Source organism: Herpailurus yagouaroundi, unplaced genomic scaffold (assembly GCF_014898765.1).
Source record: "Herpailurus yagouaroundi ecotype Mexico unplaced genomic scaffold, PumYag 250, whole genome shotgun sequence".
Lineage (NCBI taxonomy): Eukaryota > Metazoa > Chordata > Mammalia > Carnivora > Felidae > Herpailurus > Herpailurus yagouaroundi.
The window spans coordinates 19,416,556-19,560,734 of record NW_024412467.1 but is presented as its reverse complement, the minus strand read 5'-3'; the positions used below and the strand labels follow the sequence as shown (position 1 = coordinate 19,560,734).

The 144,179-nt window shown below is 42.1% G+C and overlaps 1 protein-coding gene and 1 long non-coding RNA gene across 6 annotated transcripts; one reads left to right on the top strand and one right to left on the bottom strand.

Annotated features, from left to right (window-relative positions):
* Positions 1 to 27,529: 27,529 nt before the first annotated feature.
* Positions 27,530 to 86,796, top strand: LY86 (lymphocyte antigen 86). 5 transcript variants are annotated; one of them, XR_005786123.1, is made up of 7 exons: positions 27,530 to 27,722; positions 60,983 to 61,069; positions 62,449 to 62,577; positions 74,073 to 74,137; positions 81,900 to 81,952; positions 85,191 to 85,325; positions 86,419 to 86,526. XR_005786123.1 is itself a non-coding variant. In XM_040460433.1 (6 exons), exons 1-6 carry the CDS (start codon positions 27,596 to 27,598, stop codon positions 86,624 to 86,626), a joined length of 669 nt encoding a protein of 222 aa, XP_040316367.1. In that variant the 5' UTR covers positions 27,530 to 27,595; the 3' UTR covers positions 86,627 to 86,796. The 5 variants fall into 5 exon arrangements, 3 of the variants coding, with proteins under 3 accessions (XP_040316367.1, XP_040316368.1, XP_040316369.1); XR_005786124.1 differs by lacking the exons at positions 74,073 to 74,137; positions 85,191 to 85,325 and adding an exon at positions 80,522 to 80,574 and having other exon boundaries at positions 86,419 to 86,445; XM_040460433.1 differs by lacking the exon at positions 85,191 to 85,325 and having other exon boundaries at positions 86,419 to 86,796.
* Positions 86,797 to 104,594: 17,798 nt separating this feature from the next.
* On the bottom strand, positions 104,595 to 105,936 carry LOC121020607 (uncharacterized). The gene is made up of 2 exons (XR_005786223.1): positions 105,843 to 105,936; positions 104,595 to 104,732 (listed from the first exon to the last, which is right to left on the bottom strand). It is a non-coding gene; the product is annotated as an uncharacterized LOC121020607 (long non-coding RNA).
* Positions 105,937 to 144,179: the final 38,243 nt, after the last annotated feature.

Sequence of the window (144,179 nt, the reverse complement as noted above, 5' to 3'; positions counted from 1 at the left end):
AAATCTGGGTGGTAAATAGTTTCCCAAAGTTATGTACCCCTTTCCCTAACTGCTAAGAGCACTCCCTAAACAGTGTGGTGTGGTTTGTGTTAAACTACTACTTTCCCTCCAGGCATCTGGAATTTTAGTGACTATGGTCAGTCACACAGGCACTGTGTACCTAGATGAGCAACCCTGATAAAAAAAAAATCCTGGCCATCTAGGCTCAGGTGAACTTCACGTGTGGTATCATAACTCTTTGCTGGAGGAATTAAGAACTGTTTGACTCCCCTGGGAAGTGACTCTTGGAAGCCTATACTTGGTTTCCTTAGCATTCACCCCAAGTACTTGTCCCTTTTTTGATTTTACTCTGTATCCTTTTGCTGTAATAAATCTTAACCATGAGTACAATATGCTGGGTCCCATGAGTCCCACTCGTTATCCTCGGTGTGGTCTTGAGGACCCTAAATACATCTGAGCCTAAGGATTTCTTTTTCAGGATGCTTTTAATAGCAAATTCTATTTCTTTAAAAGTGAGAGGTATATTCAAATTAGCTGTTTTACCTTAGTTGAATTTTGGTAGTTTGTTATTTTCAAGGAAAGGACATTTATGGAAGGTTTTCAATTTATGAGCACAAAGTGTTCATAGCATTCCCTTGTTATCTTTACCATGGCTGCAGGATTTGTAGTGATGTCTCCCATTTCATTCTTGATATTGGTAATTGATATCTTCACACTTTTTATTTTCATCAATCTTGCTAGAGATTTTTTAAATATTATTGATTTTTTCCAAAGAGTCAGTTTTTTATTTCATAGATTTTCTCTATTATTTTCCTATTTTTCATTTCATTGATACCTGTTTTTTATTATTTCCTACACTTTGTTTGTTTTGGCTTTATCTTGCTATTCTTCTTCTAGTTTTTTTATAGTAGGGATGTAGATTATTGTTTCAAGACCTCTTCTCATTTCTTTCTCTTTTTTCTTTGTTTTTAACTTTTTTTTAATATTTAGTTATTTTTTGAGAGACAGAGAGAGACAGAGCGTGAGTGGGGAAGGGACAGAGATAGAAGAAGACACAGAATCTGAAGCAGGCTCCAGACTCTGAGCTGTCAGCACAGAGCTGGACATGGAGATCTAACTCACAAACCATGAGATCATGACCTGAGCCAAAGCCAGTCGCTTAACTGACTGAGCCACCCAGGCACCCCTCTCCTCATTTCTAATGAAAATATTTAGTGCTATAATTTCCCTCACAGTACTGCTTTAACTGCATTTCACATTTTTTTTTTTTTTGTATTTTGTATTTTGTATTTTCATTTCCATTCAGTTCTGTGTTTTTAAATTTTTCTTTTGAGACATCTTCTTTGATCTATGGATTATTTAAAAGCATTTTGTTGGGGCGCCTGGGTGGCGCAGTCGGTTAAGCGTCCGACTTCAGCCAGGTCACGATCTCGCGGTCCGTGAGTTCGAGCCCGCGTCAGGCTCTGGGCTGATGGCTCGGAGGCTGGAGCCTGTTTCCGATTCTGTGTCTCCCTCTCTCTCTGCCCCTCCCCCGTTCATGCTCTGTCTCTCTCTGTCCCCAAAATAAATAAACGTTGAAAAAAAAATTTAAAAAAAAAATAAAAGCATTTTGTTTAATTTCCATTTTCCAATTTTAAGGATTTTCCTGCTGTCGTTATGTTATTGATTTCTAGTTTGATTCCATTATGGTCAGAGAACTGTATAGTTTCTTTGAAATTTGCTGAGTTTTATTTCACGGCCCAGTTTTATGATATATCTTGGTAAATATTCTATGAGAGTTTAAAAAATGTGTATTTTCTATTTGTTGGATGGAATGTTCTATATATGGCAACTAGATTCTGTAGATTAGATAGTGTGGTCCAGATATTTTATATCCATACTGATTTTTCTGTCCACTAGTTCTGTCAGTTGCTGAGAAGGTGATGTTGAGGTCTGCAACTATGAATTTTCTATGTCTCTTGTCAGCTTTATCAGTTTTGATTCATGTATTTTGAGACTTTGATTTTGGTGCATATATATTTACTATCATTATGTCTTGTTGGTAGATTATTTTGTAATGTCTTCTTCTCTGGTAATTTTTTTTGCTCTGAAGTCCACTTTATCAAACAGTAATGTAGCCACTCCTGATTTCTATATTAATGTTTTAATGAAATATATTTTTCTGATCCTTTTATTTTCAACTTATGTCATTGAATTTGAAGTGAGTTTCTTGGAATCAACATATAAATTGGTCATTATTTTTTTTTCTTTAATCTACTCTGCCAATCTCTGTCTTTTAACTGATATATTTAGACCGTTTGTACTTAAAGTAAATGCAGGGACACCTGGGTGGCTCAGTCGGTTGGGCGTCCGACTTCAGCTCAGGTCATGATCTTATTGTTTGTGAGTTTGAGCCCTGTGTCGAGCTCTGTGCTGATGGCCAGAGCCTGGAGCCTGCTTTGGATGCTGTGTCTCCCTCTCTCTCTGCCCCTCCCCTGCTCATGCTCTGTCTCTATCAAAAAAATATACTTAAAGTAAATGCTTATATGTTAGTGTTTAAGTTTGCCATTTAATTATTTGCTTATTTTCTTTGTTTCTCTTTTTTGTTTTGCTTGTTTTCCTATTTCTCTTTTACCTTCTTCCTGTGGGCTACATGGACACTTGTTAGGGTTACATCTTTATTTCTGATGTCTTTGAGTGTATCTCTTTACCTTGTTTTTATAGTGGTTTCTCTGAGTGTCATACATATGTGGCTTATAGCAGTTGATTGCTAGCAGTATAAACACTTTGAGTGAGATGTAGAAACCTGAGCGCTATTTATGCCTCTCTGCCTTCCTCATTTTTAAATATTATTATCTTGAGTATAAGATGGTGTTATAATTTTTGTGTCAATCCTCTACTATGATTTGTGCAGCCAGGAGTCCCCAACTTCTGACACTGACTCCAGATTTGCCGGTTCCTGAGACCACATTTCCTTATTACACTAACTGCTAGTTTGGGCACTTCCAAGACTGTGGGAGACCTGATATTTTGCTAGAAAGACTCACAGAACATACTAAAGACTATTATACTCACAGTTAGTGTTTATTGAAGCAAAATGATACAAATTAAATTCAACCAAGAAAAGAAGTATTTGGGGTGGAGTCCAGGTGTGTCCAGGTGAGTGTGGGATCCAGTTGTTATCTCCCAGTGAAGTCATGGAGAACTCTAACTTGTCCTAGTAATGATGTATGTCAATATTCACAGAGTATTGTCAATCAGGAAGGCTCATCTGAGTTTTAGGGCCCAGAGATTTTATTGAGACTTGGTTATGTAAGCTGGATGGCTGACCTTAGTCTCCAGCTCCTGCAGAAGTTGAGCTAATACCAAGTTCCCAAGGCCCCCTGCCATAAATCACCTTTAGCATAGACTGTCTGATTTGACCCAAGGTCCCAGATAAACAAAAGCACTCTTGTCAGGTAGGACATTCCAAAGACTTAGAGATTACCTCCAGGGGCCAAGTACAAAGGCCAGACTTCTCTTTAGGTAAGGTAAAATCTTTACTACACAATTTGCAAAACTCCTGAAGAAAAGAATAATCTATTTCATGTACCTATATTTCTACTTTTTCCTTTGTTTCCTCTTCCTTCCTGGTGATCCATAATTTTTTTTAAATCATTTCTACATGAAGAATTTCCTTCAACCAGTCTTTAGGGGTGGGTCCAGTAACAACACATTCCTTTAGTCCTCTTTGGTCTCAGAATGTCTTTATTTCTTCTTTATTCCTGAAGGATACTTTTACCAGATAAAGAATTTGTGATTGACATCTTTTCATTTCAGCACTTTAAAAATATTATGCCACTTCCTTCTGGCCTCCAAGGTCTCTGAAGAGAAGTCCACTCTCATTTGAATTGGTGTTACATACAGATAATGTATTGCTTGATGTGCTTTCAAGATATTTTCTTTGTCTTTAGTTTTCAAAGGTTTAATTATGGCATGTTGACATGGATTTCTTTTGGCTTATCCTGTTTGGGGTTTTCTCATCTTCATGGATCTGTTCCTTTGTGCCCTTTGCCAAGTTTGGGAAGTTTTCAGCTATTTTTTCTTCAAATCCTCTTCCAGCCCACTGTCTCAGACTTCTCAGATTCTGATGGTACAAGTGTTGAATCTTTTTTAGAGTCTCATACTCCCTGGTGCTCCGTTCATTTATGCCAGGCTATTTTTCTCTCTGTTGTTCATATTGAGTGAATTCTATTGTTCTGTCCTCAAATTCATAGATTCTATTCTCTGTCAAGGAAGAATATTTTTCCTGTCTGCTTATTGTTTGTGGGATACCCAATGGCTAGTGGTATTGAGCACCCTGAATGTAGACAGAGGGACTCCTCTTTAACGTGGGGGAGGAATCAGCTTCCTGGGGCTGCTTTCCATTGGTAGGATGAGAGATGGAAAATGCCAAGTCTGGATGGCTTTCTTTTGTTGGCTGGGGAACTTAAGATGCCCTGCCTCTATGTTGTTCCTCCAGTCCTGGGATCCCTAACAAATTCATCTTTTTCTCTCATTCAAAGTTTTTCTTTGGATATCTCTTGCATTATTTCCAGAGCTTGTAATTGTGCTTCAATGAGGAGGAGCAGATAAAAGGGATTCAACCATCTTTGACACCCCCCTTAGAAACCTAAGAAGGGCTAAGCAGGAATGCCCAGAGACCAGATTGAGGGCCTGTTGGTCAGAAGAGTCACTATAATTGTGTTTGTGTACAAAATCATGTCCACACTTGGAAAAAATCTGATTGGGTAGAAAGACAAATTAGATGTGAACCAATAGCCAAATAGCATAGCACGACCTATGGGTTACTGGGATATATTTGTGCATAAAGAGAACAGTGGGGGAAACTTAGTTTAATGAGATAGTAGGGGCATGATATTTTGAGTTAGAAACTTTAAAAGCTATTATTACACTACTTCAACATTTATAACTAGTGAAACTAAGGCTCAGAGAGGTCAGTTAATACCTTCTAAAGAGGCAGAGCTGGGCTTTGAAGCCAGGTTCACCTGTCCCTAAAATGTGTATTCTTCCAATACACCTTCCCACCTCCTATGAATGGGTCTAGACCTCTGTCTTTGGGGTCAGAATTCACTTCCTAGAAATGGAGCTACATGACACTTGGTTCTTACTTCATTATTCTGTCCCTGTTCACACTTGGCAGCAGTGAAACATCTGAGTGAAAACCAGGGAAGGTGTTGACAAAGGACTCCAAGCACAAGAAAACCAATTCTGAATATCTTAGATATTTTCCAATTTTCTTAATTTTCTTATATGATACTAAAAGTAAAAATGTATTAAAATAAGAAAAATATTCATATAAAAAAAGAAGAAAATCCTAAACTTTCTTTTAAAGAGCAGGGCTGAAGTGACCCACCTGAGCAGTAATGGCCAGGGGTGCCCCCCCCCCCCTCAGCCAATGCATCCTCCTCTCTTTAGAGCACATGCTGGGTCCAGTCTGGAATTGCACGGGATTCTCTTCCCTCCCCCACTGCCAATCTTCCTTACCCTTATGAGGATGCCTCACCTTTGGTGCAAGCAAATATAGACAAATAACCACAGCTAGAATTGGAAAAACGCTGGATGGGCTGGGGTTTCCGTGAAGAAATGGCTAGATTGGCATGAATACAACCTCATGGGGAGGAAGGAGGTGACTGATTCTATAGGATCATTTGTTTCATTTATTACAGTTAGGATCTGAAAAAGGCTGAGTGCACTGAGACAAATTCTTCTCTGTTCTCATCTCCACTAAGCCCAAATTGAGATGGGTATTAGAACTGAATTTTTAAAAATTTTGCATCTGTTTCATCCTAGATAGAAATAATCATGTGTAGCTGGTGTGCCCTGTAATAATAGTTACAATTAATCTGTTGAAGGTCTGTGCAATTCAAAAAGCAATAGATAGGAGTGATAGCTGCTCCTTGGTTTTGTAGCCTTTGGCTTCAGAACAAAGTCTGCAGGTTTGAGAGGAGATGATACAGCATAAAACCCAAGAGCCACCTTCCATCAGCTCCTCTGCTACATCTTCATCCACAATGTCCTGTGGATGTCAATTGTGGGGGGAAATGTTATGTTTTAAAAATCAACTCTCCCGAGTTTGACTATAAATCTCTTATGGAAATTAAAGATGAAAAACACATTTCTTTTTCACTGGTCTCATTTGTCTAATAAATGCCTTAGGGACTCACAGCTCAATCAATGTTTCCAATCTCCTGAAATTAAATTATCTTCCTTTCGTGAGCTAGATAAAAATGATTTAAGTAGGTGGAATAATTTGGCTCTTATCTTAGTGTTATTGACTGAATGGCAGTATTATCAATGTTTTTCCCATCCTGTGTTATTTATTTCAAGAACAGCCTGGGATTTCTGGGGGAAAAAAAAGAAGATTATTTCACTGAAGAGTGTGTCTCCAAATTAGTCAGACTCAGCAAATAAAGGACATTCCCATTTACCCTTCAAGTAAAAGTGTAAACTTAAGGCCAGTGCCTTTTCTCAAATGAAAGTAGATTTAGTCCTCTCCAAATCAAAGCATTCATAATAAATTTAGAGCTTTCTCATGCAAAATAAGATAGACACACAAATTAGAATTACAGAAGAAACATAGAAAAATGTCTCCATCCTTCAAGAAGAATAGTTTATCTTGGTATATTTCACTTATTTGTTTATTATACAAACATTTGTTTCACAATCATTATGTACTAGACTCCAGGCCAGGCTCTGTGGACATAAAGATGAATAATGCAGAGACCTGGAACTCACTCACTTTACAGATGGAGAAGTACACACATAAATAAATAATGTTGATACAGTGTGTAAATGCTACAGTTGAGATATACAATTGTGCCCTATGTGGGTGGGAGTCAGGATATGAGCAAACCCACATGACGTAAAATTTAAAGCAGCACTGTTCAATAGAAGCTTCTGTGATGATGGAAATGTTTGATTTCAGCACTGTCCAATAGTGCTATAAATTTTTAGTTCTATTTAATTTTTACCGATTTTAATAGCCACATACCTACCATATTAGATATGGCTACCATATCTACCATGGTAATATGGCTACCATATTAGATAGCATAATTCTAAAGCAATGGTTCTCAAGCTTTTAGCCTGCAGCAGAACCACCCAAAGACGTCAATTCTAATTCAGTAGGCCTAGGGTGGAGTGCAAGAATTTGCATGCCTAGAGGCCCAGGTGACTCTGATATTTCTGGTCCATGGATCTCAATCTGAGAAGCACTGTTGTAAAGGACTCAAGTTCCTGGAAGTCAGCAGAGGGCAACACCTATCCTTTGCCAAATAGACTTATCATGAAGTCAATGAAATGGGCTCTAGGACCCTCTAGGACTTTCATGGTCCCTTCCAACACCTAAAAGGGGCTTCCACAGTGTGTGTTGCAGGTAATAATTTGTAAAATTTATCAGCCTGGGATTGGTTAAAACCACTCTGACCAACTCTCCATTATACTTACTTTCCTGATGGGTCATGTGAAGGGGTCAAAGGCATTTGGGGAATGGTGCTAAAGGGAGATTAAATTGAGCATCTATTTTTTTTTTTTTTTTTTTTTTTTGGCCACGAGGAGGATATTTTTGTGGTTTCCAGTCATGTGCGTGTATGGAGTTACTATGGATGGCCCTGGAGCAGGAACTGCATCAAGAATGCTCTCACCACCCACTCTATTGACCTGCTGGCACTGAGTAGAAGGTTCAGGCCTACAGGATGGTGCCTTATGCAGTCTCCCCAGCACCAAATAGAAGTATGTGAGTCATGGGAGAGAAACAAGGTTTGAAATGGAATCTGTGGAAAATGTTTCCAATCATCAGACATTTAAAACTGTGAGTGAAGGGTTCAATTCTTACAGGCACCTAGTCAAAATGGAAGCTCTCTTGGACAGATATATACTGGAGGATTAGACAAATACAATTATAAACAAATCAGTCTCTTTTGTTTTCTTTTTGAAAAGAAAACAATGTTTTGATAAAGCTTGAAGACACTGTTTTACTTGCAAAGTGGCAAGAGGTTTTAGAATATATCAATGAAACAAGTGAAAAACCAAAGTCCAAATTTGGATATAGAAAAGGGGTATTTATTTTGGTCATTATTAAATTTATATATTAAAATGTTAAGAGAAAAATCCAACCAAAAATGAATGAAATATAAAAGTTATAAAAATGAGCAATGTATTTAGTAAGGATTCTTATAATATTGAGAAGCAAGCTGTAGCAAAAAAAAAAAAAAAATTCTTTATATTAAACCCAAAGTAGTAATTCATTAAGAGAAAGAAATACACTGTGAGTGAAAGTAAGGAATGGGCTCTTTGGGTTGTTTGATATTCCAGTTAAGGAAAAGGAATAAGTTCCATAGCAAAATGGAAAAAGAATGAACTCTTACTGATTTGGCACAAATCATGGATATGACCAATTATAACCTAAAACTTATAAGAAGCCACTGAGTGAGAACAGTGGTGACAAAATAGTTTATGAGTGTTGCTAAGTCATAGATATTTTTAGAGATTAATCAGTATATTAAAAACATTGAAAAGTCCTTGAATCTTACAGTATTATATGAAAAAACTCAGTAGATGCTTTTCCAAATATGACACTAATTCTAAAAATCAGCCAAAAAACAAACTTGGAAACTAATCTTTTCTTTGGTAAACTATCAATAATTAAAAAAAAAAAAAAAACAACCAACAACGCTAAAGGAAAGACTGAATCATCCTCCTCATCTCTTTATAGGAAAATATTACAAAAGTGCCATCTGAGGAGACTGAAACCAAAAAACTCTAGGAGAAACAAGTACTTAAAGGAGAGTCAGAGAGCTAATTAGTTAAAATGTTATTTTTATTTTTGCCATGTTTGTGATACTTGTCAACATTTTAATTTAATGATTTTAAATTTAATAATATATTATTTCTTTTATCATTTTAAATCTTTAATTTAAACATGCATTTGTATTTGCAATTTTTTATTACTTCTTCTTCAAGAGGATCCAAAGATGGTAAAGGCTTTTGGCTCTACAAAACTTGAATTTACCCCTGCCCTTCCCCAAATGCTTAAGAAGTGAGTTGAAATCAAGATTCTATAAGCAAACGGACTTAGGAAAAGCTTTCTTCACAATTGTACCTCCAGTGCTTACCATGGTGCCTAACACTTAGTAGATGCTTAATAAAATAAAAAATTTTAAAGAATAAATGAATATTAAAGCTCATGTTCAAATAATGTGAGCAATTATTCAACACAGAAATACATGAATGGAAAGGGGGCTAAGGGCAGGGGGATCAGGGGAACCTTCTTTCTGTACATCCTATTTTGATGTTCTTCAGAAATTCAGATTTATTGGTCTTGTGAAGAGCACTCTTCTAGATTTCAAAGGTCTAATGTTATATTTGACAGTTCCTCAAGGAGCTCTAAGTCCAGATGAGGAGACAGACACTATGTAAAATAGAGCACACTCTTCAGTAAATGTCACGGGGATGGTGAGATAGTGCAACGGACACCAGAAGAGAGACATCACCCAAAGCCCAGGTAGTTGAGACAAATTCATGGAGCAGTATCTTTGAAATAGAGAAAAGGAGATGAAGTCAAAGACTGGGAAGGACAAGGGGTGATGGTGGGAACCTACGTGGTCTACATGGAAGGGGACAGAAGACAAATGGTTGGCATGAATAGGGAGGTTAGACAGGAAAGTGGAGAAAGGAAAAGTTGGAGCTACTTTGGGAAAATTAACTATAAGAGCCAATAATATTAGACCAATAAACTTGGTACCATCCTGAGGGTAGAAAAGGACACACAAAAGGTTCTGTGCATAAGAAGACAAATGTCTAGTGGGGTTCAGAACTCCTTGTCTCCATGACACAGAGGAGGGCTTGGAAAAAGAGACTGTAGGCAGGGACACCAGGTGGGAAGCTATTCCATTATCTCAGGTGGGAGGGGACACAGGCCCCTGGCTAAGGAGTGAGCATAATAAAGGAGGGATGAAGCTGAGAAATGATGCGAAAAGGGTGAGGGGAGGCTTGGGTTTCTGATTTGGGGGTTTTTTTGTTCACACTTACTCAATGTCCAATTTACAGCAGAAGCTTTTTCATGGACTACTTCATTTAATCACTAACACTACAGGAAATAAAAGCCATCATCCCCATGACACATGTGAGGACACTGAGGCTCAGTGAGGTGAAGATACTCACCACAAGGCAGGCAGATCGGCCTGTGTATGCCGCGACATGTCCTTTCCAAGTTCATGCTCTTTCCCCATACCACACAGCCAAAGGAGGAAAGAAAGAGGTAAGAGTCAAGCACAGGTTCTAAGGGTGCAGCATGAAAACTGGGATGGGTGGAAATAAAGAGGCATAAAGAAGCTCTACACTGGAGAGTTGGTAGGGTTGGTGGGGAGGAGAGGAATGGCTGGCTTTAAAGGGAATCTTTTGTAGGCAACAATTTTTATGATTTCTATTTGAACAGCTGGAGGACAGTTTCTTTCTCCTTGTTCTCCAGGCCTGACAAGTATTTTGAGCCCTGGGACTTTGAGAGAATCACTCCACAGCTGTCCCTGACATTTGAAAATCTGTTCCCACTTTGAATTAAATGGAGTCTTTAGTCTCAGATATAAAAACTAGTGCAAAAAAAGGCAGTAGAGAGCAGTTTGTTTAAGTTTCTCTTCCTTGTTCCAACTGACCCTCTAAATAAAAATACACAATACAAACAGGCCTCTCTGTCTCCAGGGAGGGAAAGTCTAGGAGGTAAGATCCAGAGCCAACCAAAGTTCAGTAGTTCCGTATCTAATTGTGCCTTTCTTCCTAAAGGGCCACGCCATGGTCACACGTGAGGTTAAGCTAATGAAGTATGAATGTTGCTTCTTCCTTTTCTCTGTCTGAAGCTCTGTCCTTGAGGAAAATTCAAATGCTAAGGTATGCTCATGAGAGTTGTATTTCTTCTGTTCAACAGAGGAGTAGATATTTATGTATTTCCACAATTTACATTTTAACAAAGACATGTTGACTTATTCATTTCCTGACAGGTCAGTTTTAACATCTTATGTTCATCTTCCAAAGACAAGTCACTATAGAGGCAAAACATCCCCTTCTTAACAAAAATCAAAAGAGATGATCACTTTAGAAGTTCCTCTCGCTACTGAAAGTGTCAAAATCAGAGAAACCCAAAACTGGCGCTCCTACAACAGGAAGCGGACTTTGAAGCCCCTGTAGATATTCTTACAGGTTGAGGAAATGATATTAAAAGTGAAAGTTAACAATCTCAACTTGCACTGACTAGTTGAACACTGTTTTTAAATGTTCTTTTTAAATTGCACCAGTGCTATGGAGCTCACTGTAAAACACACAAATGGTATAGAAATATACCTCTTGAATATCCTTCCTACACTGCCTATCACAGCTGATTACAGTATTGTGAAAATCACATATAAACATTTAAGCATAAAATGTGTATAGTACATATTCCAGGAATAATGTAAAGAATTCAGGTGTACAGGATCACTCTGGCTCTATGCCAGTATAAAATCACCCTGGTGTTGTCAACTCAGCTCAAAAACCCTTTTGAAGGTGATGGGCAATGATGCTGATATACCTACCTACAGGCATGAAGAGGTACAAGAAACATTTTTTTTCTAGGCCCAAGCAGAATAAGAATAATATCAAGTCAGTGTGAGGTCACCAAGTGTCTTGATTGTAAAGAACTCTTGTTTTAATCTGAGAATGTGCTTTCTTCTTTCTTTCTTTCTTTCTTTCTTCTTTCTTTTTTGGTATTAAAATGTCCTTTCTGTAAAAATAATTTATAGCAAGAATAGATAATTTGAGGTTTTTTTCTTTTTAAAAAAATTTTTTAGGGGCGCCTGGGTGGCTCGGTCAGTTAAGCGTCCGACTTCAGCTCAGGTCATGATCTCACGGTCCGTGAGTTCGAGCCCCGCGTCAGGCTCTGTGCTGACAGCTCAGAGCCTGGAGCCTGTTTCAGATTCTGTGTCTCCCTCTCTCTCTGCCCCTCCCCTGTTCATGCTCTGTCTCTCTCTGTCTCAAAAATAAATAAACATTAAAAAAAATTTTTTTAATGTTTATTTATTTTTGAGAGAGAGAGAGCGCAAATGGGGGAGGGGCAGAGAGAGAGGGAGACACAGAATCTGAAGCAGGCTCTAGGCCCTGAGCTATCAGTACAGAGCCCAACACAGGGCTTGAACCCACAAACTGTGAGGTCATGACCTGAGCTAAAGTCGGATGCTTAACAGACTGAGCCACCCAGGTGCCTGGGGTTTTCTTCTAATGTCATTTATCACAAAATAAAAAGCTATCAACACTAGTTTTTTAAAACCATTTACATCTTTAAGTGTACAATTAAGTGGCATCAAGTACATTTACAATGTTATGCAACCATAATCACTATTCCAGATTTTTTCAGCCCTCCAAACAAACATTCTGTACCCATTAAACAGTAGGTTCCGATTTCTCCCTCCCCAGACCACTGGGAACCTCTGTTCTATGTTCAGTCTCTATGAATTTACCTATCCAGGAGATCCATATAAGTTAAATCACATATTTGTCCTTTTGTGTCTGGCTTATTTCACTCAGCATGTTTTCAAGGTTCATCCATGTTGTAGCTTGTGTCAGAATTTCCTTCATTTTTAAGGCTGAATCACATTCTATTCTAGCTATTCTTTTGTTTGTCTAGCTATTCTTTTGTTAATAGACATGTGGGTTGCTTCCACCTTTCCGCTATTGTGAATAATGCTGCTATAAACATTGATGTACAAGTATTTGTTTCAATCCCTGCCTTCAATTCACTTGGCTGTATACCTATGAGTGGCTTCACTGGATCATATGGTAACTCTGTGTTTAACTTTTTGAAGAATTACCAAACTGTTTTCCACAGCAGCTGCATTGTGTTACATTCCCACCAGCATGCATAAGGGTCCAAATTTCTGAATATCTTCACCAACACTTGTTATTTTCCATTGTATCACTTTTTTTTGTATATATAATAGTCATCCTAACATGTGTGAAGTGGTATCTCACTGTAGTTTTGACCTAAATTTTCCTAATGACTAACGATGACGAGCATCTTCTCATGTAGCATAGATCTTCTTTGGAGAAACACCAATTCAAGTCCTTTGTCCTTGTTTAAATTGGTGTGTTTGTTTTGTGTTGAGTTTTAGGAGTTCTTTATATATTTTAGATATTAATCCCTTACCAGATATATGATTTGCAAATATTTTCTCCCATTCTGTGTTGTCTTTTCATTCTATTCTTATTGTACTTTGATACACAATGTTTTTAATTTTGATGAATTCTATTTTTCTAATGTTAATTTTCTTACCCATGTTTTTGGTGGCATATCCAATAAACCATTGCCAAATCCTATGTCATGAAGATTCTCCTCATATTTTCTTCTAAGAGTTTTATAGTTTCTGTTCTTACATTTAAGTCTTTAACCTACTTTGACTTGATTTTTCTATAGGTTGTAAGGTAAGGGTCCACCTTCATTCTTTTGCATGTAGATATTGTTTTTTTCCAGCACCACAGGTTGAAAACCCTGCCATTTCCCTATGACCAATCTGGGAACTCCTGTCAAAATTCACTATGTATGAGGTGTTTGTTATTTCTGTGCTCTCTATCCTATTCCAATGGTCTATATGTCTGTCTTTATGCTAATATCACATTGTTTTGATTACTATAGCTTCAAAGTAAATTTTAAAACAAGAAAATATGACTCCTTTAGCTTTGTTCTTCCTTTTCAAGATTGTTTGGGCTATTTAGATCTCTTGAGATTCCATATGAATTTTAGGATGGGCCTTCTATTTCTGCCAAATGTGTCATTGGGATTTTTATAGGGATTGCATGAAATTTGTAACTCCCTTTGGGTTGTATTGGCATTTTAGCAATATTAAGTCTTTTAATACATGAACATAAGATGTCTTTCCATTTATTTAATTTCTTTCCATTTTCTTTAATTTCTTTTGAAAATGTTATGAAGTTTTCAGCATACAAGTCTTTCATTTCCTTGGTCAAATTTATTCTTAAGTATTTCATTCTTTTTATACTGCAATTTAATGCATTTAAATTTAAATGCAATTAATTTTTAATTTACTTTTCAGATCATTTACTGTTAGTGTCTAGAAATGCAACTGATATTTGTGTGTTGATTTGTATCCTATAACTTTGCTGAATTCATTTATTAGCTGTATCAATTTGAAGGGGATATTTTTGTATGGAATTTTTAGAGTTTTATAGATATAAGAATATCACCTGGGAACAGAGATAATTTTACTCCAACCTTTTGAATTTAAATGACTTTTATCATTTAGCCTAATTACTATAGCTATAAGTTCTGGTACTTGGTTGAATAGAAGTGTTTAAAAGTGGGAATCCATGTCTTGTTCCTCATCTTCAGTAAAAAGCTATCTTCCACCTCTGAGTATGATTGTTACCTGTGGAATTTTCAAATAATGGCCCCTGGTTTTTAAAAATTTACTAAGATATGGAGCCTACCATCCTGGAATTACTATATAGGGGAAAGTGCAACAGCTTGGATGTCAGGTAGACTCAGATATAAATAAACCAACCTTCCAAAGTTTCTAGGGACTTTTTGCATGGAGGGAATAATAAGCATAACATTTACCCACTTCCCTAAACAACTGTAAAGCTAGATAAAATATATGAAACAATTATCTTCAGGAATAGGACAGTAGGCACCATGAGGCTATGGTATTTGAAACAAGGGAAACACAGATATGATCCCATTGCCTTAGTTTTCTGTTGGGGAGGAAGCGGAGTACTTTCTAAACTGTGGCACAAGACAGCAATACTCAGATCAGCAGAAATCAGGGGATGCTGAGTTAACTAGATTTTCATGAGGTCCTCTTAACTTTTTGCCCAAATGCTATTGTACACATACAGGGCAAAATTTTACAAAGCCTGACAAAGAAAAACTAAGAAGAGCTTGAGAACTGATAGAGATTCTGGAGGTCTCAGTGTGTTGGGAAATAATAGAGTTTCACCTGCCAGCATGGAGATACTATTGGAATCCAACTGAAATCCTAAAAGAAGACACGTACCAGAGATAGAACCTCTCTAGCCACCCAAGCCCACCCTAAAAAAGCCTAAAATCAGAGTTTGACATGATCAAGCTGAGCTTCAGTGGGTTACTTGCTCAATAATTTTTTGTTAGCAGCTTCAATATTATTTTAAGGCAGGCAATATAATTCAAACTCTCAACATATCTCAACATATAGTATCTACAATGCCCAGCATAGATTGGAAAGTAACTAAACACTGTAAAGGAGCAGGAAAATGTAACTCATTATCAGTTAACAGAAACACTTAGAAATGACTCCTATACTAAAAGTAGCTCAGAAGGACTTAAAAACAGCTATTATAAATATAATTAAGGACTTTAAGGAGAAGATTAACATAATGAGAGTAACAAGGTAGTCTCAGCTGAGAAATGGAACTGAGAAGCCACATGGAAATTTTAGAACTGAAAAATATATTATTGAAAATAAAAAATAGTAGATTTTGAACTTCAAGTAGAAACTTTCTTAACTGAAACAGAGATAAATAAGATGGAAAAAATGAATAGAGCCTCACTGATCTGTGTGATAATACCAAATGGTCTAACATGTAAGTGATCAAAGTCCCAAAAAAACAGGAGAGAAAAAAACAAATTTAAAGAACTAATGCCCTAACTTTTTCCAAATTTTAAGTAATCTAACTTGAAGCTCCAAGAGGCTCAAAGAACTCCAACCAGGATAAACATAGATAAAACCATAACAAGTCAAATTATTGAGAATCAAAGATAGGAAACCTTAAGTGCAAGAGTAAAAGAAACATTACAGGGGCATCTGGATGGCTCAGTTGGTAGAGAATACAACTCTTGGTCTCAGGGTTGTGGGTTTGAGCCCCATGTTGTGTGAAGAGATTACTTAAAAATAAAATCTTAAAAGAAAAAGGATGAAATAAAGACATTTACAGATAAATAAAAGCTGAGAGAATTCATTACCAGAAAAGATCTGCATTTCAGGAAATACTAAAAGTTCTTCAGTTTGAAAGGAAATAATAATAGATGGAATGTAGGATTTTCACAAAAGAAAGAACAACTAAAATGTCAAATATGTGGATAAATAGGAAAGATTTTTTTTTTCTCATTTCTTCATTTCTTCCAAAGACAATTGACTGTTATTGGAAGAGGCAATCTGTGGTAGGCTGTGAGAGTCTGTGAAAGTTCCTGCTGCATATACCAGATTTCAAGGCTTATCTGTCTCATAATATCTAATAATACCTAATATCTAATATCTAATAAGGAATAACTAATGTTGCTAAGCAAAACAGCCAGTAAGTAGGTCATGACTATAGCCATGGATACTGGAGAACTGCTCACTTACCAGCAGTAGGAAGACTGGCTTTTGTTTTCTGTTTTTTACGTTTTTTATAATGTTTACCTCTTGTCCCAAAAGTTCCAGGCCCTTGACCATGGGTTCCCTGGCTGCATCACAAACCCTTTATATATATTGCATCCATTTCGGCCCACCACACTGCCCATGTGAGACTTGGGAGTGGGAGGAATCAATGTAAATATGCTGATTTTCATACTGCTCATTATACTGTGAGTAATAAAGCCCTGTATCTCTGACCCAGAAGTTTCATGTCTTCTGCCAGCTTTCATGAAATAATAACAGGTTAATTTATTAGCTTGCAAGGAGGGTGATATCTCTGAAACTTCACAGGTCTTAATATATGTTTAAGCAAAAAATTATGACAATGTATTATGAGGTTTATAACATATGTAGATTTTAAGTGTGTATTGTAGAATAAAGAATGGAAGGGATTAAATGGACATGTACTAGTGCAAGCTTCTTACAGATGCATGCTATAATCCCTAGAGCAGCATACTGTCTAATAGAAACAGAATACAAACAAGCACAAGACACCTATGTCATTTTAAATTTTCAAGAAGCCACATTAAAACCATATGATAAATAGAATGTTTATTTTGATATTTTATTTAAGTCAATATCTTCAAAATACTATCATTTCAACATGTAGTCGCATAAAAATTATTAGTGAGATATTTTACATCCTTTGCTTATACTAGTTTTGAGAAGTTAGTGTGTATTTTATTTTTTAATGTTTATTTATTTTTGAGAGAGACAGAGAGACAGAGAGACAGAGAGGAAGGGGCAGAGAGAAAAGGAAAGAGAATCACAAGCAGGCTCCATGGCTGTCAGCTCAGAGCCTTATGTGGAACTCGAGCCCACATACCACAAGATCGTGACCTGAGCCAAAATCAAGAATTGGACACTCAACTGACTGAACCATGCAGGCACCCCATAGTGTATATTTTAAACAATGAGCACATCTCAGTTATTGTAGCCACATTTCAGGTGCTAATGGAGCTAATGGCTAGCCTGTTGGATGACACACCTCTAAAGCAACCACTAACAGCATAAAAAAAGAAGGGATAGCTGAAAAGCCAACAGAGGAGATAAAATGGAGTACCAAAGAAATACTGTTTTAAGCCAGAGAAGGGCATAAAATAAAAAAAGTCAAAGAATAGGCAGAACAAAAATGATTTCTAGGTATGGCAGTTCAGTCTGTCATCAGCACCAGACAGAATAGAGCACAGGAAAGGTAGGCAAGAAAGCTCAAGTAGTCCAAACATATTTAGTCCCAAACCCACCCATAAAAAGCTTTGTGAATTTATTCCTTTATTATAGAGCTTGTTTATCTGTTTGCTGGAGCAGTAGAGTGCTGTAGTTAAGAAGATGGATTTGGATATTAGCCCTAGATTTGAGTTTTGGCTCTGCCATTACGTGAACCTTGGACAAATTCCCTCATTGCTCCAAGCTTCAGTTTCTTTATCTGCATAACTGATATTATAACTACCTTAAATCCGTGTCAAAAGTGCCTGCCATCTTGGAAACCCTCAAAAATATTACTTGTTTATTATTATCATTATCCAGCCATCTAACTCTAAGGACCATGAACGATGGGCTAGACCCCATTCAAGGCAGCAAAGACTCAAGGGTGAATGGCAAAATTCTTTTATTTGATACAGAAGTGTGACACATAATATCTGACTGTCTACTTACATGGCCATCATGAGGTGGAAGTAAGAGGTAGAGAGAAGCAGTAAATATATAAACGTTGCTATGTCAGTGTTCACAGGAGGATGTGTAATCTGTTTTCCTTGACAAAACTCAGTAACCAAGGAGCCTGGAAAAACCATGAGTATCATGAGTATAGCTCTGTTCCAATTATTCTTTCCAAAAATTAGCAAGATTTATTCTACTAGTGAATGGAAAATAAATTATTCACGTTTAAGTTAAAAGAAGAATTTCTATTTGTTCACCAAAAAGTTTGAATCTTTTTAATCTTAGTACTGTTAGGAACCAATTAGTATTTTATTGATAGTCTTCTCCATTAGCTTCTTTTTGCAAAAGTATTGTGTTTGTTGGCATATATAACCCAACCCAACCCCTAATTCACAGAGAGTTATTCTCTAATGAGGACTACCAGGTTTTTTAATGCCAAATGTATAACAAGCACTTTCCATACATATTTAATCTAGTTTTGTGTCCAAGCCTGAAACATGGCATCAGAAAGCTTCTTTTGACAGATGAGAGTCTGTGATCTGCCAGGGTCATATAGTGGTCAGTGCTGGGGCCAGAATGCAGAAGGTTAATCTGACTCCACCCACATCATGCAAACCCTCCCTTATATAGTTTCCTCTTCCGGTGGGTACTTAGGAGAGAGCAATTGCTAAGCAACGGTATTTCCAATCTGTTCAAAGTGTAAGGAATTGGTCACACCTCTTCCATTTTTACACGACATTCAGAAGCTCTCCAGAGAGACCATATACTTCAAGCAGGAGTGCCGACCTGGAGTCACATGTTCACTGTTAAGAGTGGCAGCCAAGCAAGGTAGCTGAGAATTCCCCTTTTCCCACACGACTTCTAAGTTAATCATGTACAAATATAAAGAAATTATCTGAGCTAATATAATGTCTTATATCAAAACTCCTTTTTATTTGTATTTCTGTATTATAAGCACTGTATATTTTATTAATAATCTGCCTCATCCTCTGAGTAAATTTAAGTCTCAAACAAATCTCATGGCAGGATCTTCTTTACTGGTACCATCTCCTGACACAGTTTATCCAAGAATAAAGAGCACCATGCAAAAAGGTGACGATAAATGTTTGTTGATTGGATTTTCATGAAGGTCTAAATTTGGCCATCTCTCACTTTCAATTTCTTCTACTTAAATTTGAAATCATGATAGAAAAATAGGCAATAGTCATTTGCAGGCATTCACAGAAGAAGAAATACAAATTACCAATAAATAAAATACATAATAAGTGAAATACATAATAAAATAATACATAATGAAATACAAATACATAATAAAATAAAATAAATAATAAAATAAAAATGACCAATAATAATAATGTGAAATATAAATGACCAAAAAAATAGCTCAACTGTATGTAAGAAAGAAATATAAATAAAGACAAGGAGAAACCAATATTTATCTACTCAGCTGACGGAAACAATTTTGAAATAATAATTCCTAGCTGCTGTTATATTGTTCAAAGTATCTGGAAAACAATATGGTAGCATGTACCAAAAGCCTTAAAAATTTGGTAATTCTTTTCACCAAGCATTTCACTTTTAGGAATTTATGTTAGGGAAATAATTATGGATGCACAAAAATATAACAATAAGGAAATTCACTATAGCATTATCTCCTATTATTTAGTGATTAATAGTCTAAATGTCTAAAGCTTGAATTGATTAAATAAATCATGGTCAATCCATATGACCATGGATTAGAATATGATACAGTTATTAAGGATTATGTCTTAGAAGAATTCTAAATGACCAGTGTAAATACTGTAGTATGTTACAGTATGTATGGTTTGTACAATATGACCGTGTGTGTGTGCGTGTGTGTGTGTGTGCATGTGGACTCAAAGAAGATTTCACAAAATTTCAGTAGGGGTTATCTCTGGGTATTGAGATTATGGACGATTATTTTTCCTTTCTCCCTAGCTTCCCTGCCCTACCTCCCTACAACAGAGGGTTATTCTAAATATCTCCAAATCCTTCAGTTAGAATATATTCCTTTAAGAATGAGAAGCAAAAAGAGAGAAAAGGAAATTGTGATATACTTTTGGAAAAAGATGACATCACGCTTTGCTAACTTCTTTGAGCATCATAGACTCTCAGAGGAGGGACAAAGCTCCTTTGCTTTACTTGTAAGGGCCCATGAAATACAGAAGCCCAGTCACCAAGGCCAAAAAGACAAGCTTTCTGGGTCATCTTCATTCTCTGTGTCATCCATTAAGTCTAAAATATTTTACTGAGTACCAATTATGTGCTAGGCACTGGTCATATTAGAGTCGGGGGAAACAGAGAAAAAAAAAATAGAAGGAAGGATGTGAAGGAAGGAGGAAGGAAGAAAGCTTTCCTGACACATTATGAGGGAATCTGACCTCAATCGAATGATGGCTTATGAGCAGTGCTGTGAAGAGGTGAGGTCCACCGGCTGCATAAGCCTACTTAGGGGACTTGCCAGGGTCAGAGCAGCTTTCTCCAGGAAGCCAGCATTAAGCTAAGCTCTGAAGGAAACATAAGCATCAAGACGAGGAAGGGGATAACAGAATTCCAGGGCAAAGTAATAGCGTGTGCTGGAGATGCTGGGCAGGAAAGAGCCGGGTTGCTATAGGAACTGAGGGCTGGCAGGGATTGGAGTAGGGAAAACCAAATCAGACAAGGTCTTGTGGACACACGCAAGGGGCACCACTGAAAGGCCTTGGTCAGGGTGGGGAGGGGTCCTTCACAGATTTGCATCTCAGCAGGAAGACTGGGTGCCAATTGGAGCGTGGATTTCAGAGAGGCCTGGGGTGGATCCTGGGAGACCATGAGGAACCTGTCTAGGGTGGCAGCAGTAGGGACAGACAGACACAGATGGGATGAAAGACTCTCATGCAATCAAATGGAAAGCCCTTGGTGACAGACAGACTATTTTTAAGTGACTTCATCTTTGACTCCCTGATGGGGAGTCTCCAATCTTATACTTCAAAAGCTTGAGCAAAGGAAAGACCAGCTTTTTGAACAAAAAGTGACAACTCAGGGCCATGACTTTTTAACACAATTAAATTCCAGGTGAGCAGAGGCCACAGCCATGGAAAGCACTGTTTTGCCTGAAAAGTACAAAGTGCCTTTTCCCTTGCTTTATTCATCAATAACCTTACAATTGGAGCTGACATATCCAGGCTTCAAAGAAATAGAAAAGACCTAAATTTCTGAATATTAAGCAGCTTGCCATGAAATCGTCTGACCCTTTGTTTCAACAGTGTCCAGTGGAGATAGGAGACGTGTCATTCATTAGACTCCTTTAGGGGCTCGCCATTTTACTGGCTGCCTTCCATGGCCTCTCTCTTCTGGACTTTGAAGGTCCTGTTCTTCTATTGTCACTTCACATTTCTAATGGGAAGATATTCTTCTAATAAGATATTTATGTCCCACATAGGTCCATCCATTTTGTCACTGGCCATGTGGTATAGGCCTGGCTTTGGCTGAAGAGCAAAGTCTACAAGCAATTTCCAAGTAGTGGGGTCATTTGCTTTGACATCACTGGAGGGGAAGATAAGGAAGCATAAAGGCACCGTAATAAAGACACCTTTTTCTCAGGAGTCAAGAACTTGGATCTGAAGCCTAACTGTCTGCTTTTCAACTTGGCCCTACCACCTGTGATTTTGAACTTGTTACTAACTATGCCTCAGTTTCTTCTTTAGAGAACGAGGACCATGATAGAACAAGCCCAGAATCTCTAAACTAAAATCTTTGAGTACAGATGTATTTAAAATTTTTTAAGTTTATTTATTTTGAGAGAGAGAGAAAGAGACAGAGTGAGCAGGGGAAGGGCAGAAAGAGAGGGAGAGAGAGAATCCCAAGCAGTCTCCATACTGTCACCGCAGAGCCTGATGTAGGGCTCGAACTCATGAATCATGAGATCATGACCTGAGCCAAAACCAAGAGTTAGATGCTTAAACAACTGAGCCACCCAGGCGTCCCAGTACAGATGTATTTTAAAATTCAGAATTTCTTGGGGTGCCTGAATGGCTCAGTTGGTTGAGTGTCCAACTCTTGATTTCAGGGCAGGTCATGATCCCAGGGTCATGGGATCAAGCCCTGTGTCAGGCTCTGCACTGAGCATGGAACCTGTTGAAGATTCTCCCTCTCTCTCCCTCTGCCCCTCTCCCCCACTGGTTCTCTCTCTGTCTCTCAAACAACAACAACAAAAATTAATAATAAAATAAATAAATTGTTCAAATTTCTTGACTTTAGAAAAATCATAAATTTTATATTTTATAACCACTTTCAGTGGGGTCTGGTGCAAGACCCATTACCCACTAATCACTCGCATTAATATTTCTGCAATGAAACCTAGGTGGGTTAAATTAAGACTATATAATAGACTAAACAGACTATTAAACTGAGTAGACTATGAACTCTCAGTTTAGATCAGACTTTTTTTTACTAAAAGAGTTTCAAAAAAAAGTCTTCCTTTTTCAAGACTTTGGGATTTCCACATTGTAGATGGGGGATCATGGAGATACAGCTACCCCATAAAGCTGTTATAAGGATGAAATAAGTGAGGGAATATATATCGAGGTGCTTAGAAGAGTATCTGGCACATAGTAGGTGTCCACTTGGCTATTTTTTTTATTGCAGAGGAGAAAAAAGATCTCAAAGATCATTATTTGTGATTATTTATTTATATGTTGAGGTTACTGCTGAGGAAGCTTACTACATCAGGGACTAGAAAGCTCTCCATGATAGCCTCTCCAGAAGAATTCTAGGTGTATTCAACAACCACTGCCAGGAGAAAGAAGTCAAGAAAATCTCCAGGGATCTGATGCAAAGACAGACACATTATTTTATTCCAGCTGCCACCTGCCAGTCCATCAAAATGGGCTCTCAAAGAACTTGGCTTGAATGTGATGAGTGCAAATCCCATAATGGCCAGCAGAAAGTTCAGGAAGCAACCACAGTTGGATGTACCTATTGAAGCCTGAGCCTAGGGCTTTGCTCATGATAGGAGCAAATCAGGTAAAAGAACTTTCTTCATTCTTCACCCCACTTCTGGTTTCCTCTCTAATGCTTTTCCTTCAGTCTATTAAAATCACTTCAATCTTAGGGGAGCCTGAGTGGCTCGGTTGGTTAAGCGTCTGACTTCGGCTCAGGTCATGATGTCATGGTTTGTGAGCTCGAGCCCCGCATTGGGCTCTGGGCTGACAGCTCAGAGCCTGGAGCCTGCTTCAGATTCTTTGTCTCCCTCTGTCTGCCCCTCCACTGCCTGCACTCTGTCTCTCGCATTGTCTCAAAAATAAATAAACATTTAAAAAATTCTTAAAAATCACTTCAATCTTAGTCAAATGAAGTCTTGAGAGCATTCTCAATTTGAGGACAAGTTGGTCATTGATACCATGCTATAGAGAATTTTGGGGCGATGTGCATCAGTGATTTCAGACTAGACCTGCATCTTGGACCATGATATTCTGCCTTAATCAGAAAATGCCATTTGTTGCCCTTTCATTATTGGAAATTGATCAGATTGACCTGGAGAACCCACCTCTTCCCAGGCCAAGGTACAGATTCCTCAGACAAATAAAAATCATTTCTGTTTGTATTTTGTCATAGAACTCACAGACCCATTTAGAAACCAAGTACTTTGCATATTAAGCCCCCCAGAATAATGATAATGAATATTAATATGATACTACATGAGGCAATAATAAGGAAATGGGGGGTAAGAGTGTTAGGGTTTTTTTCAGATAGTCCTGCTACAGTTTATCTGTTGAAACAAACAGTTATTGGAAAGACCTGATGAGCTGCCTCATTTATCTGGGGCGAGTAAAACAAAGTTTAGTATACATATGTAATAGTCAGTTGAAAATATTTCAGAAAACTCAATCCCATTTTCTACGTGAAACCCAAGCAATTTTTCAAGAAGCAAAATCTCTTTTATTAAACGATAGTACTAAACAAATTTGCTGATCGTCATCTCCTTCCGCTAGAAAGCAAGCTCGCTGATAATAGGGACTTTGCTGCGTTCCCAGTGCTTGAGACCATATCTGGTGTGCTAGAGTGCTTAATAAATACTTGCTGAATAAATAAGTGAATGAATCTGAAGCAAGTAGACAAATAGTTGGATTTTTCCTTGTTTTCTGTAGAAAGCAGGCTGTTTCTATACTTTTCTATCAGGTACATACACATAATGTAATGGTAATAAAAATCCAAGGGGTTTCTTGGATCTCACATTTTCCCTGGGATGAGTCTTCCAAAAGTCTGGGAGATACTACGGAAAAACTCAGTAGTTGGCACATGTGGCCCACATAACAGTGGCATGAAAATAGTTAAATAGTGAAACCTCAGCAGGCAGCTCAGGGGGCTGCTAAATGATGTAACACAGGAAGTGGCATGACTTCCTGACTTCTACACACTGGGGAGTCATTTTTAGTTTTCACTCAATCTGGAAGCCAAAAGCATGAAGAGATCAAAACTTACTCATCCAGCTGTAGTGTGGCAGAAATACAGACACAGACCAAAGTGGCAGTGCAATACAACAGGAGATTGTTGCTAATAGAATAAATATCTGAGGGTCATTGAAGGAAGAGTGGCCATAGTTGAAGACAAGGGTTGATGAAGACACATTTGCCATTGGAGACAGTGCCACATCATCAGCCCTCAGTGATAAAGGAGAGTTAGGGCTATCTGCCACCTGCTGGCACATGAGATGTAGATAAAATTGGCCTGAAGCCCCTTCCATGTACGCAGAAGTGCAGTGCCCACACCAAGATTGAATCACTTTCCCAAGGTAATTGTATTCCCATGTCCTCAGAGTCTCACCTTTTATTCTGAAAATCTCTGCTTAAACATCAAGAGTTTTCTTCTTAAGAACACTTCCAGGGCCACCTGGGTGGTTCAGTCAGGAAAGCATCCATCTGTTGATTTTTGTCTCAGGTCATGATCTCATGGTTTGCATCAGGTTCTGCGCTGAAAGAGTGGAGCCTGCTTGGGACTCTCTCTCTTCCTCTCTCTGTTTCAAAAATAAACATTAAAAAAAGAACACTTTCAGTGATGGCCATCCTGATAATAACATCTTACCCTGCAAGAAAATAAAGGCACCATCCATATGCAAACCCCTATGAAAAGAAAGCAGCTTGAAACGCAGAGGAAGGGGATTACAAAAAAAAAAAAAAAAAAAAAAAGCAAAATAAAAAGTACAGCTTCTTTGGCTAAGATTGGTAAGGTGTTGGAAGTCAATATGAGAGCCTGACGGTATATTTAGTTACCATTTACATCTATAAAAGCATATTTTACATAGCTATCATAAATGGATTCTAATTCTATTTTATAGTTCAGAAATAGGACATTGTTAATGAATTCTTTTGTTGTCTTTATAAAGCTTCTAGTTAAAGAACTCCTCAATACATTTCGGATTGCTTGAACTTGATGAGCCATAGCTGATGATTTCAAGCAAATCCTCATTTTCAGTAAGCAGAACTCTGTAGAACAAGTGGCTCACTCTGTATTCCTATGTGGGTCTACTATGTGTTATACAAAATGTCTATCATTTAGCACAAGAATGTTTGGGAAAAACTAAAATGATTTAAAAACAAAACAAAACTGAATGCCACAGACCAAATCTTATAGAGTAGCAGAGGTTCTCGGACTGTGGCCCCAGACCAGCAGCAATGGAATCACCTGGGAACTTGTTAGAAATGCAGGCTCTCAGGGCCCACCCCAGGTTTCCTGAATCTACAACCTAGAAACTCTGGGTTTAGGGCCTGGCAATCTATGTATTAACAAACCCTACACCTGAAGCTGATGCCCACTCAAGTCCAACCCCCACTGCCATTTCCAAATGTCAGAACAATTCCTGAATTATGCTTCTTTTCATCACTAGGTCCTTTGCTTCACAATCTATGGCTGGATCCTCAGATGGCATGTTGGCAGCCACTTATAGCTCTCTGTCAGGATACCTGCTCCCTGCTCTGCCATCCCGGAACCTTCCACTGGTGTGTTGGCTACACAGTGCTATGCATGAGTGGAAGGGCTTAGCCTCAATTGCTCTCCTCATTCACTGGTCAGAATTCTCTCAACACCTTCTAGAGCACTCAAAGTTCCCTAGGGACAGCCTCCATGTTCCCATCCTAGAACTACCAGCAGGCTTATTAGAACACAGTGCCCACCCCCATTGCAGAGTTTCTGATTCACCTGGTCTTGCATATAGCCCAAAGAATTTTCATTTCTAACAAGTTCCCAGTTGAAGTTGATGCTGTTGTCTGGGGACCACATTTTGGTAATCACTGTTGAAAGCCAACATCTCTAAACTTATTTACAGATGAGTACCTAAAAAACAAAACAAAACAAAACAATCAACCCAGACCTCCCCCTTCCCCAAATGGCTACTTTGTGATGTCTCCCATGAAATCCTAAATACCCATCAATTAAGTCAATGTATTTGTTTTCCTGGTAATTAAGTTCCACTTACTTCAAAAGAAGTTTTGAGGTAACTAAAGTTACCTATCAGCAGAAACAGTCAATTTGTCTAGTGAGCTCAGAGAAATGCTTTTCCTCCCAGGGGAAATAGTGTACTCTGTTTACTTCTCCAATCTGCTTGCCTTGGCCCTGACTCTGGTTCTCTTAAACTAAGTTGAGGTGGGAGGCGGGGAACCAGGGTTGATAAATTTTGCCATTGTGATGCAGAACAACAGAGGTAGTGGAAGAGGGGGACAGACTCTTGGCTTTGAAGAGAAAGTGGGATGTGACATTAATCATCCCTCCAATGACCAAAGAAATTAACCTTCCTCCACACCATCTTAAAAAGGAGGCCCTCACTTCCCCCTCCTTCGCCACCCCTTTCACGAAGCCAAACCTAGAAATAGAACACAGCTCAGCTCTCAGGGCCATTCCCTCCACCACACCTCCAGAGGCCACATCTGCTGCTCCCGGAACAAACTCTGTTCTCACAGCTGCACAATTCACTGCTGAAACCCTAACCCTGAGAGTGGGCTGGAGCCAAACGGGAGAAAATGCCAACAGGGCAAAAACCTCATTCCAGATTCCAAATGTTATTCTGTAGCCCTCCAAATGCCAAATGATGCCTGCTGGCACCCCGCCAGGTCCCTGGTCCACAGCCCACATAGGAGCCTATGGAGACATGGGGGTACTGTGGTGTTGCTTTCCTGAGTTCACCACTCCACCTGGGGGTGCAGGACTCTAAGGGGGCTGTTTGGAGGGGGACCATGGCATAAGGTCATGCATCACTTGCTGGCTCCTCCCCATGAAAGTGGAACATCAACATCCAGCCTACCTTAGACACAAGCTATCCTCACCGTGCTCATTCAAGTGTCAAAGGTCCTGGGGGAACAGTATTCAAATGCATCTCACAGCGGTTCCTTGGGAGAATAAAATATGAGAAGTGAAACTGAACATTCACCCCTGTAGTGAGAGGACAGAGAGGACCCGGAAGGCCCTTTGCATTGGGACTGCTAGTTTTCTGTGGGTCACATGCAAGGTCTCTCATGGAGGGTGTCACGGTGGTCCTCCTCCTTATCTGGACTCTGATATCTCCCAGCAGCAACGGCAAAGCCTGGCCCCCACACACGGTCTGCCGGGATGGAAACTTGGAAGTGTTCTACCAGAGTTGTGGTAAGGTCTTTCAAAACGTCATTGTTTGTGTTTATGGGAAAATTAAGGCCCATGGAAGGGGCCACTGAAGTGCTTAGTTGGGGTGGGGAAAGGATGAGGGGCCCAGGGGCTAAACACTTTCTCCACTTGTAGTGGGTCTGCAAGGTGATTCGAGAGCCCTTGGGGGAAGGTGGGGTGGGAGGTGTGAGTAGGAAACAGCCCAAAGAGAGCCACGAAAAGGACATGAAAAAGGCCTTGGGTCTAAATGGAGCAGTTCATTAATACCGCAGAGCCAGAAAACAACAAAAATGACTAAGGAGTCTACCAAATCCTGACACCCCCATCAGCTCAAAATTAAGAAAAGATGTTTTCAGGGCACCTGGGTGGCTCAGTTGGTTAAGTGTGCCATTTGGTTCAGGTCATAATCTCACAGTTGGTGGGTTCAAGACCTACATTGGGCTTTGTGCTGTTAGCTCAGAGCCTGGAGCCTGCTTTGGATTCTGTGTGTATGTCTCTCTCTCTGCCCCTCCCCAACTTGTGCTCCCTTTCTCTCTCTCTCTCTCTCTCTCTCTCTCTCTCTCTCTCTCTCCTTCCCTCTCTCAAAAATAAATACACATTAAAGATTTTTTTAATATAAAAAAATAAAAAATGCTTCCAATAGTCACCACTGTATACCTGTATACCTGGGTATACAAACTGTATACCTGGGTTATCTTTCCAGTTTATTTAGTTTGCAAATTGAGTGAAAAGATCACATATGCCCAAAGAGTAGATTCCTGCCCTTTGTATGACATTCCAGAGCAGTGTTGCTCATGAATTCAACACTTACCTGATCTCTCAATGCCAGGGTTTTGTCCAGAGCCAGACATAACCAATGAGAATGAGCCATGGTTATTACCCCAATGGGACATATGTCTTTGCTAACAAAAAACACAATCTAATCAATAGAATGCAGGGAGCTGCTGCAGTCAGAGTCAGAACCAACACTTTGGAGCAGAGTACCACAGACTGGGTCTTAAACAACAGATATTTATTTTCTCACAGCTCTTTGGCTGGAAGTCCCAGGTCAAGGTGTCAACATGGTCAGTTTCTCCTGAGGCTTCTCTCCTTGGCTGGCAGATGGTCATCTTCTCCCAATGTCCTCACGTGGTCTTTCCTCTGTGCCTTCTTGTCTTATAAAGACACCAATCCTATTGGATTGGGGCCCACCCACAGGACTTCATTTAACCTTAATCACCTCTTTAAAGAACCCATCTTCAAATAAAATCACATTCTAAGGTACCAAGGGTTAGGATTTCAACATATGAATTGGCAGGTGGGGAGCAGGGAACAATTCAGTCCACAAAGGGGGCCTGAGTGGGAAAAATGAACTCAACCTCAGGATCACAACTTGAATGAACATTAGAGGGATAGGTTCATGAAAAAGTATGCCAGTATGAAATATGACACTTTGGAGGTAGACAGGAAGCAAAAGGCAGTTCTGATTGGAGGAGTTAGAAAAAAAAAATGTCCTTTAAGTATTTAAATTGGCCCCATGATAAGCTGGGGAGTAGTGGAGATGTTGCATTTGAGCAGATAGCTGATCCTACAATTGCCACCTCAGGAGTTTCCTTGGAGAGGCTGGGATGGTCAGGCTGGCCTCCAGAACCATTTGTCCAACTTGACTTCACTCTTTTAAAAAGAAGGAACATTGAACATTGAAACACACAAAAACATTTTTTTTTCTAATGTAAAAGACAATGAATGGCTCAATGCTATAGGACTTGATCTCATTACTCTTGCTTTTCCCATGGGAATGAGATGCTTTCTGCTGGCATGTATGCATTGTAGGTGCAGGATAAGAAGAGAGCCTTGAGATGAATGGGATGCTCGGAATTTGTTTTTCTAATTCATCCTCCCATAAAAGGTTGCCATGGCTGATCCCTCCCTCAGACCAGACTGCAGCCTGCAGCCAAGCCTGGCACAGCCTTTCAAGTCATTGCCAAGAAAAGCAAGAGAAGTGGATGCACCAGGAAAAGAAAAAAAAGCATATCACCCGCCTCTGGGGATAACTCCTCCCTCTGGGTAGCCACTCAATGGAGTCAACAAATGTCGGCACAAGTCTTGCTCTGGTCACTCAGGGAAAAAGAATGAAAGAGACACAGTTCTCATCAAAGGGTAGTGGGAAGATCAGACAACTAAACAATAGGGGAAATGCTCAATGGGAAGCGCCAGAATAGAGGCGTGCGTCTTGCACCGGGGGTCATGGTAGTTGGAGAGGGTGAGGTTGGGGATCTTAACCTACCAGGGAAAGGGTCATCAAGCTTGACCTCAGCCTCAAAGAATGATAAAAATGGCAATTATAACACCTTATGTCCTTGGAAGGTTTACATGTGCCAGGCACCATGCTAAATTCTTCCTACGCATTAATATTTTACAGATGTGTAAGCGAGAGTTAGAAATGCCAGGTGACTCTTCCAAGGACACACAGGTAATAGTGGCAGAATTACATCTTGGGGGCACAGAGAAGGCATGAAGTCAATATCTGTGGAATTAAAATGAGTTGATACCAGGTCTGGCTGACTCTGGTATGCTTTAATCTTCTGCTATGTGAAGGCAGGTGGGGTAGAGGTAAGGGATAGGAAGGATAACTCTGGCACGTGTGTGACAGCAGGGAGATGCCAGCAGGCAGAGTTCAGGGGACTGCAGAAGGACTGGAACACAAGGGAGGATGAGAAATAAGGTAGGGAATGTGGGCAGAGCCCAAGAGTGATGGTGAATTTCATGTGTCACCTTGCCTGGGCCATAGGACACCCAGGGAACTGATTAAACACTTTCAGGGTATGACTGTGAGAGTGTGTCCAGGGGAGATTAGCACCAGAATCAGTGGCCTGAGAAAAGCAGATCACCCTCCCCAGCGTGAGTGGGCACTGTCCAGTCTGTTGAAGGCCTGAACAGAAACAAAAGGTGGAGGAAGGAAGGACTCACTCTCTCAGCCTGACTGTAAGCTGGGACTTGGACCTCCTGCATGTAGCTCTTCTGGCTTTCTGCCTCTCTCTCAGGCCTTCAGACACCACCAGCCTTCCTGGGTCTCTTGTTTGCAAATGGCAGATCATGGGGCTTCTCAGCCTCCATAATCATGTGAGTCAACACCTTATGATAATTCTTTTTCTATTTTATAGATATAGATGATATAGATATAGATATAGATATAGATGATATAGATATAGATATAGATGATATAGATAGATATAGATATTTCTCCAGAGAAACAGGAGAACCCTAATACAAGAGACGTGGTGGAGCTGCATCCCTTCAGCAATGAGGAGATTGCATTTTGGAAAGATTTCCTCGGGGAATGGGTTGGAGCATGGATATTAGATTGAAAGCTGTTTGAGGCCACAGCCAGGATGTGTAGGCTATAGAATCAATAACCCAGGAAAGAAATGATAAAAGTCTAAACTAGTATCATATCAACAGCCTCAACTTCGGAAAGATTCTTGGTATACTTTAGGATCAGCAGAAAAGAAAGCAATGCCCTGGGGGCTTCTCCAAAGGTGAGCCCTGCCTCATCTCTTGAGAGCCATTGAGCTATATCAGGCACTGAATGGTCACATACCCCTCCCGGATGGAAACATTCCTCCCTTTAGCTGCTGGATTCATAACAGGGCAGCTCCCTCAGCCCCAAGACGTTCACATTGTTAACATAGAGCAAAGGCCACGTGTTGTGACCCTGTATGAAACCCTGGTATCCAGACATCCTCAGTGCATATCAGGGCTTCTAGAATCCCTACATTCACACAGATGTGGGGATGTCATCCCACAAAAATAAAGGATCTACTGTTTTCTGAGTTTAGTGCTTCATTATTTTCCTTCTTGTTTTGTTTTATAATTTTAGTGGGAGGGAGAGCTTTTAGGCTGGACACTGTTCTAAATAAGACAAAAATCCTTTGGGAGAAAGAAAGAAGCTCGCAAGCAGTTACTGGGCTCTGAATACTGATTAGGAAATGAGCACGATTTTCTGAAAAAGCAGAAGTCCTGCTCTGTCCAACTGTTCATGCTATAGTAAAGAAAAGAGTGGCAGTCTTTACAAAAGCAGAAGGAGGAAGAGAAGCAGCTGGGGACCTTTCTTTTGTTAAATCATAAGACAATCTCCACAGCTAGCAAAAGCCCAGGGACTTCACTCCATTCACATGCCACAAATGTCCACTGATGTATTTATTTATATGCTGCTTCTACCACACTATGGCATCAGGTGGATTACGAAAGTCCACAGGATTGGAGGATGGAGGTAGTGGGAGAATCAGGAGGAGGGCAGGAGGGGAATAATAAATCCAGGAGAGGTCAGGACACATACAACAGACGAGGCAATGTCCAAGATAAAATATGGGGGTCTGGGGTCAGGAAACCTCATTCCACCCCTTGGGCAATACTCTCTGCCTCCTGTCCTTGATTGCAAAGTGGTATATGAGTTTCCTATGGATGCACTAATGGTTACCACTTTCTGGCCCAAAATGACATACATATATTCTTTTAGTGTTCCAGAGGTTAGAAGTCCGAAGCCAACTTCACTTAGTCAAGGGCCACGCTCCTTTGGAAACTCCAGGGGAGATCTCTTTCTTTGTCTTTTCCAGCTTCTACAGCTGCATTCCTTGGATCATAGCCCCTTCCTCCATCTTCAAAGCCAACAGTGTCGCATCTTGCTGCAACATCTTGTTGTCACATTGCTTTCATCTATGCAAGATTTCCCTCTGCCTCCTTTTTAGGACACTGGGATTAGCATTATCTTCCTGTCTCAAGGAGATTTAATCACACCTGTAAATTCCCTTTTGCCACATTAGGCAGCATTTGCATGTTCTGGGGATTAGGACATGGGTATCTTTGGGAGCCATCATTCAGCCCATGACAATAGGGATAATAATTTTACCTACCTCTCAAAGGCTATGTGAGGATTAAGTAAAAAGCACCGCATACCAAGTGCTTAGTACATACTATGCGCTTCAATAAATCTTTGCTGCTGATGGCTTGTAAGATATTTTACAGTCAGTAGAGGTATATCTGACTATGAGCTTCCTTGAAGCCAAATCAAATGAGGAGATTACATTGTTTGCAAAATAAAACCAGTTTTTAAGGAGCTGTCTACGTTTTCCTGATACTGGGATGAGCTCTGAGAGAAATCTCTCCCTGGACAGATGTGACTCCCATCCGCTGTTTCTCATGGTGCCCCTCAGTGGGAAACAAGGGCTCATCACAAAAATGCAAATCAGGGTTAATTTTGCAAAGGGCTGCAGTAGAAACTTCCATGAATGTAAGCACTTGCAGGTCTGAATTGCTCAAGGGAAAGTTAGACTGCCTAGAGGAATGGATGAGCCACATGTGCTCCAGGCAGCCACCCATAAATAGTGTTGCCATTGTTGTTGCTGCTATTTTGGTTTTTTTGATAAGGGTTGACAAGCAGAGGTCTAGGTTGTATCTTTTGGCAAGGGCCTTGAGTGTGAACCTTGGGGTTGTCCTTTAACAGACTTTAACATGCTGTAAGATGCTTTGACATAAAACAGGCAGAGAAGAGGGTCATAAAAAGTAAGAGACCTATGATACATTGCCTAAATGACTTCATGTCTCCCTTTTGATATGTTTGATACTCACAGTCAACCTGGCCATGCAAGTGGCTCCTGGGATGAGTCTAGGGCAGCAGTTGGCAAGTGAAGTCTACACACTAAATCCTACATGCTGCCTGGTTTTTTGTTTTTGTTTTTTTAATTTTTTTAATCTTTATTTATTTTTGAGAGAGAGAGAGACAGCGTGTGAGCAGGGAAGGAGCAGAGAGAGAGAGAGACGCACACAGAATGCGAAGCAGGCTCCAGGCTCTGAGCTGTCAGCACAGAGCCTGACGTGGGGCTCACACTCACAAACTTTAAGATCATGACCTGAGCTGAAGCGGGATGCTCAACCCACTGAAGCCACCCAGGCACCCCTACATGCTGCCTGGTTTTATATGGCCTGTGAATGAAGAATTGTTTTTACATTTTCAGATGGCTAGAAGATTCAAAAGAATAATAATATTTGTGACATGTGAAAATTATATGAAAGTCAAATTTCTGTCTCCATAAAGTTTTATTAGAACACAGTCATGCTCATGTGTTTATGCCTTGTCTATGGCTTCTCCCATAAGTAGTGTGATAGTGACTGTATGGGCACAGATCCTGAAATATTAACTGTTTGGCTCTTTATAGAAAAATGTTCCTGTTCCCTGGTCAAGGTTAGGAAAGAATCTTTCAAACTCTTCACCAGTTCAGAGCCTCAAGTTCTGCATCTTCTGGATAATTTTAGCCATAGAGAGGCTATGTGACCAAGTAATCTTGACACAAAACCACCATGAATGCAGGAAGTCATGATACCTTTGAGAGAATCATTATTTCCATAATAATCTGATTTTCCATAGTGTTTTATAATCTATAAAGTCACTCCATTTATAAGGTCTCATTCGATCCTTATGAAGAGTCCTATGAGGTATATAAGATGTTTGTCTCCATTTTCCAGGTAGAGAAATTGAAGCACCTACATATTAACTATCTTATCTAGTAACATACTGAGTCATGATACAACCCTAAGTGTCTGACTCCATGCCCAGTGATTCAAAGCCTTATCATGGAATTCCAATATGGCACAACCTATGCCATCTGATCCCAAAGATGTAGGATAGGGACAGGGAGAAGAGACAGCTCAAAGACCAAGTCTTTGGGTGAGGAGGTTAAAACCTTACACTAGCAAAAGAAGGAGGAAGAGTATGAGGAAGAAGGTAGGAAGAAGTGAACGAGAAAGGAAGGAGGAAGAGGAAGAGGAGAAAGACTTGTCTTCTGATTCAAGGATTGTTCCATCTCTACCTACACCAGCCTCCCCCTCTCTGCATGCATTCAGAGCTGGACTAGTTTGGCTCTTCCCAAGTATCCATCAGAGACCCGTAAGAGTTGTAGAAGAGAAGGAACACTCACATCTACATTTTTCAGCTACGTGTATCAAGTTCTCTTTTGTTGCAAGGTGTTTGGAAATGACATCTACCAAATTTTTAAGACAAGCAAATGGAAGGCCATTCTCTTGTCAGTAAGAATAGCAAATTTTTTGATCATAGCCCTCCTTTGCAGTTGGCTTGCTTATTTTATAGGGAAACCCTATTTCCTCTGCACCTGACAGCCGTTTTCAGTGTGGAGAAGTTGGTGAGTGGGGAGAGCAGGGCAGGGGGAGCCCCATCTCCAGCAGTAAGTTGAGGGTGTGGGTGGCCCCTAGGGGATCTGGGCCAGTCACCTGGGAGGTTCTAGGGTGACTGGTCACCATGCTTCACACTTAATCAACACATACTCTTCTCTCCTTGAAGGCAATCAGCTTTGTCCATTTCTGCCTAAATAGGTTTTGCATGCTGCTGGAGTTTACAGTAGGGCAGGCACTTTATCTGACCTCCAAAAAAATCTTTAATTTCAAAGTCAAAATCAGGTCACGTGCATCTGAATAATCCATCAAGATAGTCAAGGAGGACAATTAATCAGATTTTAAAAATGCGAAGCAATGCTGGCGACATCTTCTCCAAGATAAAGGGTAAACTCCAAATGACCTGGCTGCAGAGGAGGGCATGTTGATAAAGTGTTTGTATAAAAATTATTTTAAAACTGCCCTGGAAGGAAAGGGAGTGGGGGGAAAAAAATCTGCTTTCCTCAAAGCCTAATAATTCTGAAATAAATGAAGCATAAAACAATACAAAAGAAGGAACACAATTAAAAGAATAATAATAATGGAAAATATCACAGGCTCATAGTCACTTAACAGTACTTTAAAATATTGCACACAGAAAGCCATTTGTCCCTTAGTTTATGTTCCTAGATTAATAGGGATATAAATATTGTACAATTAGAGAAAAGTAGACAAATAGCCAGGGAGACAATGATGCCATTTTAAAGGGATAAGTGGGCATGCAAGATTAAACAGCTAGCTTCTGGGAGCATAGCGAGGCCTTACTGCTCAAACTTAAAGGCAGAAATCTGATTTTAAAATATACAATTATTTGAGGTGCCTGGGTGGCTCAGTCGGTTAAGCATCTGACTTCAGCCCAGGTCATGATCTTACAGTTTGTGAGTTTGAGCCATGTGTCAGGCTCTGTGCTGACAGCTCAGAGCCTGGAGCTTGCTTCAGATTCTGTGTCTCCCTCTCTCTCTCTACCCCTCCCTAGCTCATGCTCACACTCTCTGTCAAAAATAAATAAACTTAAAAAAATTTTTTAAATATGCAATTATTTTTAAAATGTATATATTTGTAATATATTATATGTATTAAAATAATATATATAAATAATATATAATATATCATAAATTAAAATGAATATATAAATTTATAAATATATATAATATGTATTATGTAAATAAATATATGCACTAGAATATGCATATTAAGTTAAAATAAAATATATATGTTATATATTATGTTATATATATTAATATATATTATTAAAAATGGGAACAAGAAAAAGTTGACTGTGAACAGGAGCTGGACCAGAGCAAACTGTGTAGGTGGGTTCTGGCTACCGAGTCACTGAGCTCCTCCCCGTTTCTGTGAGGTTGTTAGAGCCAGACTTCCAAGGCAGCGTTGATTCTCCCAAGCACTTTTCAAAAGAGATCCTGAGTCCATTAGTGAATGAGGACTTAAAGAGGGGAAAAAGCCAAGAGCCTGTGAGTCTAAGAGGCTCTTCTGCACAGGCAGGAAACGTCTTCTAGGGTGCTGTTCACTGCTCTTCCCATTCTCAAGCAAAATCGTGATAAGCAGCCTTGTTCATGTTTTGGAGGAGAATCTTTGAAGGGGCAGAGATGGGGGGAAGGATGTTGCTGAGCTCTGTGGCTATTTTTGTGCAAACAACAACATAAACCATATATTCCCCCAAGCCGCCACCAGTGCGAAGTCCTGGGCGAGGCTTCAAACTCAGCACTACGGGAAGAGGGAGCATAGGGGGCCAAAGCAGCTTGCTTGCTCCAGACCAAAGAAGGTGAAGGTGAAAGAGCCCCTTTCCAGCCCCGAATTATGCAGCTGAAGAACCTGGCAGAGACTGACAGGCACCAGGCTCCCAATGATGAAGGAGTACCGAGCCCGGCAGAGTCCTCTGCAATGCTGATAAGAACAAGCTGGAAGGCGCAATGCAGGAGCAATGTTGGTCACACATATGCGGGGGCAGATGCTCCCTTCTAAAACCCAAACAACAGGGCTGGTATTTTAATGGAAAGGGAAAGATGATCCACCCAGGAACTCTGTGTCATGTCAGTTGGTGTTTGGTATCTTTCTGGGATACCTTGTAAAGTGATATATCAGGCCCCTGTACAGTAGCTCTGTTCTGGGACCCTAGAGGAGCCAACCAAGCATTGGAAGGGGTTCTCTGGGGTCCACCAGAAACAATTATTTGACCATCCATCTGGGTGCAGTCAAGGGATGATTCATGCACAGCAGGAAGTGTGCAAGTCACATCTGCCAGCCTCCTTGTGGGATCCAAGAAGGCATCATTGTGTGTCCCTTCTTGAAATTCTGTACCAGTTCCCTCCATGCCTCTCCGCCTTCAGGACAGAAGTGAGTGGTGACCAACCCAATGGCTAGGAGGAGGAAGAAAATATCCTCAGCCTAGAAAATGCTGCTTCCAAGCACAATTAACAGTCGAAGAAGAGCTGCCAATGGGCACCGCTATTTGAAGCCTGGTGTATCCCCTTATGGCCAGGTGGGAACTGTGCCAGCTCCTGCTCTGGAGAAATCCACAACAGAACGATCAGGGTTCCCTCTGCCTGTTATCTATTAGAATCTTTTCCCATAGCTGGGATCTTTCCTATTCAAGGGTCCTCCGTATGTTTTCATGCTCAATTCAATCTTCCTACACCATATAATAAAATCCCTTAAGCAATTAAACACTACTTGGACAATTAAGTCAGAATTTTGTAAGTTAAACACTAATTTTATTGCAGACATACATACATTGGTCACCCATTTATTAATAGAATTATCTTGAACATTTAACCTAATACAACAGATTTCCTTAAATGCTTTAAAATCTTTAAAAACAGGCAAAGCAGATACAAATTATCACAATGATGTTTCCACTTACTACCCTTTTTTTCTTAAACTACAGTATTTTTCAAATATTGGTAACATGGGTTTACATTTATGTCTCTAATATAGTTACACTGATATTTATTCATACCTGTATTCTTACACCTTCCTGGGGTTATAGCCATACTTAGTTCAGTATCTTCCTAGGTGTCTGGGATGTCCCAGACCAAAGATAAAGACTATGAACTCAGACTAGCCAAGGACACAGGTTCTGAGTTACCAGTCAATTGATTCTGGGTTTGATGGCTGGTCAACAAGCTCTCTTTACTTGAACTTGACCTATTGTGTCCTGAAGACCCTAAGGCCTTTCTTTGCACAAAGTTCCCTGTATCCTAGTGCTTTTTCCTCAAATGGTACGTGTTTCACAGGGTCATTGTGCTGTTACTGTCCTAACATTATTATACATTAACCTGGGCTGTCAGCATTGCAGGAAACTTTGTGGTAATGTCAAATGTACAATTAGAAGGGTTGTATAGAAGAAATGATGGATTCTGTCTGTACAGGTGGGACTAATCTGCACAGCAGTTAGCTGACACATCATCTCAGAACATACACTGAACTGTCTTTCTACTTCTATCTTCTGTGTGAATGCTGGTGCCAATTTGATTGCTGTTGTTGTCTGGCTCTCTATCCAAATTTTATATGAGACCCCTCAAGTTCATCAATCCCACTGTCCCATTTTTTTTCTGGCTCAGTCGTAACTCTTGGTCCTTACTCTTACCTACTTCCAAAGGGAGAGAAAAGTGTTTTGTTCTCTGTGGTCTGTCCATAGGGGTAGAAACACTCTGAACCTCCAAATAACTAAGAATGAGGCTACGTGTGCATCTAGTGCTTGGGATGTGACCCGACTTCCTTCCTGCTATTGTTAGGGTTGCAGCCCCCAGACATGCTTGTTAAGTCATTCTCAAAGATAGAGTCATGAGAGATGAGGTCTTCAAGAGCTCAAAACGATAGTCACTGTCTTTGCTGCCTCTTTCCAGCTACTGTTTGGAATTGCTGATTGTGGTTCCCCAACCAGCAGGGAGGAAGTCCCAGTGGTGTCCTCCCACCCTAACGCCTCTCAGTCAGGGATGAGAATGACAGGCCACACTATCACTTCCTTGCCATCTGTTTATAGTTCTGTGGCCAATGTAGCCATTGTAGTTCACAGTGGTAGGATAGCAACAAATTGAGGAGAAAGATGCATAGGGTAAGGTTCCTGGTGCAGCTCTACTGCTCTGTGGGGCCAAGGATCAGTTTCTGGCATATTGCCTCATGGCACCTGTTATGGTCATGGATGTCACATGACCATCTATTTCTCCACAAGAATGGAGAGAATGACACATAGAGAGGAGTCAGAATTCTACTACCCCTTTCCACAGGCTCAGGGTAGACTGGAATCTCACACAGAATTGTAAATATTCTGGCAAGAAAGAACCTCAGGGCTTCAATACCAAGTGCCTCCTTGTTCAGAGCAACTTGAGCCAGAGAGGCAATGTGTCCTAACCACAGCCACAAAACTGCATGGCAGTTGAACCCAACGGGACCTCCCAGGTCAGCTCTGCTTCCTCTTTTAGCCTAAAAACCACGATGGGTGAGCTCATCCAACTTCAGGTCAAAGATACCACATAGAGGGGTGCCTGGGTGGCTCAGTCAGTTAAGCGTCCCACCCTGGATTTCAGCTCAGGTCATGATCTCACAGTTCGTGGGTTTGAGCCCTGCACTGGGCTCTAGGCTGCCAGTGCAGAGACAGCTTGGGATTCTGTCTCTCTCCCTCTGTCTCTGCCCCTCCCCTGCTCAAACCCTCTGTCTCTCTCTCTCAAAATAAATAAATAAACTTTAAAAAAAAAGATACCACACGCAGCAAGATCAGAACCTCTCTTTTATACCAACAACCTCAAAGTGCAAAACATCCTCTTCCTATGCAGCCCTTCTCTTAATGCAATTTGTCCATATCTTTTCTTGTCCAAGCTCCTATAAAACAAGAGCCTTTGTATGTACAGAAAACCTATGGGGGCTCATTTATAATATCAAGAAGACCAACGTCTCCACAAATGTACTCTGATTGCAAACCTTACCTAGGAATGACATGGTTTCATAAAGCAGTAAAAGCAAGAACATGTTTAGAATACAGATGCCTTGCACTGTGATGTGAACCTTGTTAAGTAATCTAATCACAGTTAGTAAACAAATAACCAGGACAGGGGACACCTGTTGAAAATATGACAGGTCACTTGGGACCCTAAAGCCCTAACGCTTCATGCCAAGCTGCCTGCTTCTTCTGTTCTTTTCTCCACATGTAGAAAAGCTTCCTCAGTGCAGCCGACTTCAGCCATTAGGCAAATTCCCAAATGCCTAAATCCTTCTGCCCCCACTCCACTGGGGTTGACTGGCTTGGGTCTGAATCTGAGGTGGAGGTTATTCCAAAAGGGAAGTACGAGGAGCCTCAGTTTCCCCAGACACTCTAATTTCTAGCCTGACCTACACTGAGTTGTTTGGGATACAAGTAGTGTGGAGAGTGGGCAGGAATATAATTTTTCCATGGTGAACAATAGCCTTCTGCCTCACATTTGGCTTTGGTTTTTGCTAAATTGAAGAGCAATTCTCATGTGAATATATTCATTAAAAAACAAACAAAGACCTGAAGAAAAGTCGCCAGTGGCTCTTGGTTTATTTGAGCCAGTGGTTGAACAAAGCACAGGATTACAAGCAAGTATCAAGTGTCCTGATTTTTAATGCATAACTGATCTTACAAGAAAATAGAGGAGGTCTTTAGGAACTAAAACAAAGAGAAAGCCTAAAAGCAGAGGAAAGCCAACACTGAAGCCATATCCGCCCTCAGAAAATTTGTCTCCAGGAACTAGAACTCAGGCTTCAGTAGCTGTGTGGGAGTCTGGCAACACAGTCCTATGCTGTACAAGATGGGAAATTGACCCTTACATGAAGCTCAGTCCTTCAAAAAATTACATCCACAATTTTAAAAGTGGATAAGAAAAAAAATGATTTGGCAAATATGGAAGACAAGGAAACTTATCTAACTTACCTGGCCTCTGGAATAATAAGTGTTCCCTTAGAATTAGTAGCTACAGACCAGAGAGCCTATAGGCCTGGGTCCAAATGTATATTACCTTCATGATCCAGGAAACCCCAAGTCTAGAATTTAAATTACAGATGTTTTTTGAACAAACAAAATCTAGAATTTCCCCCAAAAGATTCAGTAAAGGAACTTTCCAAGGGATACTTCAGAAAGAAACACAATGATCTCTCAGAAGTAAGTTTGGAGGGGCACCTAGGTGGCTCAGTCAGTTAAGTGTCTAACATTTGGTTTCAGCTCCAGTCATCTCAGTTCGTGGGTATGAGCCCCACATTGGGATCTCTGCTGGTGGCACAGAGCCTGCTTGGGATTCTTTCTCTCCCTCTCTCTCTGGGCCCCTCCGCCGCTCACACTGTCTCTGTCTTTCTCAAAATAAATAAATAAACTTAAAAAAAAGAAATACTAAAAATACTTAAAAAAAAAAGTAAGTTCAGATATGCAAGATGGACTAGCAAGAAAAGAGTTGGCAAATTCAAATAAGTGATGAATATAAGGATGATAATAATGTCTAGTTTGAAAAGGGAATATATTTGTTTTCCATTGTTGCATCACAAATTAGTCTAAAACTTAGCAGCTTTGAACAACAGACATTACTGTCTCAGGTTTTCTCTGCAGGAGTTTAGGCATGGTTTCTTTGGGTGTCTCTGACACAGGGTGTCTTAAAAGGCTGATCAAGGTGTTGGTCTGGACTGCAGCCGTCTCAAGGCTTGACTGAGAGAAGATCTGTTCCCAAACTCATATGAGTGTGGCTAGAGTCAGGCCCCAGAAGGTCACTCCAAGCTCACTCACGTGGCTGTTAGCTGGATTCAGGTCCTCAGTGGCTGTTGGCCAGAGGCATCAGTTGCTTGCCACGCGGGCATCTCACAACATGGCGCTGTGCTCCCACAGAGCAAGTGTTCCAAGCAAGAGAGTAAGAGAGGGCAAGAGAGGAAGATTTTTTGGTAGCCTAATTTCAGAAGCAACTTCCCAACACATTCGCGATGCTCTACTGCTTAGAAGCAAGTCACTGGGTCTCTCAGGGGAGAGCTTCACACAAGGGCTTGAATTAGGAGCAGGGTCCACTGGGGGCGGTATTAGAGGCTGCCTACAACAAGACATAATTCAGCACAAATAATAGCACATGGAGGAGGGGGCTGGTGATGGCATAAAGCATTCTGATGTCCTTATCCTTGTATTTATCAGGGAGAGAGTAAAGACCACGTTTACTTTTGCAAAACGAAAAAGTTCTGTTGTCCTATGGTAGTACAACAATGTGAATATACTTAACACTACTGAACTGTGTGCTTGAAAATGATTAAATGTAATAAATCTAAATGATAAATGATAAATCTAATATCATGTGGTTCTCACCACAATAAAATAAATAAATAAGTAAATAAATAATGCCAAGAGTAAAAGTAAAAAGGAAAAAAAGCTAATATTTAATTTTAAGCTTTATTAAGTGAAATATTCATGTTAGAAATTCAAGGGCAACTATTTAAAAACTAGCCATATAGTATATTACTTTCAAACTTGTAAAAGAAAAAAAAAACACTCCAATCAATCCAAAAGAATGTCAGAATGAAGGAGACAAAGTAGCATGGAAGGATCAGGGCATTAAGAAAATCCACATGTAAATGAGAAATAATTACAAATATATCAGAGGTCCTAATATATATAAATTGACTAAGGTAAGCGGATTTGTTTTACAAAAAAGAACACTAGCTTGAACTTAAGAATCAGCTCTCTGAATTTTACACCTACACTACAATCCTAAAGCACACCTAAAACACAGACCTACAGTGAACATCACATTTAATGGTGAAACATTGGAAGAATTTCTTTTAAATCTAAAAATGAGGCAAGCATGCCTACCATCATTATTTCTATTCCACATTGCACTGAAGGCAGTGAGACAAGAAAAATAAAACATTTAAGGATGTGAAAAGAAGAAACAAAGATGTTATTATATGCATACAATAGGACTGTCCAAGCAGAAAAACCTAATCTAAGAATCATTGGAATTAATAAGAGCATTGCTTGAACAATTTCTTTGGGGACCTATGCATGACATTTATTCCAGGAGATAGCTAGCATGCATAGCTTTGGTTAATTCATTTTCACAGCTGTAGAGTATATAATTATTTGTGTAGACTGCAATTGTATCCACTCTCCTTTTGATTAATCTTTTGGTGGCTTCCAATTTTTTATAATTATAAACTGTTGGCGGCATCTATGATTTATGTCTCCTTGTATCAGAAAAGGTTTCCCAGCCCAGGACTTTTTTTTTTCCTACCTCTCAGGTTTAAGGCCAGGCAAAGGTATTTAGAATTGCTCTAGGGTTCTTATCTAGGAATGTTTCCCCACAATAACATCTTTCAAATGTGATGTACTGAAAACATATGAACAGATGCAAGAAAAGGCTGAATAATATCTAAGTGGTTACAGCAATGATGTGGAAGAGAAAGGTGAAGTGTTGAGTCAGGGGTCTACTTAAAACTTTGCTACCATCAGGGGCACCTGGGTGACTCAGTGAGTTAAGCCCCTGACTTTGGCTCAGATCATGATCTCACCAGTTTGTGAGTTCAAGCCCTGAGTTGGGCTCTGTGCTGACAGCTTGGAGCCTGGAGCCTGCTTTGGATTCTGTGACTCCCTCTGTCTCTGCCTCTCCCCTGCTCTCTTTCTCTCTCTCTCTCTCTTTCTCTCTCTCTTTCTCTTTCAAAAATAAACAAACATTAAAAACAACAACAACAAAAACTTCGCTGTGATCAACGTGCTGCATTTAACTTGAGTGTGTGGTGGGTGGGGGGCAGGAAGGCTGTGGGTATACAGCAGGTACTCTATCCTCATTGATTAATCTGAAGTGAGGTTTCCCATCTTATTTTTCCTGTTAGTTTGCTATCTTCCAATATAATTCTTTTATTTTATTTTTAGCAATCTATTTTTAATCCTTTAACCAGGAGGGAAGTCGTAGGATTGTGTTGATTTGGGAAGCAGAGAGATAAGCCCTTTGTTTGCTTAGGAGTTAATTTTGTTGGCAGAAGGGTCAAGCCAAAGGCAGCTGGTTCTTTTCTCCTCCAGCATCGACCTGTGAGTGATCGTAGTCCTATATCATTCATGCCATGGGATCTTATTCCTAGGGTGGTCTGTGTAACACAAGTGACAAAGTGTTGGAGAAGTGTGGGTTTTCCCACAGAAACATCTCCATCCTTCCCATCAGGGAGAGCTCGATTGCAGAGCTGGGACATCCAGCAGACCTATTCTGGCTCTGTCTCCCAATGTGGGGGACACAGGAAGGAATGGTGAACTGGTTTGGGGAATGAGGAATCCTACTTCCTTGATTTCACTATAAGACCCTCTGGAAGAAACTCTGGTTGGGTACCCACTTCATCTTCTCAGGAAATCTCCATGGCATCTTGAGGAAAGGTTGATTCCATGCCCTAGAGATACTGTGCCTCTTATTCTCTGAAGAAGGAGCCAGTGATCCTCCTTGAACATGTCTTCTTCCTTCAAATGCCTTTCTGTGAGTGAGCCCTTCTCTTCATTCTCAATCAAGGTGGTCACATTTGGAGACAGTGTCATTGAGTGACCCCTTTACCAACCCACTAACAGTGAAGAGGAGGGTCTTTTTACATATTATAGACTGAATGTTTGTGTCCACCACAAAATTCTTATGTTGAAGCCCTAAACCACAATGTGAAGGTAGTAGGAGGTGGAGCCTGTGGGAAGGTTGGATGAGGTTATGTGAAGGGGGCTCCATGATAGGACTAGTGTCCTTATAAGAGGAAGAGACCAAAGAGAGCTTGCTGTCTACCTCTCTGCCATGCAAGCATACATTGAGAAGGTGGCCATCTGTAATCCAGGAAGAGGGCCCTCACCACAAACCACATCAGCCAGCACCTAGATCTTGGACTTCCAGCCTCCAGAGCTGTGAGAAACAAATGTCTGCTGTTTAAGCCACCTGAGCTGTGGGATTTTGTTATGGCATCCCGGCAAACTAAGACAACATGTCAGCTCTGTCAATAGGATTGCTTCCTTGAAAAAGTGTAAATTGATTTTTTCCTCTTGTGGGACTGATTGGAGGCAGCATGGACAATTCATTACCACATGTGGGGAGAGCAGTACCCAAGGGGGACAAAAAATATATCAAGTTGATCTCATACCAGACAGCATTAGGGAAACAGATCTCAAGAATGAACACTTGCCCTGCAGGCCTCTGTAGGACAGAGTGTGGCCAAAATTGCCTCAGGGGCCCCGAGGGCAGCATCGGGAAGGAAGGCGGGTGGCAAAGTAAGGAAGCTTCCTGCCACAAGTATCTAAGCCTCACAACCTACACGTTATTACCAACAATTACCACGGCTACCCCTGCACTTCATGGCTCTTAGTACAGTAAAACCGTGGATTGTGAGTAACTTGTTCTGTGAGTGTTCTGCAACATAAGCACATTTTTCTAACAAATTTTAACTTGATAAACAAGTGCGTGTGATGTCTTGCAATATGAGTAGTACAAGACGCCAAACATCACATGATCACAACAGAGAAAATGGCTCTTCTTCCCCACTCCCCCTCTTGCTATGGGATTGTGGGTGATTGTCTCCCATGCTCTGATGGTCCGTCTCAGGCTGCGGTGTTTGGCAAAAATCAGTGATTTTTCAGAACGTTGGAAGGTGCCCACAACTGGCACTAGTGTATTTTTTGTCACTTCAAAGCACCTATGGACAGTCCTTTGCTTTTTCATACAAGAGGAAGCTTAGGAATGCTTTGCTTCATTCTAGGTCAGGCTGCCTGCAGATAGAGATGCTTTCCTCTGCTGCCTTATTGCCAGTTACATTAAATACAGTAGATGACAAGAGTTTATTCATACTGTACTGTAGTCAACATCTGTGCGAGTGTATACAATGGCCCCATGCAGAAAAAGATTCCATTGAGCCAATAGATAGTAGTGATTCTGTTAGTGATAGTGAAAGTTGTCCTACACAATAACCCTCCTCTCTCTTGTCTCCCTCACACCAGCCATGAAGGTTTTCAAAGCTAAGTGCAGGTTAATTTATTTTTCTTTATATTTTGTATTTTTTGCATTATATTACAGTATTGTAATCATTTTTATATGAATATTTTGGTGTTGTAGGATGAACCATCTGAGTTTCCATTATTTCTTATGTGGAAATATCAATATACAGGTGCTTTGGATTACAAGCGTGTTTCTGGAACGAATTATGCTTGCAAACCAAGGTTTTACTGTATTTGAATCATTTCTGAGAAATTCTTCTCATGTCACAGAGGGAGTCTTGTCACAGTCTCCAAGGCTGAGCAGGTATAGAAGCTATCGACCCCATATTGGACTACAAGCTCCTTCTCTGATTTCTCCCTGGGGAACAAGTTTCTCTAGCAAGAATTTTCCTTTAACAAGACCTGCTTACATTGCTGGAGAGAATGTAAAATATACAGCCACTACGGAAAACAGCGAAGCTGTTTCTTAGGAAACTAAATATACATTTACCGTATTACTCAGCCATCTCAGTTCCTAGTACATATCCCAGAGAAATGAAAACTATGTCCATATAAACCTGTATGTGACAGATCATAAGAGCTTTATCTGTCATACCCTCAAATTGGCCAAATGTCCTTCAGTAGGTAAATGGTTAACAAACCATAGTGCATCCATACTGTAGAATAGAGCTCAGCAATAAACACGAATTAGCTGTTGGTACACACCACAACCTAGATGGATCTCAAGGATGCTATGCCAAGTGAAAACAACCAATCTCAAAAGGTTACACACCATATGCATCCATTTGTATGACATTCTCCAGATGACAAAATTATATTGATGGAGAGCAGATTGGTGGTTGTTAAGGGTAAGGAAGGGGATAATTATCAAAGGGAGCCTGAGGAATATCCTTTGTATCTGTGTCTTGATTGGGGTGGTGGTTACACGCGATAAAATTACATAAAACTGCACATGCACATGTGTTCACATGTGTATACACTAGTGCATGTAAAAACTGGTTAAATTATGTAAAATGTTAGCATGGAGGGAAGCAGGTGAAGGATACGCAGGACCTCCCTGTACTCTTCTTGCAACTTCCTGTAAATCTATCATTATTGCAAAATAAAAAGTCAAAAAAAAAAAAAAGGCCCAGCTCTAGGTTTGAGCCTAAGTCCCTGCATCCCACTTTCAGCAGTTCTGTCGACAGCACAGGCTCTGAGCCCCACATGCAGGCTCCACGGCCTTGGCCTCTAGGGCATCTGAGAAACTGGCACCAGAAGGAAGTGTAAAGCTTAAAGCATGGGCACCTGGGTGGCTCAGTCCGTTAAGTGTCTGATTCTTGGTTTCAGCTCAGGTCATGATCTCATAGCTCATGGGTTTGAGCCCCGCATCAGGCTCAGTGCTGACAACGCTGAGCCTGCTTGGGATTCTCTGTCTCTCTGTCTCTCCCTCTCTCTCTGCTCCTCCCCCACTGGTGTTCTCTCTCTCTCTCTCTCTCTCTCTCTCTCCCTCTCAAAATAAATAAATAAACTTAAAAATTTTTTAAAAAGAAAGCTTTAAGTGGTGCCAAGTTTTTCCTTCTACAGATGAGGAAAGAGAGGCTCAGTAAGATGGCTGGCTGTCACCTTGACTTAAATTCTGAGTTAAGTAGAAGTAGCTATTCCTATTACTTCTAGAAAGAGTCCTCTAAAATGGTTAGCCTAGAAGACCACAGTGACACACAGTTGCGGTTTTTGTTCTTGTGGAGTGTGGGATGGTGGGAGGAGAGTATTTAAGGACTACAAAGGACAAACTGGTTTTGGGTCAAACTGGACATCAGAAGTACAGTTATTCAATTCCACATGATGGGAAGATGTTTGGCAAAGTCTGAGAAAGGGTGAGAACTCAGAGCTTACATACAAGATGCAGGCCAGTGATGATGGTGCAGTCTTCTTAACCCCAACAACCACAGAAGCATGTGCTTCACTGGGGCACTTGAGTGGCTCAGTTAGTTAAGTGTCTAACTCTTGATTTTGTCTCAGGTCATGATCTCATGGTCTTGTGCTGACAGTGTAGAGCCTGCTTGGGATTCTCTCTCTCCTTCTCTCTCTGCCCCTCCCTGGCTCATGTTCTCTCTCTCCCAAAATTAAAAACAAACAAACAAACAAACAAAAAAAAAACAGAAACGTGTGCTTCACTAAGGTTGGCACCTTCTTGGGAAATACATAGGAAGAAAGTAGAAATCCACCTTTCCAGTGCCTTTCTAAACAAGAGAAGAAAGAAAGTTAAGTATTCTGGCCTTTTCAGGATCCTTCCAGAGGTGACTCTAGGAACTTTAAGATCTGTGTATTCCTACAAACACCACCCACCTCTGACCTCAAGTCTTCGAAGAATCTGAACTGACTGCATATATAACATTCAAGGTGAACGCCACAAATGAAGAACTTCCCTGATTTCACAAAGGGCTTTGTTGGCAAATGTGAAGCTCCCAGAAATTACATGCTTTTGAGGCCTTCAGAGTTTTTGTATGTGTTGTTCTCTCTGCCCAAGTTTCTTGGAAAAGAGTACCTGTGTATAGACAGTCTCTCTGGGTTCATACTGCAGCCCCTTTCAGGTGTGTGACCCTAGACACTTTCCTTAAGCCCTCCTTGCCTCAGTTTCCTAGACTCTAAAATGCAGATAATAATACTATTTCTCTCTTAAGGCTGAATAGCACCTGTCTGTGGTCAGAGCTACAAAAGTGACCACTGATTTCATTCTCCTGCATCCCCTGCAGATGGCAAATCTGAGCGCTGGCATCATCTCCATTTGGTGGCCATCTCTGACCACTCACACTGGATCACGCACACCCCCCTTGTTCTTTGTTGCACCTTGTAGCTATGCTGTGTGGAGATTGTCTATTCACCTTTCCTTTCTCCTTCTACACTCTGCGTTCCAGAAAGTCAGGGGTTATGCCTAAAACTAACTCATCTTTGTATCTTGCACAGTGCTCAGCCCATGGTAGGAGCTTCAAACATGTTCGGGATTGGATCAATAGACTGGTATTACGTTTCTTGTCTCCCCTGTTGATGTAGCATCTCCTACTCTATTTTCTGGTCACTCACAAAAAATAGGAAGAGTCCAAATGCTGGCAGGCTCTGATTGGTTGGTCTGACTTCAAGTGTGTGTCCCAAACACAATCTCACCAGAAGAACGTTGACCGCCCCCCCTCATTCTCCAGTCTGAGTACTGAGAACTATAGGGGAAAGTGATCTTTATGTCCACTTGTATTAGGAGAAGACAAATTAAGATTGAGACTTCTTAAAACAGAAATGTTTTAGGAAAACATCTGAGGAGATAAAGGAGCAGGCAGACCATTTCCAAAATCACTTCAATCCCTTACTTACCCCTGTCTGATTGTTTTTCAACGTTCCTTTATTCACTCAACAAACAATTATCCAATACCTATTACATAGTGCAAATCAGACAAACAAGATATTGTCGGAGTGTGGAATTCAGAAATAGTAAAGGGACTGTATGTTGTTGTTATTGTTGTTGTTGTTGTTCATTCTCAAATTCTTATGGAAATATTTTCTGGAGAGTTTATAGCTTAAGCCTTACCTCTCTTCTGAAAATGAAAAAGTTTTTATTTCTTGGTTGCCTGTACTTGTGCCTGTGTTCAGGAACAGAGGCAGCCTCTTAAGAAGAAAAAAAATTCAATAAAAAGTAGATGGACCCAGGAACTTTGGTGGCTCAATCAGTTAAGTGTCTGACTCGACTTCAGCTCAGGTCATGGATCTCATGGTTAGCAGGTTCGAACCCTGCATTGGGCTCTGCACTGGCAGAGCAGAGCCTGCTTGGGATTCTCTCTCTCTCTCACTCTGCCCCTCCCCCACTCATACTCACCCTGCTCTCTCTCTCTCTCTCTCTCTCTCCCTCTCCCTCTCCCTCTCTCTTTCTCAAAATAGATAAACTTAAAAAAAAAAAGGTAGATGGACATGTTGACACTCCATCCCCAAAGGTCATGGAGGTTTATGGAGAGATACCAAACACATACAACACGACACATTCTGCCGACAATGACACCCAAAGCTTCTGAGCCCCACCATGGTGGACCTTGGTCACCTTTGTGGACACAAAGGGTATAGGAAAGTAAAGCCAATTAGGCCACAAAAGACACAATTAATCTTAATTATATACTTAATTAAGGCCAGAATGTCTTTTATTTTCAATCACAAACTTTTAGTATTTTTTAAGTTTATTTATTTATTTATTTTGAGAGGGGGGGGGTGCTTATGGGAAGAGCAGAGAGAGAGACAAAGAGAGGATCCCAAGCAGGCTCTGAGCTTTCAGTGCAGAGCTTGATGTAGGGCTCAAACCCACAAACCATGAGATCATGACCTGAGCAGAAATGAAGAGTTGGACTCTTAAACGACTGAGCCATCCAGACACCCCAAGTTTTTAGTATTTTTTAATTTCAGGGATTGCTTGGATCCCTACGCACAAGTGATTGCTCCCCCCTCAGCACAGAGGTCTGAGTGAGCCCTGTAGGCAGCCCACTGGTCCTGGATGGCCAGCTTCTCTGAGCCCACACTTTCTCTTCCCCTTACATGTCCCCCACCCTATGCCCACTCTCTCCCAACAGCCCTCAATGTCCACCTTTTTACCTCTATCCTCTTGGTCCCTGGACCCCATCTCAAACCTTTCCATGCCTGGGTTAGTGTTTGGCATTGAGTCCATGTTCCTGAAATGAAACAGAAAAAAATTCTCTTAAGGGGCTGTTCCAAGAATTCTAACTAAGCCTTTCTTGAACGAATTCCTTTACAAGCCACTGGGGTGGCTACTGAAGCCCTGGAGCGCCTGGTGTGCTTCCAGACCCTCAGCATGGAGACAATGGGAAATATTTTGTCTAGAGAAAGAAGTTAGAGAGAGGAAGACAGGTAGGGGGGAGCCAGGAATATGGTGAAACACCCTCCGCCCCCTCCCCCCCCCCACTTCTTCATACAATCTATAAATTTGTGAAAAGTTTTGTGAGGAGATTTCTTAGGAAATCTGTGAAGTGATTAAATTTTCAGCCTGGAATAATAGCACAATATATCTAGAAGCCCACCCATGCCATCCCAAGCTCAGGGAATAAGCACACAACTTAGTGTGGCTTATGACTATGGTTTTCACAAGTCGCTGAACAATAGAATCACCTGCGGAGTATATACGAATATTGAGGCCCAGATAGTATCCAGAACATCTGAGGCAGTACCCAGGCATCAGTAATTTTACAGAGCTCCCCAGGTGACTCCAATGTGCAGCCAAGTTTAAGAACAAGGGACAAAGAACATCTCCAACCTCTAACCGTGTTCAGTGTGATCCTATTTATATCTCAACGGCTGAGAGGCTCTAGCTGACATCTAGGTTTTGTTTCAGAAATATCTATTGAACTTTACTAAATTATTTTAAACCCTAGAGTGCTCTTAACGTGACAAAGAAAATTTTAAAAAGAAGTTAGTTTCATTTTGAATTGTCACAAGAAGTATAGTCAATGTTGCCCTAACAGAATCCATCCTTTTTTGCCCAATGATTGAAAATCTACTATGTAGTTACCACTGACCTAGATGCTTTACATGAATTATTTTTAGTTTTTTAAATGTTTATTTATTTATTTTGAGAGAGAGAGAGAGAGATCAGGAGAAGGGCAGAGAGAGAGGGAGACAGAATCCCAAGCAGACTCTATGCTGTCAACACAGAGCCTGACTTGGGGCTTGAACCCATGAACCATGAGATTATGACCTGAGGTGAAGTTGGACCTTCAACCAACTGAGCCATCCAGGCACCCCTTGGATTGCTTAATTCCTACAAAAACCTTCTAACACCTCTGTTTTTTCATCTGTGCTTTCCCAGAGTCCTTTGGGTTGGGAAACAGCCACCCAGCTTTGCAGAGTAACAGTGAGCTAGGCAATCCTAGCAAAGAATCCTTGCAAGGAAGTCTAGCCAGCAAGCCTAGCAAAACTGAGGACTTGGGTCTGCCTTGCCTTGTCCCTCCTCATGATCAACCTGAGACACAAGAGGAGCAGTCTTGATGCATGTATCTGGGTTCATTCCACTTCTGTCCAGAGTTCTGTTTCCTTCTCTGAGTCAGTTGACCTCTCTTGCTGTTTGTCTATCACACAGCTGTGTGAGAGCAGAGCCACAGCAGGCTGAGTCTGGAGACTGGAGTCCATCACTTTGCTGCCCTAGATCTCAGCCTCTTCATCACAAAATGGAGATATTAATACCTGATGTCCTGGCCACCCACAAGACAGGGGCCAGAGTCAATGATTCATATATATCTTAGAACCTCCTGGTACTTTGGGTGCAAGTCCAGTTCTATAAATAAGCAGACAGGGATGATGTCAGATGTTCCCTCTCACCCAGTTTACTGGCCCCTACTCACTTATGCTTCATATTCCACAGCACCAGATGCCAAGGAAAAAGTCCTTAGCTTTTTCCCAGTTCATGATTTCCAGAAGCAGGAGGGAATTCCTTTCCAGCGTGCCCAGCATTTGAAGAATAGTCCCAGAGTTTATCTTCAAAGCCACACACACCATCAAGTAAACCACCTGTACATCATAACCCAGCCCTTGTGCCCTGTCAGAAAATAGAGAGATTTGCAGGAAATGCAGAAGTGAAATATGACAGGTATATCCTGATTGTGTCTCAGTGTCACCAAACACTGCCATGGTTTCTGACATACCTAAGCCAAAGAGTATGAAACCACATGTGTGCTCCTTCCTGGGAAAGAAGTTTACCTGCTGGTGAAATGTAAATCCTCACCCTCGAAGTGTAGTGGAGACTCATGCTCTGAAGTCTAATTTTCCATTAAAAGGAAAAAAAAGACATTTTAGCTTTTCTCCATTTTTCTATCCCATATGGATTGACTACAGATTAGCAACAGAAAGTTAAATAATTTTAAATACTAAATAGAATACACAAGTTCCTTGGATGCTTCTAGACTTGGGGGAGCCTACTCAATCAACATCAACAGTAGGGCTCTGGGTAAACTGGCCTAGTCAAACACAGTTTGAATACACCATCTGCCTATCCAAGATAAAATGAGAAGTCAGATCATACATCTGACTTTGGCTGTGTGAGTCAATTCCCAAGGAAATACCTCCAAAGAGACTGGAACATGGTGGGACTGCTATTATTTGAATTAATGGCCCATTGGGGGGCATCCCTGTGCTGTCCTAGAGTAACAAGATTTGAAAGGCAGAAATAAAAAGATATCAGGAAATAACAGAGCAACATAGCTAAAATACATTTGCCACATTATAAGTCACTTCTCTATCTTCAAAGGCAGAGAGGGAGTCTGAGGGAAGGGGTAGAAGGAACGTACCATAGTGGCATCAAGGACGAAAAGAGGAAAGTTAATTTTATGTTGCCATGGTAATGAATTTCCAGCAAAGACATCTCACTTACACATGAAGCCTTACACACCATCCTTTTTTTAGGGATCCACAGTGACCCTTGACAGTTGTCCTGCGAATCACACAAGCAAATTAAAATACCCCAATCAAAAAGGGCAGACTTCCAGATCCATGCACAAGTAGGCCTGTATAAGATACAGAATACAAATTTGCAGAATTGGTAACCATGTAACTTAAAGGAAGAAGTCAAAAGCAAGGCCTATTTGTTGTTCGGAGTTTTTTGGGGGAAAAGAATTCTGAAAGATGGCAGAGGAATGAATATCGTCTACTATTTGGCCTGGGATTAGATTTTAGACCACACTCTGAAACTCCATCCTAAGTGCCAAAGCAAAATTCTTATTATGATGATGATAAAGTTAATGTACTAACACCTTCCAAGAGAAACTTCCAGGTATGGGGAGAGGTTTGATATCACTGGCCTTACAACTCAGTCTTCCCAAGTAATTGCTGGCACCCACCAAGCCTGGAAATAAATGCTCAACTTCCCTTCTGTTATCATCAAACTAACTGACTTTCTGTCCTTCCCATCTATTTATCCAACCATCTGATATTCTGAGACATGCCTACTAGACTAGATTCTGGTTATGTGGTGATGAGTAAACAAAGCCTAGCTCCTGACCACTCACAGCTTATACCCTAGTGCAATCTACTAGAGTGCAAACTAGTAATAATTCCCACACTCACGATGATAAAAATATACACAGGGTACCATGGGAGACCAGGGGAAGGACAGGTGAGAAAACCCCAGTTGGAATCCTGGGGAGGGGGTAGTTGAGCCAGACTGTGAAGGTGTAGAAAACAAAACAAAACAAAAAGTAGGGGAGGCAATCAAAGTTTTCCTATGTGGGGTCTAAACTTCTCACAAGACATTTACTGGAAATTGGCCAAATTGATTTTTATACTGCAGATAGAGGGAAACATGCTTTCGGAAAACAGAGAATAAAAGTAAGAGTGATTTTTCAGCAAAAACTGAGTTAGCACCTTCCATTGGAGGTGCATATCAGATATGACGGGAAGGGGAGGAGTAATCAAAATACAAGGGAGGCGAATATGATATAATAATATACAATAGAAAGGTCCTGCCCTTGAAGATCTGACATTGGTTGAGGAAGCAAGACATTATCATATAAAGCATTGAGTAACTATGCAATGTAGCCCATGTTACATGCTAAATAATCAGCATAGATCATAAATTCATAGGAATAAAAAGAAAGAAGCTGGTGGAATGAGGTAATATATTTCCCAAAGAGGCCAGTGTTTGGATAGAAGGGAGAGAAACCATTGCAGGTAAGGAAACCACGGATCATATCATGTCACCCTCTCCTTCTACAATCATCAATGGCTCCCCACACATAGTTACTGGCGCACTCTTTGGGCTTCCATGGGCCAGGACATCCCTACTCATATACTCCTGAAAACTAAGATGGCTTCTTTGAATCTCTATATCCCAAGCATTAAGCACAGTGCCTGCCACTGGTAGGAGGTTCAATATATCCACCCCAGAAACATATGGAGCCAGTCAGAGATATTTGAATCCCAAGTTACTTTGGACCATATAAGAACAAGAAGGATTGTGAAGGCACAATTTGAAGGGCTATTGAGGGTTCCAGCAATACAACACAAAAGGCCCCCCATGATGATGAATTCTATGCATCCACTTGGCTAGGCTCTGATGCCCATTTGTTTGGTCAAGGTGTTGCAGTGCAGATCGGGGCACCTGGATGGCTCAGTCGGTTAAGCATCCAACTCTTTATATCGGCTCAGGCCGTGATCTCATGGTTGTGAGATCGAGCCCCACATCAGGCTCTGCACTGAGCATGGAGCCTGCTTGGGATTCTCTCTCCCTCTCCCTCTGCCCTCCCCTGTTTGTTCATGTGTGTGTGCAAGTGCTCTCTCTCTAAATAAAAAAATAAACTTAAAAAATAAAAGATTTTCCCTTGAAGGCATTTGTGGATATGATTAACATTTATAATCAATAAACTTTGAGTAACGCTGGTTATCCTCGCTAATGTGGGTGAGACTCATCCAATCCTTTGATGGCCTTAAGAGAAAATTCTGAAGTTTCCAGAAGAAGCAGCAATTCAGTTGCAAGGCTGCACCATAGAAATGCAACCTGAGTTTCTAGCCTGCTGTCCTGCCCTGCAGATTTCAGACTTGTTAGCCCACATCCACTCATAGTCACACAAGGAAGAGAGAGACAGAGAGAGACAGAGACAGAGAGAGAGAGATTACCTTCGTGCAGCAGGAAGAACATGGATAAGCCTAGAGATTGACTTGGCAGAGACATGGGAAGGCCAGTGGAGGTGAGGCTTGAGCTGGCACTGCCATAAGAGCAGAAGAGCCAGTGCTTCACCCAGTTTTTTAAAAATTTTTATTCATTCTTTTTGAGAGAGAGAGAGCAGTAGTGGGGAAGGGACAGACAGACACAGAATCTGAAGCAGGCTCCGGCCTCTCTGAGCTGTCAGCCCAGAGCCTGACATGGGGTTTGAACTCACAAACCACAAGATCATGACCTGAGCCCAAGTTTGATGCTCAGCCGACTGAGCCACCCAGACGCCCCAGTGCTTCACCCATTTTGCAACAGTTTGTAAAACCCAAGCAATCAAAATGTAAAGGCATGTGTGTGCACGTGTGCATACACACACACACATGCACACACACACACACAAACACACGCACATAAATGTGTATAAAACTGGTACAGTCTGAATAAACTCTGTTCATGGTACCAGTGTCAGAGTCCTGGTTCTGATGTTGTACTCTATTATATGCAAGATGTTGTGATGGGGGAAAGCAGAATGAAGGGTGAGTGAAACTTCTCAGTATCTTTTTGCAACATTTTGTGAGAATACAATTATTCAAAATATAAAGTAAAAAGTAACCCTCAAGCAGAGCTATGAGATATTTAAAAAATAGTAGCATGAGATTTGGCCCCTCTGGTAACCCTCAAAGCACCCAGCAATACGGGCTGCTGCCTGCCAGGTGACACCCATGAACTCCAGGACTCAGCAACCGATGCCTGAGAACAAAGCAGCAAGGAACCCACCAGAGGGCACTACCCGCCCCCAGACCCATCAAGCTTGCATCCCCACCACCCTCCAGTAAGGAACTACATTTCCAGAGCCTGTGCTGTTGGGTTTAGTGTTCTATCCTGATTCTAGCTGAGGCCTGGCACTGACGAGAAACTACCAAGGCGAGCTTGTCCTCTCCTGGACCATCCAATTCTGGCCCAGACCAGGCGAACGCAGGCCACCAACAGAGATTAAGGCACAAAAATTGTTCTGGAGCTGAGATTTGTTAAGACCCTACTCACACTTAGTCCCACCTGTTTATCTAATTCTAATCTACTCTATGGATGAGCAAGAAAACAGCTCCAGGACCACTGCCCTTAATATGCAAGGCAGATGCAGCCAGCTGCTTTCCCGAAGCCTCTTCCTCACCCCCAGCACCATTTGCTTTCAGCTGTTTAGAGGAGCCTGCCTTCCATATGCACACGTGTCCCAGAGGCCAGGGACAGCAGAGGCAGTTTGGGGCATCCCGGGCTCACTCCCTGCAACTACCATCCTCCACCTTGGGCAGAACCCATAGATGTCAACAGAACAGACAGAAGGGGGTTATAACACAGAGGTTAAGGAAAAAAATATTCAAAATGAAAAGATTGTATATTTCACGATGAAGCTTTGGCTTTTTCCTCAGCTCATTTGCCATTCTACAATGAAGTGTCTAGAGGAAACATTTATCTCTGCCCTCATAGCCCGGGAACACCAACTCTCATTAACTTTCCAATTTCATTCTTTCAGAAGATCCAAGTTCAGATAATCCAATTTATATGTATTAAAAATTACTTGAGGCAAGTGTCTAAGGAACTCTCTCCTCTCACCACCACCACCCCGCCCCCAGCAGTTTTCAAATTACATAAGAAGAACTACTTAAAAAATGCAATCCGCCATCTTTTATTTTGGTAGGCGATTCCGAGCCACTTGCCTGGTAAGTGACAAAGAAGTTCTCGAAAATAGAGGTTCTCCACCACAGGTGAATTTGTCCTCCAGGACACATTTTGGCAATGTCTGGAGACATCTTTGGATGTCACAATTGGATTTAGGGGTAGGGGGTGCTGCTGGTATCTGGGGGGGTCAAGGCCAAAGATGTGGCTAATATCCTACAATGCACGGGACAACTCCCACAAAAAAGGGTTATCTGACCGAAAAAGTCAGTAGTGCCAAGGTTGAGAAAACCTGTCTTAGAGTTCTCTACAAGTTGACTACATACAACATTTATCATTCAATTCATCAAACAATCACTTGGAACTTAGCATAACCTCAAAGCATTGTGCTAGACCCTGAGGCTGGGAGCCTGCCTTACAGCATCTAGTAGAGGGATGGCAAAGGTACAAAGAAAATACAAGGCAATATAGAGCCTGAGTGAAAACAAAAATCTGCAGAGGGAAGGCTAGCCTCTGAGGATGAGACTGGGGGACAGGAGGAATTGATGTGACTTTTCCCAAGACAACTACAAACTGCATGTTCACTCTCAAATATAAAATTCAATCACAAATATAGAATAAAAATAACCGCTAGGAAAGATCACCAAACCCCTAAGAGATTTTGAAGCAATCTGTCTTTTTTTTTTTTAAGTTTATTTATTTTGAAAGAGAGAGAGGGAGCTGAAGGGGCAGAGAGTGAAGGAGAGAGAATCCCAAGCAGGCTCTGCACCATCAGCACATAGCCGGATGTAGGGCTTGAACTCATAAACCAGGAGAGCATGACCTGACCTGAAAGAGTCAAAAGCTTAACCAACTGAGCCATCCAGGTGCCCCTGAAGCAATCTATTTTAATGTTTTTATGTATTTCTTTGTGACTTTGTTCCCTATTAAGATTATTCTCCTGGGCACGTCTAGATAGCTAAGTCAGTGAAGTTATTCAACTCTTGATTTCAGCTTAGATCATGATCTCACAGTTCGTGGGATGGATCCCCATGGCCCTGGCCCCTAGGGCATCTGAGAAACTGGCACCAGAAGGAAGTGTAAAGCTTAAAGCAAGGGTGCCTGGGTGCCTTAGTTGGTTAAGCGTCATGATCTTGGTTTTGACTCAGGTCATGATCTCACAGTTCGTGGGTTTGAGCCTGGCATCAGGCTCTGTGGTTACAGTGCTGAACCTGCTTGGGCCTCTCTCTCTCTCTCTCTCTCTCTCTCTCTGCCCCTCACCCCCCAAAGAAATACAATTTTTTTAAGATTATTTTTCTAACAATATTTTTCCAGTATCAAGATGTTTTATTTCCTTCTCCTGCCCTTTGTTTATTTTTTCTATCTAAACTTTTAAAACATCAGTAAACATTCAGGTGCACTTTCCTAACTGTCTGTTCATTGGCCTCTTTTTTTCAATACTGAGTGCCAAATACTGAGCAGGGACGATTGTCTCCATACCTCCTTCTCCCATTCCCCAAGCTGAAAGAATCCCAGGACCACACAAAGGTGCTTATGAAGGAGTAAAATGAGCAAGACAGAATGGTCTTTCCTCAGGAAAATGGGTGGCCAGATCAAAGAGGGTTTGATCAAACAGAAGTGCACCTTAGATTAGATTTGTAAGGCAAAATAGCCTAGTGATCATTTCCACAGCAGATACCACAGACAATCACATATCTTCCAGGTCAGCAGTGTGGATGATAAAACTGTCTGGAACACCATCATTGACAAATGTGAGCTCATAGCTAAGCTGAAATTAAAACCAGTTATGAAACAGAATTATCACATACCATATGCCTGCACACAAAATATTCCAGGCCCTCTTACAAATTAAATCATTAACATACATCTTTGAGGCTCTACTTCATGAATACTTCTGCACAATACTGGGCTGTAATTTTTTGTTTGTTGTTAAGTCTGGGCTTGAATCTTGACTCTACCCACATGATAGAGTGGGACCTGGATAAGTTCATAGAACCTCTCTGAGTCTATATTTTCCCATCTGTGAAATGAGGAAAATCATAGTTCTCTCTCAAGATTGTTGTTTATTCAATTGGTCTAAGTCCTATCAGGAAAATACAGATCATGTCAGTAATTTTCACTGGGACAGCGAGGAAGCAGCAACCACCAGGAGGGTTGGGAGAGCAGGGGGCAGAAGTTGGAGTTGCCAGAAGTTGGAAGCTGCAAAGAAGGACGCTGTGAAGCTGAGGCACAGATTGCTGGGGAAAGGGAGACAGTTTCTGCAGCAGAAACTATTGTCGCAGAAGCTTAGGAACCCACAGAGATGAGCCTCAGCTCATTCTGGGAAGGTGTAGAAGACAGCTGGACACTGGAACCTATTGCCACTGCCAGGGTGACAGGCCATTTCCAGGTGACATTCTTAGGAACTAACAAGTATGCAAGAAGGAGCAGATTCCTTCCCTCACTCAGCCTCAGTCTCCCTCTGGCACTTCTGCTGGTGGGTGGCAAAGGAAAAGCATAATTACAGAGAGCCCTGGTTTACGCAGCACAGTTTGGAAGACTGGATCTGCAGCTGAGGAAGAACAGCTTAACTCATGGCCCATTCAATCCATTTGTTCCCTATAGGTACAGGGTGTTTTCCATGCAGCTGACTGCAGGGCTCTGCTCTACACACTAGGGAGTCGGGAGGATGAAACAGAAAACTCTTGTAAAGTGCACAACTCGTTGACCATTACAACTTAGACTCTCAGTTAAAATCAGTTCTCTCTCTCAGGCCCAGTGGGAAACAAAAAGAAAGGACATAGAAACCAAAACAAAACAAAAACCCAGCTCCTTTCTTTCAGGAGCTTCCAAGTTTAGATTGAGTGCTGTAGGATGAATCCAAGAGCAGATTACAAAGTAATATGTGTTGGTACATTTTGAAATAATATTTCAGACAACTGTTTTAAGAATTTGGAGAAGCCAAAAAATATTTGGGGGATGGTCAGGGAAACGCTCACAAAAAAGATGGGAATGAGCAAGTCCTCAGTATTTAGACAACAGCAAAAAGGGTGAGACCATTACATGTTAGAGAAAGCACATTAGCAGGTAACTTGGCAGGAATTTGCTGGGTGATTACCTGATCTCAAAACATGGAGGATGAACTAACAATGTGGGGTATGGAAGGTGGGGCCAGTAGGACATTTCCTGACTTTATTCTGAGGCATAAATGAACTTCTGGAGATTTCTGATGAGCAGAAGTGCAAAAGATATTATCTTTGCAGTCCCTATCATATCTAGCACAATACCTCACATATAATGGAATATTTGGGAAAAAAAATATTACATTGAATGAGATGAGATGGCATGAAATTACAAAGGCAGGTCTTAACTTTGAAAATTTGTATAGATTTCCCTCTGTTTTAATTATAATAATGCTTTGTGAAATGTTTAGAATAACCAATAAGCAATTTTAAGGCCAAAGGTTCAGGAACTAAAAGAATTCAAGTAACGATAAAAATGTCAAGTCGGATTGTCACCCACCCATCAAGACACCGTGCTCATTTCAGATTGACAGCCTTCCATTGGTGAACATCGCGTTGACCAATATTGGCTTTGGAGAGACTTGGAGGGATTATTGAAAACACTCTGAATTTATGCAAAAAAAAAAAAAAAGTGCTGGGCAACATGGTGTTGAATCCATTTTAGTGATTCATGTAGGAGAAAAAAAAATATCATTCGTGTGAATTCTTAATGTGAGTTTGCAGAGTATACAATGTACTCACACCTAATCTGTTGTGTTCTTCTTGGCAGATCCACTACAAGATTTTGGCTTTTCTGTTGACCAGTGTTCTAAACACTTGAAGTCAAATCTCAACATTAGGATTGGAATCGTTCTGAGTAAGTGAAGATTATTGACATGAAATGAAACATTGTACCATCTCTTCCTGCTCCACACAACCCCATTTCTTGCATTAACTCTAGTGGCCAGCTAAGCCACTGTTGCCCACCATTCTGTGGGATTAACTCTATTTCCATCTCTATTTTCACTTCTCTTCCTGAGTGATATCCAGACACAGTAGAACTCTCACTGAATGCTGTGCTTTTGTACTGAAAAGACTCTAAGCATTCATTTGGATGATATAAGCACCTGGAATCAGTATATCCAACAGCAACAAAAGATAACGTCAAGCCTAAATATTGATGTCTATGCAGGAAAGAGCTTTTGCTTTGTTATCCCAGCAGCAAACAAGTCAACCTCCAGCAGCATAGCTTATATTTGCTTTATTTCATTTCCCAAAGAGTTAATGTGATTTCTGAAACTTGTGACAAAGGCAAATACCTTCTCCCTCCACCCCAATCAATGAGCTAGGTAGCTGTCTGATTGTTTGTTTTTATTTAGCTATGCCTTTAACAGTTAATCATTATATTGCTATAGCTACTAGAGTATCTCCTTTCTAAAGTGGTTTTTATCAAAGCCAGAACAGAAGGATTCAATAAACTTCATGTGTGGAACCATTCCAGAGAAATGGAGGGAACATTGCTGGGGACCAAGAACTCTCATGCATCTTCACATTTCTGGAAACTTGCACAATATCTGGATTCTATAGCAGCAGCTGAGTAAAAAAGAAATGGAATGAGAAGTAGGTGCAACCTAGTAGGGAGAAATGGAGGAAAAGACGCAGAGAATTAGAAGCCAACACTGACAAGCACCCTAAAGCTTCCTGTATAACTGTGATATAGTATTTACCTAACAACTGTGGGGGGTGACCAAACCCCACCACCCTCAGGGGAGGCACACAATACGATGCAGCTGAGGAGCTGTAGAAGCCAGAGCATCAGGGCTGGGGAGCACAGAGAGTGACTACCTTGCTCCAAAAAGAGAACGTTCATAAAAGGGTCACAGTTCATACCGAGGGCTTCTGCCATTATCCCCTGTAGCTTTGCCTAAGTGTTGTTTTACAAATAAATGAATAAATAAATAAATAAATAAATGGAAGGAGAGAAGGAAGGAAGGAAGGAAGGAAGGAAGGAAAGAAGGAAGAAGAGAAGAAAGAAAGAAAGAAAGAAAGAAAGAAAGAAAGAAAGGCAAAGAAAGCAAGAAAAAGGAAGTTAGGAAGGAAGGAAGGAAAAATGGAAGGAGGGAAGGAAACTTTCCCCATACAGAGCAGACTTCTGGAAATAAAGGCCCTTCTGCTCATGCTTCTATAAACGTTGAATGCTTTGATACACAGCGAAACCCACACTAACAATAAAGCTGGTCTTCTCTTACCTTTAAGGAGAGGACATCAAAGAGCTGTTTCTTGACATAGCTCTCTTCACTAAAGGATCGTCCATTTTGAATTTCTCCTATCCCATCTGTGAAGAGGACCTACCGAAGTTTTCCTTCTGCGGGAGAAGGAAAGGGGGTAAGCCGTGTGACTTGCAGAATGCTTGCTTGGGGTCTAGAGAGGGATGAACAATGGCTTCCAGTTGAGGCTGGAGTCCTGGTTCCACCCCTCACCTTTGGACCAGCTTAACCTTGCTTAACAGCATGTGTTATATGAAAACAGCCCTAAAGCCCATTTCACAGGACCTACCATATACAGTGTATGTGAAAATCAAATGCAACATGCTTCTGAGGCACTTTACAAACAGAAAAGTGTTGCTGTTAGCGGTGGCACCTTATCAAAAAAGGGCTGGCAACAGAAAGAGCCAATAGCTTTGCCAAATCCACTGAGATTCAAAGTATCTCCAAGTTTCTGCTCAGTGATCTCCCAGTAAACAGGGTCTACTCAATAGGTCAATGGACTCCGAGAAAAAGAAAAAAAAAATGAAGCTTTCTAAATGGCACTATTTTATTGTGGTCTTGCCCACTCGAGTCATTGACTGAGTGAGTCATTGACTCCTCCCTAATGCAGCCAGGGTAGTCTTTTCTCAAATAGAAGGTCTGATGGGGCTGGAGAGGCAGGCTAGACCCAGCCAGATGAATTACTCCCTCTGGATGTTCCTGGAGCATCACACTCTACTTACCTCAGCTAGAATCGTATCCCATACCTCCTTAAACCATGAACTCCTTGAAGGCAGGAATATTTCTTGCTCCTCTCTCTGGAGATTTGGCAAAGAGAGCCTGGCACAGAATAAAGATGCGATAAATACTTGTTTTATTGAATTTTTATATGACAGATTGAATGTAAGTTTACCAGCTCCCCTTAAAAGTGATTCTCTAATAATGCTTATATGTGCCACAAAGATACAGGTGCACCATATCCTAGCAAAGGGTGAATTGTCTTGATCCTTCAAGTTTAATAAAACCTGGTTTTTCCTCCTATGAATAGTTTTAATAGAATTAATAAAATAGAAAAGATATTGTTCTCCCAAACTGAGGTGTCCAATTCAGTGTAAGAGCTCAAAAGGCTGGTGTTTACCTTATCTGAATGCCGGGCAGTCCTGCAGTCATTTATTTGCTTTATTGCCATGGGCTGAAACCTGCATACTCAGTCTGAGAAGCTGGCATTTGAGGAATTGCCAGGAAATTTCACATCATATAAAGCAATCAGAGAAGTGATATACAAATGCGGCATGAACAAATAATTATGCAAATTATATAAGCCAGAAAAACTAACACCTTAAATTTTGAGGCTTCTTGGGTTATTACTTTTTTTTTCCAACCCACCCACAAACCTATTGCAGGAATGATTCTATTGAAAGAAGTGATTAATTCTAAGACCAGAGAGAAGCCAATTCAAATCCAAGCACAAGCTGCTGTTGACATATTAAGAGGCAGCAGAGTCCCTCTGGGGTTTGCAGGTCCTTCTGAGCAGAGCAGTGAGAAAACTTGGTGTCTGCTGAAGGTGGCACAATGGTGTTCAGTATCATTTGTTTGATGTCATTATTTCCACGGCCTTACTATGCATTACTCTGCACCCTGCACCCTGCTGGCTGTTCTCTGAGCCAGAAAAACTACAAAATGGGGGAGGGGTGCCTGGGTGGCTCAGTTGGTTAAGTGTCTGACTTTAGCTCAGGTCATGATCTTGCAGTTCCTGAGTTCGAGCCCGGCATCAGGCTCCATGCTAATAGTGCAGAGCCTGCTTGGGATTTTGGGGCACTTGGGTGGCTCAGTCGGTTAAGTGTACAACTCTTGATGTTGGCTAAGTTGGTGAGTTTGAGACCCACATCGGGCTCTGCACTGACAATGCTAGAGCCTGCTTAGGATTCTCTCTCTCCCTCTCTCTCTGCCCTCCCCACACCCTTCCTTTCTTGCAAAAAATAAATAAACTGAAAAAAAATATTTCTTAATGTGTTAGGCTTAGTGAGACCATGTGGATAAAACAGTCTGTCCTTTTCTTCTGCATCTTGCCCAGCTAGCTCTAAGGCAAGAGGTTGTCAGATTTAAAGACCAAGGGACGGGTGCCTGGGTGGCTCAGTCTTCGGGTGGTATCAGACTTCAGCTCAGGTCATGATCTCACGGTTCATGGGTTCGAGCCCCACAACAGGCTATGCACCTGGAAACAGCTCGGAGCCTGGAGTGTGCTTCTGATTCTGTCTCTCTCTCTTTCTCTGTCCCTCCCCTGCTTGTGCATGCTTTTTCTCTCAAATATAAATAAATAAACATTTACAATAATAAATAAATAAATAAATAAATAAATACCAAGGGATGTTCTTCTTTTGGCATTAGCATTTGTGGTGTGATTAGCAGTTTGAGGGAAATAGCCTATATATACATTATAGGGGATTGATTAAGTAGATCATTGTCCAGCCAAACACAGGTTCAATATGCTGTTGCAGGAGATTATTAAATTACTTGAAAATATAAAAATGTTGTTAAGTGACAAAGAATCTTGCTATAAAAGAGTGCTAACTCTTGGACACTGTTTTTATTAAAATATGTGTAAATGGATGCACCAAAAAAGCTCTGAAATAGTACACACTTGGGTGCTAATAGTGGTTATCTCTAAGTGGTAGAACTACAGATCTTTGTTCTTATCTTTTTGGAAATCTCTTTTGCTTTTACAATAAATTTACAAGGTTATTCTTTTTGAAGGTTAGTTGAGCACTGTAGGAAAGAACGGAGAGGGTGAATTCTCTTCTTCTTCCTCTTCCTCTTTTCGAAAAGCATCTTGACCTACTTAATATTCAGTGATATTTAGAGTCAGAAAGTTCTGAGTCAAAATGTAGCATAGAATGTCAAGGGATTGCTTAATATCTGCTTCGTATTTTTTTTCTGGGATACTCAACACCCCTTCCCCCTTTACCCAGCTATGGGTTCATTGAGCAGGAACCAAAACAGATCACTGTTTTACTTTGTCCTCTGTTAATGTTCCCATAGTGTCTTTCTCGCCTCTGGTGGCATCAGGTCATGTAGACTCATTTGCTTTACTTGATCTTGCTGCTTTCAAATTGACATCAGTTTTTAAGACTAAACTTGGATTAAATTGAATGTCCTAATGGCCACACCTGATTACTAACCATAGAGAGAGAAGCTGCAGTAAACTTCCTTTATACTCAAGTTAAGAACAGTAATGTCAGAAGAAGCTCCATGGCTTTGGGCTGGTCCGCAAGGGCCCTTACCCCAGTGGATCTCAATCTTGGTTGTACATTAGCTACACCCACGCTGTTCTATGCAGTGGCCACAAGCCACAAGCCGTGGCTACCCAGCCACGGAAATGTAGCCAGGCTAATTGAGATGTGCTATAAATGTAAAGTACACACTTAATTTCAAAGACATAATACAAAAACAAAGAAAGTGAAATACCTCAATCATTGTGATATTGGTTATGTGTTGAAATAATAATATTTGAGACATACTATGTTAAGTAAAATATATAATTACTATTTTATTTATTATTTATCAACAATAAAACATTGTTATTGACATTATTAAAATTAATTTCACCTTCTTAAACATGACCACTAAAAAATGTAAAATTACACATGCAACTGCCATTATATTTTTATTGGGCAGTGCTCCATTTTAATTTACCTTTACAATTTTGAAGATCCCAACACCCCACACCACAGACTAGTTAAATCAGAATCTCTAGAGGTACAACCGAAAGCAGGTGGTTTCAACACTCTGCCAAGGTTGAGGAGTACTACCTTAGCCCCAGGCAGGGATGACTGCATAACATCTGGCATTATCACAGCATTTAATACATGCCAGGGACCTTTGCAGATGTGTTATGTATATTAACCAATTTACTGTTTGTATCAACCTTGTGAGGTATAGAAGCTATTATTGTTATTATCTTCATGTTAAGAGAAAAGGAAACTGAGTCCCAGAGAGGTTAAGAAACTTACTCAAGGTCACAAAGCCAGAAAGTGGTAGAGCTGGGCTTCTCTCCAAGAAGCTGGGCTCCAGGGACTCGCTCTAAACCTGTCTGCTACATAGTCTCTTTGAACATCAAGAAAACTCTGCTAGAGAAGTATGACTCATTTCAGCCCTCCACTAGAATTGGAAACAAGATTTAAAAGGCACAACAAAATTATAGGAATCAAATAATCATTTTGGGCATAACCAGTCATTATATACGGTGGTGTTTCCCAAAGTGTGGTCCCTAGACCAGAAACATCAGCATCATGTAGGAAATTATCAGAAACACACATTTTTGGCCCCACCCAGACTTATTGAATTAGAAACTCCAGGGTTGGGGCTTAGCACTCTGTATTTTAAAAATCCCTTTGGGTCACAGGTCAGCAAAGTTTTTCTGTCAAGGGTGAGGTAGTAATTACCCTTTCTGTAAAGGTTAGGTTTTGCAGGCTATATGTTCGTCTGGCCTCTGCAGGATAAAGGTATAGACAATATGGAAATGAATGGACATGGCTGTGTGCCAATAAAACTTTATTTATGGACACTGAAATGTAAATTTCATGTAACTTTCCTGTGTTGTTAAGTATTATTCTTCTTTTGATTTTTTTCTATCATTTAAAAATATAAAAACAATTCTAGCTCATGTCTGCTGAAAAACAGGCCATTAGGGGTATTTGGCCCACAGACTATAGCTTGCCAGTCCTGCTCTAGATGGTTCTGTTGCATGCTAAGTCTTGAGAATGACAGCTGTAAGGAAAATAAGGATTCAAGGCTCTTAGCCAGAATTGCCAAGCACAGGTATTCTCTGGCTTTCACTGTGGTGAACACTCACCTAAGGTTCAGGATAAATTAAGATTAGGTTACTTTGGAAAATGTAACAACTTTGCTTTAAACTATGCTTTTCCAGTGCCAACAAATTAGATTTGGGGCAAAGAAAGGGGCATAACAGGAAGACAAATGAGAGAGGCCAATGGCAGGGAAGAAAGAGAACTGTTTAAAAAGCCAAAGGAGCACCTGGCTGGCTCAGTCAATGGAGCATGTAACTCTTTATCTTGGGGTTGTGACCTCAAGCCCCACATTGGGTATAAAGATTACTTAAAAATAAAATCTTTAAAACAAAAAAAGAGAGGAAAGAAGGAAAGAAGAATGGAAGAAAGGAAAGGAGGAAAGAAAAGTCATAGAGTAGGATGGATAGTCTCCTCCTCTCTCCACAGCTGCCATTTATAGGCTGGGGATAGAAGCCACTTCTTTCTGGAGAATCATTTGATCTCTCTGGTTCTCAGTTACTTCACCTATGCAATGGAAGTAACCATAATTCTTTTCCAGGTAATAGTGCATATTTAAAAGAAGAACATGTCTGGCACATTGGAAAGCAATAAACATGGCAATGACATGTCTCTCTGCCTCCTCCTCTACCTGAGGGACCTCGAGGCAGGGGTGGAGCAGCTTGAGGGACCCATGGCTGGTTTACCCAGGCTAGGGTTTCCCACAGGAATGAACCTAGTAAGGATCCTGACTCAAATCAGCTCACCAGAAGCTGGGGGCAATTGACCTAACACTCTGCCACCTCCTCAGGATCCCAGGACTTCCTGTGGAGTAAATGAAGAAGTCTCTTCTTGTGTCTTTGTTTTGTTTTGTTTTGTTTTGTTTTTTCCTGTGTTGGTCTAAAGTCAGTCTCTAAAGTTCTCATTTTATGCCCCTGACTTGACTTCTTTCCAGAATGAGTGGTGGTGGAAATGTCCACTTCCTTCCTGGAAACATGACATCTACCCACAGAGGTATGGTTTGTCCCCAAGGCCCCAACAAGACTATCCCACAATGGTCTCATATATAAAATTTTTACAAAATTTGGATTTGTCAGCACTGATCTCCACCATGAACGAGACCCCACAGCTTTGTCTAGCTTAAAAATGAGTTGAGCTCGTCTCAGTCCCTTTCATCCCCTTCTGATTTATTATGAGGTCAACATACTTTGATATCCATTCTCAACAAACTGGGGTTCACTTTGTTTAGCAACTTTCCTGGAATATCCTGTCTCAGGAAGATGAGCATAAAATGAAAAGAAGAGAATAAAACTTATTGTAGGACTTACTGTTGAACATGAAACTGAGATACCAATCTGGGAAGTAGGAAGGATCCACTGCAGGACACACTCCACCCAAACAGAATGTGAGGTGGGGATACTCAAAGGAACAGAGTGGCTTGTGTTTTGGCTGTCCAGAATATAGTGTGCAGGGCTATGTAGAAACAAGATTCTCAACTGATAATGAACCTGGAGTTTTGGCAAAAACTTATATTAAGACCATAAAGTAAATAGAATGAACACAGGATTTTCATTCTTGATGACAAAGACACATCAATTGTCAGACTTGACTCTGGCCAAACTTCTATGAGTTCTGGTCAGGGTGGGTCAACCCAGGTAAAGGGTATTGGTTTCACAGCGCTAAGTACTAATTGGCCTTCAAAACTAATTTGTTTATTGTTTCATGGATTAACTTGTGAATATCAGTTGCACCCAAGCTCTTGCCAAAACCAACTGAAATTAAGATAGAGGTTTGGGGCACCTGGGTGGCCCAGTCAGTTTTGGCTCAGGTCATGATCTCACGGTTCGTGAGATTGGGCCCCATGTCAGGCTCTGCTCTGACAGCGAGGAGCCTGCTTAGGATTCTCTCTCTACCTCTCTCACTCTGCCCCTCCCTTGCTCGCTCTCTCCCTCTCTCTCAAGATAGATAGGTAGATAAATAAATAAATAAATAAATAAAAGCTTGAAGAAGTTAAATAACAACATGTGTGTGTGCACACACTCATGTGTGTATACCAGGTATATATGATTATAAAGTAGGACACCTTAGGTCAAGGGGAAGTAGACCTTGGCAGCTGTGATTGGCATGGCTGAAACACAGTGAAAAGCTGAGAGGACTTGATGTCACATGCATGTCAGAATCCCAGAGAGGGGCAGAACTCAACAGTCTTCAGAAGATCTGCACAGTGCACTCGTCTCTCTATGTGGAGGCTAGCACCTTCCAGGAAGAGCAAATCTATTAAATAAATACATACAACAAGGAATCTACCCCAAAAACCAAGAGCACACTTTACACACTGTATGTTAACCAATTTGACAATAAGTTATATTTAAAAAAAAAAGAAATACAACAGATATTGATATACTTCATGCAATATGTGAGAGACAGATAAAAAAAAGTAGTTGTGGGATTAATTTCAAATGCATTTGGAAAGCTTGTAATTAAAATAAATATTACAGGGACACATTTTATAAGCTGAAGAACCCTTTAGTCAAGGAAATAATTGCTCCCTGGTTTATCTTTTGTGTAAATCTGAAGGTTACTGCTTTAAGTGTTTGTCCAAAGTGAGGAATGCATTGTAATTAGATGAATTTCAATAAACACAGAGTAGGTCCCCTGAGTACTGTATATAAAGTCTGACATGACATTTCCCACAAGGTAGATATTATCTCTGACAGCAGCTAAGGGATTCTGTTATAATAGTCCCTGATTTTACTTGTACGAATAAGACAAAGCCAGAAACATAGGGGATGCTTAAGTTGGCTACCTGTCCTCCTTCCTTTTGGTTAGTTGGGGTGTCTTTTATCTGTCCTGGTTTATGCCAAATGAGTGCACTTGGCCATCCTCCGAGCATCATTAATATTAATTACAGAATCTTCTCAATCTCACTGTCTGTAACAATGCAAAACTCGGTCTGAACAGTTCTATCTAGATCAGCAATTCTGATTCCATCCATCAGATTTCTATTGCCCTAGCCCTCTATGTGTGCCTTTTCACAGGTCTATGAAATGGAGGAAATTCAGAAATTGCCTAGATTTGGAAAAAGTCCCACAAATGCTTTCTGCAAAATGCCTTATGCCTTGCATTGCTATAGCAGAAGACGCAAAAACACCTTCCAGGCAAGTGCTTCCATGGTTAATCTACACCAATGGTCCCGACAATCTCTATAAAGTATGCTCCCAACCAGGCACCCCTACCGTGAGCCTCACTTCTCAAGCATTTGGGGTTCACTGCACATGGATTAATGAATGTGAGCCCCAGGAGCACGGTCATTGATTTCTGCTATAAGAGAAGGGGAACAAGCAATTTTATCTGAGGACTCACTTTTAAGATCTGTCTTCTCTAGGTCATCTGTCCCACCTATTTGCTTACCCCTGATATGTGGATCATTTTAGGCCACCTGCTTCAGGCTTTCTGCTTTGCTGTCCCTGTACCTCCTTCTCAAACTCTCATGATCCCAGATTTTTTTCCTCTTTCCCTCGATGACAAAGTGGCTTAGATGGGAACTCATGTGTCTTGGTTCCACTTCACTTGGATAAATCAATAGACCCATGGAGGGGTGATACTTCTTGGCCACCAGGGACAGTACCAGGTGGGGAGCCTGTCATTGCCATCCCTACTGTCATTCTTTCGCTGCAGGAGCACGCTACCAAACCTGATATTATTCTCCAGGAATTTACTGCTGCCTACCTTATCTCCCTGCAGAGCCAGCTTGGAGGGGGGCAGGGGGGCATAGCCCAGGACAGTGGTCCTCAAGCTAACAGATACATCACATCACCTGGAGGACTTTTCAGCCACAGATTATTGGACATGCCCACCCCCATTTTTGATTCAGTACATCTAGAGAGGAGGTTTAACATTTGTATTTCTTACAAGTCCCCAGGGGAGGCTGCTGATGCTGGTCCAGGGACTACACTTTGAGAACCACTAGCCTAGATAGGGATAAGCCCAGAGTTTGAAGCTAAACCTGCACGGAGTTGGACCACCGCTGCCACTTACCTGTATACAACTTCAGGCAAATTACACAACCTCTCAGAGCCTCACTCTGCTCATGTGCACAATAAGGAAAATACGAGACACCTCATGGGATTCTTACAAGGATAAGATGGGGTGATCCACACAAAGCCCTTAGAACGGAGTTTGGAGTGATAAATGGAAGTTACTTCATGCAGCTGATTAGGGGTTTCTCAAGCCAGGGCTCTGGGCCCCTGAGGTCATCCATCTCAGAATGGAAGTCTGCGTTTTAGCAAGGCAGGCAGAGGCAGTAGAGCTTTCAAGGGTTTGAAGTTTAAGACCCTTTCTCTCTGAGGTGGCAAAAACATGACTGAGCTGTGTATTCTCTGGTGGCTGACAGAGCCGAGTCTCCATGGCCCCTGTGTGCCCCTGGGGAGACAGACCCATTTGCATTTCTCATGGAACTGGACATTTGGAGCATCATCTCCTCAGCCTTTGGCCTTTCTTCTCTTCATGTTGTATTCCTCGTCTGCACCCTTCAAGCAGCTGTGGATTTGCTGGGCAGCCACCACTGCTGCAGACTGGTGGGGAGTCTGCAGAAGCTGGGGTGTGCTACTGTGATAGCAAAAAACCCCCCTCTTAACACCACAAAAACCAAAGTGGAAACAATGATCACCCTGGAGAGGGCACCAGCAAAAACCAAGCAAAAGAGGACTTTTTCATGAAGGAGAGAAGAAGAAGAAGAAGAAGAAGAAGAAGAAGAAGAAGAAGAAGAAGAAAAGAAAAAAAGAAAAAAGAAAAGAAAAGAAAAGAAAAGAAAAGAAAAGAAAAGAAAAGAAAAAAGAAAAAAGAAAAAAGAAAAAAGAAAAGAAAGGAAACCTACGGCCTATTAAGGAATCCCATAGGCCTGGGAGATTTCCCTCTATCCACAAATTCAAGCCCATTTGTAAGAGCCAAGAATGTTTTGAAACTCTCCTATGACATCACATTTTCCCTTTAGTTGAGCCCAGCATATTTAGACTAATGATGACCCAGGACCAAAGCATTTTTAATTTTCTAAAGCAATACAAGCTCCTTTACAAATTCTCAGCCTGTTGCAGATTTTGCATAAACCTGGCTCAATGACTCCCACACTTTCATGTAATAATCATTTAAGAACCCAATTAAGAAGGCCTTCTCCCAGCTCACCGGACTGCTCCAAAACTCTGATCCCACGGGTGGCTGGTATTTGCATATTAGCAAACATCCTGAGAGCTCCAATCTGTGTGGACCCCGGAGACCCCCAGTCTGAGAGAGGCCACCCTCTGTAATGTCTATTTCATTATTTCCCATCACACTGCTGTTTCCTGAGTCTGCCCCAGGTTCCTGGAGATCAATTCAATTTCTTCTCTTTCTCCCCAGCACCGTCTTCTTCATTTCCATTTCTGGAAATCCAATCAGCCCGCCAATTCACAGGCTATATTTTGAGAGTTACATTAAGTATTTATCTGCAGGAATTCAGAAATAAGTTGGTAGGGACAAAAACTTAAACTTTCTTTCCTTTCTGATTGTCAGAAGTTATGTATCTCTTGGAGGGAAGCTGAGCAGCCAAGACCAAAAGGTCTTACAGGAGAAATAAACTTGGAAGCAAATCATTTCACCTTTTGGGCCCCAATTCCTCATCAGTGACTTAATATTGGCATTGTTTGCTGCAGTAGCCACTAGCCACATGTGGCTATTGAACACCAGAAATGTGGCCAGTCCAGAGTGAGATGTGGGCTTTGTTTTTAACTTTTGTTTATTTTTGAGAGACAAAGAGACAGAGAATGAGTAGGGGAGTGGCAGACAGAGAGGGAGACACAGAATCTGAAGGAGGCTTCAGGCTCTGAGCTGTCAGCACAGAGCCCAATGTGGGGCTTGAACCCATGAACCATGAGGTCATGACCTGAGCCAAAGTCGGACACTTAATCAACTGAGCCACCAAAGCACCCCTGGAATGAGATGTGTTTTATGTGTGGAATACACACTAAATTTGAAGACTTTGTAAAAAAAAAAAAAAAAAAAGTATGAAAAAAGGAATTCTAAATATCTCATTAATACTTTTTATATTGGTTACATATTGAAATCACATGTTTAAGATGTGGGTTAAAATATATATACATTACTAAATTAGTTTCATTTGCTTCTTTCTCCTTTTTGTCAAGTGTGGCTACTAGAAAATTTTGAATTATGTATGTGGCTCACGTTATATTTCTATTAGACGGTGCTGACCTAAAGCTATCCAATATGATCACCACTTGTCACATGTCTGTATTTAAATCATTTACATTTAAATTAAATTAAAAATTCAGGTCATCAGTCATACTAGCCACATTTAGCTAGAGGCCACCATATTTGATGATGCATATGTAGAACATTCCCATCTTTGCAGAACATCATTAGACATCACTGATCTAGTAGTTTCTACATTGCTTTAATTTTTTTTAACAGTCTATCCTGAATTCAAGTGTGTGAATTTGTGTTGGAAATTTCACTCTCTAGCCCAAGACGTAAGCCCAACCAAGTACCTTCTCTTTTGCTGAAATCTTGGGTTATGCTGGTGTCATGGTTCTGAAGGGCCCTTTGTCGGGGACCCAAATCCAAACAAGCCATCACTCTTGACCCCTTCTCAAGTTGATCACCTGGAGCCTCTTTTCTTTATCCAAGACCACTGTGTAAGTTTCCTACTACTGTAACAAATGACCACAAATTTAGTAACTTACAACACAAATTTATTCTCTTACACTACTGGATGTCAGAAGCCTAAACTCAAAGTGTCAGTAGGGCCATGTTTCTTCTGGAGGCTTTAGGGGAGAATTCATTTCCTTGACTTTTTCAGTTTCTAGAGGATGCTGGCATTCCTTGGCATTTATCCATCCTTGTGATCTCACTGAACTCATCCAGGTAATCCAGGTTAATCTCCCCATTTCAAAATCCTTAATGTAATTGCATCTAGAAAGTCCCTTTTGCCATGGAAGGTAACATACATATTCTGGGGATTAGGATAGGGACATCTTGAGAGTAGGCACTCCTAGCCTGCACAACTCCCAAGTGGAAAACCAATCCATCCTGTCTGACCTCTGCATACCATGTGAAAAGGTCAAATAATTGGGGTGCCTGGGAGGCTCAGGTGGTTGAGTGTCCAGCTTGGCTCAGGTTATGATCTCACGGTTTGTGAGTTGGAGCCCCGCACTGGGCTCACTGCTGTCAGCACAGAGCCTACTTTGGATCCTCTGCCTCCCTCTCTCTCTCTGCCCCTCCCCTGCTCATTCTCTTTCTCTCTCTCTCTCTCTCTTTCTCTCTCTCTCTCTCAAAAATAAGTAAACATTTAAAGGAAAACTTTACTTTTTATTTTTTAAAAAAAGCCAAATAATTGTGTATAATCCAAGGAAAACTCAAACTCTATATGTTTTCAATGAAAATACCCTCACAGAAGTCAAACAGTTTGGAGACTTCACAGATGATACAGTCACTGATTTACCTGAGGAGAGATAACGAGTTTTTCTGTTAGGGGACCATATCATTGCTAAGAAAAGGTTTGCCTTGTTGGGCCATTATTGTCACCCTATCCAAGACCCCATAAAGCCCCCACCTGTCATTGGACCCTACTCACAACAGAAGCTATTTGGCTAGAAGTCAATTCCATGACCCATTTGCTGGAATCATTCTGGCAGAGGAAGAAGATAAGATGGCAATGAGACATTTATAAAAATGTATTATTAAGAGGAAGCCAGTGTGCTATTAGGAAAAAAAAAAAAAGAATAGGGATAACAACAGGCACATCTCTGAATCACCAGAGAAGTGTAAATCACAGGACCATGAACAAGTAAATCTTGGAAGGCTTCTCACTTCATAGTTTTATAAGTGATCCATTGCAAGTACACAGTGAATGTTTTTAAGTTGTAAATAATATTAAGTTTCTCTAGTGGAAAAGGCCAAAAGGAAGTTCTCATAAGCCCATTTGAAGGAACAGGTAAAGATATCAAAGTAGCATAAGCAAAGCTAAGATGTAGTAATCCAAACTCTAATCAGATACTTATGAGCTCCAACGTACAGCTGTTAATTCTGAAAAAAAACAAAACAAAACAAAACAAAACAAAAAAAAAACAAACACAGTTATGATGCCCAGAGCTTTATGGGGTCTCAGAGTGACAATAATGGGCCAAAGGGGCCAAATGACATGCTGCACATCTCAAGATATGTTTGGAAATAAAATTGAACATGTTCTAACTACTGAGCTCCTAGTAGCAACAGAAAAAATTCTCCCAATAAAAGGGTCATGTGATATGCCAGGGAATCCCAAAAGTTCGAATCAGTGAATGGAAGACACTTTGTTTATTACAATGCTCCATTGCTCAGCGACAGGAAGTGTCCATGTGACTGAATGAAGAAACCAGAAGCCAAGAGGCTAGCTTTGCACCTCTCCCTCTCCTTCTCTGCTCCCTCTTCCCTGAGCTTGTCGGCTCCCTCACCTCCACACACCCAGGGAGGTCTTCACCTCCTTGTCCCTTTCTCCCAACTTCTGTCCTCTCCAAAGCACGAGGCTCCGAGCCGTCTCAGGGACTACCAAGGCATTCATTCTTCTTCCTGCTCTTTGGCATAGAAGCCAGTCAGAAAGCAGCTTTCAGGGTGTTCACATTGTTCCTAGGCTGGGTGGCTCCAACATTAGACTCAGACCCAAATATATCAGCAGCCAGCTTTCTAGGACTAGCTTTTATGGGGCCTCAATAAAAGGTTCACCTTCTGCCAGGAAGCGTTCCTAGTTTGGGGTCCCCCCTCAAAGTCAGAGACAAGGTCTTGGGGATGAGTAGTTATGCCAGAGAGGAGGAAAAGCCAGGAAGGGATGAATGGGAAGCTGATTTCCAGTGTGAAAACTGGGGCTCAGTCGGATCCTTCAGGAACCGCGGTGTGCATCTCAGAATTGCCCCTCTGAAAGTCAGGAGGCTATGGAATACATCCCCAGATTCCAGTCCTTGTGGGTTGAAGGCCTGCAGAAGATAATGTCCCTGCACTTCCTGGTTGTCCTACACGGGCTGCTGTGCAGTGGGAAAGTGTAGAGAGGTGTGAGCTCTTGAACTGGGATAATGTCAGAGGCATGGCTGATGCCACCAAGGCTGCCATGATTTCAAAACTGGTTAGGGGATGTGGCCGGGACACCAGAAGTATCTGCAGGTAGGGCCCAGCCCAGCCCCAGCCTGCACAGTCTGGCCCCGTGGGGCAGGAGCTGTGTTTCTGCTTCCAATCACCTACCCCCTCGGCCAGGGCTGCGTGTGCAACTGTACTCAGAGACTGAGATCACTTGTGAGGTGATACAGGCATGCTTACCTGGTGGCAAGCCCGCAGGAGGGACATAAGAACTGCAGAGGCTCTAGAGACTAATAGGTGAAATGGCCCAGGAGATGGAGAAGCTGACAAGGTACCACACCACATACACACACACACACACACACACACACACAATACATAAATAAATTAATAATAATAATAATGATGATGATGATAGTAAATAAAAATTGGGCCTGGGCTTGGGCCTAGCCTGGGGCTATCTGCCCAAACTGTCTGGAATCCATCCCTTGAAACCTGGATGAAACCTCCAGACTTTCAGGCCCTCAGGGAGTCTATCTGCAGCCACACTCAACCTGGAGGCAGGGGACCCTGTTCCAGGTCCCCACGCAGGCAGGCTCATTATCGATTTAAATGAGTGCCCTAACCAGCAGCTAGTGCCCTGTGGGACCAAGAAACACGTTCCACACCCTGCAAGGTCAGAGACTGAAAAAAGCAGAGCTAAAACCAGGGAAGAGATGAGGACTGGTGCCTGGGCCTGTGCCACCTACAGACTTGGGCCTCTTTAAAGAAATGCCCAGAGGCAGAGAGAGGAAAGAACAATATATTTAGAGCTCACCAAAATGAAGTAATACACTCGCTCCCTCTCGCTCCTGAGACAAGGCTTTTGGTCTGGTTGGAATGTTCTCTTCACTGTGGGACCACTGCCCACAAGAGCCCTTGTATGGGGCCTTCCCAGGTCCTGAGATGCTCCCACTCCTGGAGGACAGGGTGAGGGCTGTGCCCTCCTAGTTCAACACAACCCCCCAAAGATTCCCCCAACTGGGCCAGGCAGGTGAGAAAAGGCTCAAAGCTGAGCAAATAAATAAATGATCATTTTTTAAGTCTTTGTCAGAATATACTAATGGACCGACTTATCATAAATTATAACTCTAAGCAGTTTTAAACTGTCGAGCACCCTAATAATGCTGAAATATTGATGACATTTTTGTAATAAATTTGGAAGACTGGAGGCAATTGCAAGAAGGCACCAGCAAGGGCCAGGAAACGGGGAGGACTCCTCCCACAGAACCCACGCCTGCAGGGAGCACTTCCAGGCCAGCACCCGCACTGGTGGCTGAGGACAAAAGGCTATAGAGTGGGAGGCAGCCCTGAGCCCCTCATCCATCTGATCCAAAACCCTTTGGGACCTTTTATTTCCACAATTTAAAAATCAATTTCCTTTCTGAAAAAGACACTCTGTGCCAACCACACAAAGATTTGGGTCAAAAACAAAGCCAATTCGCAGAAATGACTTCATGGGCTCAGAACCGGGGAGGTGGATTTCTTTAATCCACAGCACACTAAAAACTGATAAAGATTTCAAATGGAGGAAAGGAAGGAGTGGGTACAGATATACTGGGGCTCTTTTTATAGAACGGGAGTGTGAGAATGTTAATTAAAGGAATCTCAGAATCAGGGAGGATCTGAGAATGGAAGGGGCGAGAATTTAATTTTAGGTGTTGTTTCATTAGGTTAAAAAAAGAAGACAGTTTCATGAGCTACCTGCAGCCATGCTCCGGAACTTCATGGACCCCCCAAAAAGCTCCAACTGAAACCGTAAAGTGTAAGAGACAGATTTAATGAAAACCCCCTTGGCCCAGTAAAGAACCCCTTTATTTGAAACATAAATTCGCAAATCTTGGAGCATTAAATGAGCATAATAGAATGTTAGATGTCATTCTAATGTTAGTCTTCAAAGAGTTGTCCTCATGCATTTCTTTAAAACAAAGGCACCCACAGAATTTACTGGTTGTTAGCTCTGCCAAAGGTTCCAAAACCTAGGCCTGATGTGTTCCTCAGCATCCAAGTGAGTTTTCATTACGTCACCCTTCTTCACATCCAGTGAATAATAATACAACTAATAACAGTAACAATAATAATAACTAGTGATTCTGCCCTTACTGGGAACCCCACTCTTCTCATCAAGTTTATACACAAGTTCTCTGGTCCTCTCAATGCCCTGCTGGAGAGTCAGTCCCATTTCTATCTTGCAAGCGCAGAAATTGAGTTCCAGAATGGATGTTCAGCTGAGGAATGGGAGAGCTGGGTCCTAAACACAGGTCTGTCTGCTTCCAAGGTCAAGTAATTTGCACTATGCCACCTTAGAACAATCAGTAGAAGCACAAAGCAGGGGTAAAATGTTTCCAGGGGAACCCAACCAGACCAGACACAGACAAGCACACTCCCTCTCTCCATTCTTGGGCTCTGCTCCTGGGCTGTACTGCATTCCCATACCTTGATGGCCAGCATGAATGATTTTGACTGGTTCATGCCCACAGCATTCACAGTCCTTGAATTGTGGGTAGCAGAAACAAAAGCAGACAACAAAAGCAAAGGGATTTTCTGAAAGGCTATCTAGGAGTCACAGACGCAGTAAGAAGGCTGCAACCCCAGGCAGACAGTGAACAGCTCTAGATACCAGTGAGTCGAAATCAACCATCTTTTGACAGAATAGATTGGTCCTGGGTCTCATTGTCTTCTTGTTCAGATTATTCTGGCTTGGGTAAAATAACATCCCCTGGGGAAGAGAGAATTTCCTAAAAAGGAACAGTGTACTGGTAGTTGGGCCACTGCATTGCACAACTCCAGGGGGCACCACTCACATAAATTATAATGTGAATGGTACGCCCTCAGGTTGTACAGTATGCCAGCACTACAGTCCAATCCTAGGCAGCCCCCTCTGAGCTCTCTGCACTTGTGAGATACACCACCCACATATACCACTCACTCCTCACACAGTTAACATTCAGTGTAGCTAGTCATTGTATCTTTCTCAGTTGCACCGGAAGATTCTCAAGGATAAGATCCAGAAGTTCAATTCTCTATTTCCAAAATCATCTTGTACGGAAAAGTAGTTTCCAATTAAAGTTTTTGCTTATATCCACAACCAAATATCAGTTTCCTTTCAAAAATAAATGGATCACTTCATTTAGTGCAATGAAATAGGAAGGCTGTCCATCTGGCAACCACCATGTTTGTGCGTTCTCCTTGTGAGGTACAAGAAATTGACCAAGGGAAGGAAGGATGGATGTGTTGGGGGCACGAGCATTTAACAGAAGCCAAAGTCTATGCAATGAATGGGTCTCCTGGTAGAAGTTGAGGTTCAGATTGCCTGGAGAGGCCTTTTTCAAAAAGGATTACCCTCATGCCCCTGATATTATTCTGTGTGGGCAGCTGTTCACACACCAACCATGCTGCCCTTGACCCAAAACCTCATTTCATGGAGATTTTGTTCTGTCTCCAAATATTTACTGAGCAGTGGTTAGGCACCAGGGGATATGTGAGACAGAAGTCACTGTGCCATTAAAAGAGCTGAATACCTAATGCCATCAATAAGGGTCACCTGGGTGGCTCAGTCAGTTAAGCGTCTGACTTTGACTTCTATCATGATCTCATGGTTCATGAGTTCAAACCCTGCATGGGGCTCTCTGCTGTCAGCACTGAGCCAGTTTCAGATCCTCTGTCCCCCTTTCTCTCTCCCGTCCCCCACACATTCTCTCTCTTTCTCAAAATAAATAAGTAAACTTTTAAAGAATATATTTAAAAAACACATAATGCCATCAATAAGCTAATAAGCATTTTTTTTCTCCTCCATTCTCCTCTACCATCCCTCCACCCTCACCACCATATTGGCTGCTCTGCTGGCTCATTCCCTAATCCGGTCTTTCATGTAAACAGCCCAGGTCCAGAGCCTTCCAGTAGGGAGAGGATTACAATAGCAGGAGCAAGAATGAAGTTGCTTGACAAACCCCTGTCCTGGCTCTGTATCTGCTCATTCAACAACCTCTACAACAACCCTATATTGCACCCTGCTGTGTGTTAGATTCTGCAATGCACTGGGAGCTATGCAAACAAGAAGGCACGGGCTACTGCAGGAAACAGCCTGTAAACAAATGATTACAATTCTGGGTGGCCAATGATTCAAATGTTTCACATAATATTCTTGTCTCCTGTTGTATCTAGCACCTGGCACAGTGCCTGGCCTGTATTGGGCGGATGCCCTGTAGAGTGGATTGGTGAGTGAGTATATTAATGGCAAATACTTTCTGACTGCTCCCCATGCACCAGATGCTATTAAAAGAGTTTTACTTGTATTAACTCATTTGATTCTCACAACAACTCTGAGGTGAATATTATTATAACCTGCCCATGTTTCCTGATGAGGACACTGAGGCCCAGAAAGATTAGGTGACTTGGCCAATTAGTAATAAGAAAAGACAAAATTCAAACCCAGCACAGACAATCTGACCCCAGAGCCTGTGCTCTTAGGCACCGCTTATAATGTGTTAAGTGCATGGGGCTGGGGAGTCACAGAGGAGGCAGTCACAGCCCATCACCACCATAATGTCTCAGCTGATTCACCTCCACTACCATTTTCCAACTACCGTTTCTATCATTCCACCTCAACCCCTGACTCCCACGTCAATGCTGTGTGTTGTCATCATCAGAAAATGCACCACTTCTGAAATCTCATTGTGAAGCCTTCTGCCATCTGCCTTCACCATGTCCTTCCAGCTCACCCATTCTAGGACCTTGACAGCCATGATGGAAACTCCATTCAACCAACTCTACCACTGTTTCTACTATCAACCCCCACCCACACCTCCATTTTCTTCCTTACCTTCCTTAGATTCCATGGTCTGTTATTATAAGCTTTCCTCAATCTATTCCCAACAGTGTTGACTTTCTCTCCTTACCATTCTTGCTTGGTAAAACTACCCAACCATCTACCCTCTCCATTATTGCATCAGAGCTACTGAATGTTGTCTCATTCCCTTCCCCCAGGGCTTAGCTCAAATATCATCTCCTTAGAGCTAACCAGCCATCCAACCAAACTTGGCGTCTCCTAGTTTGTTATTTTAGCAAATTACTTATTGAGTGCTTTCCAGACACCGGTATTAGAGCTTTACATTGATTAATCCTTTGATTCCTCAGAGCTCAGGGAAGTGGACACTGTTATTATCATTATTATACCCATTCTGAAAACAAGGAAACTGAGCCCAAAGAGATAATGACTGTCCAAGATGAAACAGTTATCACAGCTGGTCTCAGGATTTAACCCCAGGCAGCCCAGCTCCAGCCTGGCCTCCTAACCATCTCACCATCTGCCTCTCTTACACCACCTACATGTCTCCTTCTAGCACTTTCAACAATCCAGACACTGCCTTGTTTAGTTATTTACATGTTGTCGATGTTCTCCCTAGAATATGAGCAACTGTGTGAACAGAGACCTTCTTTCCCAATCTTAGATCCCTATTGAATAGCAAGCACAGATAATAGGAGCAAATCATTTTTGTTTAATATGACTGAGTAACATTTGTCTGTTTTGTATATGTTTCAGAGCAGATTTATTATGCTGGCCCCATCAATAATCCTGGATTTGAAATTCTCGAGGTAAGGTTTTGGTCTTCTGCTCTGTTCTGTTACTTAATTATTGTATCGAGCAGTTTCTTGAGTTTAAACTTCAACAGTTTAAACATTTTCCACTGACCCCTACCAAGAAAACCGTTCTTCAGTAAAGCTGATACCTCATGATGGGTACTCACAAACGCTTAACACACTGGTTTTACCTTTTTTGTTATAACATTTTATGTCTGTTGGACCCTCTGGGATCCCCTGGGCAGACAGCTCCCACGGAGAGGGAGGCCCTCATCCTGTCCTGCAGGATGGTTGGTATCTGAGGGTACTGCATGGGCTAGAGCTGCTGGGGCGTGAGCTGTCTGTGAGGCTGGCTGTTCAGAGAGAGGAAGACACACACACACACACACAAGCGTGAAGGGTAAAGGCCCCCAGGTACCAGCCTTACACTATTATTAGTGGGCTGTCACCAGGTGAATAAAATGCCCCCTCCCTGAGCATTCACCGGCAGGGCTCACAGCTAAGGGTCCAGTTTTCCACAAATTCCTTTCCGCAAAATAATGTGACCTTCTTAAATGGCTGAACTCAAGCAGCTCTGACATGAGCAATACATTTTCAATATGCTACTCCTGAGAGAATCTTACGGGACATCATAAAAGGAATCACAAGGTTGTAATAACTTTCTTTTTTTGTTTGTTTGTTTGTTTGTTTGTTTCAACTTTAACCTCTCTGCTTTCCAGATCCCAAAACCCATCTATGGCTCTGGGAAAGGGTTTCCTTCTGCGTAAAGAATCTGTTTAACTTTTCATTTATCTTGTGTGTGTTTCCTTTCTGTCCCAGGCTCTGGGTTCCTAAGGTGCAAGCCGTACTGTCTCTAGAACATTCTCTAGCTGTTGCTCCCACAGATGGGAAGTTTGCGGCTTCACCTTCCCCTCTGGGGTTCTCCAGAGTCTTCTCTGCTGGCCTTTCATTGAAATATTAGAGTCTTGCAAACTCTCTTCACTTCTAGGATGTGGAACCAAAATTCTCCCAGTTAGTTTTTTCTTTAAGTCTTTGCTACTTGAATTCTTTTTTCTTCCCCGATTTCCTCCTGAACCCCTCCCTTCCCCCTTCCCCTGGCAATTGGCTTAAAATTTGCAAATAATAGATTTTCATCTGGCATTACTGGCTTTTTAATTTTATATTATTTCAATTTGTTTATTTATTTTGAGAGAAAGAGCGTGAGCAGGGGAGGGGCAGAGAGAGAGGGAGAGACAGAATCCCAAGCAGGCTCTGCATTGTCAGCACAAAACCCGATGCGGGGCTTGAACTCACGAAACGTGAGCCGAAATCAAGACTGGGACACGTAATCGACTGAGCCATCCAGGTGCCCTGCATTATTGACTTTAAAAAAAAAAAAAAAAAGCAGCTCCCCTCGGGAGTTGCTATGACCTGGAGGAGGGGAAAAGAACTTCCTAGAGACACAGAATCCTTTTGAAAGAAAAATCTGGCAGAGATGTAAAAAAGCTTTACTGCATTCCCCTAGGACACTTGGGTGAGCTCAGGATCTGCATTCCTCAACCAATAAGCGGTGCTCAGGCATGTCACCCGGTGTGAGGACAAAGCCAGGCTCAGGTGTCCTGGCCATGGGCATGGCTGCTTAAGCATCTACTGGTCCTCTTTGGCTGGTCCTCCCACCTCTTCCTCGTCTTTGGGGCCTAGGAAGCAGAAGCCTGGCCAGCCCTGACTGTGCCCCAGCCTGCTGACACCTGGCCAGAATCAACAGGGGACATCACCCAAGTGGGACACATGCAACCTGTCACGTATGCAGCGGAGGCAGCTGGAGGCCTTAATCTCAACATGAGCTCCCACGCTGGCGGGGGACCAGCTGCAGCCAGCCCAGGCTTCCTTGGCAGCCAGCCAGCCAGCAAGGCTCAGAGACTTTGCTTCCTAATATGGGACAGAGACAGTGTGAAGCCTTCTGGTTTTAAAAGACCTGCCCCAGATCCCCTCCTCCCACCAAATCCCCCAGAGATGGGCCTCTGTGCTAATTCTATCCCTGTTCGGCTGAAAACTTTTCCACTCAGCAGTCAATCTGCAGTGTCTTGGTATTATTTGCTTTTCAACACAGCCAGTCCCTTGGCCCAGACTGAGGTCCTGCCTGGAACCCTGCATCTCCAGGACTGCTGTTTTCTGAATTAGAATTTAGAGGCCTTTTGGGGTTCCAAAGTACGTGGACAGCTTACAGGGATGGTCTAATTTGCGTAAGTGCTAAGTATATAACTATAAATTCCTGACTCGCAAATTTAGTGCTCTCCTCAACAGCACAGAGGCTGCTGCTCTCTGTCCCTTGTCCCTCCCTACTCTGCCCCTCCTGTCCTCCTAGCATGTCCCTCCACCTGCCTGAGGATGAGCACAGTTGCCTAAATACCCTTACTCCTAAACCAGAGTATGCATATCCTGGAGGTATGTATGCACATATGTAATGTAAGCAGTAATTCATCATCTAGAACCTTCCTGCAAATACTACATCTTTTCTTAGGCTTATAAAGCAATAATGAAAAATTCATTTGGTTTTCAATAATTATGTAGGGTGTGTACCTGAAGGCACAGGGACTCTAAAAGAAAAGTGGACAGGAATGATGGCAATGATGGTGGCACAAACAGATGCAGGTTCCCATTGCTCTTTACTCAGAATTAATTCTCTAACTTTTACACTGCTTTGGTGAAATTCCTAAACTGCTTCTGAAATCACAGCTGCTCCTGTTTGGGTGATCAGCCTCAGGGAGCCCCGCTGTCGCTGTCGCAGGATCCTCCAGCTGAATGGTGCCCTGGGGGATGGCTGTAAGCAGCCTTCCCCCCTCAGCCACCATCCAGTGCACAGCCTGGCTCTGCCCAACGCACTTTTCATTGTTGGGGAACCCGCTCGCTCCTGGACCTTTGCTCATTGCTAGAGAGTTGTTCTTTTCTTTTCTTTTCTTTTTATTTTTTTAATGTTTATTTATTTTTTGAGAGAGAGAGAGAGAGAGAGGGAGAGAGAGAGAGAGAGAGAGAGAACAAGCGGGGGAGGGGCAGAGACAGAAGGAGACAAGAGCATCTGAAGCGGGCTGTGCTCTGACAGCCTAACTTGGAGCTGGAACTCACGAACCCTGATATCATGAACTGAGCCGAAGTCAGACGTTTAACTGAATGAGCTACCCAGGCACCCCAAAAGTTGTTCTTTTCTAACAAAAACTACCTCTCATGCAAACTCCATCCAGTGTTCTGATTTCTTCCTTCCCTCTGGCTTCTACAGATTAAACCCCTTTCCTTCTCTGGATGACAGGCACTTCAAAGATGTGCCAGGAATCTCTTGAGATCCTTCCCTCTTGGGCCCTTTGCCCTGCTTCCCACTAAGTCTTGCCACCCAGAGTGTCTCTTCTCCAGACGGGTGAGTCTGCAGACCTGCCACCACCGTGTGGCCGCTGGGGGCTTGGGGCGGGGCTTAGCCGCTGAGCAAACACATGGGTTTTTCTGCGATTCCATATATAGCCCAGCTGCTAACCACAGACAAGGGAGTCCTCTGTGGAGTGTGGTTGCCAGAAAGGAACCCTAAAAGGTGGTAGTAATTTTTCTGATAGAGCGCTGTGGTTTCGTGCGGGTGAATCTTGTGCCTGGAGGTCTTCTCTGTCTTCCCTGGATCTTCCAATTGCTCGGGCCAGAGTCTTCAGAATCACCCACAGCTCCTCTCTTTCTCTGCCACCCACATGGGTTTCCTCAGTAAATCATATGAGCTCTTCTTTCAAAATCTATGCAGAATCCAATCTCTCTTCTCACCTCCCCCATCCACTACAGGCCCGAGTGGTCTCCTACCTGGTCTTAACTGCTTATACTCTCTGTCCCTACAGTCTTTTTTCAGAGGGCGGCTGGAAGGATCTTCTTAACACGTATACATGATCAGGCCACTCCTCTGGGGAGGAGGCTCTCATGACCTGCGACCCTTTCCAAGTGGAAGCCAGTGTCTCCCCACCATGGCCTGTGAGGCCATCCCCGATTCATGTCCTTCCCCCACTTCCTGTGGTTCTGTCTCCCTACAGCCCCTTGGGCTTCCTCGCAGTTTCTCGAATGTGGGGCCCAGCCCTCAAAGCAGCTCCCCATCTACTTCAGGTCTTTGCCCAAAGGTCACCTTTGCAGCAAGGCCTGCCTTGACCACCCTACTTAAAACTGCCAACGGCAGTTGTGCCAACGGCACAAGCCCAGCCCCACCTGGCCCGGCCCGGCCCTGCTGTCCATCCCCTTCCCCGCCTGCATTCTCTCTGTGGCATCAGCACACACAATGCATGCACAGTGAAGTATCTCATGCATTGTCTGCCTGTCCTGGTGAGGCCCATAAGCTCCACAACGTGAGTTCGGTTTCCTTGGTTCTCCTTCATCCCCAGCGTCTAACACACTGCCTGCACATAGAAGGTTCTCAGTGACTACCTGTCGAATGATTGATTGCTCTAGGAGTCACATACGTCATGCTTTCCCTGTGTCCCTTCCAGGGAGAATACCAGGTCTTGCTGGAACTGTATAATGAGAAGCGCTCCACCGTGGCCTGCGCCAATGCTACGGTCATTTGCTCCTGAGAAGCTAAGACGCGGAGCACGCTCTGTCTCGTGGGAACTGCAGGCTGCCCACACTGAACCTGCTCTGGAAGAAACACCAGTCGACAACAGAGAGGCTCATCAGAGGTGCAGGTGCAGATTTTAGCCCCGGGGGCCAGACGTCCCCAGACTCCACAGGTGTACGTGCTTCTAAAGGAGCCTCCTGATGGTCGCCAGCCCGTGGGTCCACCCTCCTCCAAACGGCCAGGCTCTCCTGCTTCTCAGCTCCTCGGGAGCACTTCTTCAGTTACCCAGAATAAAGAAATCTGGCCCACAGTCGCTCCTGATGGTCTGTTCAAAGGATCTTAGTGCCATACTTGAGTTACAATGTAATTTCCTCCAGACAGGGTGCCAGGTGCTGGCGCAGCGTAAGTAGTTCTGAGATTCAGGAAGCTGACGTCCTGAGGATATTGGGAAAATATGCCCCTTCTCCTCCTCCTTCTCCCAGGCAAGTCCCAGGCCCTTTGGCCGCGAGGGCCGAGGAGCCGATGAAACCCTACAGAGTGACATCAAAGTCCCACCTACCAGGGGCGCCTGGGTGGCGCAGTCGGTTAAGCGGCCGACTTCAGCCAGGTCACGATCTCGCGGTCCGTGAGTTCGAGCCCCGCGTCAGGCTCTGGGCTGATGGCTCAGAGCCTGGAGCCTGTTTCCGATTCTGTGTCTCCCTCCCTCTCTGCTCCTCTCCCATTCATGCTCTGTCTCTCTGTGTCCCCAAAAAAATAAATAAAAAAGTTGAAAAAAAAAAAAACACTTAAAAAAAGTCCCACCTACCAAACCTCATTACATCTTCACCCCAAAAGCCTTGGCTACCCCTGGCCTCAGCACACCATGGCTCTCAGTAATGCATTCATTCATTCATTCACCATGTGTAACTACTGAACACTTAAGTACCAGGCCCTGTGCTCAGCACTTAGGATTCTCTAGGGAGCAAAACAGACACTGTCCCTGCCTCGTCAAGTGTGCGGTCCCTTGAAATATTAAAAAGTCATGTTGATCGGTGTGGACACATCCATTCACGCACAGAAACATCTCCTTCAATGCCCCCTGCAAAGGAGCCGGTTGCTGTCTGCTGTTAGAGCCGTTTTGGCAGCCCTGTCTTTTTCTGTCCCAGGATGTGCAGAATTGCACGGTGGGCTCCACATCCCTGACACCATCCTGTGCCCTCCTCCCCTACCCCAATCCTTCCAGTGTCCCTCAGCCCAGCATCTGGCCCTCTTGCTCCTACTGGGGAACTGGCATAGGGTGACTGGGTTGACTTTGTAGGTCTTTGATATCCACACAAATGCCACTATGTTAGAGATTAAGACAGGAAAACTACAGAGTTTAAAAATGTTCATTGCTATTAATTACCATCCGCACATAATTAAACTACCCAGAATAGCAGGCTGTAAATGCCTGGGGAATTAAAACTTTAAAACCAGCATCTGAGGTTTTTTGGCTATGGAGAAACAAAATTATAGCAGTGTCCTCACCTACACCCATAAATGCTCGGGAGAAAAGACATACTGTGGTTATGCCCCGCTGGGGAGCAAACCTCTAAATCCACACACGGGGGTGATCCTGTTATGTACATAGATGGCATTCCCTCAAGAGAGACATGCCCCTGTTTCCTTTCCCATAACATGCAGTAAAAGTCGTGTGGAGATTCTGGGCACTCACACGTTCCAACAGCTCAGGACAGTGGTCACAGCCTTCCAGAGGCAGGGACAAGTAGAAACAATCTCACTTCTTATTTTTCTGCAATTTCCCTTCCTATTCTTTTGTCCTCTTAAAATTCATTGACAATGCGTGTATACGTGCACGCGCGCACCTGCGCGTGAGCATGAGACAGACAGAGAGAGAAAGAGAGAGAGGTTCAGATCTCTGGGTTTGGGTTAAACAAGGGTTTCCATGTACGGGGCTGGCCCTAGCCATGACTGAGTACTCATGAATACACAGAGGCTGCACTAAAGGATTGACTTGAGAGGAAAACAAAATGTTTCTGTGTCCTGTCACGGGCCTTAAATTTCACCATGAGTTTCATTCCTGCAAGCTGAGAAAGTTTTTCACTGGTTCCGCGTCTCCTATTAAAACACAAACTGGGGCCGCCTGGGTGGCTCAAATCAGTTAAGCATCCAACTTCGGCTCAGGTCATGATCTCGCAGTTTGTGAATTTGAGCCCCACGTCGGGCTCTGTGCTGACAGAGTGGAACCTGCTTGGGATTCTCTGTCTTTCCTTCTCTCTCTGCCCCTCCCCACCCTCTCTCTCTCAAAAATAAATAAGTAAATGAACATTTAAAAAAATAGTAAAATAAAACACAAACCATCTTGGTCAGAGAAATGCCAGAATAATTATCACTATTAAACACTCTGGCAGAAAATTAATAACTAAGATGAAGTTTGGAACTGCCCCTGCAGGAAGCAAGAGTTATTCAGGGAGGGGGCTGGGCAATACCAAGGCAAGCTCTCTTGGGGTAACCCCCCCACGTGTGGGGAGGGGGGTACACTGACAAAGAACTTAAGTTGTGTCTCATCTTCTCACAGAGTTTGCTGCTGTTTCAAAATCACTATAAAACATCCTTAGGGGCGCCTGGGTGGCGCAGTCGGTTAAGCGTCCGACTTCAGCCAGGTCACGATCTCGCGGTCTGTGAGTTCGAGCCCCGCGTCAGGCTCTGGGCTGATGGCTCGGAGCCTGGAGCCTGTTTCCGATTCTGTGTCTCCCTCTCTCTCTGACCTTCCCCCGTTCATGCTCTGTCTCTCTCTGTCCCAAAAATAAATAAACATTGAAAAAAAAACTAAAAAAAAAAAAAATCCTTAATAAACTTCTCAATAAAATTCCCTGAAAAAAAAAAATCAGTTTGATTCAAGATGATGCTATGTTTCCAAAGAACTCTTGTGGAAACAAGACAGTTCCAGGCATTTTGGTGCCCACAGGCCTCTCCTTATATTTTAAATCTCTGTGTTTACATATACAGTTAACCCTTGAACAACACGAGGATTAGAGGCACCAACCCCTCATGCAAGTAAAAACCCACATATAACTTTTGACTCTCCAAAAACTCAACTACGAAGATCCTACTGTTGATCAGAAGCCTTACCAATCACACAATAAGTTAATACATATTTTGTATGTTATATGTATTAAATGTTGTATTCATACAACAGAGTAAGCTAGAGAAAAGAAAATGTTAAGAAAACATAAGGAAAAGATAATACACTTACAATACTGCACTCTATTGAAAAAAAATCAGCAAAGACATGGGCACTGGCAGTTCAAACCCATGTTCCATTTTCAATTACACATATGCAGGGTGTAATTGTTCCAGGGTGTGTATCTATATATTTGGTGGGAAGGGCCCAAGGCCAGCACTCAAGCACAAAGCTGAAGATCCATTTGGGCAGTGTGACCAGGTCACTTAGAATGTTTGAGCATAAGGAACAGAGACTCAACTCAGTCTTAGACATACAGGGGCCTCCTTGGCCCCTTGATTGCTGAGCCCCCACGTGTTTCTGGCACCAGCTTTGGTTTGCCGCAGACACTAACACTTCTCATGGTGTTTCACCTCTATTTCTCCATGGTTCTTGCACCTCTGGCCCTCTGAATACTGCTTTCACTCTCAGTCTTTCCTATAACAGCAAATAGTTTCACACCCTGTCCAGTGTACAAAAGGAGAGTGACACCCTTCTCCCAAAGCCCTGCATTCCTTCTACCTGCAAAGGCTTGGGTCACATGACCTCTCCGGGCCCTTTGCTTTGGCCCTGCACTGATTGCCTTAACCTAGGTCATGTGACCCGGTACTGCGCAGATCAGCCTTAACCGGGCTGGAACCACACTTGTCCCTAAGTGTAAACTGGGGGAGTTGGAGAGGGGTAAAAGGAGAAAGGGGGGAAAGATGCCAGGAGGCCCTAGCATGTCTGGAATTAGATCAGCACTGCAGTCCTAACCCTCCCCTAGCTGCTAACCGAGTGAGTGACTTAATTCTCTAACCTTGGCTTGCTCACCTGCAAGTGTCAGCGGTGACACCTGCCTTATAGAAGTACTGAGACTTAAGAATGCATGGCAGACACTTAGAACAGAGCTTGGCAGGTGACTCAATAAAAGGAAGTTATTATGCCGAGGTGGTGCCTAGTCCCTTTGGGCTGCTGTGACAAGAGTCCCTTAACCCGAATGTTTTGTAAACAATAGACATTTATTTCTTACAGAATTTTGGAGATTGGGAAGCCCAAGATCAAGGTGCTGGCAGATTCAGTGTGTGATGAGATGCTGTTTCCCAGTTTATAGGAGCTGTGTTCTTGAACATGGAGGAAGTGCAAGGCAGCTCTCTGGGACTTTTTTCTTAAGGGCACTAAGCCTATTCATGAGGGCTAGACCCTCATCACCTAATCTCCTCCCAAAGGCCCCACCTCCAGATACCATCTCCTTGGGAGTTAGGATTTCAACATGTGACTTAGGAAGGACACAAACCATTTGTCAAGAAGAGGTAGGAAGGAGCTAAAGCCCCTTTCCCTAATTTACTTCTCCTGTCCCTCCTATGTGATTGAGGCAGTCTTCCAGCCCTGCCCTTGCCCATAAGCCCACATTCCTTTTTAAGTATTCAGATGATTCCTTGGCATCTAGATTTCTTTCTTCTAAGTGCAGCTAGTTTTATCAGACCTGGGATGGGGCATGTCCACTGAGCCTCGTCCTGGAACCATGAACTCCAAAGAGGATTGAAGAGAAATATCCAGGTCCAAATTTCCCCCAAACAAAAACATTCTTTTTTTTTTTTTTTTACATTTATTTACTTTTGAGAGACAGAGAGAGACAGAGCATAAGTGGGGGAGGGGCAGAGAGAGAGGGAGACACAGAATCCAGAATCTGAAGCAGGTTCCAGGCTCCAAGCTGTCAGCACAGAGCCTGACGTGGGGCTTGAACCCACAAATTGTGAGATGGTGACCTGAATCTAAATCGGAAGCTTAAAGGACTGAGCCACCCAGGCGCCCCTTCCCTAAACAGAAGCATTCTAACCAGGCCAAACAGGCCCAGGAAAGAAAATGTGCATAGTTCTTAATTAAATTTGTTTCTTGTAAAAGGAAAAAAGCAAAGAAAAGATACACATGCAAAAAGGAGGAACTAAATGTAACATCTGCACATTTAACAATTACATCTGCCTTCAGCAAAAATAACCCAAAATAGCTAGCAAGAGAAGGGAAAGGGCCACATCCTGATTTTAACCCGAATTGTGAGGGAGGCAGTTCATCGGGTCTCAGCAGTTCAAGTTCAGATTGGAATCAGCTGCATTTTTTGTCAGTCAGCAAAACAAGTTCCTCTAATTTCCTGATCATTTTCTCTGGCAGGCAGGGGCTCCAGGAGAATTGGGAAAGAGCTAGTTTACATCCAGTTTGTAAATAACTTCAGTGGCTCCATTTGGAACTGAAGGCTTCAGCTACCTTCAGATGCACCAGACTGAACTTTCTTCCCCCCCCCCCACCCCCACCCCACTCTCCTCTCACCCAGCTTTCCTTTAAAATGTGTGACAAAACCAAATTCTTTCCCCCAGTATCTTGGTCTCCTCACTCCTGTGGAAAAGAATTTATGCATGGATGTTATTTCAGCTGAAAACAATGATTTCTTCCCTTAGCTGATATTTTTATGGATTCCCTGAAACCCAAGCAAGGTCTAGAAAAAAAGAAAACATCCATGCCGCAGAAGCCTGTACCATTTTATTGTGGCTTTCCCTTCTTCTATTCAGAAATGGAAGAGAATTTGAGAAGGGGCCAGAAAATATTATAGAAATGATTAAAGGGATACAACCAGGCTTCAGCATAAAGAGAAATTAAAAGGATTTTAAATGAGTGGGCTTAGAAAGATAGCATCTGAGAAGTCAGAACAACAATAATAAAAATAATAATACCATGGCTTGAAAGCTAACCATTATTTGAGCATTTGCTATGTGCCAGACATTGATACATATACACACATTTTTCCTATCTCAATAACAGCCGGTGCGCAGGTGATAAGGTAATTCAAGTTGTAGAAGAGAAAGCTGGTGTTACAGAAGGGAGGTAACCACCCGCCCCCCTCCCCCCCTCCCGTCCCCCTTCCCATGAGCCCAGCAGGCTGGGATTTAAATTGGTCTGACTGCAAACCCAGGCTCTTGCTGGCTGATGCTGCCCCTGGTTGCTTGGTTGGAGATCATATAGTAGGGAGCACTTTATGGGTTTAGCTGTGGGCTTGCAGAATTTAAGTCAAGAAGCAACCAGGCTATAAACATAGGTGGGCTAATAAAGAGTTCTATTAACCCATTGATGAGAGCAGAAAAGAAAAAAAGAAAAGAAAAAAAAAAAAGACCATGAATGTTTAAGGAATATACTGAACTACTGAGTTTCATGATTTGAAAGAGCTACACTCTTCAACAACAACCAAAACGCAAAACAAAACAAAAAACTCTTGGTCGTTCATGTCACACCTGCCTGGATGAATTGGATGAATAGTCCAGGAGAGCCTTGCTTTTTCACTTTCTCCCTTCCTCCCTCCATCCCTCCCTTCCTGCCTCCCTTCCCTTCCTTCCTTCTTGTTTTCTTTCTTCCCTTCTTTTCTTCAGTAAATTTTTTATCCAGCACCACCTACTTGCTGACCACTGTATTAAAGATAGTACATAGAATATAGAAATGAATAATATATAATTCCTGTCTTATATTTTAGGCAAAGGAAAGAAGCAAAGTATCAAAAATCTTTAGTATGGGTAGTCCATGGTAGGTAGCAAGAAAGAGGAACAGAACACTCTGGCTTCATGGGGAGGGTGTACAGGGTTGGCTTCATGGTGGAAGGAGCCATGAGCTGGCCCTTGAAGGATGGTGACATTAGAGACCCTGGTGCCCATGATGGAAGCAGTCCCAGCTCTGGCTTCCTGGCTATCAATCTGGTGTTTCATTCCCAGTGACTGGCGCATACTGTATTTCTGCTATCATTAGGCAATGAATTTGATTTTAGATGAAATGAAGTACATAATAAAACACTCTCACCCAAGCACAGGCTTTTCTGTTAATGCTTAGTTACAATCCCCAGAACTGAAAGAATCAGCAAGCGTTTCTTGAAGCTGATTGTGAACCCACATCTCAGTCTGAGCCCATCTCCCCATCAAAGGGTGCCCTTGCCTCCCTCTCAAGGAACTCCTTTCCGTCCCTCCCTGGTGAGAAGGTATTCTCTTCACCAAGTGTCATGACACCAAGTGTACCCTCACCCCTGTCATGTTTAACTCATGTTGTCTTCATCCCTGAATGTTGAGAGGTGTGGGTCTGACCCAGTAAGTGAGGGTCCTGTGTAGGTTCCCTGAGGATGGGATGGATGAAGGAGAGAGAGGGGTTGCCAGCCTGAGAAGCGCCTGGAAAACAGCATGGTAACCTGAACAAATGCAGTGAGAGGGGACCAGAGACTGGAGATGCAGGGGGGCAGGGAGCAGAGAGCAGCTGTTTTGAGGGTAATAAGCAGCAGGTGTGAGGAAATTCAGGGCAGACATGGTACCCATAGAAGCCAGGAGGCCTGGATGGGCAGACCCATAGCGCCTGGCCCTGTGCCCGTCAACCTTCTTCCCACATTTGTTTTCCAGAGCCCACGTAGTCATACTCATGTACCACAATATTCACTGGAGCCAAGATCATGGTCTTTGTAAGTTCTCCCCTGGGTTCCATCCCTTTGGACTGCTGTAACAAAAATACCATAGAATAAGGAGCATATAAACAACAGAAATGTATCGCTCATAGTTCTGGAGGCTAGGAATTCCAAGATCAAGGTGCCGGCATATTCAGTGTCTGCTGAGAACCTGCTTCCTGGATCGTTGGTAGCTGTCTTCTCAGTGTATCCTTACGTGGTGGCGGGAGCAGGTGAGGGCATTCTCTGGGGTCTCTTTTTTAAGGGCACTAATCCCACTCCTGAGACTTACACCTTCATGACCTAATTATCTCCCAAGTGCCCACCTCCAAATACCATCATCTTGGGGGGTAGATTTCAACATATGAATTTGGGGGGCGGGGCACAGACACTCAGACCACAGCACTTCTTTCCTTTCCTCATCTCATTTTTGGTAACAAAACGGAAGTACAGTAAAACCTTGGTTTGCGAGCATAAATCGTTCCGGAAACATGCTTATAATCCAAAGCACTTGTTTATCAAAGCGAATTTTCCCATAAGAAATAATGGAAACTTAGATGATTTGTTCCACAACCCAAAAATATACATATAAAAATAATTATAATACTGTAATATAATACAAAGTCACAAAGAAAATACAAAAAATAAAGAAAAACAAATTAAATTGCACTTACCTTTTGAAAAACTTCATGGCTGGTGTGAAGGAGTCAAGAAAGGAAGGGTTATTGTGTAGGACAACTTTCACCATCACTAACAGAATCACTGTTATCTATTGGCTTAATGGAATCTTTTTCTTTTTGAGCAACTTTAACAAGGAACCTATCCATTGACACTTGCTTTTGCCTCCTGAGGATTTCATGGAAATGCAACACTGCATTCTCATTAAACATATTCATCGCTCGCACTGCTATAGCTTTATTTGGGTGGTGCTTTTCTACAAAATTTTGCACTGTTTCCCATATTTGACATATCTTCCTCATCTCATTTAAAGTGAGGGATTCCTCTGCTTTTTTCCTCCTCCTCCTCTGCAGATGAGATGCAGATGTAGACTTCTTATAAAATCTTGCAATTTCCACCACACACATACCTTGTTCATACTTCTCGATGACTTCCTTCTTAACTTCCACCATAATCATAATCTCATAGCCATGTTCAGTGCACTCAGAATCTTAGAATCAGAAACAAGCCACTAAAGCCATCCACTGAGAGCTGCATCACACCTGTTTTTGCCCTCGAGGAGTTGTTCCCAGAGGACTTTCAAGGCTGAGGAAGCAGCTCTAAAAAAAATAAAATAAAATAAAATAAAATAAAATAAAATAAAATAAAATAATAGTGGGGCCCCTGGGTGGCTCAGTTGTTTAAAGGTCCAGCTTCGGGGCGCCTGGGTGGCGCAGTCGGTTAAGCGTCCGACTTCAGCCAGGTCACGATCTCGCGGTCTGTGAGTTCGAGCCCCGCGTCGGGCTCTGGGCTGATGGCTCAGAGCCTGGAGCCTGTTTCCGATTCTGTGTCTCCCTCTCTCTCTGCCCCTCCCCCGTTCATGCTCTGTCTCTCTCTGTCCCAAAAATGAAAATAAACGTTGGAAAAAAAAATAAAATTAAAAAAAATAAATAAATAAAAAATAAAAAAAAATAAAGGTCCAGCTTCGGCTCAGGTCGTGATCTCGCAGTTCGTATGCTTGGGCCCTTCATTGGGCTCTGTGCTGACAGCTCAGAGCCTGGAGCCTACTTCAGATTCTGGGTCTCTCTCTCTCTCTCTCTCTCTCTGCCCCTCACCCCCCGTCTCTCAAAAATAAATAAACATTTAAAATTTTTTAAAGTAATTAAAAATCAACACAACTTTGGAAAGAAATAAATTCTCACCTTAGCAAAGGACACCATGTCATCTCTGCTGGATATCTTCAGGGTGGAAACCATGGGGTTGGCATCATGTTGTAGCTGGGCTCATAAGCGCAAAGGTAGAGTCAAAAGGCATCCCATCTCCCCACCCAGCCCCTTGGATTTGTGGCAAAGCCTCAAGGAGAGAGAAGCTGAGCCAGAAGCTGACTTTATAATGTCAGGGATCCCGTGGCATTTTGTAGGGTCCAATAACCATGTGGCACCTGGGCAAGCGGGTAGAACACAGCATGGCTTGTTCCACAAACTTGGAAGAACCCAGCACAAAGTGGGGGAGGAGAGAATCAGGCCTGGCACAGGCTCCATGCTTCTCCAAAACACACAACAGTAGCTTTAAGAGCTTGGACAACAGCACCAGGGGAGGGTGGTGAAGAATGAAACAGGAAAGAGCTGCTCTTGAGCTGACACGAGGTGCCCAGAAGTAACCAGCCTCAGATAAGAAGAGAGTCTGGAAAGATTCTGTAACATGCATGTGGAATGATAAGTCAGTGATATTTATTTAAGTTGTGATTGTTAGAGCATCTTCATATGAATCCACAGACTAACACAGAAATTCCAATTTTACTAGTGGGCAGGATTTCCCTTCCCCAGAGCCACATGGGAATAGGGAATCCCATTACCTTATCGTGTGATCCCACCCCAGCTCCTTCTGCTTCCCCACTTACATCTGGAACTGCATGTGGATCTACTTATAACCTTTGCACCATCCCCATACTATTTTTTTTTTCCCTCTGCTGGAAGAAAGACAGGTGTATTGTTTCTATTGTGAGTAGAGTTCCTTCTTCAGCATCCTCCTGACAATAGCATCAGAACCTATAGTCTGTTTATATTCTGGCCTGGAGCACACCCCTCAACCCCCACAGCACTCATTTACTTTACTTCTAAAGAAAATACGCGGTAGGGTCTGCAGGAGAATAAACTCCGAAGTCAGGGAAATTTGCAAAGTACTAGACAGATATGTGCATGACAAGAATGGAATTTGTGGAGAACATTGTCCTAATTGCACAGATAATACTTATAATGAACATTTATTAGCCAACGGCTTAGGGCTTTATTATGTCCCTTCCCCTCTAGACCCCACAAAAACCAGATATGGTCTCAAAGTCAGGAACATGAGCCAGAATCCATATAATAAAGGTTCAGACTTCAGCTAATTTAGCTAACGAGAAGGGAATACAGTTAGTTGTCGTGGATCCAGTCTCTAACTGTGTCACAAGGACTCCTTGGGCAGACTTCCACCATGTAAAATAGGCTTTGTTTCAAAGGAGCAGCTGCCTTGTCATGTAGCAAGATCAAATTCCATGCTTGGGACTACCACTGGGATAGATAACATCAATTATATGTGATTATAAAACATTATATGTGATTATAAAAAGGTACCCCTGGTGAAGCCAGAATCAGTGTCATATGACTTGGCAAGAAGATGACACTTTTGTGCCAAGAAGAAGAGTACTTGTCTTGTAGATAGACATGGGCCTATGCCCAGATACATGGCTTTGTAAGGAGGCACACACTGGATTTCAGTCCTCTGTCTCTGTTCGTGCAGTCCACAACCTATACAACCTAACCCAGTTGTCCAAATCTAGCTTTGGAATTGTCTCCCACCACATAGCACATGTTCAAGAAAAAGAGCCAGATAAAGGGAATATTCTGACTCAAAGAGACATCATTTTGTGCCTATTGATTAAAGGTCCCTGATATCATCAATTACTCCACCCTACCCCAGTCCCCACTCACCACTACCAATAACCAACCTTAATAATGAGCCACCCTAGCTAAAAAGTTATTCTGGAGGTAAAACTGCTAAATGAAACAAATACGTAGGCTGCCCTCTAATCTTGCTTGTTCCTGTCATTTTTCATTCCAACTCAGAACTGAGCTTGTTCTATTATAACAACAAAAATGTTGTTAACATCTTTGTTCCATGACAGCCTTGTCCTTATCGAAAATACTGCTACTTCACCATTTTTAGAGTATCACTCCCTCCAAGAAGCTTTCCATCTCTGATACCCAGGCTGGGTTACAGGGGCTCCTGTAGTGCCCTCCCTTGCCTTGACCATGGGGTTGCACTAACCACATTCTCCTGTAATTACGTGTTTACTTTCTGTCTGCCATACTGAGGCATAAGCAACCTGAGAGTAGAAATAAGGACTTATTCACCTTTGAACAAATCTCTCGCACTTGGCTTAAAATGTCTGATCAATGAATGGTCTAAGGAAGAAAAATAATCTGGATTGCACACTGTATTAGTTTGCCAGGCTTGCTGTAACAAAAGTACCACAAATTGAGTGACTTAGAGCAACAGAAATTTATTGTCTCACAGTTCTGGAGGCCAGAAGTCAAATCAAGGTATCAGCAGGGCCATACTCCCTCTGAAGGTGCTAAGGAAGAACCATTCTGTGCTTCTCCTAGCTTCTGGTAGTCTGGTAGCCCCAGGCATTCTTTGGCTTATTAACACCTCCTCAATCCTATCTTCACATGGCCCTCTCCCTGTGTATCTTTCCATCACCTTCCCTCCATACATGTCTGTCTCTATGTCCAAATTCCCCTTCTTATAAGGACACAAATCATACTGGATTTGGGCCCCCTCTAATGATCTCATTTTAATTTGGTTGTCCATGTAAACACCTTATTTCCAAATAAGGTTATCCTAAGCTTCTGTGGTTAGGATTTCAACATATCATTTGGGAGGATACAATTCAATCTGTAACATGGGCCTATTATTTGGCCAACGTTAACACGTGGGTAATTTTAGTTAACACTCATAGCAATCCCATGTAGTAGGTAGTATAATTCCCACTATTCATAATATTGCAAACTGAGACTCCATGGGAGAGCACAGGGTAGTAATTAGTGCAGCCAGGTTTTGTGCCCATGTGTATGTGGCCTTAACACTGGACAGAATGTCATGGTGAAGACGAGCATGGACTTGGGGTACAGATGGTCTTTAGCGGAAATTCTGCCCCTGGACCTCTGGGCCATGTGGCCTCCATGTCCTCACTTGTTAAATAGAGGCACTGATAGAACCAAAGTGTTCACGTCATTTGGAGATGCAGGGCAAGTAAAACAATCATCATATATTGTCTAGCACAGAAATTGACAAAAAAATTAGCTAATATTGTATCATGATGTCACTCTAACTGCATCTTCCGGAAAAGCAGCCTCAGAGACAGCACCAGATTTCAGTTAGAAATGAAGCATGAGTCTCCGGTTCATCTGTGAAGGGTGAGACTTTTCTAGCAAAGTCCACCCATCCTGTATTCACGGAGAAGCCATCTGTTTCCTTTCCAGCACCTCCTCCTCCAGCTCAGATATGGTATTCTGAGCAAAACAGGAATGTCCAGGAACAGCAGCCCAGCCCAGACATCCTCCCCTCTGACACAGCTTGCTGTGCCACTAGCCTTCTAATCTGCTCCTTGCTTATCTTTGTCCCTATTGTCACCGTTTCACAATGACTTGTAACAATGGGATACTTTAATGCAACCACGGGGATCCTCCAGAGAATCTTTCAGTCAAAGGATACAGGAGGCAGGAGAAGACCTGAGTCCTGAGTCCTGAATCCTTAAAAATCTCCAACAAAGCAAAACCTATACTTTTCTAGAATGTTTTTTCATTAACCAGCAGCTTAACAGTCCTAAAGTCTTCATCTCACCCAAATTCCTTTCCTTCTTTTCTTTGTGCTTAATGTGGTCTAAACTTGAGAGCGTGGTGCCATTGAAAACAGATCAGGGGTGAGCATGAGCTACATCACTTCCGGGTTATGTGACCTTGGGCAAGCTACTTAATTTTTCTATGCCTCGGTTTCTGTAAAATGGGATAACAGTTTCTGCTTCACAGATCCTTGTGTGGAATATGTAATATGTAGGGCTTAGTGGGCACTCAATACATATTTTCTCTTCTCTTTCCTTCCTCCTTTGAGCCATCTATAATTGCTCGTATGCAAACGCATGATATTTATATAGAACATCAGAACAATTCTAAATACTGACTGGAAGATAATATAGACTCTAAATCTACTGATGCAACTTGTATCTTAAAATACAAAGGTTAGTTTGGTGAAAAAATTTGAAGATAGCAGTGATGGTTAAACAACCAAGGGAATGTACTTAATGCCCCTGCAAACTTAAAAAATGGCTAAAAGTGCACATTATGTATAATTTACCAAAATTTTTTTTTTTAATTTGGAAAAAATTAAAATGAGTTCATTCTGAGTCTATTCCTTACTGGGCCAGAAAAAGAAAATGGAACCATAAGTGTTTAATACTTGACATGGCCTCCCCATTAATCTAACATTTTTCACAAAGTGTTGACTATTGTATAAATCTTTTCAGATTTCTTTGATCCTGAAGTTTTGGCAGACATTAACGCTATAATAAAAACGTGTTCAAAGGCATTGTTTAGATTTTTCTTAAAATGCTTTGTTCTTTGTAAGGGTAGTAATCCCTTCAACTGAAGCTGGGAACAGATTCAAACTCTTTTAATGGAACAGGAAAATATCTCTTATCAGGGAACTGCAGAGAGGGAAGATCTTGGCCCTATTGAGTTCCATATTCCCAAGAAGCTTCTCCCCCCCCCCCCGGGGGCCCCCCCCCCCCTTTTCCAAAGGAAAGAAAAGAAAGGAAGGTCTCTGATGCAAAGCAATTCTGTTTAAATATCCCAGAAAGAGTGAAAAAGGGAGAAAACTTCATTGAGAATCAGTTGCCTTGAGCACTTTGACCCTGGATTTACCTGCAATGTTTTTTTCAGTCCTTATTATGGGCTTGCTTTGAAGAGCACTGTGCTAGATACTTTCTCACAAGTGAGGTAGTTTAAAAGTCACCACTATCCTGTAAACCAATATCTCCATTTAAAAGATTTTTTAATGAGGTTCAAAGAGGTTAAAATCAATTATCCAATTATCATGACTGAAACTAGTACGGTCAGTAATTAAAGTAGAACTATTCTTAGCAGAACTACATTTTTGATAAAAGTATGGAAACCAAGCATATGGAGTTGTGCAGAGTATCAGCCCCCAACCAGGACTGTTGTCCAAACTCTTGAAGCTATGCGAGGGTAGAGCCTCCTGCTTTGGGGCAGCACGGAGCCCTGCCTGGTCTTGGCTTGCCCTTCCTCATCATTTTGCTGACATACTTGCAACCTAGTCACCCATGTCTCTTCACAGAGTGTTCATCGTGTCTATCCCACCAGGCCCTGGGATAGAGGCCAGGTCACCGTGTGAACGAGGTGGACACAGCATTTGCTCTTAGGGCACTTCTGATTTGATGGGCAATAGCAACAGGGGAAGTACAAACTGTGAACACAGGACCCTATGGTCCCCACCTGTGTGAATCTCCTGCCATTGCTGTGTTAAATCACCACTAACTTGGCGGTTTGCACAAGTGTATTATCTTTCAGCCTGGAGGTCTGAGGCCTGAAATAGGCCTCTAGGTCTAATACCAAGGTGAAGACAGGACTGTGTTCCTTCTTCAGGTTCTGGGGAAAAATCTTTTCCCTTGCTTTTCAGCCACCCACATTTCCTGACTCACGATCTCTTTCCCTGTCTTCAAAATGTTGCCTCTGTGTCTTTCTTCCAGAGTCACACCTTCCTGGAGTGTCTTCCCCTGACCACCTTAGAGACCCTTGTGATTACATTGGACCCACCTGGATAATCCAGGAGGCTTTCTACATCTCAAGGTCCCTAATCACACCTGCAAAGTTTTTATTTTTTCCATATAACATAACAGGTTCTAGGGATTGAGACAGAGACGTCTTGGAGAGCCTGGGTGGCTCAGTCGGTTGAGCATCCGATTCTTGATTTTGGCTCAGGTCATGATCTCACAGTTCATGAGCTCGAGCCCTGCATCTGGCTCTGTGCTTACAGTGCAAAGCCTGCTTGGGATTCTCTCACTCTCTCTCTCCCTCTCTGCCCCTCCCCTGCTCTCTCTCTGTGTCTCTCAAAAATAAATAAATAAACTTTAAAAAGAAAAAGACAGAGACACCTTTGGGGGCTCATATTCTGTCTTCCTCAACAAACCAGACTGAGGGACATACCTAGGCTCCAAAAGGAGAGGATGATTTCAGAAAGACCCTTTCCATTTTTTTTAACAAATGAAATAAACCCCTTGTTAAATTAAAATATTCAAACCCAGTGCTACCAAGTAACAGCAAAACCCTGATAATCTTGAATCATTCATAGTTATGGAGAGATAATGGGTTTGTCTGAACTGTCAGAACCAATGTAAGACTATTTGTGCATGGTAGAGCAGTTTCTCAAAAAATTAAAAACAGAACTACCACATGATCAAGCAATTTCCTTCCTAAATAATTGGAAAAAATTGAAAGAAGGGACTAGAACAGATACTTGTATGGTCATGTTCATAGCAGCAGCATTCACAATAGCCAAAAGGTGGAAAAAACTTAAGTGTCCATTGATGGATGAATGGATTTAAAATGTGGTCTGTACATACAATGGAATATTATTCAGCCTTAAAAAGAAGGAAATTCTGACATGAGTTACAACACTGATGAACCTTGAAGGTGTGCTAATTGAAATAAGCCAGTCATAAAAGGGATGAATACTGTATGATTCCACTTCTATCCAGTACTTAGAGTCATCAAATTCATAGAGAAAGAAAGTGGAGTGGGAGTTGCCATGGGCTGGCAGTGGGTGAAATGGGGAGTTAGTGTCTAATGGGGACAGTTTCAGTTTGGGAAGATGAAAAAGTTTTGGGGACAGATTGTGGTGATTGTTGCACAACAGTATAAAGGTACTTAAGGCCATTGAACAAGTGGTTAAGATGATAAATTTTATGTTATGTATATTTTACCACAATATAAAACAAAGGTCTTTGTGGATTTTTAATAGAGTTTTGATCATTAAAAAATGAAATAGAAATACCAAACAGAGGGGAACCTGGGTGGCTCAGTCAGTTAAGCATCCAACTTTTTATCTCAGCCCAGGTCTTGATCTCAGGGTGGTGAGTTCTAGCCCTGCATTCAACTCCACACTGGGTGTGAAGCCTACTTAAGAAAAGAGAGAGAGAAAGAAAGAAATATGAGACAGAGAAGCTTTGATGAAGTGTACATACAGCCTTTTGCTCAATTCTTTGTATTTATCAGACCTTCTACTCCCAAAGTTTACATTGATCTAAAGGGTCAGACCAGTTAGAGACAGCAAAGGGGCCAGGCTGTCCCCAGAATGCTGTCCTCTGCCTTGGAGTCCAACCTAGGATGTCCTTCTTTTTTATTTTGCCACACCCCCACCCCACATCCGCCATTTCAGTCAGTTTGTCAGGAACTCTTTGACAGCCAGCTATTCCACAAGTACCTGAGAAGTAATAGCTTTTCCACACCACCCACTTGCCTGCCTCAGAGTCCAGGGGAACACGAGGGGACTTGCCTACCATTTATCCTTGCAAAGGGACCCACAGAGCTCCAAATCTTGAGGTGTAGACCATAAATCTCAGCTATTTATGTGCACTTCTCTGTATTATGTTTGTTTCTCTGGGAGATTACGTTTCTCTTAAATGTTTCCAATTTTCATTCAGTACCTTTATTCTTCCTTTCTTGTTGAAAACATAACACGTCTGTCTCAAGAAGCTCACCAGCTTTGCACATAAGCCAACACGGAGATTTGAACCCATGTAAGAGAGAAAGTGTGTGCCTGACAAAGCCTGGGTTGGCCCCAATAATTCCCAGGGCTCTCAGAGCCCTCCAAGACACAGGCATGTGGGATCCCTGTGGGGTGAGAGAGAAGAGTTGGCATATTGAGAAAGCTGCACGAAACATGGCTGCTGATGTGACCCATAAGCCACGCTCTTCCACACAGGCCATGGAGGCCCACAGGTGTGGAGAAAAAAACACGTTCTGAGGTAGAAACTAGTAGACCCTTACGGATATTTTGTAAGTCTGTCAATAAAAAAGTAATACATGTAAAGTGCTCAACACTAATACCTGACATATATACAACAAATGCCCAATATGGGGACCTATCACTACTAGCTATTACTACATGACTTGGGACACATTTTGATCCAATCAAAACTGTGTTGGGCTTATCATGTCACTCAGAGATAATATGCCCTAAGCATTTATGGCCTCAGGAGAGACCCAGTGGTCTTTCTTCATGGAATTTAGAAAAAAAAAGAAAAAAGAAGCAGAGAATCAGCAACTGTGTATCTGAAATATGGGCCCATGGGAGATTCCCATGTGTTTGGCAAGTGGAATGAAGTTCTTGTTCTAACTGCATGATTGTTAAGCTGCCTTCCAACTGTGACATGGTTCCTCACATGGACTCTTCTGCAAATGTAGCAGTGGGGTAGAATCCTAGAGTTCTCACTAAAATGGGAGTGGGGCCAGAGTTTGAGTTCCAATCCTGCCATGGACAATGAGTTGCCTAACGTTGAGTATGTGTTTTTGCCTCCTCAGGTCTCAGTCAATGGGCTAAATTATCTCAGCTATCTTTTTGGCCCTAACATCCTACATCTTTGAGCATTCTAGGCCACTGGCAATTATATTTTTCATAGCAACTAAATAAACTCAGTATTCTTTATCAAGTCACCTCTTCTGAGTTCAAAATGAACCACTTCCTCTGATCCTGGTTATTCCAGGGATAAATGATAAAAATTTAGTTTCTGGAATTACCAGTCTGACAGCAAAGCCTTAATCAAGGATAGGCACCCAAGATGTAGTCTTTCTGTCTTCCACTGCAATAGCCCCAGCTTCTTTTCCATCTGCAAAATAAAGGTGAGGTCAAACCTTGATTTGCAAAGTATGATTGAGCTTTAAAAAAAAAAAAAAAAAAACTCTAGGAATGCAAGCTGGTGCAGCCATTCTGGAAAACAGTATGGAGGTTCCTCAAAAAATTAAAAATAGAACTACCCTACGATTAGTTAGGAATTGTACTAGCAATTGCACTACTAGGTATTTATCCAAGGGATACAGGTGTGCTGTTTCAAAGGGGCACATTCACCCCAATTTTTATAGCAGCACTATCAACAATAGCCAAAGTATGGAAAGAGCCCAAATATCCATCGATGGATGAATGGATAAAGAAGATGTGGTATATATATTCAAAGGAGTATTACTCAGCAATCAAAAAGAATGAAATCTTGCCATTTGCAACTACATGGCTGGAACTCGATGGTATTATGCTAAGCAAAACTAGTCAGTCAGAGAAAGACAAATATCATGTGACTTCACTCATATGAGGACTTTGGGAGACAAAACAGATGAACATAAGGGAAGGGAAACAAAAATAATATAAAAACAGAGAGGGGGACAAAACATAAGAGACTCTTAAATATGGAGAACCAACTGAGGGTTACTGGAGGGTTCTTGGGAGGGGGGATGGGCTAAATGTGTAAGGGGCATTAAGGAATCTACTCCTGAAATCATTGTTGCACTATATGCTAACTAATTTGGATGTAAAATAAATAAATAAATAAATAAATAAATTAATAAATAAGTAAAATGTAACCAAAGAAAAGACTACCTAGAAAATTACTTTGGAAATACAGTGTATTCTGAAATAAAGTCTCAAGATATTAAAAAATAATAATAATAAATAAATAATAAAATAAAATAAAATAACCTATATTTAAAAATAAAAATTAAAAAAATTAAAAACTCATGAATTATGAATTGTACATTTAAATAAACACAAGTTATGCTTTTCATTTACTTTACAAGTGTTGCTGGGTGACAATTTTACACTACCAGCCAGATAGGAAGAAAGAATGTGGTCTGTTTTGTTTGGACCTGTACCTGATTCTGTTTTCCTCTTTATCTCCCACCTATCAGGTAGCAGAGGAAAGATAATTAATTATAGACTGATTTCTGACCTTAGTTAGATGCAGTAACTTAAACAATCCCTTTGATACTCATTCTTGGGAAAATTATATCTCAGTGCCCTCACTTCCATGTCCATCCCTTCCAAGATGTGCTGGGTATATGGGGGTAGAGGCCTCCTATGACCTCATGGTGGTGGAATAAAGGGGTCTGGGGATCCAGGAACTATCCTCAGCCCCATTTTGTCCTGGTAAATCTGGCACTAAGGTGGCCTGATTTTGTCTGTTGGATCTGCCAGTCTGCTGATGACATTTGTGCCTCATGACCCTGAGGCCCGTTCCTTTCCGGTGGATCCTCCCACTGACTTAGCCTTCTTTCAGCTCTTACTGGTTGACAGCTGAGTCTGAGTTCCCTGACCAGGCTCTGTTGTGGGGTTCCCCACCTTACCACAGCAGACCGTAGCTTTCAGCCCAACATTTACACTATGTGAGAAACTAGGTAAGGTTGAGAATGTTAACCAAATTTGCTCTGTCCAACTATGTCATACCACCATGCTGGATCACACCATGCTAGTGTGGTCCCTGCATAGCATTGTCCTTCAGGGTGCCAAATGGTAAAGAGGGGAAGCATATCCCACCCTCTGTTCCCCAAGTTCCCTTTGATCCATCTGTCACCAGTACTGTGCTGATAATTTAGCAATAGACTCTCCAAGAGTTTGAAATGTTTGCTAATTATCATGGTGCAAATATCCCCACCATGTCAAATTTTAAGAGTTTGTACAAGCCAGTTCCAACACACTTCTGATGCTCAGACACTCTCAATCCTCCTCAGCATAAAAACAGAAAATTGCAACACACTTCCAACCAACCTCCCCTACCTCTTTTTCACTATTTTTTTCTCTCATCATCTCCTAGGATGGAAAGGGATAGATTTTCCCTCTTTCTCCTACCCAGAGCAGCAAGCTGCACAACTAAAGCATCTTCTCTATGCTATGGAATGAATAGAACCCCTCCACCCAAGTTACTAAATAAGAGATAAAAATATTAGAAAATGGTTTCCTTTACCAAAACATATTGTCAGGCTAGAACAATCAATTTTGAATGTCAGAAGCTGAACATCCAGTTATTCATATTAGATTGTTTCTATCAATCATCAAGTTCACTGATTCTTTTCTCTATCATTTGGTTACTGTATTTTTCATTTCTAAAGTTCCTGTTTGGTTCTTTTCACCATTTACTATCTTTTGTTTGTTCACTGAGACTTTCTATCCTCCCACTGTTTTCAAGAGGGTTTGCCATTACTTCTTGAAGCATTGTTATAATTACTGCTTTAAAGTCTGCCAGATAATTCCAACATCTGTGACATCATGACTTTGTCATCTGTTGGTTATTCTTCCATGCAAATTAAAATTTTCCTGGTTCTTAGAATGCTAAGTAATTTTGGATTATTTCCAGGATATTTTGGATATTATGTTGTAATACTCCTGGTCTTATTTCAAACCTATGGGGAATGCTGATGGTTTTGTTTAGGCAGGGAAACTGCTTTGTTTAACAGACTCTGTTGGGTTCAGCTGCAAGTTGTGAACAGCCTTCTGTCCGTGTGGTTTAAATATCAATACCATTTTCAAAGCTTTTGCAGAGTTATTCAGATGTGTCTCCCATGTGTGTCACCCAGTGGGCAGTCTGGGTGCTGGGCTGTGGTCTATCTAATGGGTCAGTGCTCAAAGTCTGTGTCTCAAAGTCTCAAAGTCAGTTCTGTTTAGGGTCAGATCCACGCATTTGCAGCCCAGTGGTGAGCCCAGCAGTTCATAAACAATTTTACAAGATTGCTTTTCTGAGTTCCTTTTTCTCTGTGATTTCCCCAATACTTTCTGGTCTTTTCAGTCTCCAGCCAGAATGTTGGAGCTTATTTACTCACTATGACACACACTTGGTGCAACTGAGTCCATGCTTGGGACAAAGCAATGAAAAAAGTTTAAAAAACATTAACAAGTGTTCAGTGCACCTTCTTGGACCACAGTTCTTCTGACTGGAGTTCTTCCTCCCTCAGAGTTTTGGGGCCCCCATTGCTGCCACTATTCCTGCTGCCACCAAAGAATTGCTTAGGGGCTGAGATGCAAGAGAATGGAGAAATGGGGGAAAATATGGGGAATTTCCCACTTTCTATTAGCATTAGGAGATCCCTTATCCACTCCTCAAGTCAGACCCAGAGAGCTTTTCCTAGATCTTTCTCTGTGCTGGTGCCACTTTCCAGGTTGCAGGTTGTGCTGAGTCCAGGAAACATTGGAAGGGAAAAAAACAAACTCACAACTGGCTTAGTGGCAATTCAAATGCTAGTCTTTTTCCCTGATTCACTTGCTACTATTTACCTCCAGAGTCCTTAAATAGCTGTTCAAGTTTTATACTGATTTAAGTGGGAGAGACTGGATGAGCTGTGTTTAATTCATCTTATCTAGAACTGGAACCATCACAATGTAGTCAGAGAAATCTTTCTAAAGCACAAATATGCCCAGATCACTCCTGTGCTGAATGTTCTGTAAAGTTCCCTCAAAGCCCTCCATCTGTGATACCATCCACTCTATAATCTGGGTTTTCCTCCTGTCTCCAGCTTCCAGTGACTCCCACCTTTCAATCTACACTGAAGCAACACGGAACACTTGAAGCTCCTGGAGCACACAGTACTCTCCTGACCACCTAAGCTTTTGCCCATGCTGCTCCCTTACCTAGAATGTGCTTACCCTTTCTTTCTTGGCTACTTCCTCAGAGATCTTAGTTGAGATATTGCTTTCTCTAGAAAAATGTTCCTTACCTACAAAATGGATTAGTTTTCCCTATAATGAGCTCGCATTGTAGTTTATCATAGCACTTCATCACTCTGTGCTAGAGTGTGAGCACCTTGAAGGCAGGCACAGTGCTTTCATGAGTTTCTAATAAAGGATCTGGAGAATAGTATGTTCTAATCAATACCTGTGGAATTGAATTGTATCCATATCAACAGTGCCCCTGAGAAATTGATTTTCCACCCTTGAGCTGCTGCCTCCCTTGCCATTTGGTTCTGTGTCAACAATATGCCCTACCCTGGATCTTAGACTCCACCCCAGATCCTGGTCTACACCTCTCCAAACTTCCATTGTCAGAACCCCCAGATTTTTTATCCCATCTTTAGACTCAGGTGACTGAGTGCTGCTCCCTCAGATGTCCACCCCTTGACCTCAGTCACTATCTGTAGAATTGAATAATATAAGTAAGTATTCACCATGCCCTAGGAAGAAGATTTCCTCCCCCAGACCTTTGTCCAAGCCCCTGGTAACCACCAGATAGTAATCACATGGAACATGATTTGGGGGTTCACTTTACCATCTCACCCCATCTGCCTGCCTAGACCTGCAGAGTACAAAAGAAATCCGATGTGCAAGCCATAGGTATAATTTAAAATTTTCTAGTCACATTTTTAAAACAAGAAAAAGAAACAGGTGAAATTACCTTTAATAATATATTTTATTTAACACAATATATCCAAAATGTATCATTTCAACAAAACAATATTTTAAAAATTATCCAAGAAATATTTTACATTCCTGTGTTCATACCAAGACTTCAAAATCCAGTTTGTATTTCATATTCACACACTTCTCAATTTGGGCTAGCCTCATTTCAAGTGCTCAAAGGCTACATGTGACCAATGGATGCTATATTGAACAACCTGTGACTGGAGACTGGGTATTAAATTGTTAGCAATAGCTAATGTTACTTACCCACAAGAATGTGTACTTACAACATGACCAGCACTCCATACTGAGCCTCTAAGATTTTTTTTATGCATTATCAAATTTAATTCCCACAGCAATCCCACAAGTTAGGGACTGTCACAAATGAGGAACAATCTCAGAAATTAAGCTCTTGACACAAGTGGTTCAGTGACAGAGCCAAAGCTAGAACCAGACTGGAGTATCTCCAGGCTCATGTACTTACTCCTCTTCTACTGCCTTCTAACCTGTGGGGCACTTAATAAACATGGAATTTGCTAACCCTCAGATGCCATTCATTGAAAATACACATAAGGGTTAAAAATTCTATGGATAGCATAGCCAGAAAGTTTAGATGGGTAAATTCATGTTTTGAAAGTCATCAGAGACAACAGTCATATACTTCCAGAAAATAGCTCATGTGCCTGGTCAAAGAATAGTTGAATCAATGACAAGTCCAGTGAAAGGTAGTGTTTATTATGTTCTAAAGCTTTGAAAGCTTCAAAAGGAATTAGTTTAGAAAAAGTTAATTTTCAACAGATTTGACAGACAATTAAAATCAAGCTGGTTTTCTTCTTGGTCCCCTCATGCAACAAACTGTTAGCCTCTAGGGCCAATGTTTTTAGCCTGGTACACAGTGGGGTGGTTTAAGCTGCTTTCTCACATGCTGTTTTCAAAGACCTCTCCATGATGAACATCAGTGGTTTCCTTCTCTTCTCCTTGCTAACTAAGAGGGATGCTGTCCTAGAAACAGGAACGTGAGATCTACTAGTACTCTCAGCCTATGGAATAAATATCATCTCCCAGTAATAGTCCTGGGTGATTAAGCTTTTCTTTTTGCCATCATTCATTCCATGGGAATTATTTACTCCTTTAACCTTCAGGATTTATATACAAAATGTATATCTTTTTCAATCAGGATTAAGTTCTGTTTTGAGGAACAGAAAATCAAGCAGTGAGTTACACAAGTTGGAAGTTTATTTTTCTCTCCCATGAACCTAGGCTGTCTAAAATCAGTGGTGCTTGGGTTTGTTTTATTGTGTGGCTTCATATCTTCCACAAAGGGCTTCTGACTCATGGTCCAAAATGGCTGTTTAGGGCCAGTCATCTCATCATAATCCAGCCAGCAAGAGAGGAGAAAGGGCAGAGAAAGAGTGCACAGTCCCCTTCATTTAAGAGCCATTTCTGAAAGTTGTTTATGCATCTTATACATATACCATATGAACCAGAATTCAAGACAAGACCATCCAAATTTCAAGAGAGGACAAGAAGTGTAATCTTTGCTCTGGGTGTCCGCAGCAGCAATGAGAATGTGCCTCTTGGATCTGTAATAGCAGGAAGCATAATTTTCCGAGGGCCCCAGCTCCTGCACTCTGAAATCCATCACCACATTTGCAGTGAGGCCGTGCTTTCCACAGGTTGCTCCAAGCCAATGACTGAGTGCATCAGAGATACCAAGGCAGGCTTATGTGTAGGAGTCGTTAAGATTCTCTATTGGCAACAGTGGCTTGAGAACTGTATTGATTATCTGTTTCTGCACAACAAATTACTCCAAAACATAGTGGATCCAAACAACACATATTTATCTCACAGCTTCTGTGAGCCAGGAATTCAAATGTAGTTCAGCTAGACCCTCTGCTTCAAGAAGTCTCACAAGAATGAAGTCCAAGTGTCAGCCAGGGCTGTGGTCTCATCTAAGGCCTGGCTGAAGAAGATCTGCTCCCAAACTCACTTAGCAGTTGTGGTCAGAGTTCAGCATCTCATGGGTTGTTGGACTGAGGGCCTCAGCTCTTTCCTAGCTGTTACTTGTTACATGGGACTTTCCAACATGGCAGTTTGCTTCATCAAAATCAGCAAGAGAGTCCAGTAGGATAGAAATCAAAGTCTTTTGTAACAGCACCATGGAAGTGACATCCCATCACTTTGCCATATTTTCTTCATTAGAAACTAGTCACTGGGTTCAGTCCACCCTCAAAGGGAAAGGATTTCACAAGGGCATATGTACCAAGAGACAGAGGTCATTGGGGTTCTGGAATCATTTCTGGAATCTGCCTATCACAAGGATCCCCTACAGCTTTGCCTAACTTTCCTTAGTATTGCACTGTAGTCTAATATGCTTCCATCCAGCCTGCTTCCTTCCTTCCCCTTCCTCCTTTCCATCTCTCCTGCACTTCGGGTCAGACCTGCATTGCAGTCCGGTGGTCCTTCCATACTTCCTCTAGCTCCCTTCCCATCTTCTCTAACAGATATTCCCCTTAATAAATCCCTTCTTGGCATCTGCTTCTCAAAACACCCAGAATAACAGAGTGGCCATGAGCCAGATAGGATTCTGCTGTTCCTGTTGTTGAGGAAGAAGGGGAGAATAGATTATGAGAAGTCTCTTCCAGCATACTTAATGTATTTATGGACCTGTGGACCTCAGCACATACTATGTTAAAGGTAAAATACAACCCCCCCTCCCCGAAATAAAATTTAAATAACCGGAAAAAATTATTTCTACCCTTGACAATATATATGTATTGTGTGTGCTATGATAAGCCTTTACCTAACACAGAACTTAAATTTCTAGAGAGTAAGATCCTAATAATAAAACCACTATGAAATAATGATAAAGACTGGTATCAGATTTGGTATTTGTTATTGCATAGTGAGAGGGGAAGATGGTAGCAGAGTAGGAGAACCCTAGGCTTGCCTTTCCCATGAACATAAGTAGATAACTATCAAATTATCCTAAAGACCCCAGAAATCAATCTGAAGACTGGCAAAACAAACTCCACAACTAAAGGTAGAGAAGAGGACGCACTGAAGAAGGTAGGAAGTGCAGAGAGAGGGCTTGGAGAGAAATGGATGATGGCTGCTGTAGCAGTGAGGGAGCTGCAGTTGTGTAGAAGGGTCAGAGACAGACTAACACCTGGGAGCACACAGAGAAAATGAATCTCCATGGCAATTGGCTTGGAAAAAGAGAATGCCTAAATTTCATGAGTTCTTGCAACTAGCAGAGTTTAAGCCTAGAGTTTAAAAGGCCAGCATGCTTGGCTCTGGGAGAACTTGGAGGACATTGGGGCTGCTCTTGGAGAAAAAGCAGGGAGACACCCCTGAGACATAAAATGTGGAAACAGCAACGTGAAGAGCACGTGGGGCACATAGTGGAGAAGGTAGTTGTTCATCTCAGAGCATGGCTCAAAGAGGCAGCATTCACAGAGAGACCCCTCTGGCAAAAAAAGAAGAGGGAGGTGCCATTTCCCTCCCCCAGCCTTCAGTATAAGTACTGGGCCACCTGTGGGAACCAGCACAACACCAACACTCACTACCTAACTTGACAACATGAAGCCTTGCACTCCCACACTCCAGTGGAACCACTCTTCTCAGTCATGTTTACCTCAGTCCCATTGTGGTGGGCCCCTTCCCCCAGAGGACCTGCCCAAACTCCTGCCAACACTGTGTCTCCCAAACCAGCCTCAGTTTAAGTGTGCAGCATTTCACAAGCAGATCAGACACAAGGTCTCATTTCACAAGCAGATCAGACCATATCTAGTTAAAACATGCCACATTCGGGCCAGAGACCAAACACTACCCACAACAGGCAAAGAGAGCCTCTACAGAAGACTGGCCTAAAGGACAAAGTATCCAGGACACAACAGCAGATATTGGATACACTCCCAGAATCACCAGGCCCTGGGGAACAGGGGACACTACACAGTAAGATACTACAGGACCTCTTCTTCATAAAGCCGTTACCCTTGAGAACAGGAGATGTAGCTGACTTTTCTAACACAGAGAAACAGGCACAGATAATTAGACAAAATAAGAAGACAGAGGATTTGTCCCAAAAGGACGAACAGGGCAAGACCATGGCCAGAAACCTAAGCAAAAAAGATCTAAGTAACATGTCTGATCAAGAATTTAAAGCAATGATCATAAGGATACTCACTCGGTTTGAAAAAAGAGTGGAAGACATCAATGAGACCATTAACACAGAGATTAGGAATAACATAGCAGAGATAAAAGACTCAGTAAACAAAATGAGAAAGACACTTGATGTAATGAACAGCAGACTGGAAGAAGCAGAGGAACAAATGAATGACCTAGAAAACAGAGTAATGGAAAGTAATCAAGCTGAACAAAAGATAGAAAAAAGAACTATGTAAAATAAGAATAGATTTAGGGAACTCAGTGACTCCATCAAATGTAATAATATTTAGATCATAGGAGCCCAGAAGAGAAGAGAGAGAAACAAGGGCAGAGAATTTTTTGAGGAAATAATAGCTGAAAATTTCCCTAATCAGGGGAAGGAAACAGATACCCAGATCCAGGAGGCACAGAGAACCCCCAATAAAATCAACAAAAGGAGATCAACACCAAGGTATATTGTAATTAAAATGGCAAAATATAGTAATAAAGAAAAATATTAAAAGCAATAAAAGAAGACAGTAACATACAAAGGAAAAACCATAAGGCTATCAGGGAATTTTTCAGCAGAAACTTTCCATTCCAGAAAAGAGGGGCATGTTATATTCAAAGTGCTAAATGGGAAATATCTGTAGCCAAGAATACTGTACACAGCAAGGTTATCATTCAGAATAGAAGAAGAGATAAAGAGTTTCCCAGACAAACAAAAACTAAATGACTTCATGACCATTCATCAGCCCTACAAGAAATATTAAAGGGGACTCTTTGAGTGGAACAGAAGACTAAAAATGACAGTATGAAGTAGGAAACACAAAATCAGGAAAAATGAATACCAGTCAAGAAACTCACACACACAAAAAGGGATGTAAATAAAATATGACACCATATACATAAATGTGGAGAGGAGTTAAGAATGGGTTCAAACAGGGGCGCCTGGGTGGCGCAGTCGGTTAAGCGTCCAACTTCAGCCAGGTCACGATCTCGCGGTCTGTGAGTTCGAGCCCCGCGTCAGGCTCTGGGCTGATGGCTCAGAGCCTGGAGCCTGTTTCCGATTCTGTGTCTCCCTCTCTCTCTGCCCCTCTCCCGTTCATGCTCTGTCTCTCTCTGTCCCAAAAATAAATAAACGTTGAAAAAAAATTAAAAAAAAATAAAAAAAAAAGAATGGGTTCAAACTTAAATGACCATCAACTTAATATAGCTGTTATATGCACAAGAGGTTATATACAAACCTAATGATAACCACAAATCAAAAAACCACTAATAAATATGCAAAGAAAAAAGAGAAATAATTCCAAATATATCACTAAAAAAACAGCAAACCATGAAAGAGAGGATGACAAGAAAAGCTCAGAGAAAGCCTTCAGAAACATCCACAAAACAGGTCATGAAATGGCAGTAAATACATATCTATTGATAATTACTTTGAATGTAAATGGACTAAATACTCCATTCAAAAGACATAGGGTGACAGGCTGGATAAAAAAAACAAGACCCATCTAGATGCTGCCTACAAGAGACTCATTTTAGACCTAAAATCACCTGCAGGTTGAAAATGAGGGCATGGAGAAACAAGTATCATACAAATCAATGTCAAAAGAAAGCTGGAGTAGCAAAACTTATATTATAGGACAGAATACATTTTAAAACAAAGACTATAACAAAAGACAAAGAAAGACACAATATAATAGTAAAGACATCAATCCAACAAGAAGATAAAACAGTTGTAAATATTTATTCATCCAACATGAAGCACCCAAATACATAAAACAGTTAATAACAAACATAAAGGAACAAATCGATAATACTACAATAATAGTAGGGGACTTTAACATCCCACTTATAGCAATGGACAGATCTTCTAAACATAAAATCAACAAGGAAACAATGGCTGTGAATGACACACTGGACCAGATGGACTGAACAGATATATTAAGAACATTCTATCCTAAAACAGCAGAATGCATATTCTTTTCAAGTGCACATGGAACATTCTCCAGAATAGATCACATTTTAGGCCACAAAACAAGCCTCAGAAAATCAAAAAAAAGATCAAAATCATACCATGCTTCTTTTTTTTATCACAATGCTATGAAACTAGAAATCAGCTACAAGAACAAAATATGGAAAGACCACAAATAAATGGAGGTTAAAAAACATGCTACTAAACAATAAATGGGTCAACCAAGAAATAAAAGAAGAAATTAAAAAGTACATGGAAACAAATGCAAATTAAAACACAATGATTCAAAACCTTTGGGATGCAGCAAAAACAGTTCTAACAGGGGAGTTTATAGCAATACAGTCCTGCCTCAAGAAGCAAGAAAAATCTCAAATAAACAACTTAACTTTACACTAGAAAAAGAAAACAAACAAATCCTAAAACCAGAAGAAGGAAGGAATAATAAAGACTAGAGCAGAAATAAATGGTATAGAAACAAACAACAACAACAACAAAAAGAACATATCAATGAAACCAGAAGCTGGGTATTTGAAAAAATTAACAAAATTGATAAACTCCTAGCCAGGTTTATCAAAACGAAAAGAGAAAGGACCCAAATAAATAAAATAAAAAATTAGAGAGTAAAACTAACAACCAACACCACAGAAATACAAACAATTGTAAGAGAATATTATGAAAACTATATGACAACAAACTGGACAACCTGAAAGAAGTGGATAAATCCCCAGAAACATTTAAACTACAAAAGTAAAATAGAAAGAAATATGAAATTTGGGCAGCTGATTACCAGCAAAGAAATTGAATCAGCAATCAAAAAACTCCCAACAAACAAAAGTCCAGGACAAGATGGTTTCATAGGCAAATTCTACCAAACATTTGAAGAAGAGTTAATATCTATTCTTCTCAAATTATTCCAAAAAAATAGAAGAGGAAGGAAAACTTCCAGATTCATTCTATGAAGCCAGCATTACCCTGATATCAAAACCAGATAAAGACACCACAAAGGGGGGCGGGGGGACTAAATGCAAAAATCTTTAACAAAATACTAGCAAACCAAATACAACAATACATTTTTAAAAAATCATTCACCACAATCAAGTGGGATTTATTCCTGGGTTTCAAAGGTAGTTCAATATTTATAAATCAATCAATGTGATATATCACATCAATAAAAATAGGATAAGAACCATATGATCATTTCAATAGACACAAAAAAAGCATTTCACAAAGTACAACATCTATTCATGATTTAAAAGAAAACACCTTAACAAAGTAGGTTTAGAGGGAACATACTTCAACATAATAAAGCCCATATATGAAAAACTCATATCTAATATCATCTTCAATTGGAAAAAAAACCTGAAAGTCTTTCCCCCAATGTCAAGAACAAGACAAGGATGTCCACTCTCACCACTTTTATTCAACATAGTACTGGAAGTCCTAGCCACAGCAATCAGGCAACAGAAAGAAATAAAAGGCATCCAAACTGGTAAAGAAGTAAAACTTTCATTATTTGAAGATGACATGATTTTATATAGGAAGAACCCAAAAGACTCCACCAAAAACTGCTAGAACTGATAAACAAATCAGTGAAGTCACAGGATATAAAATCAATGTACAGAAATATGTTGCATTTCTATACGCCAATAATGAAGCAGTAGAAAGAGAAATTAAGAAAACAATCTCATTTACAATTGCACTAAATAATAATAATAATAATAATATACCTTGGAATGAACTCGAAGAGGTGAAAGACCTCTGTTCTCAAAACTATAAAACACTGATGAAATATATTGAAGATGACACAAAGAAGTGGAAAGATGTTCCATGCTCATGGATTGGAAGAACAAATACTGTTAAAATATCTATACTACCCAAAGCAATCTACACATTTAATGCAATTACTATCAAAATACCAACATCACTTTTCACAGAACCAGAACAAACAATCCTAAAATTTGTATGGAACCAAAAAGACCCCGAATAGCCAAAGAAATCCTGAAAAAGATAAGTAAAGCTGAAGGTATCACAATTCCAGACTTCAAGTTATATTACAAAGCTGTAGTAATCAAAACAGTATGGAACTGGCACCAAAAAAAAAAAAAAAAAAAAAAAAGACACATATATCAATGTAACAGAATGGAAAACCCAGAAATACACTCATAATTATATGGTAAATTAATCTTTTACAAAGTAGGAAAGAATATCCAATGGGAAAAAAGGCAGTCTCTTCAACAAACAGTGTTGTGAAAACTGGACAGGAACATGCAAAATAATGAAACTTAATCACTTTTTAATGCCATACACAAAAATAAATTCAAAATGGGTTAAAGACCTAAATACGAGACCTGAAACCAGAAAATTTTTTAAAAAGAGCACAGGCAGTAATTTCTCTGACATGGGCCATAGCAACTTTCTAGATAGGTCCCCTGAAGCAAGGGAAACAAAATCAAAAATAAACTATTGGGACTACATCAAAAGCTTCTTCACAGTGAAGGAAACAATCAACAAAACTAAAAGACAACTACTGAATGGGAAAAGGTATTTGCAAATAATACATCTGTTAAAGGGTTAGTATCCAAAATATATAAAGAAACTATACAAATCAACACCCATAAAACAAATAATCCAATTTTAAAATGGGTGGAAGAAATGAACAAACATTTCTCTAAAGACATACAAATGGCTAACAGACACATGCAAAAGATGTTCAACATCACTGATCATCAGGGAAATGCAAATCAAAATTACAATAAGATATTATCTCACACCTGTCAGGATAGCTAAGATCAAAAACACAAGAAACAACAGGTGCTGGAGAGGATGTGGAGAAAAATGACCCCTCTTGCACTGTTGGTGGGAATGAAAACTGATGCAGCCACTCTGGAAAACAGTACAGAGGTGCTTCAAAAAGCTAAAAATAGAGCCTCCCTGTGAACCAGCAATTGCATTGCTGAGTATTTACCCAAAGAATACATAAACACTAATTCAAAGGGATACATGCACTGCTATGTTTATAGCAGCTTTATTTACAATCGCCAAATTGTGGAAGCAGTCCAAGTGCCCATCGCCTGATGAATGGAGAGAGAAGAGGTGGTATATATATTCAATAAAATATTACTCAGCCACAAAAAAGAATGAAATCTTGACATTTGCAATAACATGGATGGAGCTAGAGAGTAAACGCTAAATGAAGTAAGTCAGAGAAAGACAAATGCCATATGATTTCACTCAGATGTGGATTCAAGAAACAAAACAAATAACCCGGGCGGGGGGCGGGGCGGGGGGTGGAGGGAGGTGCACGGAGAGACAAACCAAGAAACAGATTCTTAACTAGAGAGAACAAACTGATAGTTAACAGAAAGAAGGTGGGTAGGGGATAGGTTAAATAGGTGATGGGGATTAAGGAGTGCACTTGTCATGCACTGGGTAATTAAAATAAAAAATTTTTAGGGGTGGCTCAGTCAGTTAAGCATCTGACTTTGGCTCAGATCATGATCTCGTGGTCGGTGAGTTCAAGCCCCGCGGTGGGCTCTGTGCTGACAGCTCAGAGCCTGGAGCCTGCTTCGGATTCTGTGTCTCCCTCTCTCTCTGCACCTCTTCTGCTCTCTGTCTCTGTCTCTGTCTCTCTCTCAAAAAATAAATAAATATTAAAAAAATAAATAAAAATAAATTTTTAAAAAATTTTATGTTTGCTATTCCATAATTTAAAGACGTGTCTTACACCCAATAATTTTTTTTAGGTAACAGTTTTCACCTAAGTCTCTAATTTTGTACTGATTTTCCAAAATGATTGATAGATTAACCTAAATTTGCTAAGAAATCAGCTTTAAAGAGTGGGAAGGCGGTCTTAGAAACTCAGATAATGGACAAACACCTACTTTGGGCAAAGCTAATGAATGCTGAGTCACGAGGTATAATAAATTGCTCTTAGGGAATCTTTTCCCTATTGCCTCAAATGCAAACTGTCCACTATATTTTTATTTTTGTATAATTAATCTCTCTGCTTTAGCATTGTTGCTAATGTGAAATATACCACTAAATACTCTATTTAAAGAATAATTCTTCTATTTCCTTTTTGCACCACAAAGAGATTATAAAAATGGGGATAGTTAAGTAAGCTTTCCTAATACTGTTTCCCTAAGAGCCTACTGTGTCGTTTACAAGATCAACCAGAAGGTGGCAGTAGTGGCCAATGAGAAAATCTTGACGCTGGCCCTCTATCAGCTTTTCATTGTCCTGTGGATGCTTCCTGGATCTAATCTGATGCTTTTGAAAGCGATTTCCTTCTTACAAAACACCAGGCCCAAAAGAAACTAACCTCATCCTGCAGATAAAGAATGTTTGTGCCTTATATGTTGTCAAACTCTCTCAGCTACAGCCAGATCCTCAATAAATATTTTCCCAGCAGCAAAAGTTAGCTGTGCATTTTAGGAAGCAGGATGGGAGGCTGGTAGCACTGAAGCCCCAGCCCTTACCAGATCGGTCCCTCAGGGTGGTGAGAAGGTGTATAAAGAGGAGGACCCAGCCAAGCAGCCAGACTTATCCCAGCTCCAGGAAGGCTGAGCATGCTGAAAGATTCTGCAGGAAATAACCAGAAGCTAAATAACTATTCTGTTGAGGTAAGAGTGCCATTCCCAAGTTCTGAGTCACTCACACAGAGGGTTTTCCCACCAACAATATCCAAGTGTCTTCCTTGTGCAAACCTGGATCTCATAGTTTTCCTGAGAGATGTTTAATTGAAATGGCCTTATTGCTACCTTGTAAGGTACAGACCATAGTATGCCTGCTCAGACGATGATGGGTTCCAGGGGATTTGGGAAGCCACTTAAGGGCTTGAGATCTGACCCCGAGGGAAACCAGGTGCTTTCAAAGTTCTTAAGCAGGGCAGTAAGGTGGCTAACTGAATTTAGAAGTAGCAATGAGAAGAAGCCAGTATGAAGGTCTCAAGGTAAAGAGGTTTTCTGCCCTTGAATCTCAGCATCCAGCCTTTTTTATTTTATTTCTGATGATATATTTTGAAGAATCTTGAGGAAAAGTCTGGCAATGTGCTCATACTGTCCTATCTCTGCTGCATCCTAGGGGGCCAAGCAGTCCCCATTTCCATATATTCAGTCCCCAAGGAGACAAAAGATGGCAGAATAGCTCATCAGCTGTGGCATCAGAGGGACACAGGATTCGGAAGCTTCAGGATTCGGAAGAATGGTTGTAGGGTCTCCAGCTTGTTTCCTCATGTGTTACATAGGGATAATGATACTGCCGGTATCGTTATGAGGATTGAATAAGATCATATATGCAAATCCTTAGGACAGGGCTTGAGCTGTAGTAAATTCTCGATAAACAGTAGTCATCATGGACAGACTTGACCTGGGGCATGGTCATTAAATAGAGCAAGCCTGCTGACCAGCAGATGCCAGCAAGGTCTGAGGTTCACCATACCCCACAATCTATTAAGATCCTTGCACACATGCACGCGCACATGCACACACACACCAGGTCTTCTTAGAGTCATTGCTTTCTTCAGCCAAGATGCCACATCTTGAAGGAAGGTTTTCCTTCCTCCAGCTGCATGAAAAGGTTTCCAGAGGGTCCCTTCTGCAGCTCAGCCCCCACAGATTCTGCATCCCTGCAGTGGCCCTGGCTCTGGCCCACTGTACAGGGCTTACCTGAGCAGCCCTCTGTTTCCACTGTCTCCAGAGAAAAGTCACCTGCTGATTTTGATAAGAGTAACAGAAATGTTTGCTTATGTGGCGTCAGAAACCTTGACACCAAGACAAAGCTCTAACACATATTTGAACTATAGGGAAGGAAAAGCATCCCTTCTGAGGTTAGAAAGAAGATGAGTACTCACAGAAGCTACACAGTAAAACACCACTGCAATAAATACCTATTCCGCACCTATTAACCCCTGAGAATGAGCTTGCAAGAGCGTAGGTAGTTTTTGCAAGTATGTTTGCCACTAGGAATGCCACTTCCCGTTGTGGTGAGGCCAATGGATGTTGGATGTACTGGCCCAGCAGTCCCCTGAGAACCTGGAGTATTTACCAGGGCTGCCTTGGTGGTCAGCATTCTGTCCTAGCCAGTTGTATTCCAAATGCCCTTACGTGCCACACAGGGCAGGCATGGAATGGGTCAGCCTTCTGAGTAGAAGCTTCCAAAGCTCTAAAAGGGCTTCTTACTGGATGAAGGAGTTAGCCCCCAGACCTCACTCTTGCTGTGTAATATGATTGGTTAACAAAACCTGTGCAGCCCTGGGTTTGAAAGTTGGTTTGAAATATGTTTTCCCACTAAAACAGGGAGGTTCATGGCAGTGCATTTACAGGACTCCCTAAAACCAGTCAAACCCACTGTAGGCCTTTTGAAGAGACCAGGGAGCCAGGGAAAGTATGGCAAGCTGGGGGGTGGGGGCTAGACGAAGGTCGGAGTTGGGGAGAAAACTGTATGGGGAGCAAAAGTATGGCAAGCTGGGGAGTTTGGGTTGGAGGGCCAAGAATGGAAAGCAACACAGTGAAAGGTGCCCTGAAGCCCAGGAGATGATCAAGGATTTGGGAAGCCACTTTAGGAGTTTAGATTTTATCCTGAAGGCAATGGGGCACCATCAAATGTTGTTAAGTGGGGATCCACCTGATCAGAACAGATGAAACCCATTTCCCCCTCAGGATATTGGGACCGTGGGAGCAAACTCTGACCCCAGTGCTGGAGCTGCAGAGGCTCTGGGACCACAGGGAGGAGAGCATATGTGGAAGGAACAACTTGGGCCCTCACATCGGGGGGTAAGCAGGGGGACACTGAGGAGCTTGGCTTCAGTGTTGAGGGACTGGGAGATGGAGAAGGACCGTTTATTTGAAAGGCCAACAAGGCACCAAATCCCAAACCAGGGGGCTCATTTTAGGTGGGGGCTCTGTTTAATGCAGATGTACATAAACCACAGGATGTCTGTGTTCTACTTTCTTGGAAATGCAATTTCCTCCGAGCATGGAAACTGCTATCAGCCCAGACATGACTGCACGGCAGCACCAGAACTGAAAGAATGGTACAAATTGGGAAGACTGGGCCTACTTTATGTGAAGCATTTTTTATCTGAAAGTGTGACAAGTACCAAAGTCCACTGCCCTTTGAGCCAGAGTGTATTGATTTCTTTTCATGCCCTGATAGGAACCGCATGAAACCTGAGGCTGGTGGGAAGTAATTTAAGGTTAAAATATTTTACGATATAATAGCGTTTTTCTAAAAGCAAGATAATATAAATAAATACACCTGCAACACCAATGATAAGGTGAATTTTTTTCTATTTAAATACGCCAATAAATAAATTCATGGGCCACAACCAAGAAAGCTCAAGGACACACATATCCCTAATCATAGTGAACCAAGGCAGGAGCAAATAAGCAAGACTTTCAGACTGAAATGTTTATACAATCTGCAGCAACTTTGCATGACTGACTTTGTGTTCTCCAGATGGCAGATTTTTCCTAACGAAAGCATTTTTATTTTTGCTCATATTCATTTATTATTACTGTTTTTTTTGGGGGGGGTTCTTTTTTTTTTTCTTTAGAAAAATGTCAGGATTGGGGCGTCTGGGTGGCTCAGTCAGTTAAATGTGAGACTCTTGATTTTGGCTCAGGTAATGATCTCATGGTTCGTGGGATCAAACCCCATGTCAGGCTCTACATTGACAGCATGGAGTCTTACTTGGATTCTCTCTCCCCCCCCCTCTGCCCCTCTCCTGCTTGTGGGCTTTCTCTCTCTCAAAATAAATAAATAAACATTTTTTAAAAAAATAAAGAAAAATGCCAGGATTGACAAAAAACCTAACCGAAAATATACCTAGAAACATAGCCCTACACTATTGGTCCTTCCCCTTCCAAAAGCAAAAGAGTTTCTTAGCTAAGTTACAAAAACATTGGCAGATTTCCACAAGATTTCGAAAATAGTTTAATGGCAATATGGCTCACATATTTCTACACAGAAACATTAGAAACAGATTGATGAGTATTGAAATATAAAACATAAATACTGTATAGTATGTAATCTAAAACTCCATTGGTATAAGACACACTTATTAAATGAAGCACTAAAGAAGAAATGCTCATATCTAACTATAACGTGTCACAGTGCTTTCTTAGCGCTCAGTTTTTATTTCAAACGAATTTTTAAAAACAGTTTTAGACCTCTTTGAACATAGAATTTTTTAAATGATTTATCACTCTCCTGCAAATGCAAAAAGGGAAATATAAGCTCAATAAACTGGTTAAGTTATGCCTAAAACTTTGTGACAAGCAGAATCTACCTCTTTGGAATCACGTTTTGATGCAGGCCCTTTGATATCCCTGTTTTCCCATACATGGTTGTCTTATGAGCCATCCAGAGCTTTCAGGAGAGGTCTGGTAAGGCTGTATTCCTTCTAAAAGTGCCCCATGATTGTCCAGGATTTTCCTCCAAGACTCTGACACCTGCTGTCTGAGCTTTGATGGTCAGATGGTGGTGATGACAAGTATGCCACACTCTGCCTCCCCGACAGTGACTACTAGGCACGGAGCTTTCAGAGTGGCTGAAGCAGGCGAAGGTGCTCCTCTTAAAATCAATGAAATGAGGTGGCTATGTTCCCCCCACAATTCAAATGTGAAATCTAATCTCCAAGGGGATGGTATTAGGAGGTGGGCCTTTGGGAGGTAACTAGGTTACGAGGGCAGAGCCCTATGAATCGGACCAGTGCCCTTATAATGAGGACCCCAGAAAGTACCCTCACCCCTCTCACTAGGTGAGGACTCAGCAATAAGATGTCTGGATAAGCCTGGTCAGGAAGTGGACTCTCACCAGACACCAAATCTGCTGGTGCCTTGATCCCTTGACCAGTTTCCAGAACTGCGAGAAAGAAATATCTGATGTTTATAAGCCACCCAGTTTGTGGTACTTTGTTGTGGAAGCCCTAACTGACTAAGACATACTCACTCAAAGTTAATGTGTACTTTTGCTGTCTCCCATCAACCCCCCCACCCTGACCCAGATACAGGGGGTGTGTGTGTGTGTGTGTGTGTGTGTGTGTGTGTGTATAAAGATAACTTTTAGGGAAGGAGGAAGATGTGACATCCATAATAAAGAGCAGAAAAAAACCACAGTTGAGAAAAACATGGCAAACCCATGGTTTGGGTCATGGCAGTGGACTCCCCAGAATGCCTCCAACTCATCCACAGTGTGAATCCACAGTGCAGGGAGCTAGGCTGTGTAAGGTACACATAGCACAGGCTTTGGGGTCAGGCACAGCTGGGCTTGGATGTCAGTTTTCTCACTAAACCTGCCCAGTGATGCTCATGGCATGGGGCCCCTCTAAGTTCCAGGTTACTCATCTGTAAAAAAAAAAAAAAAAAAAAAAAAAAAAAAGGATAATAATAGTATATTTCTTACAGGGCTGTCATAAGAAATAAATAGAGTAACTTAAGTGAATGTCATTAATAAATGCCAAATATGTTTTGCTCCCCCTCATGTATCCCTTCCCTAATAAACAGATCCAGGAATCACCCCAAAAGCTGAAAATAAATCAGAACCACCATTTAAAAAAACAAAGTTGAGAGGCACCTGGGTGGCTCAGTTGGTTAAGCGTCTGACTCTTGATTTCAGCTCAGGTCATAATCTCACGGTTTGTCAGATAGAGCCCCATAGTAGGGCTCTGTGATGACAGCTTGGAGTCTGCTTGGGATTCTCTCTCTTCCTCTCTCTCTCTGCCCTTCACCACCACACCCCCAAAATAAATAAGTAAACTTTTTTAAAGAAATTTTTAAATGAAGTTGAAATATGTTTTTGTCTGTATTTCAACTGAGAAATACAGTAGAGAGAATTTCTCCTGAAAATCACAGATTTTCACCGGCACATAAAAATAACTAAACATTGGAGGCATTTTTTTTTTTTTTTTTTGCATTCAACTACAAATGGTGATCTTTCAAAGAATACCTGTTGGCATGAATTAAGTCTGTAGAGAAATGAGTACTGTTCTTTCCTTTGGTGACCATGGATGGAGTCAGAGAGACTCTTCTCCGGCTCTGGCAAGTCCAGTCTTGAGCAGATTGTTAGTGATGACATAGCCCAATCCCAAGGTTGGCTTGCTCAGAATCCTTTTTCTCCACTCCCTTTCCTTAGGCACACCAACTGCAACATTCTCCTGGCTGTGCCCAGTCAAAAGCCTCAGCACAGGGCATGCAACTGCAAACCTCTGCCTTCCAGGAAACCCGGCAAACCTTCTTCCCTGGGGTTGGTTCCAGTAAAAGGTGGGGCTCAACTGCAAAGGGCAGGAAACCCAAAACATAATCCCAAACTCAGCAGTGACTTTCTTTTATGGCTTTGGGTGATAATTAATCACTTTGCCTTGGTTTCCCATCTGTGTAATAATAGTCTTATCTCCTCTACAAGTATGTTCTGATAACTAAGAATTTGGGAAACGTGGCTGTTTCATATCTTCTAATGGGGAAAACATAGAAGGAATGCTAACTACCACTATGAGACACTTGTGAGTAAACTTCCATCCTGACCCTTTAGTAAACCATACTTCTAAAAGTCTAGTTTCTACTACTACTCAAGGCTATTGTGTAGGTAGTGGATAATCCTCTCTCTCATTCTCTATTTTACCTGTTTTTGGTCTCTGCAATTTATTTCCTCCCTGATTCTGGAAACAACACTCCTTTCCATTGAGTATCTGCACTTTCTCCACCTGAATGCCACATCCCAGCCCATCCCACAGCTATTTGGGGCCCCAGGCAAAGACCCAGGACTCAGGTCTGGCTAATTATATGACCCCATCTGCCTTAGCTTGGATTTTCCCGAAAGCAGAGCATTACATGCAATAGTTTATTTGGGAAGAAGGTCTAGGGAGCAGGAATTAAGGAAAGAGGAAATGTCAATGCAAGGATGTATTATCAAGTTAACCCCCCAAGATGGATGCCTGGAGAAAGATCTTGCTAGGGCTTTTGGAGAAACCTATACAGTACATCTCAAGATTCTCTGCCCAAGGGATGAGAGACAAGAGCATTCATCTTTTGGCCTCTGCCCCCAGCTCCATTGGCCCCTCTTTCCAGGTTGAGCATATGAGAGTGTTGAGCAAGTTCCCGCAGACGTCCCTTACTAGGGTTTAGAACAGTGACAGGAAGCTAGAAGCATCCAAAGTTGAGATGAGGCACATGTGCAACTGAAGAATCCTGACTGATGGAGTATAGATTTAGCACCAAGAAGCTCTGCAGACTAAGGAACATCACAAAAGGAAAGGCTCACCCCATCAGAAAGGACCATTTTGCAATTGACAACATCTCTTAAACTTGTACTTGGAGGCAGAGAGTTTAAATCTCTGATGATTATGGTAATTTTTTTATAAATATATTTAGACAGTCAGGACAATCCCAAACAAAATCTTTTAGTAGGTATACTTCTCTACATTGTACAAAATCCATGCATTATTTCCTACTGTCTCTTTACCAGCCAACTTCAACATTTTGTATTAGGTGTGATCTGTAGAATACCACCTCAAGGAGATGATGTATGAAAGAAGTGTGCTGGTGTCAGATAAACTAGACAGATACTGTATACTACCGCATTTTCTGAATTCTCACACTCAGTTTCATTCAGTGAAATTCATATGTGCCCTAATTCTCAGTGTATCAGAATGTGGCTCAGTTTGGACATGGGACCTTTAAAGAACTGATTAAGTTAAAATTAGTCTGTTTGCGTGGGTCTAATACAATCAGCTTCATGTCCTTATAAGAATAAGACATTTGAACACACAAAAAAATGTGCTTGCATGAAGGGAAAACCATGAGAACACACAGGAAGAAGTCACCATCTTCAAGCCAAGGTCAGAGGCCTTGGTAGGAACCAACCTTATTGACACCCAGATCTTGGACTTTCAGCCTCCAGTATGGTCAAAAAATAAACTTCTGCTGTTTAACTTGCCCAGTCCATGGAACTTTGCTATGACAGCCTTGGCAGGCCAAGACACTGTTTTTTTTTTTTTTTGTTTTGTTTTGTTTTTTTTTTTAATGTATTTATTTTGAGAGAGAGAGAGAGTGAGATAGGATACCAAGTAGGCTCCACTCTGACAGAGCCTAACTTAGGGCTCAATCTCACAAAATGTGAGATCATGACCTGAACCTAAATCAAGAGTCAGACACTTAACCAACTGAGCCACCCAGGCTCCCCAAGACACTTTCTATAAAGCTGTTATTAACCCAATGATACTTTTTAAATAGCAGCTCCAAATCCAAACACGATATATCTAGAGAGTCACAATGTGCATGAACATATTAAATGCTCTGAAAAAGTCTGAAACTTCTTTAAAGCTAACTCTTATTCCCAGTGCTTAATCACCATGCAGGTACACTCTGAGTACCACAGCTTGGAAGCCACTAAAGAAAGCATCAAGCGAATTCCCCTAAATACGTGTGGAGCAATGGATTCAATGAGGAAAACTAGAAATGCCATTTCTTGGAGGAGGAATGCTCCTTCACGCATGAGCGACCTGATACCTTCAACAAGGACTTCTTGAAATTGACGGTCAAGAATGATGAAAAACCCTCAGCGACAATTATGCGTTGTATTCTCAGACAGCCATCACATTCTGGTCTATGCAGGCAAGACTCCCTTCACACATTTCCCTTATGCACAATTGCCAGTTACCCTATTGCAACAGAAGTTAACTTATACAAACCCCCCAACAACACAGTCCCAATTTCACTCACCACACTATCTTAATGGTAAGTAATTATGTCTGGCACAATCTCTGCTGCTTGTGCTTCAGTTTGCAGATCACTAAGTTACACAACATAAGTTGTGCGTCCTGATTGGGGACCAACCACCACATAACTCCATTCAGAGCCTGCCAGTGACTGGTCACTGTGCACCTGTTATCAGTTCACATACAGACAGCAAAACTTGCAGTTGTGTGGTCTCCTGGTCTCACTGTGATAAACCCACATGACATTTTACTGACTCCTAAGACAGAATTAGCCAACAAAGATGAAGGTGTGACAAAGACACAGAAAGTCGTGATGCTGGAAGTCAAAGTTTAATGAGACATAAGCATAGTTCTAGAAGAAACACCTTTGGGGTGTCAGGTGGGAAGGATGGAAGGGTCCTTGTTCAAGAGATTCTAGATCTTCAGCCAGTGGAACCTAGAAAATGTGTTGAAATAAATGAGGAAAGCAATTGTGGGGAGAAAAAAAGATAAAAATGCTGGCAAAAAAAAAAAGTCATCTAAGGGAACTCTTGGGGATACTTCATAACGTTGAAGGTAAAAGACAGAATGTTGGAAGCTGAGCCAAATTTAGAAAGGAGAATAATTCACTGAGGCTTAGAAAAGGTGCTTGGCCCATTTCTTACTATTAAAAGCTCTCAAAGTTGGGAGACACAACTTGGGGCAGTTCAAATGGGCACTTGACACAGCCATCCCCATCAGGACAAGGAGGGAAGATGGCAGATCTTTGGGTCAACCACTGCTTCTTCATCATCACATCAGATGCAAGCATCCGGGAAGTTTTCTAATGTGAACATTAGGTCGGTGTAATTTGTATCCTTCCCTGTTTATCTAATTTCATGAGAGCACATTCAGGGAGTGAATTGTTGCTGGAGAAGATAGATCTACTATGCTTTCTAATTTGTTCATTGAGCCTTAGGGAACTCCTTGGGCATGAAAACTATCAATGAGTCATCTAAATTTACTTCATATTCAGAAAATCATCAGTGTTAATATGATGTGTCCTTTTTAGATCACTTGCTTCCAGGCTGTCCCTCCAGCATATGCTTTTTAGTGTCCTCCCCAACTATACTACTAGATGGTTTTTATTTTGCTATAGGCATAAAAATTTTCTGTCTATGTACATATGTACACATTTGTATATGGATATATATGGATACAGATATTGTATTCATCTTCTCAGGTAATCATAACAAACACCAAGACTGAGTGACCTAAACAATAGACACTTATTTCCTCACTGTGCTGGAGGCTGGAAGTCCAAGATCAAGGTGGTATCTAGGGGGATCTAGGGGTGGTATCTCCTGAGTCCTCTCTCCTTGGCTTATAGATACCACCTTCTTCCTGTGTCCTCACACAGTCTTCCTTCTGTGAACATATGCCCCTGGTGTCCATTTGTGCATCCAAAGTTCCCTTTCTTGTAAAGACATAAGTAATCTGGATTGGGAGCAGGGACATTCTAACAGCTTCCTGTTAATTTAAGCATGTCTGTAGGACCTTATCTCTAAATATAGTCACAGTCTGAGGTTGTGGGGGTTAGAAGTTCAACATGTGAATTTGGTGGGGGACACAATACAACCCATAACAGATGTAGATAGGCAATAGATGGTAGATAGATGATAGATAGATAGATAGATAGATGATAGATATCCTACACATGAAATCTATAGCCTGGGATACAGACATATGTCCCACAATATGAAAATGTCAACATGGATTTCAGACATCTAAATTTTGTAATTAATCATGATCCCTTAAGTGTCTTGTTTCCTCTTACAATTGTAGTTTTCACCTCTAAGCGGATGATGCATGTATGTGCATCTACATCTGCCTGCTGAAGGTCTGACCCACATTCACCATGACAGACTAGACATTTCCTCCCAGGCATTCCGCAGGCTGTGCATGTCCAAAACAAAACTCATCCCCATTTGCATAAAATCTCTTCTTCCCCATGACCTTCCTGCTTCTGCAAGGCCCTGCCACCTTCCAGAGCTCACCCTCTTGACTCTAGAGGGACCATCTCTGTCTCTTCCATCTTCCTTGACTCCTGATTCACTCAGTGGCTGTGCCTTCCTGTCTATCTGCTCTGCTGCATTCCTGCTGCCTCCACCACAGTGCAAGCCTGTCTTCCTTTGAGTGAGGAATTCCAACAGCCGCCCATGCACCTCCCACTCCCGTGTTCCCTCTGCTCTCATCCAGCCTGCACATGGCACACTCCCTGGCACGCAAAGCTTTCATTGCTCTTCACTATCCATTAAATGGAGGCCTCTCATCCTGCCATTCAGACTCCTCTATTGGATATTCGGAGTTGACTGACTGGAAAACTCTAGTCTTCACATAGCCAAACAGTCATACCCACCTATTCTGACAAAGCATTGCATTATTGCAGTTCCCAGATTTCTTCACTGATAACAGTAGCAGAAATTGCCAGCCCAGCAGGGATTGTCCCATATTTCTTCCTCTATATTTGCTTTCCTCTTCCTCCCTTCTTCCTTCCTTTCCCTTCCCAACACACATACGCACACATGCACTACACACATATGCAAAAGAATTACCTCTTTAAATACAGGAGGACCCTTAACTGAAATAATCATCAAAAATCAAGGACAATGCAAATGTTGTACAAGGAGCAAGGGGGAAAAAAAGCAGCACAAGGAAAATACAGAAATCTCGAAGTTTAACCAGTAACCATCCTGACCTCTTATAGTCTGCAGTAACAGAGACATCCATAAAAATTTATTCCCAGAAGGATGAATCAGGGCCAGCAAAAGACTTTCCTGAGGCTAGCCAAAGGCAAGTAGGGTTCTTTTTCAAGGTCAACTGGCCTAGAGACAGAAGTATATATGCTTTAAAAACATGAAAATTCTCTTTCCTTGACACCGAGTTAAAGAGAAAACATGTACATGTAGACAGCAATCTAGAGGAAAGGAAGAAGTGAAGAAAACATGGCTCATTTCCTCCCTCAGTCAAAGAGAAAAAAATAGAATAGAACACTGAGAAGATGGTGTCATTACACGATGTTGCGCATGTGTGTTGGCTGGTAAGCTACTAGCACACTGCACGGCCTGGAGCTTTGCTGACCATGGAAATATGTACCACCTCTTTGTAGCCTCTTGAATGAACACCACACCACTGAAAGCATTGGTGGTGTGCGTGTGTGTGAGCTTTTGCTCACAGAACCCAACACAGGCTGCTCTGAGGAGAATCCATTTCCATTCCACCGAGAGCTGCCCAAGGCAAGTCTGATTAGTTGTGAGAGAGAAAGAGAAAGGAGTAGACCCATTGTCTTTCTTCCCTCTGCTCCTGAATACAGGCAACTTTGGAGTTGAACACCAATTGCAATATTTCCTAGCTGTCATTCAGTTGACACAGACCTGTGACCCTGTGGGGACTCTCGGAGAAGCACACGCCTTCACCCTCACCCCATAGAGAAGTAGGCCCTTCACAACCCGCCCCCAACCCCCACCCACTGTATTTCCACATACACACATATCCAGCTGTCCTCCCTGCTCTCTTCACCGTGGTTACAGGAGTCTCCGCCCTCAACTTCCCTAAATCGAAAATTGGCAAAGAACTCAAGGAAATGAATGTCCTCCCAATGAGCCAGAGTTTTGCGATGCACTGTTTGGATAATAGTATTCTAACAGAATACCTGGAAGTTACAGAGTATACTCTTTAAACAGAGCTACCAGTTAATAAGCCCTAGAAGAGTCTTGGGACTCCCAACACAGAGTTCTCTGGGGACAGAGAATCAGGCCAGTGCCTACATCTAGCTTGGGAACAAGATTTCATTTCAGAGACCACTTGCTACATCATATTAGAAATGATTCAGGGGCTGAATCAGGCTGCCCTGGGGAAAAGTGCTAACATGAATTTGTGACATCTGCGTTGGGTGTGGAAAGGGGAGTGGCACATATTTACCATCATGTCAGGCATTGTTTGACTCAACCTTCACAGCTTCCTGTACCATAAATGTCGATGTCATTTCATAAACAAGGCATCTGAGTGGCTCACACTCAGAAGAGGGGAGGATGCCTTGTTTCTGGGAGACATGGATTCCTCTAATCTCCAATGAATGACTTTGACCTTGAGACTTCGCATTGGCCCGGATGGAACTTTATTAGACCTGCACCACAAGTACTTTCCTTCCTTCTGCCTTTCACTGGAGTTATACCTGCATATCATCCAAAGGTTCTCCTCCTCTGCCTTGCAGGTATCTGGTGCCCCTTTAGGAACTCCCCACCTCTCCCCTTCCCTCCTAGGTGATAACTACAGTTAAGTCAGCATAACCTGGTTGGGGATCTGCTAGGCCCGATAAGGAAAAAAATAAATTACACACTAAAGTTGCTGCAAGAATTAGCTGCACTTACTGGCAGGAGCTAGGGGCACTCCCCTGGGCCTCCATCACAGGGATCAGAGTGTAAGCCTGGATAAAGCAGCATTCATTTATTTCAAAGGCTATTTCTCCAGAGTCAGGATTTAATATCCTGGCAAGGACCTCAGAGGATGGACAAGTTTTCTGCTGGAGAAACTAACGGGCAATTCTGGGTGAAGTAGAAATGCCTAAGCTGCCCTACAGGTGAACAAGGAAAGGATGAAGAAGCAGTGGGCATGTTGGAAAAGGTATGTTAGGTGAAGGCAGAAGACCCACCAGAGGATGATGCTCCACAGAAGGCCCAGATGACACACCTTTCACAAGGCCATCAGAGATGTGCTGGTGAGGGGCACCAGCATCACCAAGATGTTCAATGGTGGCTCTGCTCTGCTGGCAAGGGCTGGCCACTGATGGGGTAGGTGCAGAACTGGGTTTTTGAACATCTATGGTTAGAATGAGGGAGGATCTAGAAGCACTAACAACCAACAGTCTATGCTTAACCACCAGAAGCCATGAGGCCACAACCCACTCTATTGACTGGTAAGGTCAGAGAGGCAGCCAAAGAGGCATGTCCATCAAGGAGTGGTTAGCACAATGTGGTGTCTCAAGGGCAAAATAAACAGGCAGCTAAAAAGGGCTCTGCTTAATACCTTCAACAACAAAGGCACAAATAGAGGGGGAGGCTGATCCCTTATTTGGCTTCTAGATCTGAGCCAATTTTCAGATTTTGAATCCATTCACTAAGGAGGCAGAATCCTGCAATGCCGTGTCAGGCTGTACTGTGAAGATGGTTGTATTAGCTTCTTGGGGCTGCTGTAACAAAGGGTAACAAGTAGGTGTAACAACAGAAATTTCATCTCTCTTAGTTTTGGAATCCAGAAGTCTGAAATCAATGTGTTGGGAGAGCCATGTTCTCTCTAAAACCTGGAAGGTAATCCTCCCTTGCCTCCTCCTAGAGTCTGGTGGTCGTTGCCATCTTTGATATTTCTTGGCTTGTAGATACATCACTCCAATGTTGGCTTCACATGACTGTCTTCTCCCAGTGTCTTCATATCATCTTTCTTCTGTGCCTGTCTGTCTCTATGTTCAAACTTCCCCTTTTTATAAAGACTTCAGTCATGTTGGATTAAGGCCCATCCTAATGAACTAAACTCATCCTGACATGGTTAGATCTGCAAAGAACCTATTTCCAAGTAAGCTCCCATTCACAGATATGAGGGATAGGACTTCAACATATCTTCTTGTGGGGAACACAATTCAATTCATAACAACAGTCCTCCCCCAAAGGTCATGTACTAGGTGACTAATCACTGGGGAAAAGGGAAGACATGAACTGTTCAAGGACTACTGGACATGGGGTCTGACCAAGTGACACTTGGATACCCAAAGTGTCATCATGGCCCCCCTGTTAGAGTGGAGACCTACAAGGTCAAACAGTAAGTGGAGTCCTGGCTAATGTCCAGCTCACAGTGGCCCTGCTGGCTCCACTGACATGCCTGTGGTCATTTTCTTGTTTCCTAAGTGCAAATTGTAATTGGAAAGCTTGGTAGTTGGATTAGCTTCAAAACTGGCTCTTGGGATAAAACCTATCACAGTGCAAAACACCACATCTGAAAATGCTTCCATCAGCCAAGGTAATAAATCAAAAACAATATTGTATTCTGAAAAATATGGTAGAAATTTGTACCACCATTAAAGACCTTAAGTATATAAAGTGGTGGTATGAACCATATCTCCATTTAATTCAGTCTGGCCCCTGCATAAACGAAATAGATCTCAGGGAATGAGATAATCTACAACAAATTAGACAAATAGTAACCCTGATCATAGGTGCTGTGCTGGACATGGTCCATGGCATGCAGTCATTGACTTGGCAGGTGACTTCTTTTCAATTCCAATCAAGAAAGAGGATTAGAAACAGTCTGTATTGATGTGAGGTGGAAAACAATATTCCATTAGAGCTTTGCCTCAGAGCTATATGAATTTTCCTGCCTTCTGTCATAAATTGTCTGAAGATAAGTGGACCATCTGAACATCCTACAGAACATAATGACATCATGGTTATTGGAGAGAAGAAATAATAGGTGGACACTTCACTGGAGAACTTGGTAAGATACATGCACTAGGGAAGATGGGAAGTAAAGAAGGTCTCTATGAGCTTTCAGGGCCCTGCCATCTTAGCAGGAGCTAGTGACCCTGACCAGCAGGAAGAGGAAGGGCTCTTTTTACACAATGGGCAGGAGAAATTTGTGTGGAATCCACTTAGATGTCTCTTGGCACCCTCTCCCTCATAGTAACTGTGAATAGACACTCCTAGCAACCCCACACTGAGAAGAGGATCAGGTACCTCCAGGAGTGAGGTCTGGGTCCTACACCAGGTAAGCCACCACTGTCTACCAAGATGAGAAATAATGAGGGGCAATCATATGGAGAGTGGAGGAAGGAAAGAATGAATAGGAGTTGTGGCCCCTCTGCCACTAGCTTCCCTCCTCTAAGTGTCCCCTCTGGAGAAGAGGCCATGGGATATACTGAGGAACTGTTCCCAGAACCTGCACAGAGTAAACAGATCGCCATGAGCCAAGCCTGGCACTCTGAAATCCACCCCTCCCAGCCAGGGACAGCACGGCAGTGACAGCAGTTGGGGCTCCTCTCTCAGGCAACTTGGGCTCAAGGACCTACCATCATCCTGCCAAAGCTTCCTTAAAACTCCGCTGCACTCAGCTGTTTCCTCCTAGCCCTCCAGACTTCCTTCTCTCCTCAGAAGGGCCAGACCCACATCCCTATAACTCCCCAGCCTCCTGTGGCCTCCTGATCTTAGCTCCCTGTGGCTGCTGTACCAAATCACCACTAGCCTAGGGGTTCAAAACAACACAAATGTATTATCTTACAGCCCTGGAGGTCAGAAGTCTGAAATAGCCCCTCAGGGCTGCATTCATTCTGAATGCTGTAAGACGGAATCTACCCCTTGCCTTTTGTAGCTTCTAGAAGCTGCTCACAGTCCATGGCTCCTGGCCCCTTTCTGAGGTCACTCAGACCCCTGCTTCCATCATCACGATTCTTCTGACCCTGCCCTCCTGTCTCCCTGTCTCCCTCTTATAATATAGCATCTTGTAATCATAGTGGGCCCACTCTGACAATCCAGGATAATCTCCCCATCTCTAGATCCTTAACCTAATCACATCTCCAAAGTCCTTTTTGTCACGTGTGGTAACATAGTCACAAGTTCTAGGGAGTAGGGCACAGACATCTTTGTGGCATTATTCAGCCTACATACTTCCCATTTCCCCCACAGGCATGTGTTTCTCCTACATCTAATCTCATCTTGATATCTGCTTCATGGAGAACCTGGGTCACCCCCAATGCTCCTTACATCTAAGCAAGCAGGGTCCTGGGCCCGGGCCCTATTCCTCAGGGGCCTTGTGCTTTGGAGAGCCTTCCCCAAACTTTCCAAGCCCCCATCTGGTGCCTGGAACTAGCCAGGCTGAGGGTGCCACTCTGATGAGGTTCCTGGGCCTGAATGAGATCTGTATGTATGTCAGTCTCCACCTCCCTCTCAGAAATGTTCCCCAGCCCCCAGCCTGTGCCTGGGTTAGAGAAGATGTTCTGAAGACCTCTTAGGCTTGTGTTTTGGGGGTTGTCCCAGGCACCCCCATCTCAGGCCCTAGTTACAGGAGGGGAATTGCCTGAGTCGGTGGCTCCAGCTGGCCTCCATGGTATTTCTTCTGGATTGCATGAGATTAAGCCATCAGGGTAGTTCTCAGATGCTGATTTTGGATGATTCTCAGTCACATCAGATATAAGATGAGTTCAGTGCTCTGGGCAAACACCCATGTATCACAAACCCTTGGCTGGTGTAGCACTGGTGGCCCACACAACGGCTTTCCCTCCCCCATGTTCATGTCAGGCAGTCCCCTCCCCCCCCCCCCCCCACGCAGCTCTGAAAATGCCTCTCAGGGCTTTCTAGCTAACACTCTGCCTTGCCAATGGGCCTTTCCAATCCAGGCCCACTCTTGATTCCAGTCAATATGATGACATCATGCTCTCTAGGGGCTCGAGCTGTGCTGGAGGAGGGATGGACTTCCTTGATGAATGGGACCCTCTGGTTGCTACACCCAGAGCTCCTGGTCTACCCTCTCCATTGGTGGAGGTATGTGTAAGGCAGGGATGGAATCAACATAGAAAGAGAACACACTCTAAGAATGTAGGATGATAATACAGAGGTCAGAAAAAAACATGGTTGGAAGCTGTGTTCTACCCTTTTACTGTAAAATTCACTTTTTTTATTTTTTATTTTTGAATATATATACTTTTTCACCATACAGAGTTACAGAAATTGTTTCACTTGTGATGACAATTTTCAAAATCTACTTTCTTGCTACTTTCCAATATATAATACCGTATGATTATCTATAGTCACCATGCTGTACATTACATCCCCATGACTTATTCATTTTAAAACTGCAGATTTGTTCCTTCGGACCCCCCCCCCATACTGTAAAATTCAAGATAATGCATTTCATGATCAGAGGATGAATTATCATAAATCCATGTGGCTATTCAGTCTAAAGGCAAGTCAGGGATACTTGGTTTTCTTTTTTTTTTTCCCTAATCTTTTTTTTTTAGTTTATTATTTATTTATTTATTTATTTATCTATCTATTTAGAGAGACAGAGAGCAGGGGAGGGGCAGAGAGAGGGAGAGAGAAAATCCCAAGCAGGCGCCATGCTGTCGGCACAGAGACCAAGGCAGGACTTGAAATCACAAACCCTGAGATCATGACCTGAGCCAAAACCAAGAGTTGAATGCTCAACCAACTGAACCACCCAGGCACCCCAGGAGTGCTGGGCTTTTTAACCATAACCTCCACCTTCCAAGGTGCAGTGGGCCACTACTCCGGCTTTAAGTCCAGTGTACCATGAAGGTCCTGCCCACCCTATGCAGGTGCCCAGTGAGGCCAGAGAGGAAAGAGATGAGGGAACTGTCACATGGGAGCTGAGCACCAGCAGTGGGAGGAAACTGGGGGATGAGCTTGAAGAATAAGTGAAGTTACCAATACCAGGGGATGTTTTGTGTTTTAAGGAGAAGACAAAAGTCCCATTCGAAACAACCAAAACTTTCCTTTGGCAAGGGCCAAGCTGAATGTACTGGAAAGGGGGTGATGAAGGGCCATGTCCCAGAGGACACAGACAAGGAGGCACCCAGACTCAGAAGGAGAAATCAGCCACAGGAAGGTGTCTCTTCCCTAAGAGGTGAGAGAGAAGAAGAAAGAAAGAATAGGAAATGTGGAGCCTGAGGGTGGAAGGAGGGGAGCACAGCACAGACAGATGGCCTTAATCTTGTAAGTGGGAAAGGAGGCAAGTTGAATTTGGCTGGGGCAGTGATGGGAGGTGGGGCTGAGTGGGGAGGCTGGGCAATTCCCCTGGGGCCACAGAGGGCCAAGAATAGAGAATCCTGGTGGAGGAACAGCAGTGGTTCTCAAGCTTGCCTCCTGAGAAGAATCTCAGGAAGGGAGTGTCAAAATGCAGATTCCTCAGCTCCTTCTCTGGAGACTGATTCAGTAGGACTGGGATGGGACCAAAAACCTACATTGTTAGGACAGCCTGTGTCTATACTTAATATCAGGCAAGTTTGGGGAAACAGTGAATTCAAGCTCTGTTGAGCAGTTTGGAGAGCCCATGAGAGGCTGGATAACATGAAATAGAGGGGATTCACTTAGTATCCTTTTCAGGGCAAAACATGCTGCCCAAAAGTCCATGGGAGAAAACTTTTGATGGAATGTTGCAGTGTGAGTGGGTCAATCCAAGAGGTTGGAGTTTAGCCAGGAAGGTGGGATCTATCCTGGAGGATGGGGTTTATCCAGAAGGGTGTAGCTTATACAAGAGGGTGGGGTTTATCCATTATTCAGGTAGGTGTGGTGGGAGGTCCAGGGTGTGGGGGTTGATTGAACAAGATCAAAATGACTGACCTTGGATCCATACTTAGCAGAGACCAGAGAGGTAGTCAGAGGGAACTGGTAGAGTCTGAGAAAAGTGGAGGGAACAGGGTCAAGGTCAGGAGGTCAGGGAGGGTGAGGAGATGGGAGTGGTTTGAGGGGGAATTGGGAATTTCAGAGCCCACCCATTAGTCCAGCACAACTTTCTAATGCAGCAGTTTTACACATGTATTTGGGGAGGAAATTATTTTTATACTATAATGAACACATTCTATTGATCCTCATGGAATAGTAAGATTAAAAAAAAAAATACCTCAAAGACTTTTCTGCAGGCTGACTCAGGCTGCATGTCCAGCATTGGTAGCCCCTCTGTGGTTAGAGGGACAAGAAGGAAAAGTTTGAGAAACACTGCTGAGGAATGTATACACTTAAAAGCTACAGGACCAGCCCTTAAAAGAAGATCTCTCAGTACGGATGGATGGCTAGAGTTTATGGAAATTTATGAAATTACTAATAATTGACAATCTTTACTCTATAAATGACTACTTCATGTGATTCATCCTAATTCTGAGATTCACTTAGGAAGTGTTTCTCCCTCACCAATGCATGCACCATCTGGCCTCCAGGGGGCACTGCTCCTCCTCCTAAACTCTGCCTCAAAGGGCAAAGGCCACTTCCTTGGCTTCCTGAAACACCACCAAGTCAGCATTGGAACAAAGAAGACTATTTAAGAAGGAAGCAGCCACAGAGAGACACACGAATGTGGACAGTGCAGCTCCCTGTCCCCTAAAATGTGGCCCCAGACCAGTAGCATCAGCATCACTAGGGAGCATTGTAGACTCCCAGGCCCCAACCAGACCCACTAAATCAGAATCCGCAATTTAACAAGATTCCCCAGGTGATCTAAATGCACATTGATATTTGAGAGGCACTGATCTAGCTAGCAAGATTCTACTTATGGAACATCTGCCTTCCTGACCTCAGCAACCTGGCTGTGCCTGCTGAACATCCCCCCACCCACCCGGGAACCCTCAGACCCCTTCACTCCTCAAAACTGACAGACAGCTTAGCCTTCCCCATAAGTTCCTGTCTATGGGTCTGCTCCTTCTCTCAGGATATCAGGATATCCTATCTGTTGCTGTGTAAGAAATGATGCTCAAACTTAGTTTAAAGCAATAAACATTTATTTTCTCACAGCTTCTGTGCACTAGGAATCTTGACATGGCTTAGCCTGGTAACCCTGACACAAGGTCTCTCTCATACTGCTGCAAAGGGTCAGCGGTCATCACAAGGCTCCACTAGAGGGCATTTCACCTTCAGGCTCACTCTTGTCAAGGGGCCAGCTGGCCTCAAGTCCTCACTGGCTGATGACCAGAAACATTAACTTCCTGCCACATGGTTGTCTCTCTCCATAGGGCTAATAACATATCAGCTTGCTTCCCTCAGAGCAGAAGCTCAAGAAGGGGAGAAGAAGGGGGCAGAGCCAGCCAGACAGACAGACAGGGCAACCCAGACAGTTCACCACCTTTCGTCACTAAATCTTGGAAATGACATTCCATCACTTTTGCTACTTTATGCTGTTGGCTAGAAGAAAGTCACTAGGTCTGTCCCAGGTGTAAGGGGAAGGGATTACACAAGAGCATGAATACCAGGAAGTGGGGACTATTGGGAACAATCTGAGAGGCTGTCTACTCCAGAAAGTGACCTCAATCTAAAGGGCATGCCCTCACAAGCCAACCATATCAGAATACAAGAAAAGATCCTGCATGGTCCTATTCTAAGGATGACTGACATTCAATAGCAGGAGGTCCATTCCCATTTAATAGTAATTTTCAGAGTGATTCCATTTTAGCGTTACTTGGGAGAACTTTACAAAATACCAATGAAGACCAATGGAATCAGAATCTCGAGGGATTGATTGTTTAATTTTTATTTCTCAACTGGTTCCATTGCAGAGCTAGTCTTGAGAATTCCTGCCTCAGATGAACAATTCCAAATACTACGATGTCATGTCTGGGGTGAAGGTCACTGGGACAAAAGAAGGCATGGGAACCCATAGCTTGGAAATCTGATGGCTGACCTGCTGGGAAATGGGCTGACAGGAATAGTGAGCCTGGGGATTTAGGCCTTAAGGAGCTGTTGGGGCTATTGTAGAGGTGGGGAGATAAGACTGACAAGAGATAAATGATTTTCTACAACTGCTACAACAACAAAACTCCCATCAAATCATGAGGCTACATGACACTTGCAAGAGTTCGGAAGATATGGAGGGAGGACTGGTGGGAGGAAAGGTCAAAAAAGAAACCTATGCATTTCTAAAACTCGTCCTCAACTCCAGTTGATGGCTCTAAGGAAATGAACATAGAAAATGAAGGAAGCTTACCTAATACAAGTGCCTCCTCATCTTTTATTCTATAGTCCATAGATGCACAGAAATTCAGAACTGGAGAGGTCCTGTAGATTATCTCCCCACCTTCACTTATTTGTGAGGAAACAGAGGCACAGAAAGGTCACATGAAGGATCATGGCATTGTTGGGATATGAACTCACATCTTTGAGCCTGAGCCCAGTGCTCAAATCTCAGGCATCCCACAGACAGCTCTCTCTCTGGATGGGGTGTGTTTTGTTCCTTCCCTTTCACATCCATGTGAAAATGAGGTTTACTCAGGAATTTCCCGGGAGAAAGCATTCTCTTATGGGACTCCATGTCCCTTGGACAGTATCTTTCACCATAAAGATTTCAACAAGGGTTAGCCCACAGTAGGTAGTAGGTCAGTGTCACATCATCAGCACGTAATCTACTTTGTTTGATGAGAACAAGTCACTGGGTTGATTATAGTCTTCAAATCTCCCAAGATCTCAGCTTGAACCACGCCTGCTCATTAGAGGGAAGGAGCATGTATCTGAGCCACAATCCGAGGCTCAGATGGACCTTCAGCACTACCCTACCCAGGGGCTTTATCCAATAAAATGTCTCCATTCTTCAGGCAATTCCAACCTTTACCTCCCCTCCCTGTGCCTCTCCTGCCTGATCCATATCTCACCCTTATCCACTGTTCTCATTCTCAAGAACCGGGTCTCTCCCATTCTGTTGCTATGGCCACAAACCTCGCCCAAAGCATACCAGCACTGTGGTGTTCACAGATGTTGGCCGAAGTCCAGGCAGATGCAGAGCAGTTGGGGAAGAAAAAGTTCTACTCTGAAAGCTGTGGTCCAAGGCTGTTCATTGGACTCTGTCTCCACTGTGGGCTGTCTTTCAGAGCTGTCCATTGGCTGTCATGTGTGACTGAGAAGCAATTGTTCACTTCTCTGCCCTACATCAGCTCCTTGGGAGCCTCTAACCCAAATCTTAAAGAGCTAAATAAGGCTGTTCCCAGAGCTCAGGACCCTGGCTGGTTACCAAACACTGAAAACTTTACCAGTTGCCACCAGTTCCAAATCTCTAAGCTCTTAAGAAAGTCATGAGGAATGTTGCCCCCCAGAGGTCCAGCCCTGGCCCATTCCAATGCTCTTGAGTGTCCCATGACCTGAACTGGCTCTCCTAGAAAGAAAGAAATCTATGGTAGAGGAAATGAAGAAGCATAAAGAGAATAGAGATGTAATTTCTTTAAAACAAAGGAAAGCCTTCCTGTCGGTAACATGTCCTAAATGCACAGCTGTCCCTGGGTGATTGATGTTGGCCCAATGCTTGCATTCACTAAAATCACAAGCAAGAAGAAAATCTGAAAGGTTCTTCAATAATACCAACACTACCAAGTAACATCTGTCCCTTAGGAGTGGACAGCCTGCTTTATCCTGGTCAAGATTCTAGCTGGAATCCTCCAATGGGAAAATGCATAGGGCACTATACAGGTCAGAAAGCAGCACAAAAATATGGCATGTTTTTTTTTTTTTTTCCACTCTCTACTATTCTGTTCACAAAGCAAGGAAGACAGTCTGACCCCTCCCCCAGGGTAGGTGCCATATTGTCATAGAGCCCTGCCTGGAGGTGGGGGAAGCAGGAGGTGCTAACAGGTGCTCACCCAGTGAGAGGCGATGGGACGGGATTCGAAGAGGCTATTTCTGCTGGCCAAATCACAGCAGTTCCAACCACCTTCTGATATCCAGGGCTACCAAGAACCCTCCCAGATCTCATTTTTGGCATTAGTTGGCCCAGAGGTACTTTGCCAAGAGTTGCTATGTCTTTGCTAAGGAGTTGCTAAGGAATATTCAGATGGAGTTACCTCAAAGAGCAATGTACTTCATTCATCTTTAGAAGGAATAGATAAAATTATCTCTTTCAAATGGGAGAGAATATGATCATAAGTTAATAACTAGCTAAAAATTAATGAGAAAGATGTCAAAAGATGCTGTGGTTTTATTTCTTCATAATTTTTTTGTTTTCACTTGGAATACTTTATTCAGCTTATTATTTAAGTTCAAACGTTTTCATAAAGATTTAGAATTTAATTTTTAAATTGAAGGATAATGTGTTTACCTCTATAGCTTGCAAAGCAAGCTCAAGTACAAGCCACATGGCCATGCCCAAGTCCCCATTAAGCAATCACCACCAACAGCTTTTAGCAGTATCTCGTAAAAGCATGGAAAAAAGATCCTGGGTACAAGGCTGAAAAGACCAAAGTTCAAAGGCATGGCAGCTATCACATTTTCCAGTAGAGATGGCACTGGGCTTCCCTTTCTATTCTCTTTCCCTGTGCTTCCCTTTCTATTCTCTTTCCAACAGACCCTCCCCTCCCAGCACCCACATCAGTCCACTTTATTCAGAAAGATTCCTGGTCTCTGCAGAGGATATTGAGATGAGCGGAGACCAACAGAGGAGAGCAGAAAGATACCTCAACTAGAACCAAACAAATAGGGCCTGAAATATCTTCAGAAGTTACTGGCACTCTATTGAGACACACTGTCTTTTGAAAGACAAGGACAGTTGGAAATGTCTTACGCCACCAAATGTTGGCCCCCGCCTCATATAGGCAAACACTTTCTCCCTCTACACAGCCTGACTGTTATCGCCCCATCGCTCACACTCACATGCACAGTGCTCAGCCTCACCCAAGCCCGAATCCCCGAAGGACTGCTGCTCTGAGCGAGATCCACCCTGAAGCAGAGCAGCAGGATGAGCAATGTTTTCCACTGCGAGCAGGAGATGGGCTAAGCTGCATGTGGGTGAATCATGAAAGCCTGAACAGGGAGACAGATTAGGACTACAAGGGAACTCCACTTAATAAAGGCTGCCCCCTCCCTGCCCACCAAGAGCAGGCCTGGAGAGGAGATCCATTTTCCAAATAGGTAAGGGAAAATTCAAGTTGTTGTTATTTTTTTTTTTTTTTTTTTTTTGCTGAGTTTCAAATATCTGGAAGGCTCACATGCAACTGGCAGCTGTTGACTTCCTGAGCCTGTTAAAAAACAACAACAACAACAACAACAACAACAACAACAACAAAAAACAACCAAGTATAAGGACATGATGAGGCCTAGCACAGCAGATCTGGAGTTCAATAGATGTCAGTTCAGATGTGGCTCTGCCACTTCCTAGCTATGCTACCCTGTCAGTCACTCGCCCTCCTAGAGCCTCCACCCTCTGCAACATGTAGCCACTTCCCCAGCTGCCTTGTCATGAGGCTTCAAGGGAAGAATCCACGTGGCAGGCTGGGATATCTGTTCCAAGTGGCTGGCACATGAAAGATGACCACTAAATCTGCTCTGAGAGAGTGAACGTACATATTTTCACTGTCTGGC

What these genes read in the sequence shown, in the direction of transcription:
- LY86 (XM_040460433.1), top strand. Translation starts at nt 27,596, where the DNA reads ATGGAGGGTGTCACGGTGGTCCTCCTCCTTATCTGGACTCTGATATCT. An exon ending in ATCTCACTGAACTCATCCAG is followed by an intron (nt 74,138 to 81,899) that starts GTAATCCAGGTT and finishes TATATGTTTCAG; the next exon opens with AGCAGATTTATTATGCTGGC. An exon ending in CTGGATTTGAAATTCTCGAG is followed by an intron (nt 81,953 to 86,418) that starts GTAAGGTTTTGG and finishes TGTCCCTTCCAG; the next exon opens with GGAGAATACCAGGTCTTGCT.